Raw genomic sequence first — 144179 nt, forward strand, 5'->3', positions numbered from 1 at the left:
GTTTGAATGTAGGCATGGTTAGCATTTAGCCTCTGGGTCTGAATGATGAAAGCAAACATGTGGAAGGTCTATCAAGAGGAGAGAGAACGATGCCTGGGTCAGACCTGTCTCCCTTGCCTCACTCTTCTAACCTTCACAACTCACCACTGAAAACGGAGTGTATCACTTAACATGCTGATGAGAAACAGAAACCCGGAGCAGAATTTCCTTATCTCTCTAAATTTCAAGTTTAGACCTTTCCTGGGACAGAAAGGCAATGAACTGTTCTGGTTTAGATAGTTTCTTTTCCAGTTACTGCTGGAAGAGAAAGATTTAATTATTCATGGCAGATGATAATGCCAGTAAGATTCTGCACATACGCTACTTGGAAAGGCAATTGAAGAATCCCTTATGCCATTGTTAGTTTCTACTTGTTAAATATCTCTGTAACTATGTTTCACAATGCAGAAGCTTGTTTTCTTTCTTTCTTGCAGTAATTGTAATAAGGTAACCACTGTTGTAGAAATTTCGCCAACTCTACAGAGGATGGTGTTAGTGTGTCAAAGCGATTCACAAACACATACATATAGGATTACGTTGCTAATGATAATTTTTGGTTTTATTTTGTCTATAACAATCAAAATTGTACTAATAATGATTATATATATAAATAAAACAAAAATTATGCTTTTTATCATTTGGGAGGATGTGAATTTCAGAAGTGACAACAGATCTTTGCAAGTCTTTTGAAAAGTAGATTGTTATTGTGGTAACATAGATATACCCACATGCAACTTTCTTAAAGGATTATTTCATGCCTAGAAAACAAGACCTTCTGCATCAAAAGTAACTTTTCAGTGACTACTCATCTCTAACTTTGTGGAGAAAGGAAAATTATTGTTTGTCTATTTTTGTCCTAAATTCCTAATATTGATATGGAAATTGCAAATATTGTAGCTTGCCCCCAAACCTTCCCCTTGAGGAAGTCAATAATCAATATCTTCTAATAACCTAGAATGATTGCTACTTAATATATGAATTTCACTTAAAAGCCAAAGACAAAATGTTAAGATCTGTGTTTAAGTAATCCATAAATTTGTAAGTCAGATTTCCATTTACTCTTTTACAAAATTGTCGATTTCAATAAATTTTCAGTTGGACTTTGCCTAAGATGATGTGATTTGAACACATTTCTTTTATCATTAGAACAAGTTCCAGAGAAAATGTGCAACACTGTCAGTTGTGTCCCTTAATATTAATTTCAATTTTGTTTCTAATGTCCCTGGGTCTCTTTATTTTAATTATATCATTTAATACTGACATTACCATTTTTTTAACTATTAAAGAAAATCAGGAGAGTTAAATGGCAACTCACACAAAAGGAAGATCTAACGGTCACTTATTTTCTGCTATTAGAGCAGAAGCGGAACGTGAGTATAATGAGTTAAGGTAGCATATTTTAAAAATTGATTTTAAAAAAAGCTACATTGAATGACGGTAATACAGTATTTACACAGTTAAGCGTTTTAAATTAAGTACATCAGACAAGCATGACCAAGGAACTAACGGATTCTTCATTATCAATATCTACTAACAGTTACTCTATGTTCATAATGAATTTGAAGGTGGTGAACATGAAGAGATATATTTTGTCTTTACAAAGAGCACAAGTATAAATGAATAATCATACATAAGAGAACCTACTTTTGATGAAGGATGCAATGAAACCAGCAAACAGTTAGTCATTGATGATTAAGCAGCTAGTAACTATGGGGGATCAGAATTGGCCACCTCAAAATATGTCTCTGTCTGAATGACACTTTGGCCCCCACCCCCACTAACTAACCAAAGGAATTTGGGATGGGAGGCCTACCCCCAGAACAGGCCTTCACCATAGACATCTCCGGGTATCTGGGTGGGTCCTTGCTAAGACCATTCTTAGTTCTGGTTGTCCTTTAGAAGAGATATTTACATTTGTAAAGAAAATCTCCATTTGTAAATGTATCTTCTTCCCTGTACCAGGAAGGATGGCGGGATGGCCTTACCTGGAAACTTATCAGAACAGAAGGCAAGGACTTAAATCTGCATCATAAACTTACCCATTATTAGCTGTGCTGTTTAGGCAATATACTCTCTGACTCCCACTAGGTTCCTATAGGTAACATCCCCCTGGAGCCAGAGTCACCACGGTAATGGGCGTTTGAGCTATTTTTTTCAGGAACTGAACCTCTTGTCCACTTCAGGCCAGATTGAGACCACCAACCCATCAGCTGGACCCACGTGGACACATGTCCGATAAGACCTTTTGACGGCAAGAGGTTGGAACTTCACCCTCAGGGCATGCTAATGCCGCCATTCTGTGAACATGTGTCCTACGAAGAGGCATGAAGGCTGACTACGCTTGCGCAGATCATCAATTACCTCACCTCTCCTCACCTTCAATCATTTCAGACCACCTTGCCCCCTGCACCATAAATATCCCTGAGTCCCTATTTTCATGGAGGCAGATTTGAGACTTGTTCTCCTGTTTTCCTCACTTGGCTGCCTTGCAATTAAACCCTCTCTCTCTCCAATCTTGTCATCTCAGTGATTGGCTTTCTGGGCAGCGGGAAAAAACAGACCTGGTGCGTAACAACAATGTATATTAATCTATTGCATTTGTCTTTAAAATGTCTTACACTGAGATCCAGGCTGGTATGGGGAGAGGGTTGACTTCTCATGTTTCCTAAAGTCTGTTAGGGCAAAAGAAAGACTCTGCTATAATATAATGCATGCAAAATAGTACTGGTTTCAATTTTGAATTTGAAAACTCATTCTATATGAACAGAGAGGATGAGTAACAGAATAGTTAATGACGTCTGAAAAAAACAGCATAAAGTTGATCATCATCTGATGTATTTTGGAGCATTTTAGTTTTGACCTTCATAAGATTAAGTTCTAAGACTATTTGTGAAAATTTGGTCTTGACTGCTAGACTGCAAACAAATCTGATTCAGAAAGAAAATTAATCATGAGAATATTATATTCTTTCTAAGTAATATTGTTTAAAACATTTAAAATTTAGTTGTGGACTTTTTTTGTTGTTGTAAAATATAATAGGAAAATTATATATAACAAAGTTTTCCACAATCCTCTGTAAATGTAGTAAAGATAAGGTGTTTAAATTATAAAAGCAGAGCTAAAATAAATGTCTTCATTGTTAATGTCACATTATAATAGTTAAAACTGTGTCTCCTCTGACTATCTTATTTATCTTTATATTTCAAGCCTGAATCATTTTTGGCCTTTAATATACATGTGTTAATTGAATAAAAATATCACCCCATATGGTTGAAAACAAATTGAATAGGAACTCAAGGAGTTCAGGAAACAACTCTCAACTGGGGTCGTGCAGGTTTCTTTGTGGAAATGATGTACCTGAGTTGGGCATTGAAGAGCAAATGGGTAATGACAATGAGAAACAAAAATAACATTTAATTTTCAAAACTTTTGCTTTTTACTTCTAGAAAACTATTTAAATATATTTCCACAGGGATATAAACTCAAAACACGATTTTACACTAGGTCAATATATTTTCAGCAAACAAATAGGCATTTGAATTCTAAAAAGAAAAAAGAGTACTAGAATTTTGATCAATGGAGATGGGTTGAGTGGAGGAGAACACATTTCTGACATGTTCTTGAAGAAGGAGTAGAGAAATATAGTAACTTCCAACTAAATATAAACAAACTCCTGTTCAGAATATTGTAAGGCCAGTTCTTGCCTATTAGTCAATCTCCTCAATTCTGAAGGGAAGAAAAAGAGGAATTGATACTTATATATCATCTAACCTATTATCTCATTTAATCCCAACAATGATAATTACAGGGTATTTCATACCCATTTACACTCTCAGAAATGTTAAGTAACTTGCCCAGGATGACATAATAAGTGGTGGATCAAAAATTCAAACCCAGAAATAGGAATCCAAAGTCGAGGTCTTTCTGCTACAATATTCAGTGTTAGAAGAAAGAATAGAGCTCAATAATTATTGAGAAAGATTTATTTATGTTTTCTAAAAAACTAATTAAAATTATGCTTGCTTTTAATAAATAGTTTCAAAGTAAGATAAATTAACTACACGGAATAAATTAGCTGAAATTCAGGAAAAAATAGGAAATTGAGAGAACTTTTAGATATTTAATTTTAAGTGTAATTATAATTTCAATTATATTTAAAATATAATTCTTTTTATAAATAAATTCTTTTTATAAATATAAATCTATATTGAATTTCCCCTGTGTGCCACACACTGTGTGAATGACTGAATATGCAATTATGAACCACACCCTTTTTGCCTTTGCAAAGTTTATAACCTAAGTTTTCCATATTTTCAAATTTTGCTAAATGGGAAATTTGTTGCTACAGGGATCAGCAGGAGACAAATGTGAACAGATTTAAGAGCGTAGTGTGATTCTGAAGTAAGAAGATATTTCCATAAGCCACACAGGAAGATTTATCTCCTTATAATCACACTGGGTGCCTAATGACTTATTTTAATTTTTTTCTGCTAATAGGATCTCACAAACCCTTCCCTATTTTCACCTTGCTTTTCTTCTTCATTTTCTCATCACTCAAGCTCTACTCTTCACTCATTTTTTTGGGCTTCTATTTGGCTTCGTGAAACATTTTTCGATGCCCTCCCAAGGTCAGCCCCGATGTCCCTTTCGAACATTAATGCATTCTTGTGCAAAGCCTCTCCTGCATTAAGAATTCCTCATGAGTATACATAAAGTTTTACTAAGAGTAGTAAATATAAGATCAAGCAGGATTGGGGGCATATACATGGACAGAAAAGGACATCTATCATAAACATAGTTTAATTAAGAAGTATTTCAACTTGATTGAAAAAGTACTGTTCTTTTTTTAAAAATCTGCCAGCAGGTGATGTATTGTGTGATTTTATAATAATATACCTTATTGTTATTAAAACGAACTGTTATCTGTCATTGTTAATCTTGTTTATTCTAATTGTAAAACACAAAAATTGAAGGAAGAGAAGAGAACGAGGGGACCCATTATCCTATACCGGACAAGAGCAACGCCTTTCTAGAAGAGATTTCTTTGCTGGAGAATTGTCTCATTGTGTTTGCAGATATTCCTCTATGGCTGCATCCGACAGAGTGCCCACATGTTTCATTTACTTCAACTCACCAAGGTAATTCTGTCGGTCTTTCAGTCACTTGCTTCTAGAGCCTTCCTCGATTTTGACCGTCTACCCTAAAATAGGTACAATGTATCATCTAGGCACTAAGAGGTGAGAAACCAGTTGTTTAACACAAATCCATCCATATGACTGGAAAAGCACTTAGCGTATATTTTCCATTGAATTTGGGCTTTTGCCGTCTGAAATAGATAGCTCTTTGTTATTATCACACAATGTGTAATGCCATACATAAAGTATACATTAAAAGTTTGAGAATACATCCCACCTTTTAATATTTTTCCAAGTACCAAGGAAGTTTTAATAATGAGATAAAGTCATAAAATATGATATATAAAAAGCAAATATTTTCTTTTATTTCCCTGGGTATTTAAGCCTTTCTTATGCATTTATAAAATGGTTCCTTTCTCTGGCCCCAAGTTATACAAAACCCCCAAAGACAGACATAATAGACAGAATCATAGAAGCGCGTTAGAGCCACAGTCTTAATTTTCTTCTGGGTTTACATTTACTTGGACAGGCATTAGCACCTCTAATGCAAAGGACCTTCAATTTTTTTCCATTAGTGTTATATTTTATTGGAATAGACAAATCTGCAGACCGCTTATCCCCACCTATCCCTAATTCTACTGGAAAAAAAAAAATCTATATTAGGTGAAGAATGAAAATATCTCTGATAAGGAATAAAATTACCTTGATGAGATATATTAAGGAAGTCTTTTTTTCCTAAATATCACAAATTAAATATTCTTACTAGAAATATAAGGGTAAACTATTATAACATTAATAAAATAAGTGATTGGGTCCTAGAATCTATATCCCTATAAATCCATGGATCATTGATTTAGGGAAGCTATGGCTAGTACTGTTGTTTCCTATTAATTGGTCATTGTTGATTCCTTTGTCTAGGGCCAGAGTTTTCAGTCTACTCTTCCAACAAAACTTTTCAAACATGTTTTTAACAAAAATGCACATGTAACCATGGGCCCTCTAGCACCAGTTCAACTGATCTCATTTTGTCAACAGAATAATTGAGTGGTTTTGCAGGAACTGAAAAACGATTCCTTGTCCAGTTCAGGATGGTTGAGATCACCAACCCATCAATTGGTCCTGCGCAAATGCCCGAGAAGTGACCATTTTGACAACAAAGGGCTGAAAATTGTACCCTCAGATTATGCTAACACCACCATTTTGTGAACACGTGTCCTGCAAAGAGCCTTGAAGCTTGACTAAACTTGTGCAGATCACCAGTTACCTCACTTCTCACTTCCAATCATCTATTTCCACACTTCAGACTGCCCTGCCCTTCATTCCATAAATTTTGCCACGAGCCCTGGATCGGGGAGACAGATCTGAGAGTATATGCCTCCTGTCTCCTTGCAGATGGATCTCGGAAATAAAGCTATTTTTCTTTTCCCAAAGGCTGATGCCATAATAACCGGCTCTTTATGTGCATTGAATGGAGAGTGTTTGCTTGGTAACACACAAACTAACATTTCATATTCCAATTATACACTCAAATTTTAGGTATTGAGAAACTAAGAAATTAAAAAAGACTTCAAGGAAGTTGGAAAGATAGAGTCAATTTGTAAATGAAGATATTTTATTTTATTAGTAACTAAAGGCAATACTACTTCTAATCTAGATAGTGGTAGCTATAAAAATGGTTGCTTTCATTTTCTATTTAACAGAGGCTCTTATATTCTCATTTTCTAATATTAAGTTCTTCCATCATGTAAACGTACTTTCATTGGACCTTAGGTTCCTTATCCTTTTAAGATAAATGGTAACTTTAGTAAGCTATCTGATTCCTTCTTAAGTGTTCTATATTTTAAATTGAAACATTGTTAAATGAGGAGTATGAGATGAAAGTCCATACATATATAATGAGATAGTGGGAAAAGAAATGACCAGTGTTAACTAAAAAATGCCTAGTTATATGAGAGAAATACCAAAAACAAAGAGAACAGTTAAAATTTAAAAGTAGACATGTAGGATCTAGTTGAAAGAACTAAAAGTACATTATCTGGCGAGCAAATGGCTGAACTTGAACTTGAGTAGACAAAGCTATGGTTTCAAATTTTATATATATATTTTTTTTAATAATGGAAAAAAGGAAATAGGAATTCCCTGTTGAGAAATGTTCTCAGATAGAAAGTAAATAGAAGCTGTCATTCTATGAGAGCGTATTATTTAGGAATTTCTTGCATGTAATGATAAATTAAACTCAAACTGTCTTAAACTCTGAAGGGCAATCACTAGCTCAAAAGAAAAGGTCAAGCGGCACATGATGTCACCAAAGACAATTTCTTCCGTCTCGTCTCTCTCTGTCTGTTCTACAGTACGATTTCAATCCAAAACTGGCTTTAGCTTTCATCTAAACCTCTCCTGGTCAAAAGATGGAGTCCAGCTGCTAGCAGGAGAGACGTGCTTACTTAATTATGCTCCGTAGGAAGAAAGATTGTTTCTTCCATACACTTTTTGGAAAAACAATCCAACTTCTTTCCAAGAAGTCCGCAGAAAATGTCTCCACAATTGGCATTTGTCCAAATTGAGTTATGATTCCAGTGAGGGGGGTGAGCAAGGCCGTCAGGTTCCACAAAGCACTTGTGCTTCATGGGCAAGGGAGTACGTACAATTGGGATATAGTTAACAAGATAAAAGGTGAAGGGATCCTGAGCAATACAATTTGGCAAATATCTACTAATGGGAGATTATTCGCTTTTGCAATAAGTCGTGAGATTCATCCTGACTTTTGCTACTATCCCTGGGAGCTCACTTAGAACATGAAAAATTATGTTACTGAAGTCTTTCAGATCAAGCTATTTACCTTAAGTCGAGAGAGAATGGTGAACTCATCTACTTATGGTCAAGGAGTACAATATCTTCTTTTTTTGGTGAAGAAGATTGGCCCTCTGAGCTAACACCTGTTGCCAATCCGCTTCTTTTCACTTGAGGAAGATTGGCCCTGAGCTAACATCTGTGCCAATCTTCCTCTATTTTGTATGTTGGTTGCCACCACAGTGTGGCTTGACCGGTGAGGTAGGTCCACCCCGGGATCTGAACCTGCAAATCCCAGGCCGCAAAAGCAGAGAACATGAACTTAACCACTATGCCACCAGGCAGGCCCCAGGAGTCCAATATCTCTAAAGGTAAGTTCATTTTCCTTTCATTATTGTTTCTTTCTCTTTCTTCCTACTCAAATCTCACTCTCTGCACATACACACCTACAAATAATAGAAGCACAAATCAAAATTATAGGAATAACCTGATGTGGTTTCTCTGAATCCACTCAATTGCTTTGATATTCTTTTTCTTCTTATAAAATGGATTCTAGAAAAAAATTTTATTAATTGGCTAAACAATATGATTATTCATTCTACAAGGGACATTCTCATTTACAAAACATGAGAACTCTGCTCTAATGTTAAAATACACACACACACACACAAATATAGTTTTTAAAAGGAATTTGAGAAACATATAAAAGATAGGCTGGTAGATGGTAGCAAAATTCCTTTGAGCTTTTTTTATTGTATATTTAATTGTATGCTATATATGTTTCATTATTTTCTTGTGGTTAGATGGCAAAGAATGCTGAATAGAAACCTTTCTAGGGATCTTAATTGATTCTGCCTTTCCACGGTTCAATGTTGAAACCCCTTTCTCAATGTACTAGAGGACATTTTTCAATTTACTGGGACCCAACATCTCAAGCCCTTCCTTTCTCAAGAGACTCCCTGATTATGAAGTTAAAAGAACTAGATACCCCCTCTTCTTAGCATCAAGAGAATCAGCAGAGCACATGAACTCCGGTTCTGCCAAATGCCTGGTTCAGTTCCAGATTTCTGAATCTTAAGGGAGTGATTCAAAAGTAATAAGATAGCTAATATTCATATACTTATGTTTCAGGCCATGTTTTTAATGTTTTACTCATTTAATCTCTAAAACAACTTCAAAGGTAGAGACTTTTATTTTCCACGTTTTAAAGATCCAGAAACTGAAGCTCAAAGGTGAAGGCCCATTTGGTGCAGTATTAACGTCAATCAGCCTTGAAAATCCACTGACAAGATGGGCATTAAGATTCAAGCACTAGCTGCTTCTGCTTCCAGCCATGTTGAGTAACTGTCTCTATCCACAACTCTAAAACTGGACAAAATACACTAGGAAATGGTTTTCAGGCATAGAACAATAGGCAGCAAAGGAATGTGAACCCCAAGAGAAGGGGGATCTGAGATACAAACCCCATAACCCCCAGCTCTCAGGCTGGAACAATTTCCTGACTGAAACACAAGGAGCTGGAGCCCTTGCAGAGAATGAGGGTCCCACTGAGACGAGAAGTGGAGATGACCAGCGTTTGAGACTGCTAACGGGACTGGTATCTGCAGGGCAAAGTACTGGACAGACTTGATATTAACAAGATATCCCTTCTCCCCAGATCTATAAATTCAATGCGGTTCCAATCAAAATCCCAGCAGGTTTTTTTTTTTTTTGGAAATTGACAAACTGATTCTAAATTTCATATGAAATCAAAGGATTGAGAAAAAAGAAAATTAAAAAAAAATGAAAGAAAAAGAAAGAAGAAAAAAAACAACAAAAATGTTGGAAGACTTATTCTACCTGGTTTCAAGACTTCCTACAGGGCTACAGTAAGCAAGAGAGTTTAGTATTGGCAGAAGGGTGAGTGAAATATATTACAGAGTCCAAAGTGGGCCCAGACATGTGGGCAGTTGATTTTTTATAAGGCATCAAAGTAATTTAATAAAAGAATAATAGACTATTTTCAACAAATAGTCGAAAAACTAGACATCTAAATGAGGGAAAAAAAACAAAAAAAACAAACTCGACCTCTACCTCACACCAACACAAAAATTAATCCAAAATCGATCTTAGACATAAAAGTAAATCTAGAACTACAAAGTTTTAAAAAGGAAACATAGAAGGAAATTGTCATGACCTTGATATAAGCAAAGATTTCTTGGAAAGTGCACTAGAAAAAAAAACACTAAACATTTTTTTACAGTGGTAAAACGGACTTCAGATTAATTCTGCTCTCTAAAAATCACCATAAAGAAAATGAGAAATTTAGCCAGACTGGGAGAAATATATGCAAACATATATCTGACAAAGTGCTAGTGTCCAGAATATAAAGAGAATTCTTACAACTCAATAATAAAACAAACAACCCCAATGACATATAGTCAAGAGACTTTAGCAGAACCACCAAAAAAGAAGACGGGCACAGGCCGATAAACATGAAATTAACACATGAAAATATGCTCAGTATCAGTAGTTGCCAGCGAAATACAAATTAAAATCACAATAATATACTAAGATCCACTAGAATGGATAAAAGTAAAAAGAGTGACAATATGAACTATTGGTGACAACTGCAACTGGAACATTGCCAGCAGAACTGTGAAATGATATGATGCATTTTGAAGGCTGCTGGTCAGTTTCATATAAAGTATATACTTACAACGTGATGCAACAATTCCACTTTTATATATTTACCGAAGAGAAACGAAAACAGATGTCTATACAAAGACCTGTACAAGAATGTCAATAGCAGCATTATTTGTAATATTTCAAAGGTAGTACCAATCCAAATGTTCCTCAACTGATGAACGCATAAGGAAATTGTAATCTATTTATGCAACGGAATAGTACTCAAGCACTTAAAAGAAACAACTGATATACACACAATACGGATGAATCTCAAAACATTATGCTAAGTGAAAATGGCTAGAAATAAAAGACTATATAGTGTATCCTTCCGTTTATATGACCTTCTGGAACAGGCAAACTTAATCAAAAGTGATAGAAATAGATCAGTTGTTGCCTGGGGTGTGGGAATGGGAATTGACTGTGAAGGGAACGTTCTGGGCCATGAAAATGTTCTGTGTCTTGATCGGGATGATGGTTGCAGAGGTGTAGACAGTTATCAAAATTTATTCAACTGTACATTAAAATTGTGCATATTATTCTATATAAATTAGACTTTAATAAAATTGATTATTTTTAAATCTCAGCACTAGCCCTGGAATCTTGAGTCCACTGGCAAGAACCTCAAGGGTCTATAGAGCCATCTTAACCACAATGTTCCTGTGGTTTGACCTTGGCTGAGTTTGCAACTCCTTTGGTTCCTATCTGGTTGTAGAGCCTGAATTTCAGACTCCCCCATATCCTTGGTTTGTGAGCTCCCCCATATCCTTCCACTTTCTTATTTTCTGCTTTATTGAATCTAAGTCCATTTCTGTTGCCTGACTAACAGAGCTACCTCTAGATATAGGTTCTAATATATGGTTCTAAATAACCCACTGGAAATTTAGGTTTTGTTCTTTATGATCCTAGCTCTTTTTAGTAACATGTTGTTTGATTTTTAGCAAGTTTTTTCCCCTACTATGGTACTCAGTTTCTTAATTTGTTAAGTGTAACTAACTTACTATGCAAGTCTTCACCAGTATTGCGTTCTCTGCATGTTGGTTAAGAGCTTTTTTCCTTATAAAGACCTAACTACATTTATAGTAAGTGACATGAAAAAATAAGTTATTTACAGAATTTTACATTCCACTTTATCTTAGTATAATTCTTTCAGAGTATGAAAATAAGCTCTCTCTCTATATATATATCTTTCCCAAACAACCTTGTTTTGGGAAGGTTACAGGAAGTCACAACTTACACTTTGAAAATGTAATGAAAATACTGATTTAAAAAGTAAAATTACACACACGCACACACTAAAAAAGTAAAACTATGTCAGGAATATTACTGGGTATCTCCTTAATTTCAAATTAAACTGAGATCTAATTAAACAATAGAGTTCTTTATTAACAGCTTTTATTTCTTTGACCTACGAAATGTTTCTAAAATGTTCATTGTTTTTAAATACTCAATGAAAAAGATGTGGTCTTTGTAATGTTATCATATAACTTTAGTGGAATTTGAAGATCATGTCACATCATGAGCATATTATTTCTATATTTTATTTGATTGCATACATTACAAAATAAAGATATTCATTCAATTTAAACAGAGTCTCATAAATGTAGGAAATTGTATTGATTTGATTTTTTCATCTAATTGTCTAGATAAATTCGACATTAAAACCAAACAAATTACATGTTTAAAATAAAAGCATTTGTACAAGTCTTGATTGCTATATACTTATATCATCATGTGGCCCCCTAATAATCTGCCAAAAAACCCCGAAAATAGTTATTAGAACTTTCCCTTCCCATTAAAACTTAGATTATAACAATTTTAATGCCATGAAAGTAAGTCATTCAATCCCAGAAAACAATATGCATGTATAATTTCAAATAATAGGCCACAGTGTGTGATTCAGTCTAATTAGTGTGGTAAGCAGTATATGACAATAAATGGATGCACAAGAATGGTTTTAAGTAATTATAGGGATTTCAAAGCATCATAAAAATGATAAAATACAAGGCATTTTGGAATTGGGACAGCTGCTAGGGATGTAGAAAAAGATGGTGAATAGCTATCACAAGTGTATCAGGTTTTACATATTAAGTGAGAAGCATAAAGGCGTTTTTGTTGAGCTCTATATCTGTCCATGCTTTTTCAAACCCAAAGTCAGTTGATTACACATGGTGTCTAATACAATCAGTATTTAAGACTTCAACTAAAAATCATATCTTTTTAAATATGGAGTAAGAAAGATCAGTGAACACAATGAATGGTCTATTCAACTCATCCTTTTGAATTTCATTTTAGATAGTGTTCATATTGCTTTAAATATATTGTTTCTTTTCAACATTGATTTTAATAAATGTGTTTTTTAGCAGTGTGACTTTGATAATATGTGTTCATAAAAATTAATCATCTCTAACATAGATTCTTGCTGTCTGCTGTGTAAGAGCGATTTCAGCTACCCTAATCAGGCCAGTCATTAGACCTTCATGGCCATTATTTTTTATCTAATACTTCTTCCTTGTTATTAATTAATTAATTAATTTATTCATATATTTAATTGGTAACATTATTAACCATTTTGTTCTTTCAATATGGTATTTGGTGAACAACATTAAGATACTGACTAAATAGGTTTTGGAAAGAATTAGCAAATTCTGCTGAAGTAGGCTTGATTGCAGACTGAGAAGAATAAGGGATATAAAATTGTTATTGAATGCCTTATTAGGGTTAAAATCATCACAGATGTTAAAAACTTGCATGCTGGTAGAAACTGTTAGATTAATTTCAAAAGGATTAAGTGCGCTCCATAAAGGCATATAATTCTTTGGAACTCTTATTGACCTTTCGCCTGTAGGTGCTAACATTTCTAAACTGGCATGGCTTTCTGATGATCACCAAATGCTTAAATGCACATTGGCTTGAATGAGCATGTGCAATCCTTGCCAAGCTGAAACTTAGGGAACTGTTTCAAAATATTTTATAAATGGAAAGAAGAAATAAAAGATGGTCAACAGGGGCTCCTAATGATCTCAGTCCAACCTCCCCCCAAATAAGGATGCCAGGGCAGTGTGGGCAGGGGACTTCATGGGTTCTGGAGTGTGTGTGGTGTATCTGGAGTGGCCTTTCTTTTGTGTTGAGAGGTGTCATTTTGTATTAAGGGTTGAGTATTGTGAGCCTCTCAGTAGGTTTGGATCAACCTATCAGTGTCCATATGTTGTCAGTATATAAAGATGACCTGTGGATCCCAGCTATTTCATTGTATCTGGACATATCAGTCTGTTCAGAGTAGTAAATCTATCTAGAAGGTCAGTCTGTCTAGGTTGTCATTATGCCTCAGGCAGTTAGGATGTTCATCACTTCTCTGTGTTTTCCCCACATCTTCTTCTCACTGGAATGCATCCAGGTGGGGACCACTGTCTAGGTGAAGTCAGAGTGAGGAATTTCTTTGCTCCCACTATCTCAGAAATGTCCTCTGATTTAAGGATGCTTTAAAGGAGGCTTCACTTTGTGGGAAGGGTTGTCTCTCCTTGTCCCAGATAGCCTTTGCTCCAGCTCTGCAAATCCTGTCTATAATGCTCCATTGAGCAGGAAGACGGTAGAGGCATCATAGGAGACACCACCACAGTCCAGGTTCCAAGGACACCAGACATTTGTGGAACACCAGGATTATGAAAGAGAAACACTATCACAAACAATGAGGACAACTGATCCTGGGGAAAACAAGAGTAATAATTGAACTAGGGATTTGAGAACATATACAACCAAAAAATAAGAAGAGGTTGCTATGAGAAAGGAACCATTAGAGAATAAGAAACAGTTCTTAGAAATTAAAACTAAGGTTGTCAGGTAATTATCCACTGAGCTAAAGATCACATTAGTCAGCTGGAAAAAAAAAAAAAAGGAAACACAGGAAATTTCCTAGAATACAGAATAAAAAGGCAAAGACATAATATGGGAGAAAAAGCAAGAGAAATGAAGGTTAGATCCAGATCGTCTAATAAACATCTAATAGCAGTTTTTGAAGGAGGAGTCTGCGATAATTGAACAGTGTCTCTTTTCTAACAGTTAAAAGCAAGTCCTGGAATTGAGTCTTTCTGGATTAGCTTGAATTGTACGTCTAGCCTTGAGGCAATTACTGTATCAGGGATATGGAGAAAAGTAAAAGCCATGTATGTATTTTCAAATGCTAAAACTGGCTTAAAATAATTTAATACATTTACAGATCCAAATGCAAATGTTATCGTCTTGCCTATATAAAGGCACAGCTGACAGAAGATGTGAGAAAGAATTGGGGAAGAGACATGTAGGGAAAATAGGGGCCTTAACAATAGGGGCATCAAGAGATGTTTAAAGTTTCTGGGGGAAAAAAGCTAAACATTTATGTACATTATTTAAAAGTACAGTGATATAAATAGAAGAAATAAAATAGTCACTTTCCTTAATTTAAGAAGAGAGAGGAGGAGAAGAGCTAGTTTTAAGTAAGCTGAATCCCTCTTCTCATACAGAAGTGAGTTAGAAGATGTAGTATCCAAAACGGATAAATTGTGAAGAGGCGTATTATTTAGAATGATGATGGTAACCACCAGCAGAATTTAAAAGAGAAATGGTTCAAAGTTAACTCCAGAGAGTGGGATTGGAGGTAGTCTCTAGCTTTCATTTGATACCCTTTCTCTATTTTTTTAAAAAGAATTGTCACGTATTATTTTATGACACAAATGTGTACATAAATACATAAAAATAAAATGCCTAGTTAAAAAGCTACAGATTTAGAAAACTTAATTAATTTGGATTGTCTTACAATTGTATCTGTAAGTATTTGAATTATATTACTAGGGATACATGTAGAACATTTATTACATGAGCAAAACATATTTTTGCACTTGTGAGAACTCATGAGTTGAAAAACATGTCCCTATTTCAGTGGTTGACAAACTTTTTCTTTAAAGGACCAGATTGTAAATATTTTAGGCTTTGTGCAGCAAGAGTAAAAATCAAGGATATCATACATGTACATATATAATGAGGGCAAAAGCAAATTTCCATCATTGAAATTCAGAGTGCAATAAAAATCAAGCATACTTTTTTTCATAACATAAATCTACTAATGAGAAGAATGGATTTTTTTTTCTTTTTTTTTGGAGGATGATAACATTTTGCTTAGTTGGGGTTCAAAGTTTCGAAGTTAGTATTCCCGTTGTAGGGAAGGAAGAACTATTCCTCTACCTTCTAGGTTCTTCTGGGTGGTCTAAGAATTAAGTTAACATGAGACAGAATAACAGGAGTAAATCAAACAAAGTTTAATAACTCATATACATGGGAGAAACCCAGGAAAACCAAGCAACTGACCAAAGTGGCCAAAGCCACCACTTTAAATACCATCTTCAGCTAAAGACAAAGGAGGATGTTGAGGGTAGTGGTTTGGGACTTCAAAGGGAAGGAAGGCAATTCACATGGAGATAGAAAGGCAAATGTTTGGCAAACAAGTGTTTGCCATGCCTCACAAAAACAATGGGACTTGGAGAGGACTTTGATCAAATGGGCTTTTCGAGGTTCCTCCTGGTCTACCACACCTAGATCACTTATCTATGGTGATAGCTCCTTCCTGAAACAGGCTTTCTATCTTAAATTCTTTTAGGCACTTAGAGGGAAGGTCAAAGTTTCTTTCTGAGTCTTTTGTTCTTAAAAATAATCATGCCAGGAGCCAGCCTGGTGGGTGTAGTGGTTAAGTTCACGCACTCCACTTTGGCAGCCCCGGGTTCGCAGGTTCAGATCCTGGGTGTGGACTGATGCACCACTTATCAAGCCATGCTGTGGCGGTGTCCCATATAAAGTAGAGGAAGATGGGCATGGATGTTAGCCCAGGGCCAGCCTTCCTCAGCAAAAAGAGGAGGATTGGCAACAGATGTTAGCTCAGAGCTAATCTTCCTCACACACACAAAAAAATAAAACCATACCAGAGAGACACATTTTAGGGTGGCAAATTCTGATCCCACACACTATCATCAAATCCATTGCAAACATTCATCTGTAAAGACAAATTTGTTTGTGGGCCAATAAAAAAGGCAGGCAGTGGGCCAGATCAGGCCCACAGGTTGTAGCTTGCTGATCTCTGTTCCATCCAGTCAGCTTACATTTAGCTGGAATCCAAACTTAAGTTTCTCAACAATCTGTGGTAAAGAATCAGTTTTTTTTATCCAGGTTGTTGCAGAATCGACTCTTTGTTAAATCAAATAAAAGCTGAACGACTAGAAAAATGAAATTAAACAAACAAAGACATACAAAATACAACCCCTAATTGTTTTATTGTTAGAATCAATAGACATAAAGTTATCCTGTTAAATTGCTATAAAAGTTTCTAAATACTTACTTTGAATTTCTCTATTCATTTACTGGCAATCTGGTACTAAAGAGTTTGTGGATTGGCAATAGATAGTTCATTCACTATTCTGGATTAAAAAAAAATGTTGAAAATGGATTAGTAATATAATTGCTAACAGATTTGGCATTGGCAAAATTTGAAATATGCTTTTCTGTGTCGTCAGTGCTTTCTGACTCCTCCAATTGGACCACACATGTGTTCGTTTTCTTTGCAGGCCTAATTGGCAAGACTTTTACAGATATTCTAGACCGAGTGGGGAAGAAGTGGGTAAATCAACTGACTGCTCTCTCCAGGCTTCTTTGGTGTGTTCCTTTGTGAATTTTTTCATTTGATGGACACACTTAGAATGAACACTAATGACCCTTTGAATCCATCAACAATTTTCATAGACAAACCACCATTTCCTGAACTCATTACCCGATATTTTACAGTAATTGTCTTGTAGTATTTTGTTGTTGTGAAATACGTTTATTACTGATGAAATATATCTGTTAATTGTACTCTATTCCATTTTTATCACAATTCTCCATTTCACATTCATCCAACTCAGAGTCCAATAGAATAGAAACATTATGCTTCACATTCTATCTACATGACTCAATTACTGTATTCAGAAGTTTCCACAAACGGTGCAGCTACGAAGAGAATATTTATTTAAATTCACATTCTACAGCCATGTTTATCTGGCTATGTGAGTTTAAAATGCAATTGTTAAAATTTCCATTTTGCAGTGATCCTATTCCCAAATGTATGATGTTAATTTCTTCGAAGAAGCATCTATTACATTTTTAAACATACTTTCCATCGTATTCTTTCTTTGGAAGAATAAAAACACTTTAAAGATACAGCAGACTCTTAATTAACTTAAGAAAAGAAAAAAGAAAACAAAACCTTGCTTCCTTTCTCTGTTTCTGTCAGGCTGCAGAAGGACTACATTCTTGGGATGAAATCAAAGATTTACAATGTATCCAAGACTACAATTTTTAATGAGATGCACATTCCTTTTCTGATGTAAGCCTCGCCTCAGGGGGTCTGGGAGCAAAAGAGAAGTTCTGTCTGCATCTCTTGCAGGCCCTCACCTGATAAGTTCTTGTGCAGTGTTTTTCAGTTTAAGAATTTTCTTCTTCTATTGTTTTCATCATTAAACACATCTCTTATGGAATATTTGATTTGTCCCATACGTGGAGATGAAATAACTAAGGCCTGTTCGTAACAACTGTTTACCTAAGTATCTAGAATGTTTTCTCCAAATTACCTGTAAACTTCTACTTTTTAAATAAATTATAAGTTAATTATAAAACAGTATTCTGGGTCATAACTTCTAAGATCCTAATTTCTTTCATACATACCACTACTAATGACCTAGTAAAATGAAATATACTTCACATGCTACTCTTTACTCCAGCCGCATTATATCTAGCCTGTGCGAAACTCATCTTCTTTGAATACAGAGTTGAGGCTCAATTGTAGTCGTGTATTTTCATGTTGCTATTAGAAAAACAGAAAGATTCTTTTAAGATCAAAGAAAACTGCAAACCTAGGGTAAACAGTCGTGATTTGAAAACATAGTTTTAGAAATGTAAATTTTGATCTTAAAAGATCAATGTAGTAAAGAGTTTGTGTACTGGATTGTGCCACAAGTGAGTTATATATTTTTTATATGTATAAATGAGTATATATATATATTTTTTTGTGTGAGGAGATCAGCCCTGTGCTAACATCTGCCAATCCTCCTCTTTTTTTGCCGAGGAAGACGGCCCTGGGCTAACATCCGTGCCCATCCTCCTCCACTTTACATGGGACGCCGCCACAGCATGGCTTGCCAAAGCAGTGCGTGGGTGCGCGCCCGGGATCCGAACCAGCGAACCCCGGGCCGCCGCAGCGGAGCGCGCGCACCCAACCGCTTGCGCCACCGGGCAGGCCCCAGATGAGTATATTTTTTATGTGAGATGCTGAATATAATCACATTAGCCCTAGTGAGTGAACATCAGGTTGTGTCAAAAATACAGCATCTCGCTCTTCTTATGATGCTGTGTTCAATCTTTCTCTCAGGGAGAAATGTATCTGATGTCAGCGAAGTTGATGTTTCTACAACTAATGTAATTTCAAGCTATGTAGCCTAACATAGAGCAGCCTTGAGGCTTTAAGACACTTTTCTTATAGAATATCAGGACTCACAAACCCATTTCTAAACCTACTTTATAATACCTGGAGTCCTTATCGACACTGACTCTAAGTTATCCCAGGTACCAATATTATAAATAAACAAGTAAGAATAATCTCATATTCTTTGCAATAAAATGATGCTATGCAGCTTATGTCTCACAGGAGTTTCAAAAATAGACATTTTTGGCTCCACAGGCTTCATTTTAAGCATCTTCCAAATATGTGCCATTTCTGCAGTCAGAGAGATGGCCAACAATCTGAGGCTGCTGATGGAGGTGTTCAGCGATGAATCCAATCAGAGCAGTTAAGGGCAGGGACCTCGTTGGTTCCAGTGAGTTCCACACTGAATAGGGAATATTGAGTAATCAGAATTTCAAGCAATCACCATTGGCACTGAAAACTTGTAAGCATTCTACAATAGTACTGTTGTAGTCATATCACCTAAGGTTTTTTTTAAGTCTTTAATAATAATAAAAATAATAGTGACTATAGATTAAGAGCTTACTATGTGCCAGTCACGGTTCTAAACATGTTAACATATATTGATTGATTTGATTCTCACAGTGATTTCATAATATAGGTATACTATTCCCTCATCTTAAGATGGGTAACTCGAGCACAGAGATGTTAGTAGCTTGCTCAAGATCACACAGCATGTAAGTTGTATAACCAGGGTTCCAATCCTGGAAGCCTAGTCTAGAGCCAAGCCTCCTAGCCACTAGGTATTATGATAAACAAACATGTCATGAAAGAATTAGTCCTTGTGTCAAACTGTGGAAATTAATCTTCACGTCAACATCATTATCATCATTTAAATATTGGGTAGATGGGTTCAAATCACAGTTATGCAACCTACAAGCTCTGTCACCATCATCAAATTTCTTGACTTCTTTGAATCTTACAGTCTCCCAATCTGTAAAATGCTACAATACCTATCTTGCAGGGTTGTTTTGAGATTGTTAATAATATACATTAACAATATATGTAAACCACCACCATAGCTTCCTGGCACGAAGCGGGTCCTCAACAAAGGGTATCTTTGTTACACCAATAAATGCATGCTAATATACATTAAATTAAATGTTTACCAAGCTATTAAGCAGATACAAGTCTGACCACAAATCAGTGATATAAATTCCAAGGTAGCAAATATGTCAAGAAAATATTTCAAGCAATGTGTTAGGTCACTAAAAGGAGCTTCTTAGACAAAGTGTTGTTTTGCTGTTTAGGTCACATGTGGCTCAGTGAGCTGCAACTGAGGTCGTGAGGAGAGGCTTGGGTCCAGACTTCACGATCTCAGTCTTGAAAATAGGGAATTCAAGAAAGAAGTTCTATATGTGCTTGTGCTGACATTTTTGCTGCATTTCAGTGATCATTCTCCTACATGGATGAGTTTGGCTTTGGCTGAAAATACCAATAGGCAAGCAGCAGATGTGTGCAGCAACTCAAAATGATGTTTATATGGAATGCTAATAACGTGTGCAAGATGGAGACTTTGATGTTAGAATCTCAAAAACTCCGAATCAGGCCATTTTACCATGAAGCGATGGTTCCCAATCTGCCAGTCCCCAGCAGCCCCCGCGGGTCCTCCATTCTACAGTTGCACCAAGCGCCATTTTCAAACTAATCACAAACTGTTATTCTGATTAATTGACTGCAAATTAACTCAAATGGATTGTTAAGGTCATAGTAGCTTGTGTGTACGTATGTGTGTGTGTGTTGTATACACAAGTTTTTATTTCTCTGAGATAAATGCCGAAGAATGTGATTGCTGGATCATATAGTAAGTGTATTTTTTAATGATTTACTTTTTAGTAGATTTGTCTCCATGTCCTCTTCCTTTTATATCCCTTTATAAATAGCTATTTCAAGAAAAAGAGTCATCTTAGACCTTAGGAGTCCTTATCACAGAAAAAAATTTTTTTGTAACTATGTATGGTGATGGATGTTAAAGACTTATTGTGGTGATCATTTCACGATATGTACTAATGTCTAATCATTATGTTATACACCTGAAACTAATATAACGTCATATATCAATTATACCTCAATGAAATAAATAAGAAAAATAGACATTTTGATTAAGCAAAGTTCTCTAAAAATTGACTTTCTTGATATTAACTAAATTTGTCTGCTTATAACAGATGATGATCAGCACAGAGTCAGCTGGTTTTTGCACAATCTGTAATTTAACAGTGTGTTATTAGATAAAACTGGTAAATAAGCAACCAAACCATTTGGTCCACAGGGATGGGTCCACAGGATATCTGCCATGGAATAGACATAGGTGGTCTCTCAACACACTGATTCCTAAGGCCACCCTGGATCCAGCAAACCTGAGTACCGGGGACAGCGCAAAGGAATCTGCATGTTAATGCCTTTCCCTCACCTGTGCTTCCTGCTCATAATGTGATCTGAAACCCACTGGGCTGGACCTTCATAGATGGCAAACCTGGGCAGATAGTTACTCAGAGTGCAATGAGAATACAAGAGAATGAAGAAAACTTAGTTGGAATTATGGAATTTTAAAACTGAAAGAGTCGTTAAAGGTCATCTAGTTCAACCCTATAACTTTATAGAGGAGAAAAATATGTTATTTAACTAAAGTCACTGAGTTTGCTCAGTTGAACATTCTTTCCCTTCTAAAATGTCATTTAGACCAGGAATTGAAGAAATGAAGAAAATCTGAGAGAAGAAAGGAAAAGGAAAGAAGCAAATCTCTGAAGAAAGTCAACTAACAAATTTCAGAGGAAAGTTCTAATCTTTCAAGATGTACTCAAATCAAAATTCCTATCTTTTTAAAGACTTTTTTTTTAACCCTAATTAGCAAGCAAGTTTTGTTTTAAATATTGGTATTGCTTTAGAAAACATAACCTAAATACCTGTGGTAATCTGAATCATGAATATGTACTCTCTTTGACCAGCAAATTACAGAATAAGTAATCATTTTCTAATTTCAAGGCTCCTATTCTTTTAGTCATTTAGAATTCAGACTTCAAGCCAATCTATGAATGCCAGGTTTCTGTTCATTACAAACAATTCATCTTAATTAGCCTGAAAAACGGTTTTAACAAGAAATAAATTAGCGAGCACAGAAAGCAAGTTTTGTGAAATGTTTAACGTTCCTTTAAAATCCATTTCAAAACAAATGGCAGTTGAGAACGCGGAAGGTTAGAAAGAGAACTTTTGTTGCTGGATTGATTTCAAATCTTCCTCTGGTTGCATGCAGGTGTAGCCGCGTTTACTTAAAAATTTATTGTAACAGATCACATCATTATAATCATGATGGTAATCAATGTTCATTAAGGATACAACAAAAATTCCCTAATTAAAGGCCATTTGTTTCATCACAATAGGATCATTTATTTATTACTGGATAAATTGTTACAAATTGCTCCTCTTTTGGGCAGTAGGAGCACAGAATATACGAATTTGGAAATTGAGGCCAAAAACTCCTTTACTGGGTGAAATTCTAGTAATTCAAGCAGAGGGTTGAGTATGACACATGCATGAAGGGAAGGCTGTGTTTTTGCTCACCACACAGTTCTACGCTGTGATCTGATGGTGCCAGTTCTCGATATTATTCTACCCAAATCTTCTCAGTTCTTCACTTTTCTAAATTAGACAGCTGTGAACATGTCAAGGTACCTTTGGGCTCTATTATAAACTGTTTCAAACAGCATGGAAACTGCGCTGTTCTCTTTCTGTAATTCCAGAAGGCACTCTTAGCTACAGTGCTATGTAACAGGAAGATAGTGGGAGACATTATAGTCTCTGTCTGTAATAGACTCTACAGACTCTTTGTTTTTTGTTTTTGTTTTTAAACCAAAACAAAAGCGTAAAATCTATTCTAAAGAAGAGAGTGGGGGAGTCACACACAGATTGAAAGTGCAGACATTTCAAATAAAAAGAAGTTCTTTCCCTGAATTGATCCTCCCTGTTTAACCACCTAATTCAAATAAACACTGTCACACTTCACAGCCACCAGCTGGATCCTCCTACTCTCCGTTCGAATTCCAAACAGTCAGTACAAACAAATATTTTTTGGAGACAAATTCAACTGGTCTAGTGTAAAAGTGTTTTGGGCTCATCTCCAGGCCAAACACATTGGCTCAGGGAAATCTCTTTGCTGTCAGACAGAGGCTGTTACTGTGATTCTCATTCAGAGTTGTTCTTAGAGGATTGCCTCAGCTGATCAGACAGAGTGAGTCAGACAATCTTAAGGAGAGAGAAAGGAAATACCACTCACCCACTCCTTGAAACTCCCATGTGGAAAGTCACATACCATCTGGCTCTTATTGGTCCTTGAATCAGGGTGGGAGCTACAGTAGTAATCTGCCTTTACAATACACTGAGCAGGAGATATTATTCCTGTTTCCTGGTGTACAGACTGCATGTTTCCCAAAACCCTCCTATTTGGAAGACAGAAAGTGGTCCAGGAATACCAAATATGGCCAGCAGCTAGCCCTGTCCCCAAGAAACCTGAGTGACCCCTGAGACCAGGCAAGAATCTGATTGCGGTTTCGAGTTGAGTGGGGTAGAAAAGTAAAACTAGTCAGGAAGAAACATGCCAAAAGCTTTTGCTTGCTCTGACTTCCAATCCCACGCGTCTGACTTCACGTTGCCAAAGGTCCCGACAGCAAGTGAAAAATGCAGTCAGACATAAGAAAATTCTGTTTACGCAAAACCAAAATCTAGAAGGAACACACGTTTCTTTTTCTTTCAGACACTTAATCTGTAAGGTCTCAAGTTTACTGCCTACCTTCCAGTTCCAGTTTTGAGGTAGACAGTACATTAAGAAGTTATGCTCTGGTGGAAATTGAACAGGATTGGGATTTCACTCAACGCTGTTCTTACCTCCTTACTTAACCTTACTTAACACAATTAACTCTCTAAGCCACAATTTCCCACTCAACCAAATGAAGGTAAGAATGGTATCTGTACTATGAAATACTAATAGAATTAAATAATATGATGTATGGAAGCCTCCTATACAGCACACAATTAACAATCAATAAATGTTCCTTACATCTAAAGAAAAGACAAAGATTTATTTTTTTAAAGTTTAATGATTAATTTCATTGTTATTTTTTGTTTTACTTGATCTAACATAACCACATGCAGAAAACTGGAAAACAGAAAAGAGAAAGAGTCCTTAGTCACAGGATCATGATTCTGGTAGTGTTTTGGTATACGTTTTCCAGGATTTTTGCCTCCATGAATTTTTTAAAATAAATAAATATATACAGTCATGCGTTGCTTAATGACAGGGGTACATTCTGAGAAATGCCTCGTTAGGCGATTTCACTGTTGTGTGAACATCATAGAGTGCGCTTACATAAACCTAGGTGGTGTATCTTACTACACACGTAGGCTTTATGGTACTAATCTTGTGGGACCATCGTCATGTATGCAGTCTGTTGTTGACTGAAATGCCATTATGCAGTGCATGACTGTATATCAAAATGCATGTGATATTTTGTATCAGTTTTATGTACTACTTTATCATGAGCATTTTCCTATGCACCACATAATTGTAATCACCAACATTATGAATGGCTATCTTATATACCAGAGTGGGTCATTTGCTGTATACCTCATCACCCCTATTGGTGTCTAAATAAGTTGCTTCCAGTGCCTAAAAATGGAAAGAAGAGCCTATGATTGATATTTTACTGAAGACAGCTTTTCTCCTAGTATTTCCATATTTCCTACATTTCTCTTTATATACTTAGCGTAAATTTCAAGAAGAGGGATTACCTCGTCAACAGGCACAAGCATTTTTAAGGCTTTTGATGTTTGTCGCCAAGTTGTTTCTGAGTAAGAGCTGAAGCAGAGTACAAAAATATCGGTCATGCACCGTCTTGCCACGACTGGATTCATTATGCTTTAATCAAGAGGTATGTCAACATCATAATCAATCAACACCTTTGCCTTAATTATTTATCTGCCTTCGTTTGTCTGTCTTCATTCAAAGTCAATTGGAGAAAGAAGTAGAGAAAATTATTAGGTATTTATTAAGTTAAAGCTCCTTAAGATAAAAAATAAATATTGGAGGATCAAAGTCTAATCTTAACTGGCATGAAAAATGATGACTTTATTTAGATGTTATTTTGTTTCATTTAATATAATACACACACGTGGGGTGTGTATTCCTGTATGAGGTTGTGTTCCTCTCAACCTAAGCTTGCTGTACCCTAAGTTTTATATCACTGAAATATCTTTAACTTAGGTTTTTCTATAAGACCAAGTATGTGTGACTGCATGCAATAAAAGTACCCCCAGAGATGTAGTTTGGTCTTGAGAGGAAATCCATAATGGCTAATTTAAAGCACAGGGATGATGCTACCATGCTGGAATGGTTTAGAATTTTAGCAATCATAACCTAGCAATCCCGTGGTTTGTTGCTTCTATTTGGTATGTCGTCACCATGATCTAACACTAATATCTCTGAGAATACCTCTGGAAAGTGTATATTTATTTGTTGCCACAATTGATCAACCAAATAGACAAGATGCCCCTGTTACAATCTAGTCATCAGGAATATAACAATAAACAGGACTAGTCTCTGCCCTGGAAGAAGTCATCTCTTTATTCTACAGGGCTGTCATGAGCTAAGCTTGAGGTACAATCAGGTTGGGACAGTACCAATCGTGGGATACTTCTCAGATAACAGTCTGATTCTTCTTCTAAAAGGTACTACGTTTCTTGCATAAAAGGGCCACCCAAGAAAGAAATGTGCCTCTTCATTCATCTCATTTAATTCAGCCATACATGATTTTAGAATTGCTCATAAATTACTCAGGCTCCTAATGTCAACAAAGATTGATACTTCTCTGTTCTCTCTTAGACTGCATGGGGTCTTTTCCCTTGATGTATTAGGTATGCTTGTTAAATACAAGGCTGCTAATGTTGGAACAATTGCAATGATCAAGATAGTGAACGCACCCAGATATATATGGAAATAATAATATTGGTGCCTACCACATGGAATTTTTGTGAGAATTGCATGGAAAGAATGAATATATATATGTGAGTTGACATGATCCCAGCCCACAGATAAAATAGACATCAGGTAGAAGTAATCATAGCAGATACTGTCTTCATCATGAACATCAAGATAACAGGACTGCTGCAGCCACTTTGAAAAGCAATTTAACATTTTCTTAAAATAGTAAACATAAAACTACCATATTACAGAGCAATTCCACTCCAAGGATCTATCCAAAAGAAATGAAGCAAATGTCCACTCAAAGACTTGGTCATAAATGTTCATAGTAGCATTACTCATAATAGCCCAAACCTAGAAACAACCCAAATATCCATCCATTGGTAAATGGATGAATGCAATGTGGTACATCTATATGATGGAAGACTATTGGGTAATAAAAAGGAATGAACTAGGGACACAGGCTTCATCACACATGAACCTCAACAACATTATGCTAAGTGAAAGAAGCCAAACAAGAGACCATAGACTTATCATTCCATTTATATGAAATGTCTAGAAAGGACACATTTGTAAAGATAGATAGTACACTAGTGGTTGCCCACACATGTATATGGTAATGACCATGTAACCTGTAGCACAGGCAATCCAGTCCTTCTTCATGCACACAGACGTGTACACAAATAAAACAGCCATCAGTGCCAGCCAATTTGGGTGTAACCCTTTACTGCTCACAAAGCATCTCCTCCATGTGATCCTCCTGCCCCACAAAGGAGCCAGTCCAAGCCAAGCACCTCAAATCTGGCATCCCATGAACCCCGCTCAGTGTTTGTGGTCCTTTCTCTGGCATCCGTCTTGACTTGTTCCCAAACTGTTCTCATTCTAATCCTCTCGGTTCTCATTCCGATCTTCCCACCTCTGAACTCCTGACTCTGTGACTCCAATCTTGATTCCTGACCCTGCACTTATGGCTTAGAACCCATCTCTCTCGCTTTGGATCACTTATCATCCTATATGTCTACTTCTGATAGAATCCACAGCTTGGGTCACATCACATCCAATTCTGACCCAGGGTGTCTGGCTCTGCCCCTACCCTTCCCTCACCATCTCTCAGCCCCTTCAAAGAGATCGCCTCTTCTCCACACATAAAGCATTTCTTCTGTCCATCTACTATTAAATTGTTACTTCCTATCATGTGTTAAATATAGTTATTTATGTAGTTGTTATAACCCCAACTGTTTCATCTTTACTATTTCATCTTTACTAAATGCCTCTACAGTATCCAACACAGAGCTTCTCTCATAAAAAAAGTTTCTTTTCTGATGTGTACTGATTGATTGAAATATCTGTTAAGATTCTATGAATGGTTTGGCTCTGCAATAGTTCATTTCAGTTATCAGTATAGTATCACAGATGCTAGGCTTACTGCTGAAAAATGTTACTTTCTTGTCTCAAGGCATTTAAAAAGGTGCGACAAAAGACTCTGCATTTGTCCTGAGTTTTAAACAAACCAGAGAAACATTAAAGCGTTTAAATGCCTTATTAATGTTAACCTATTTATATCTACGTATTTTTTAGATTGTGAGAAAATGGAACTTTGGGGTCTTCGCAAAAGGACTACCTGGTTATAAAAAGGATTGGAAAGTCAGGCTCATGCGGCAGTTTGTGGAGATACAGAACTCTATGTCTAGCGCAAAAAAAAAAAAAAAAAAATCCCAGTATCCTCCTCCATCTCCATTGTGTGATTTCTTAATGCTGCACTTGGCACGACAAAGGAAGTCTGATGTTTCAGAGGTGAGTCTCAAAGTAGCCAAACCACTCTTCAATGTGCTCTAGCTTGACAGAATATTTGTTGCCAGCTTTTTGTTTAAAAATGCCATCAGTTTAACATTAACTGAAAAAGTAATTATTCTCCAGTTTCACTGAGCTATTAAGAAAAAAAAGTTCATTGAAACTCCAGGAGATGAAATACTGTGCTTTCAGGACCTGTTGGAAGCCTTTCAACATTTAGAGCAGAAAAACATAAATTTATTTTTTAAGAAGGAGATTTAGGAACTCTACTGAGCAGAAAGTGAGAAAATTAATCTGAGTTTCAGGAAAGATAGTTTGGATCAACAAAATTCTGCACACTCTGCTTAGATCAGACTCTTTCCATACATTCTGGAAACTCAGTGCCATTTATTACTATAGAATCTTTGGTTTAGGAACATGCACACATGCACTTAAGTCCTGTGTCCTAAATCAAAGAAACTTTAAATTAGTTTGAACTATGAAATTCTGTAAATTACACTAATGACGAAATATTTCTTTATATTCAGCTATTGAGCACATGACAAGCCTGAAGAGGTTAAGCGCTTGTGGGTACAGGAGAGAAACATTAAAGAAACAGCCAGCACAAGAGATCTCTACCTGCAGAAACATTCCCAATTTAGTTGTAAAGACAGAACATATCATCCAAATAACAATTGAAGGAAACCTTGCTGATATGTGCCGTATAAACTGAATTTATTTAAATTTGAGAAAAAAATGAGTGAATAAAGAGGATAAGGATAGGAGTGGAGATGTTTTGCAAGGTTAGGGAGATTGCAGACGACAGAGATATGAAGTTTAAAAATCAGAAAATTTGGGTGTGAGATCTGCATCTTATTTGCCAGGTAATTTTAAACAAGTTTCCTCTGAACCACAGCTAAATAAAGCTGGAAGTGCTTTGCAAACTGTAAAAGATTGCTCAAATATTAGTTATTATTTAGAGATGACTTTCTGCTGCTTTAAGCAGAAAAGACTACTTTTTGAGTGAATTTTAAATATATAACTATACCTTTAATGCTAACATTTTCTTGACATTTTTATGAAACATTTTAATTCACTATGGTGTATTACTCAATAATTTTAAGATGTATGATAAAAAAAGAAAAAATCTAACTGGAAGAATGTTGCTAAATGGATGGATCATGTTACTGCCTCATTTCTATAACTAAAAAAGAAAACCCTTAACACTCATTTCTGGCTGCTTGAAAACTAATTAAATTTCAAACTGTTTAGCTATCATAGGAGATAATATTTTAATCTATTGAAAATTATTACAGTAGGGAATTTTTAATTTAAAAATCTAGAAAGCTGTAGTTGGCACCAAAATAGTTATTTTATTCGCTGTTATTTTGCACAGTTTTAGATTGCATTTGCTGAAGAAAATAAAGTATACAGTAAAAAAAGAGAATCTATTTCAAAAGATGATATATCTTACACATTTTATTGGCACAATTAGAGCAGAGAGTTTGTGAATAAGAGAACTGGAGGATACTGACAGCTTGGCAGTTAGACTTTTTTTAACAGTTGCTATTTATTCTGGGAGCATATAAACTAACAGATCTGAACATCACCTAAGCAAACAAGCACTTTTAAATTGTATGTTACCAGACAAATATGAGAAAGGAAATAAAATATAAATGAAAGTGCATTCTTTCGGAAACTTCCTTTCTTTTGTCCTCCCATTCCACCAACTCTATTAAGGAAAAACATTTCATTGTTGAATTCTAATCCCAAAATCTTGATTTTTTTTCTTTGATATTATTTCCTAGAAGAATTGGAAGGAAAAGGAAAGGATGGCCATAAAAGAAACTTTTATTCTTTAAAAGGATTATTTCCAGACTCTCTGTTTACAACAAAATCGTACAGAGAAAGAATGAAGTATTATGGTAACTGAAACACACTGAAACACAAGATGCACGGATCAGTGCTATGGTGGCAAGTCCAATGTGTAAACAGCATTCCCAATGCCATGGACTCTGCAATCTTATCCAATTTTGTGACCAAAGCCTTTCATAGGGCATGGCACTATTTTCAAAGGTGGCGTGAAAATAATACACAAAAGCAAAGACATGCCCAATGAAGCACTTGAATGTTGGGATCTAGTTACAGAGGCTTGAGAAGTAGATCCTCTTAATATCAATGGACTATTCATGGTTGACACCCTCTCAAATGTGTCTTACAGGTCTTTTCATCTGTAGCATAGACTAGATAGGTTTCATTAATTACTTCAATTTTTCACCCTTCCCTGTATCCACCCTCTTTGCCCTGTGACTTTGCAATTCCTTTCACAATAGAGAACTCTGAGTTCAGCAATGTGATCCGCTCTAGCCTCTAGAATGAGATGGCATTGACAGTGGGCCTGGCTTCAAGAGGCCTTGCCTGTTTCTGCTTGCTGTTTTATGCTTCTACCCCAGCGAGTCCTTGGGTCTCAGGAGGAGGAAAAAAATACATAGAACAGAGTTCCACCCAGGGACTCCAAGCCAGCCCAGATGGTGAACCGTCGGCTGGCTGCATATATTTGAGTTGGACTAGAACTTCCGTTCCTTGTCTTGTCTGGATCCATCAACTCTGCAAACTTGTGAGAAATAATAAACGATTGTTGTCTGAAGCTGTTGAGTTTGGGTGCTTGTTACACAGCATTTTTTTTGTGACAACAAGTAACTGATAAAAGTAGCTAATCTCAAAATTGTGGTCTTTCCTCTTTTTAGGGTCTGTTTGGAAAAATTCATCCTTTTAGCACTTATAAGATTACATGCTCGACTTTTGTTTTCAAAAAATATGTACATGAGTCATGCTCAATCTCAAGATGTACTACCAATGTAACTGAATGAACTGATTAATTAAACGCACAATAGGAAAATTTTTAATTCTTTGTTTCACGTTAATAAAAATATAAGCTCTCCAGTTTCCGTATTCTCTGAAAGAATATAATTTTTGTTATTAGGACTTTGCAAAGATATATTTACTTACATTTATTCTACTCATTGAATTATTTCCTTTAAGAAAAGATACTTGGAATCAAACACTATTCTCCATTCAATACCTTCAGCACATTTTCATGCATGTAAATAAGCACACAATTTTTATTTTATATTTGAAATATCAACCACAGCCATCTAAAAATTATCAAGAGCTTTAAGACTATCAAGTGATTATTTTTTCTCTTAAGAAAACACTGTAAATTTGTCTCTCATTTGATGGGTGGGGTAAAAGAAGAGCAAGTGATGTTTTTCTCTTTTATCCCTGCCTCTTTCCGCATCCTTTCCTTTCTTCTCATCTCAGTCTCACTTTAACCAAATTTGCCAACTAAGGTTGGCAAGCATACTCAGCACTTTTTAAGATGTCAATGAACATTTAGCCCTCAAAGGAGATATCAAAAAAGTAAATTTGTTACGACTTGATCTATATTTCTTTGTTTAATGATTTAAACCCCAAATCAGAAAGTTTAAAGAAAGTAAAATTATTTTTCAATCCCTTTAGTAATCACTTTGCACTTGATGTCTCTCTCTATTTCTTTCTGTCTTCTCTCAGCCCCCACCATACTTCATCTGTTTTTTATTCTTTCTCAAATATACTTCAGTACGAATTCCAATACACATATGTAGATATGAACCTTCAGTCCATGAAGGTGCCCCTCACAGCACATAGCATGAATGAGATTTTTAATAAGTGCTTGTTCTACTATGAATGAATGTTTTCTTGGTGTGATTCATTTTCACAAATCTTTGTGTTAGCAAGGTTAATGCGTTTCTATTCACAAACTTCTTGAAAACATGATAAATAGTGTCAAATACTGTCAAAATTGTTGGGTGTTACATCTAAAATTATAGTTTGTATTTTTTAAGTCTTAGTGAAATTTCAGAATGAAACATGTTAAGATTAGTAGAGATATTATCATCTTTCATAAAGGAATCGTAATATATGGATATGCATTCCTCAACTTTATAAGAGCAACAGAAGAATTACATAAGAATTCTAACAAAAATTTCTGTTTTTCTTTTTAAATATCAGCTAAACAATTTGTAACTTTGATATTTTTACTTGTTTCTCTGACGAGGCTTTGAGAATACCCATTAAAATTTCCGGTTTTAGGTTCTTCTCAAAAACATAGAAACTATCCAACCCTGTGGCAATGTGCCAAATAGAAGACATAATTGTATTGTACACTGAACACTGAAACTTGAAATTAATCAGACTTCTACTTCAATAAGATGAAATCTATCCAACCAAAGAACACCTAAATATTGTACCTACCCAGCCATGGAAACATCAAAGATCTTCAAAAAGCTAATAGATCTAGTGTTGACAGCTTAGTATCACACAAGAACTATGGGAATCCCAAAGTTATAATGTAATTGAAGAAGAATCTCCATGAACAGAGTTGAATGGTCAAATACCAGGATTCTTTAAGAAGGTGGGAGTAAATTACCTGAAGGGTACTGAAGTTGCTCCAATTTTTGCCTATATGTTTCTTCTAGTTTTTCTTCTCAAATCAGAGTTATAAACATGTGTATACTCTTTACCATTTTACATTTGAATTATCGAACAATCAAGAATTAATCAAATTTTTAAATAAAACCTAAGTAGGTATATTTTAGTAACTAGAATAAATTTGTTGCTGAGATATTGCTTGTAGAATCATAAAGGTTTTTAAATTTTTGTTGTTGTTTATTAGCTATAACTTTTTGGGTTTTTTTTGTGGTTGATCTAAGATTTACAATATGCATCTTTAGCTTCTCACAGTCTAACTTCAAATAATATTATAGCACTTTGCATACAATACAAGAAACTTACAACGTTATACTTCCAACCACCCCTGCCCTCTCACTCCATCATTTGGGCTATGTTTTCATATCTTTCACTTTAGTTTCTATGCATTTTATAAAGCCCACAATATGTGGTTATTACTTTGCTTTAAAATTTAATTACTATAAAGAAATTTTAAAAACAAAAGAGAGTATTTTATATCTACTCACACATGTATCATTTCTGTTGTTCTTCATTCCTCGGTATAGATTCAAGTTTTCATCTAGTATAATTTTCCTTCAGCCTGAAGAGCTTCCTTTAACATTTCTTGTAGGGCTGGTCAGAGGTGGCTGATTCTCTCAGTTCTTTTTTGAAAATGTCTTTATTTCACCTGCACTTTTGGAGGATATAGAATTCTAGGTTGAGAGGGACTTTTGCTCTTGTTTTTCAGCACTTCAAAGCTGTCTTGTTGTCTTGCTTTCATTGTTTCTCATAAAAAGTCAGCAGTATTTCTCATCTTTGTTTTTCTTTGATCTCTGACTGCTTTCAAAAATTTCTTTTTATAGTTGGTTTTTAACAGTTTGATTATAATGCACATTGATGTGTTTTTCTTAGTGTTTACCTTGCTTGGGGTTTGTAGAGTTCCTTGGATCTATAGGTTATATTTTCCACCAAAAAAGGGGATCATGAGGAAGAGAGCCTAAGGAATTGTTGATCCCTGCAACCAACAGAGTATGAGAACGCTGGAAATGCAACTGAGAACAAATCAACAGTTGACCTTCACAGCAAGGTTTTGTTCTATCTTCTTCACTATAGAATTCAGATCACTTAGAAGAACACCCGGGCATATATTTTATGAATGCATGAATGATCAATTGAATGAATAAGTGAATGAATAAAAGATAATTTCTAAACTCATGTTTTATCATTGAGGAAATTGAAGCTCCTGTAGGCTTCACAGTTTACTCAAGTAGTTAGTGGACAAACTGGAACTTAAATTTAAGTTGTCTGATTCATCTTTCAACACAGCAGCTGCCTCATTTCTGTAAATTGAATCATATTTTAAATTCACATGAGAACTCTCTTTCTAAAGACACTCTATATTGAATCTTTTTGTAAAACTAAAAATCCTTTAATTAGGTTGATTTTTCCTGAATCTTTGGTAGGTTTTTCAAGTTCCAGTTTCTCTCCAAGCTTTCTGGACTATTTCAGTTGCTCGGAGGTTTTATATAACAACTCTATTTTAAAAGTACAGAGGATTCCAAAAGGGTGGCTGTTTTTCATTTTGGTAAAAGAGTAAAAGAGCACAATCTGAAGGAAAGAACATGGCTTTTGATATCAGATAGGACTACATTCTGATCCAGGATTTGCAACTTAATAGCGGTTTGACTTTAGACAAAACCTTTCACTTTTCTGGTCCTTGGTTCCTTCTGTAAATTGGGGATAAAATAATATCTCCTCTTACCACTTCAGAGAATGGTAAGAGGGAAATTCGATGATGCACATGCTATGCAAATGCATGTGTTACTATTGCTTAGCTGTGAGTTACCCTTTCTCCAGATCGGCGTTTATTGGTAGGATAAAATCCAATTCCACGGTTGTGATAGGTGGAAGTGGCTGCAGACAGAAGGATAGAGTGGAATATAAGAGGCCACAGCAATAGAGACTTCATTGTCAAGTGAGAGCTAGTGAAAACGATCACACTACTAGCAGGTAAAAGCACTGCAAGAGGTTGATGGGGGTCTGTAAGAAAGCGCCTGAGACAAATTTATCTCTATCTTGTATTTCCCACACTAATGATCATTTTCATTAGTGAGGACAATCAAGTAATTTTTAACTGGAGACTGCTGTCACAGTATAAGAGAACCATTGTCATACTTCCAATGTCTGTCCTTGGCACCACTAAAGCTACGTGATGTTTTAAAACAGTTTTATTGAGATATAAACATGCCACACAATTCACCCATTGAAGTGCACAATTCAATGGCTGGCTTTTAGTAGATACAGAGTCATGCATCTATCACCACAAGCCATTTTGTAATGTTTTCATTACCCCGAAAAGAAACCCTACATCCTTTAGCCATTATTCCCTGGTCCTCCCAGCAATACTCCCCTAGCCCTGGGTAACCGCTAGTCTTCTTTCTGTCTCTACACATTTATCTATTCTGGACATTTCACATAATTGGCATTGTACAATAATGTAGTGTTTTATGTCTGGATTCATTCCCTTAGTATAATGTATTTGGGGCTCCCCATGTCGTAACATATATCAGTACTTCATTTCTTTTTATGGTTAAATTTGCTATATATTTTTGTAGCATCCCACCTCATAGTATTTGAACTTCCACTGAACTTACCTGTTCTAACATCAGAATATTTAAGATGAAAAGAGTCCTTGGAGATCATTAACTCAACCACCTTTTAACTTTGAAGAATGGAACTCTAAATAGTTTGAGTGTCTAGTGCTATTTTACCTGTGTACCAGAGGACGCCAGTCCAGCCTCCGTCCTCTGACTGTACAAAGTGGGCTTCCTTTCATATCTGCTCTAAAACGACAGTCACGCACTTTCAGATAGCACCTAGTGTAGAAAATGCTTTCATATATGTGAACTCATAACCTGCATACAAAATCTATGCAGACAGAGCTAGATACTTGAAACATGAAATATAATAACTGATCAAAATTATCAGATAAAAAGTAGACATATCGGGGCCGGCCCGGTGGTGCAAGCGGTTAAGTGCGCGCGCTCCGCTGCGGCGGCCCGGGGTTCGCTGGTTCGGATCCCGGGCGCGCACCGACGCACTGCTTGGTAAGCCATGCTGTGGCGGCGTCCCATATAAAGTGGAGGAAGATGGGCACAGATGTTAGCCCAGGGCCGTCTTCCTCAGCAAAAAAAAAGAGGAGGATTGGCGGATGTTAGCTCAGGGCTGATCTCCTCACAAAAAAAAAAAAAAAAAAGTAGACATATCCTAAAAGGACTCCCCAAATGACAAATGTAAAATACTCATTCTCACTGACTACTTCATAAATTTCAAATATTGTGACTTTCTGTTCTTACAACCCATAAAAACAACAGCTATAAAAATGTACCAGTCTTGACGGCAATGAAGAAGCATTTCCGGGCTGACAGAGGGGTTCTGCTTTAGAGCTGTTAGAACGCAGATGCTCGAGGCCAAAACATGTCTTCTCCTTTGCTCCCTGTAACATCATAAGTTTTCTGAGACCTCTTATACTAAACTGATCCAGAGCATATATTTGCATGCAATTTCTGAAGTTTATTTTATTTATTTATTTTTTTTGTGAGGAAGATCAGCCCTTAGTTAACATCCATGCAAATCCTCCTCTTTTTGCTGAGTAAGACCGCCTCTGAGCTAATATCTATTGCCAATACTCCTCCTTTTCTTCCCCCAAAGCCCCAGTAGATAGTTGTATGTCATAGTTGCACATCTTTTGAGTTGCTGTGTGTGGGACATGGCCTCAGCATGGCCGGAGAAGCGGTGTGTCCGTGAGCGCTGGGATCCGAACCCAGGCCCCCAGTGGCTGAGTGTGCACACTTAACCGCTGAGCCAGGCGGCCAGCCCCTGGGTGCGCGCACTTAACCGCTGAGCCATGGGGCCAGCCCCAATTTCTGAAGTTTAAAATGCAGGGGCTGGCCCCGTGGCTCAGCGGTTAAGTGAGCGCACTCAGCCACTGGTGGCCACACACCGACACACCGCTCCTCTGACCGTGCTGAGGCCGCGTCCCACATACAGCAACTAGAAGCATGTGCAACTGTGACATACAACTATCTACTGGGGCTTTGGGGAGAAAAAGGGAAAAAAGGAGGAGGATTGGCATGAATGTTAGCTCAGGGCCGGTCTTCCTCAGCAAAAAGAGGAGGATTGGTACAGATGTTAGCTCAGGGCTGATCTTCCTCTCACACACACACACACACACACACACACAAATGCAGTAATTTAATATCAGTACTGATGGGTTATAAGCTGCAGAATCAAATGCTATTGGTCCTGCTATTTAGTCCAAAATAAATAACTCTAGTGTGAGTAATGGTGAAATCTTTTCAAACCCAAAGGTTAAAATCTTATTTCCTTTCTTAAACTCCTTTTCATCTTTTCTTCCGTGCAATATCTGCATGACTTATTATGCCATTATTGAACTGCTCTCTGACCTCATTAACATTCTTATCTCCCTGAAAAAAATGTTATAAGAGACTTGTCTGGTTATTATCTCTGCCACCTAGGACTTAAAGTTTGTCTATCTTTTCCAAACACATCTACCTTGAAATATCTAAAGCTTACGTGCCTTAGCTATTTCCCCAAACATGCTGAGTTCTAATGTTAGAGATCCACTCAATCTATTTCCTTTTTCACACTTCATGATTTCTCATGCAGGAAATGGCCCAAAGCAATAACTGTGTTTGAAAAAAAACCCCACTAATCCATAAAATTCTAGAACTGTAACGCTCAGTAGGATACACAACAGGATACAGCTATAGAGAAGAGGTCCTGGTTTATTCCTGTGTTTTGATACCTATGAAACTGATTTTTGCCAAAAGAAAATTGACAGATTATTATTTTATTTGTGGAGTGTTTAGTATACTAATTATGGATTTGAAAATTAAGTCACTGCATTTTCAACGATAATAAGAGCAGCGTAGAAACTGTGAAATGATAAAAAGGCACATATCAAAAAATTGTAAGATATATCAGGAAACATAATATCTTCAACAATAATTTAATAATTGAAATAACATTACTTATAAGTTTTATGAGCACTCCATGTTTATAATAATATCCCAGCACATCTGTTCTCCCTCCCAAATCCCTCCAATTCTACTCAAACTTAAAGGAAATAATGTGATATCTTATATCAAAGAGAATTTAAAACATCATTTGGCTTGAGAATTTATCTTTCTCATGGGGTACTTACAACTCAGCCTAAATGTTTTTTTCCTTTTTTAGCTTCCTATAAAAGTGTGATTTAAGTCAATATGTAGGTAGGGTGTAGAGTGGTTTGCTTAGAAATTATTGCCCCAAACACACACACTCACACTTCTACAGATATATGCCTGTGCATATGTGTAAATGTGTGTATATCTCTCTCTACATCTCTATCATTTATATCTCTATCTCTAAATCTAACCTGTCTACTATTAGGCCAACAAAACTAAGAAAAAGTCCAATTTTCGTTTTATTCTTTTTTTTTTTTGTTTGGTGAGGAAGATTAGCCCTGAGCTAACATCTGCTGCCAATCTTACCCTATTTTTTTTTTTTTGCTGAGGAAGACTGGCCCTGGGCTAACATCCGTGCCTATCTTCCTCTACTTTATATGTGGGATGCCTGCCACAGCATGGCTTGACAAGTGGTGCATAGGTCCGAGCCTGGGATCCAAACCTGAGAACCCCGGGCTGCTGAAGTGGAGCTCACGAACTTAACCACTATGCCACCAGGCCGGCCCCTCATTTTATTCTTCTACTCTCCTGGGTGGCTGGTGGTGGGGAGATGCCTCTTTCTTTTTACAGCAGGGAGTTGTTTTCAATATCTGTTCTCTACTTCTTCCTCATTAATAAAACCCTGAATTTCAGATGGGCACGTGGCCACGCAGAATAAAGGTTGTATCTACCTTCTCCCCTTGAAGTCGATAGCAGTAACATGCACAACTGCCAGAACCTGTTTTTGTTTTTTAAAAAAAGGAGGATGCTCTCTTTTTCTCTTTTCCTTTCCTGTTGGAGGAATGCACACCCGATGACGGAGGTGCAGCAGCTCCCTCCCCATACTGCAAGATGGAAGCTGTGTGTCTTGAGCAGTGAAGCCACAAGAGTTGAGGTTCCTGGTGACTGCCAAGCTCCCATACCCACACCGCACTGACTAGGGCTGTGTGGTAAACAAATATTCTCCCTTCACATCTAATTGTTCACCAAGTTTGGGTAGTCTTCTCCATACATACTTACTGGGTTGGTTTCCTTTTTACCCTCTGTGTCTTAACTCAAGCATGCTTAATCCCTCATCTACGGTTTTGTAATGATCTCAAAATTGCCCTTTCTACCTGCGGTTCCTTCCTTGTGCTATTGTCTTCTACATGCTGACTGCAAAGTAAACTATGTAAATTAAAAGCCTGGTCAGAGAAAATAAGTAACGGGATCAGGATTGTAACTCACCCCTGTCTTGATGTAGAGCACGAAATCTTAGAGACATGGTGGATAGCCAGGAAAAGAAGGAGATCTACTTAAAAGAGGCACATACTAAGACCAAATGACAGATTAGAGGTAAGCAAGGAAACCCTGAATAAGACATAGCAGATACGGTCCCTGTGTCTAGGTTATGTTTCAGATACTGCTGGCCTGTATGTCATTTGTACCTCTATACAGAGCATCATATCTGAAAGAGTGTTTTAGGAGCTCACCACAACGTGGGATTACCATGAATGACCAGCCACTAAGAGTGAACATAGGACATGAGAAGAAAATATTTTCTAGCACTCAAAAACACTCCCTGCATAAAGTTACCCCTGACTAACATTCACCTATGAAAATCATTCTCCTGCTGTAAATGCTCTATGATGAGTCGTCATGTTTGCTCAATTATGCCCTTGGTCAGTTCACATGTGCTGATCTTGTCTATTTCATCTACTTGAAAAATTCTATACTTCTCTATAACAACCCACAGTGTAGCAGTACATTAAAGAAAATACTAAATTATTATGCTTAATTGAGTTGACTATCTTATAATTGAGGGAGAATTAAAATATTTTTTTCCAAAGAGAAATCCCTTGATTAGAGATATTATAACTCCTGAGTCCAGTTCAGTAATGGGGGCAGATAACATCGGATTCTGATTCTTACATCAGTGTCTTGTCTACCAGATCCAAAAGGCAACTCTAAAGTGAAATAAATGATTTTTGTTAACTTGACTTACGGAGTAGATCACATAGGAATATTTTATAATCACAAATGAGAAATAATCATAGTTCTTCCCTAATGTTTTACAATTAAAACTCAAGTCAAGCCAAATGGTTGCTTTCACAGTGAAGAGAGAGAAAAAGTACTGCTTTTATATAAATAAAATACCATTTGCATTAAAACATAGTCTACAATGAGATAGTGTTTGAATTAGCATTATGTACTTCATAATGCTTAGTCTAGTTATTGTAACTATGTTTTAAAACAGAATTTGACCATCAAGACATTTTCTTACTAAGCACCATCTTGACAATCAATTGTCTGCAGATAATTTCTTTATTGAGCTAGTCGGTGGCCTTTTATTCTGTTGAAGTGTTTAACATTTAAATCTTATCCACTTGCTTTTAATTTGCCACAAAGGTATGACTGCCTAATACCTCTGAACTATGACAACGGCATCCTCTTTGAAAAGACCAAACTACTATTAGAAATGGGTCATGAAGCAAAAGCCATTAACTCATTTAAAAAAGGGCAGAGCCCAACAAAGCATTACTGACAAACCTCCTTCCCTGTGTACATTTGTCTTTATTAAATATCACATTTAATATCTACCTCCATGCATGAGATAGCCTTCTGAAGCATCTCCCCATGAAAAAATTAAAACCATTAGAAATTAAATTTACTTTCAGGTTTTTACTTTAAAAGAGCAACCTAATTCTCTTATGTAATATTAAATAGTAAACTAACTATTAATAATTCCTAGTAATAAAAATAATGATTCCAGAGTTGCTAGCTTGAAAACATCCATAAACTCTTAAAAGAGGAAAATTCAATTAATAGAGGCAATGATGAAAATCAGGCAGATCAAGGTAGGGTCCTTTATTTTTTACTTGATGGTGGTTGCAAAAAGACAGCATGAGATAGCTATTTGCATCTTCTCCACAGGCCAAATGAAAGGTGTATTAAAAATTAACGTTAAAATAACAAAAATGATAGAGAATGATATCTCTGTCTCTATGTGGGAAGACTTCTTATACTAACTTCCAAGTCTCATTTTAGAATGAGCTTCTGCCTTCAGCATTCAAATAATTTCTTATAATGCGGAAAGATAATCTATGTTCTATAAGTCCTCTTCTTGGAAGGAAACTTTTGTGGAGTCAGTCTTTACATCTGTTTTCTTCTGTTCTATCTCAGAAAATAAAAATTTTATGAATTTTTCCCTCTCTGGGTTGTCAGTTACAGATGCCATTGCAAGGTGAGGCCAGAGTCAATTCTGGTGAGAGCAACATCCAGTCACACAAAACACCCACTTTGGAAATTTCAGAACAGAGATGAGAAAGGTTACCTGAGTAAAGGTCTATGTGTCTGTCCCACAGCTGACCCCAGGGCAGGAAGACAAGTGTTGGTAGCTTTGGTTATCTAATCAAAAATTTGTTTTGTTTTTGCTTTGTTTACTTATAATGGAGTCTCCTATTATCTCAGATATGCCTATAAACAAAATAATAAAAATCCAATTCTTCAAATATTTAGGACTACAGGCAAGACGATCTGATTGCCATCTAAAGCAGAGATAGTGCTATTTTACAGACAAAGTAAAACACATAATTGTGTCAGTTAGAAAAACCCTGGGTTTTTGCTTTTTATTTATTTTTGCCATATTTTATTCTTGATTATAACCTATTCTTTTCTTCCTTTCCTTCCTCCCTCCTCCCTTCCTACCTTTCTTCCTTTCTTCTTTTGCCTTCTACCACTCTATCTTCATTTTCTCCTCTTTCTCTTTCTTTTTATTTATGACTAGTCATATATTTTTAAATCCTTATTCTCCAGTTACAATAGGTATGAGACATTCTGTAGCAGATCATCTCAGAGCAATCCAGAGCCCCCATATATCCCGTGATAATCTCTCCACAAATGGATCTCAACGTTTACTTCTCAGAGCTGGTCCATCAAATCGTCGTGGTTCCTACCAGTGGCCGCCTTCTGAAGTTCAGTGGCTCTTACATAAACTGCAGTCCTGCCCCTTGGATGCTCCTGGGCCCTTGATCTGGACTCATGCGTATGCCCTTAGGTTGTTGCTAAATTCTTTCCTATCTCTACTGTGTCTGAATCTTGATCTAGTTGCATTGTAGTGTTGACTCCTGTCTGTCAGCACTGTGTGAATTGTATAAGAAAACGTCAAGCTTTCTTTGTTTCATATTTGCTTGGTACATATTTTCCATCCTTTTATTTTCAGTTTTTCGGAGTATTTTTGTTTTCAGTTTGTCTCTTCCAGGCTACATATTTCTTCACCCAATGAGGGAGTCTTAGCAAGTTTATGAGTTCTAAATGGTGTAATTACTATGAAAATCATCTTATTTCTGCCATTTTAATTCACGTTTTCAATTTAAATGTAAATTGTAATCATTGTTAAAATAAGATTTATTTCTGCCATCTTGTATTTTTCATTTATTCTTCTTTCTTTGTACCTTCCCCCTCCTTTCAATAGAATTTTCTCTTTCTGGTTTAAAAGTTACATATTCTATTTATTCTTTTGATTGTTGTCTTTTTTGTGTGTGTGTGAGGAAGATTATCCCTGAGCTAACATCTGATACCAGTCCTCCTCTTTTTGCTGAGGAAGACTGGCCCTGAGCTAACATCTGTGCCCATCTTCCTCTACTTTATATGGGGCACTGCCACAGCCTGTCTCTACAAGCAGTGCCTCAGTGTGCATCCAGGATCCGAACCAGTGAACCCCGGGCCGCCACAGCGGAGCGTGCGCACTTAACCGCTTGCGCCACTGGGCCAGCACCCTGATTGTTGTCTTTATCTGAAGACTCATACTTCTTTATTCTGTCCTCATTGATTTCTTAAATTTGTAAATATTTATATCCTCCTCCTAACACAATAAAAACTGGGTCATTTCTAATATTTCTTTTATGTTGCCTCTTACTATTCTGTTATGATTATCTAGAACTTTAGTTTTGGATGGCTGTCAATATACATTTACCTTTTTCCCGTCCTTGTTTTTATTTACCTAACATAAATACAAGTTTTACTAAGATATTTGTTCATCCTTACTCTCCATTTCTCTTTCAGCATCTCCTGTTCTTCAATAGGTGTTTTAAATAAGGGCCATTTTATGGCAAAAGTTCTGAAGTCTTTTATGTATGAGAATACTTTTATTAGTTCTTCATCGTTATACTTCAACTTCTCTAGTTATAATATTTTAGGTTCACAGTTCTTTTTTTAAAAATACTTTAAAAATAAAATATTGCCTTTTTATATTCAATTTGCTGTTGAGACATCTACTGCTAATCTGATTTTCATTTCTTTTTCTTTTTTTTTTTTTTGGTGAGGAAGATTAGCTGTGAGCTAACATCTGTTGCCAGCCCTCCTCTTTTTGCTGAGTAAGATTGCCCCTGGACTAACATTCGTGCCCATCTTCCTCTACTTTACATGGGACGCCGCCACAGCATGGCTTGACAAGTGGTGCATTGGTCCGAGCCCGGGATCTGAACCTTTGAACCTTGGGCTGCTGAAGCGGAGCATGCAAACTTAACCGCTACGCCACGAGGCTGGCCTGGGCAGATGATCTTTTTTGCTAAAATTCTTGCAGTTTTCTTTTGCCTTTGAATTATTTATTCTCCTTATAATATCTGGGTGTGAATTTTTCCTTATCTCTCCATTTGGCCCTCTGTAAGCTGTATTAATTTGAAGTTTTGCAACTTTCTTTAATTTTGAAAAATGTCTATTAATTCTTCACATATTTTCTCTTTTCATTTTTCTCTCATTTTGGGACTCATTCACAATTTATTTATTCTATTATCTATATCTTTTAGCTTTTCTTTTATGTTTTCTATCTCTTTATTCTTACATGCTCTCCTTCATAGAGATTCTTTTTTTTTTTTTTTGTGAGGAAGATCAGCCCTGAGCTAACATCCATGCTAATCCTCCTCTTTTTGCTGAGGGAGACCGGCTCTGAGCTAACATCTATTGCCAATCTTCCTCTTTTTTTTTGCCCCAAAGCCCCAGTAGATAGTTGTGTGTCATAGTTGCACACCCTTCTAGTTGCTGTATGTGGGATGCAGCCTCAGCATGGCTGGGGAAGCGCTGCGTCGGTGCGCGCCCGGGATCTGAACCCGGGCCGCCAGTAGTGGAGCGCGTGCACTTAACCACTAAGCCACAGGGCCGGCCCCAGAGAGATTCTTAATCTGATCTTTAGGCTCACTTATTTGCTCTTCAGCTGTACTCATTAAACTATATATCCCATCTATTGTGTTCTTTATATCAGCTATTGTATTTTCTTATCTAATATTTTCCCTACATTCTATTTTATGGTTTCTTGTTTTGTTTCACATTGTTAATATCTTCACTTATCATCTTAACTATATTTATTATTCATTTTTTAAAATTCTTGGTCAACCTGCTCTAATAATTCTCATTTACAAGAAATATATTGTCTATGTCTTTGTGTTTCTTTTTTTGGCTTATAGACTCATATACAGTCAGCCCTCCGTATCCTCAGGTTGTATATCCAGATTCAACCAATTGTGGATCAAGAGGCCCAGGATTTAGGGGTAAGTGTAATCAGAATATGTTCAAATTATTATATTCTTAGACTCCTCTTGATTTTAATATTCAGTGAAATAATTTTGGTCTAGAAATTGGACCACTAGAGCAAGTTCCATAGGTACGTAAGGAATCCAAATCATGGAACTCTTCTTGGCTTCCAGCATCTATTTTCGGTAAGTGTTAACAAGTATCTTATTAGATGGCTCTTATTGAAAGCAGCTGCAGAAATTAAGGCATACAGAAGCATGAGATAAGTTCTGGATCACACCATCTTTCAAATAAGAACTAAGAATTTATTGTCTTTGTCCAGAAATCTTAATTTAAGATCAAATAATAATCAGTATCTTTCTTCTTTATTCCTAAGCAACAAGATAGATAATCCATAAAATAACTTTTGGTTTTGAAACTTCCCTGGTCACTATTTATGTCTCCTGTCTTCTCTTTCACTACTTATGCCCTCTAACTATATCCTCCTGCCAGAATTCCCTAAGCAGCCAACACTTTTCTTCACTTCCAAGTCTTTGCATACTTTCCCCCAGTATGGAACACTCCTCTCTTCTCAATATTATTTCCTTTCTCTGCTAATCTTCTGCTTATGCTGGAGAAACCTTTTGGTTCTTTTTTATGTGACCTCCTCCGGCAAGCCTGCCCTCACTCATCTTTCCTGGCTGAGTTTCACAGTCAAGTCTCCCTGCGTGTTACCATCATACTCTGTGCTTTAGATTTCTTAAGTAATTGTTATTTGATTTTTCTTCCACTATATTGTAAGGTCTTTGTAGTCAAGGATTGTGTGTCTTGTATACTTTTACACACAGCATTAGCCCCAAATAGTTATTAGGCATTTATGGAAAGATAGTAACCATTCTTTGGGTTTGACTGGGTGTCTGCTCTAAAATGTAGTTGAGTTTAATGACCAAGAGATTGGGCTCCAGTGTCAAATCTGGGTTCAAATTGTTTCTCCATTACTTACTGGGTGAATAACTCTACAGTTATATTATTTAACCTTAGTCAACTTTCTGAGTTTACATGTTCTCAAAAGTAAAATGAGGCTACATGTAGTTAATATAACCAAATTGTAAGGATTAAAAAAATAATTCATGTAAAGTGCTTAGCATTTTTGTCTATTACATAGTAAGTTATCAACAAAGGTTAGCTATTATCATTTGATCAGCTCAGGTTCTTTTCATGGTAAAAAAATGAATCTTTGGTAGTCTCAAAACCCTCTTCCTATGTTTTCAGTAACTTCTCTGTGTCTTCATGTGACTCTAGACAGCTTTTGTAAGAGAATAAAATTATCTGATGAAGAGATTTGCATAAAGGCATAAGTAAGAATGACTTAATGAATTGTCTTTAATAGCATAGTCAGTGCTAATCTCTCTAATACTGGAATTTCAGGCATCAGTATCAAGTAAGCTACTGGAAGTAATTTTGAGCAAGATAGTCTATTGGGACCCTTGCTAGAAATCTTACTACATAAGAGATCTACTTATTCATTTATTCATTCAGTTGAAAGCACGTACTGAATTCTTGCTGTGTCAAATATCCTACTGGGTGTGTAGGAATATAAAGATTTATATTACTTACTCTTACCCCCAAACATGCTCATAATCTAGTAGAACAGGTAATAATATCTTGTATTTTTATTGTTTTAATGTATATTATCTCATTTACTTATAACAGCTGTTTTGTGATGAGGTTGCAATTTTCATTCCCAATGTGCAGATTTGTAGAAGTTATTGGGCTTACCTAAGGTCACACGGTTAGCAAGAGGTGGAATCTGGACTCAGATGCAGTTCTCCTGAATATAAATTCTTGTTTTTCTCTCTATATATACCATGATGCCTCTACAACCAGAATCTAAATAAACTATAATAAGTATCATAAGTACCAAAGTAGTAACGATATTTACATGAGGGCAAAATTAATTTTTGCAACTAATTAGTAATGGTTCCATAAATGAGGGGCATTTTTCAGTATATGGGCAGTTGAGGGATGGATTGGGTACTGGTTGGTGAAGATGATGGAGAGGACATTCCAGACTGAAGTAAAGGCAGGGACTAGTCAGCAGAGGTGGGAAAGAGCGGATCATATTTGGAAAGGCCAAAAGTCCTGGCTGACTGAAATATGGGATATATGAAAGAAGTGATTTTGATAATATTTAAAAGATAGATTGGAGCCAGATTATGGAAAATTGAAAGTTTGCACTTTTCTCCATAAACCGATAGTTCTCAGCCCTGGCTGAGTCTCAGGATCAATTACATAGCTTTTTTTGAAACGCTCATGCTCTGGCAACACTCCCAGAGATTCTATTCATTAGCTGTTAGGGGCATGGACATCTGCATATTTTAAAACTCCTCTGTTGATTCAGCTCTGTAGGCACAGTGGAGAGTCAATGTCATGGTGGTTGAACTGTGGTCCACTCAGTGTGCAATCTGTGGACTGTGCTAGTCTTCAAACTATTAGCAGTCACGATGAGAAATTGAGAGGGAGAGTGTAAACACTATAGAGTAATTTGATGGAGTAATTTCATGTCTGTTAAAGCAATAACTTAAAAAGTGGTGCTCTATTTTGTATGCCTTTTTTATTTTGTATAATTCATTTTATCGTATTTACAAAAGTATTGCTCCTTGTGAATTGGAAATTGAAAACCAAACTGGGCCTTCAATGCAGATAATTTAAGAAGTACTGCTCTAAGCCACAGTGGCTCTTGTGAATATGAAACAATGTTATGAATGTGGTACTGTTTTCACATTAATAAGGCTCTGGCACATTGGATAAATGAGAGTGAGGCCCAGTTAGAAGTCCATATATTATGATGTGCTAAGATTCAGCTATGATGATGTAATGGAAAGAAAGGGGAAAGGAATCAGAAAAATATACAAAAAAGAAAAATTAAAATTTGTCAATTGATAGAATTTAGAATAAAAGAAAGGATTAAACCTAAAATGTTTCTGATACTTTATGCCTGAGAGACTGAGCAAAAGCAAGTGCTATTATTAAGAGATATGTAGATATCAGTAGAAAATTTGGGGAAAGAAGTGGGGTGGGAGTGGGGATGGAGACACTGCTTTTAGCTCTAGGCATGTTGAGTTTAAAATGTTTGAAATAAATCAAAAGGAAATGTCCCCAAGGCAATTGAAAATACGAGACTGGAACTTGTTAGAGAGATGGAAGACGGGGATAATAATCAGGGGTGGTATTCAAAATATTTAACAACCACTGGAGAGCTGCGCTGACAAGCCTGAATGCACAAGGGCCATAAACACATGGTACAGCCAGGCCAGTGCCCACAGCTGACTATCTGGCCTGGATGCAGGTCTGATGGCCATAGGTGGGGGTGCGGGGGGGGGGGGTTGGGATCTCTGAGGGAGAGATGACAGAGAGAAAAAGAGCTTGAGGAAAAACTCTTCAGAACCATCCATACCTTGCAGATTTGAAGCAAAGATGAGAAAGGCAGATACGGAAAATATAAGAATGTGATATGGAATTGATTTTCTCTTAAAGTCAGGAAAAAGAAATTTTAAGAGGAAAGAAAAAAAGATGATAAATATTGCTGAATTCTGCAGAGAAACTGAGAAGAATGAGAAGAAAGGTAAAACATTTGGATTTGGTGAACAGGAATAAATAGGAAAACTTGAAGAAATCAGTTTTAGTATGATAGGAAAAATTTGAGACATAGAGTGATAAATAGCAATATTTGGTAAGAAAGTAGAGCCAGAAAATAGAGATTTTTTAAAATAAATGTTACCAGAAGAATGAAGGAAAAAGACAGGATTATAGTTTAAGAGAAAAGGAGAGAGGAAGGAGAAAAAGGCAATATTTGAACAGTGAATGAATGAGAATTTTCCAGAATAATGAAAGATATCAATTCATAGGTACTAGAATCCCAAGAAATCCCAAACAAGATAAGGAATCTCTACCTCAATGCATTTTATTGAAACTGTAGAACATCAAATATGTGGAAATCTTAAAAGCAGCCGAGATAAAAGACAGACCCATGTAAAGTGATGGATAAACTAAAAATAGATTTCTCAATAGAAACAATGGAAGCTGGAATATAGTGAATCATATTCTCAAAGTGCTAAGAGAAAACTCAGAAATCCATATCCAGCAAAAATGTTTCAATGGGAATGAAGGTAAAACGAAGACATTTTCAGCTAAACAGAACTGAGACAGCTTGCCATTAAAGAAAATTTTCCTGGTAGAAGAAGAATGATCCCAGTTAGAAAATTGTAGATACAGAAAGGAGTAAAAAACAACAGGAGTGGCAAATATGCATAAAATTTAAATAAACATTAATTATATAAAACTATAATTATGTCTTAAGGAGTTTAAAATATATAGAGAGAAATTATGGTAAGTGACAGCAGCATGTAAGTTGTGAAGGGGTAAAGGTGGTTGGAGTATTTTATGGTCCTTGAAAAAAGAGAGTGTGGAGAGGCCAGACTTCTTCATGTTCTAGAACAGTCTATGTTAATATAGACCATGACTGAGTCAAGGGACAGGGAAAGCATGTAGGAAACTAATGCCTAAAAGAAGTGTCAATGTCACCTTGAAAGTGAACAGATGAACTGTTGTTATTAAAAGAAGAAACAAGTTATGAGGAAGAAGAATGTATTAGTCCTTCAGCATGGTCAAAGGGGGTTACATACATTGTCTTAACTTGCGTTATTTAATTCTCACTACTATTAAGCATTTATTATTGTCTCCATTTTAACAGTGGGGAAACTGTGTGGGTCAGCTAACCTGTCTTGAATCACACTAAGCTGCAAAGTAGGAGTTGGTGTCCCATCACACCATCACCCTCCTCTAGAAGGAGGCACTGTTGGGGATGGGGGAAGAAGATCCTCATTTGCCATCCTATGGATGTCAGGAGGCTCAAGTTTCCAGGTGTGGCTGCCCCTGTTTCTGCTGGGTCCCAGGGGAGGTAAAGGCAAATGTGTGAGGACAGAACACTTCTGAGACTTTGATAAGTTATGAGAAAGCCCCATTGATCATATTGATGAATTGTCTTTCCTCCCAGACAAAATTCACTTCTGTCAACTGCTCTTTTATAGACTGCATGGCCAAGCTGTGTCTCCCTCATTTGATTTGACAAGTGTCTGTAATCTTACTTGCTCACTTCCTTTGTCATTTTCTCTTGGAAACTAAGTATCTTTGGTTTTTAATCTTATAGTTACTGCTTCGTATTCATCCTCTTTTTTTTCCTCTTCTCTTTTTTCTTTCCTCAAGCAGATAAGCTTTTGCTGCTGTTTGTAAGAACTGATATTTAACCCTAAGTCTAGGGTATTACTTTACAGCATCTGCAAGTTCACAAGAATTTACTAGAAATATGCCAGCAATTAAATGACACTTTACTTCTTGGCTCAAGTAGGGGCTCCTGTTGCCCAAGCTCAACCTAGCAGACAGAGGCAGGAATTTTAAATTACCACTGCCAGTCTCTCTCTCTGATGGATGCAACTCAGTCAATATACCAAAAATGTGATCGTCCAAATTAAAATCCGTTTCTTATTATAATAGCCACCCGTCAATGACTGTGCCACATTGTTCTTTCACAAGGAAGAGGGAAGGTAAAAATTATATGTTCATTAAAGAGGTAAGACATGGAATATAGCTACAAAAATATTTCCAGAGTGTAAGTTTTAGAAAATGTGGTTAATTGTCAGTGTTTTAATTACCCTGAGGTTGGACCTTTAAACCAAAACTCATAATCTAATTAAGGAAGTCCATCATATAGACAGAGCATAAAGTAACATGCAATTAACATTTCCTAAAAATGAAACCGATACAAGAACATTTTGATTTACACTAATTATACTGCTAATCCTGTACCTAATGCAGCAATGGCTTTTGCATTAAAAAAAAAAAAAAAGTTCTTTAAAGGTCTCCCTCCAAATTGTAATAGGCTTATATTTCTCCCTCTGTAGTTGCTTATAATGTACATAAAAGTGAGAATTACACAGAATTCTCAATCCATGGATATTATAAAATATAGATGACAGAAACCTGGCCCTGAGCTCTCCCATAAGAACAGTTTGCAGCAATCATACTACAAAGAGTTTTAAGGATAGCCCTTTTGATCAATCTGATTCGTTCAACTCCATGTACTTGAAAGGGCCAAGGGCCAATGTTCCTGAATTCCCAAATATAGGCTGGCTCTTGTCACCAGATATTTCACCTATTACAACACCATGAGCATACTAAACTCTCAGGAAGCATTTGTTTCTAAGCAAGGTGGTGCATCCTACAAGAGTACATGTGTGGTATATAACTGATCATTCTGAAATTTAATGAATTGCATGTGACTCCTGGTGTTTAAAGGTTCTGAAAGCAAAGCATGATTTTCCAAAATCTGAGATTCAAAATGACTAAGGTGGAAAGGAACTTGAGGGATCCCCTAATCTGATCATTTTGATTTTACAGATGAGATTCTAATGCCCAGAGAGGTAAAGAGTTTTGCCCATTCCTACATCAAATCCTATGCAAAGTGGGAACCAAACCAGCGCTATTGACTCCTAGACCTTTGGAGTCAGAAAGATCTGGTTTTAAATCTGATTTTTACATTTAACATGTGAACGTGAGCAAGTTACTTCCCTAACCCTTGATTTCCTCAACTTTAAAACGGAAACGGAAAGGCAGATCCATCAGGATATGAAAACCAAATGAAATAAAGCCTAGGAAACCTTTGATGTTCCTAGTGTTCTAAGCTGCAGCACCCAAGGTGATCTTTTTTATTCTAATGTCATACTCTAAGATCATCACTAAAGAGCAAAATGTGAAAAAAAAGTGTGTCAGATAATTGATCGAAATGCAAAACTACAGGAGAACTTTCAGATATTCAAAATCGTAAAATTGACGTCTTATCTAAACTATTCAAGTTGATGTTTTGTATAAGCTGTATGACTGGTGCTTCAAACCGCACTTCACTTTTTTAGTGAAATAAGAGGAAAAGTTATATTCCCAAATACAAATTTACTATCAATTCATAAGGTGAGAATAGGATAAATAGATTCTTTGGACATTAGCCAAGGACTGTGCTAAATAAGTAGGGAAAAGAAGGTTGGGTGCTAAGTTAGACAGAAAACAAAATTACCATGATTTTTTAGCTAATAATTATCCTACATCTATCCAACACCTTAAGAAATATATGCATAAAACATTTTAACGTCATAAATCAAATAGATATGCTGTGTATCACATAGCCAGAAAAAAGACTGTAGAGAAGATAATAGAAACAGAAATTTAACAATAGGACTCAGTATCTAATTGATTCATTAATTTATTAATTTTTAAATTGTATTTATTGAGTCCCTTAATTGTGCATATTTGGGGAATATAAAAACGAATAAAAGACGATCCCAGTCATTGAAGAATGAACGATTCTAGAATGATAAAGAATAACCTTATAGCACTGAGATATTTTCCTGGTGAGTCTTATCTGCTATAGAGTCCTGCTTTCAATATTGCAACACCACTGTCAAAAGTCATACAAAATTAGAAAATATTTGAAAAAGATAAAAAAATCCATATTCCCAGCACCCAAACTCCAACAAATACCATTTCTATAGTAAGCATAGGAGTTTTCAGATGCCTTGAGTTTCACAATAAATTAGATATACATAATTTTTTTTTGCTGAGGAAGACTCGCCCTGAGCTAACATCTGTGCCAATCTTCCTCTATTTTGTATGTGGGTTACCACCACAGCATAGCCACTGATGAGCAGTGTAGGTCCATTCCTGGGACCCGAACCTAGGCTATTGAAGCAGTGCATGTTGAACTTAACCACTAGGCCACTGGACCAGTCCCACAATAAATTATATTTAAAAAAAAATTTAAACTTGTAAAAATTTCTTCTGTAAGAAGAAAAAATATTGGGGCCAGCCCGGTGGTGCAAGCGGTCAAGTGCACGCACTCTGCTGCGGCAGCCCGTGGTTCACCGGTTCGGATCCCGGGTGCGCACCAATGCACCGCTTGTCAAGCCACACTGTGGTGGAGTCCCATATAAAATGGAGGAAGACGGGCATGGATGTTAGCCCAGGGCCAGTCTTCCTCAGCAAAAAAAAAAAAAAAAAAAAAGAGGAGAATTGGCAGATTGGCAGATGTTAGCTCAGGGCAGATCTTCCTCACAAAAATAAAAGAAAAAAGAAAAAAAATATTATTTAAAGGAGTCTCAATATTTTAAGACACATATTTTACATAATTGACCTCATAGAGTATATGCAATTTTGTGACATTTGTTATATACCAAATGATCTATCCTAAACTTGTCCCTAAGTGGTAACATTGTTTTTTTTTTTAATGTCCACACTGTATTCAACTTAAGTAGTAATTTACTTAACCACTATCCTATTGTTGAGTATTTAGAATGCTCTGCTTTGTGATCATAATAAACTATGTGATTTGTACAGAGTTCTAAAATGGGACTGTTTTAGACTCAATTTCACTGACATCCCAAACTAATAAATATCATATCCCCAAATGAAGTTCATGAAAAAGTCAAGGACTTGTAAGCAAAAGGTCCAAAGGGTTTGGGGGATTAGGGGGAGAGAGATGGAGTTGTAGAAAGAGCAGTCATGAGCTATGACATCTCCACACACCCCATGGAGGATGTGGACAAGGGTAAGGGTGTTTCTCCTTACCTGGAGCCATGAAAAGGGATCAAAGAGCTTGCTATGAGGTTCCAGCAGTCTGGTCTGGCTCAGACATGAAAAATCTAAAATACAAGAGACTATGGGCTGGCAAGGAGAGGTTACTACCTTGTTGGGCAAAGGATATGCGAGGATTATCTCAAGTACTCTCTAGAGAATGCCAAAAAGAGAAATACTGCCAGATGCCTTGGAGGTTTGCAAAATTAACAGCAGCCTGTCATTCAAGATGCTTCACCATTATCAAGAGAACTGTAAGTAAGAGACCCCCAGAAATAAGAGGCTCTTGGGTTAGTTTAAATATCTGACAAGCCCAAGGAGGGCCTACGCCTTCTCATAACAATATCAGCCAACTAAGACCTTTTGTGCCCCTTATTAGGTGAAAGGTAGTGGGTGAAGGGTGGAAGAGGAAAGCTAAATGTACAAAGGAGGAAAATAGAAGAAATTTACCATACCTCTTCCCTCCTGTCACAGGACTAAGACAGAGAAGACAAAAAATAATTTTGAATAAGTATGGAGTTGTAATTACTAATTTCTAAAATGAAATGTTAGAAAATTATAAAATGTAATTTAGAAATTATTTTTGTTTGTTTCTGTAAAGTTGGTAGGACCTTTCATTATCTGAGAATGACTAGGAGGATCGTGAGACCTGAGCTGACGGTCATCCAAGAAGATGGGAAGAACTAGTCCCGCAGAATGGTTTCAACAAGTGAGTAGACGTTAGGTTGATATCTGATTATGTCCCATGAGTCTCACCTCTCCAATGCAGAAGTAAGACTATACTAAAGATTATTTTGCAATTAAGATTTTGCATTCTTTTAGTATGTCTCCTTTTGATAAATTTTCACAATGAGATTGCTAAGGATTTCAAGTAGGTTTCATAATTTACTTTACCAAGCCTTGTTTATGAAGACTCTGGGCTTTTTCTTCATTTTTTTAATCATGATCAACGATATTGAAAAGAATATAATTTTGTGTAATAGATTTTTTATCCTTTTGAATTATTCAATTAAATACCCTTAAGTGGGGTTTATAGGCCAATGGGCGTGCATTATTTTTGTTCTTGATATGAATTACCAAATTGCTCTCTAAAGAGATTGCACCACCATCCTTACTATCAGTCGTGTATGAGCATTTCTGCTTTACTAGAATTAGATATTACTAGTTTAAATGCGAAATTAACAAAGTAATACTTATCTTTTAAATTTGAATCTCTTTAATTACTACAAAATATTTTCCCATGTATTTACCATTTATAATTTCTCTTCTGTAGATTGGTTTACATTTTTGCCAAGTCATCCCAATGGCATCTTCTGATTATAAGATGCTCATACGTCACACCAGGCACTCCAGTTACATTTATACCGGCAGGAAGAAAAGAAGTATTATAGGGAGTAAGAGAGTCATCAATATTTGTAGGAATGCCACGTCCCAGGTTCCCTATTCCTTGGGGCCTTAGCACTTAATGCTTAGTGAAAGATAATGGAATTCTTAGGAAGATTGTCTTTTTGGGAAAAGAAATAATTTCGTTTCTTTTGTAAAATATGTAGTATTTATGGATATAATTTAGATCAAAGATGGAAAAAAAAAGCAGGAGCATTTTCCATCTTTCCTGTAAAGTGCTTCTGAAAATTTTAGCAATCTTAGCATTACTGGCTTCTTTTCACAGAGAGTCTAAGTAGGACATTGAATAGCTTCTTACCTAAGGTAAAGTAAAATTTTACTGAGAAAGAGCACTAATTAGAGCAAGAAAATTCTTCTGTAGTTATTAGAAATTCTGCTTTCTTAAGGATAATTTTAGTTTTCATTATTAAACATAACTTTTCATTTTTCTAAAAGTAAAGATACGTTTTGCATCTAAATGAGAGGCTACATTAAAATATTGGGGATACAATCAAATACTGAAACTGCAAATATTAAAAGCATGCTAGTCAGACTCTCACAGAAAAATGCAAAAATTGGAGAAAGGATAGATAACGATAGCCACAAAAATTGTTAGAAAGATACCTCAGAACAATACCAAAACATCATAGATATTTAGTTGTAGAAATCATAAAACGGAAAACATACTATCAAAATCAGCGATATTTACCAAACATTTGAATTTCAGATAATAATATATTTCTACCCAAATGAACCCTACAATTACATCTATATGACAGCTGCCAAATTGGCCTGGAAGGAAATTTGGCTGATGTGATTTACAACAGTTCATCCACTTAGTTTAAGCAAATAGCAAGGACCAGAAATACCAGACTCAGGACATATCTCATATGCAAAGAGAAATTCAGAATAATTAATATTTTCCTCTGCTCAGACCTGCTCATGGTTCTGTAATGTGGGCTAGGATACAATCATGGAGGCTTTGACTTTAACTGGCATGGAGTTTTGGTTGTAAGATGCCAGTTCCCTTGGAGATGGCTTCTGCCACATTTCTCAGGGGCATCAGAGAAAGGTTAGAAAGAAGGGAAAATATAGTTCCTCCTCTTGGTTTTCTTTAGTTCCAAAGAGCTTCCCCCTTTTCTCTAATGTTTCTGGTGCTGGTTTTGCACCTCTACCTAATCTTTTTGAACCTCACTTCACATTCTAACCTGGCATAGTCATTAGGAGTTTTAGAGATAAGAATGACTCTAGAGAATTATTTGATAAAATCCACCTTCTTGAACCCTTGTGCACTGTTGGTAGGAATGTAAATTAGTGCAGCCACTATGGAAAACAGTATGGAGATTCCTCAAAAAATTAAAAATAAAACTATCATGTGATCCAGCAATACCACTTCTGGATATATATTCGAAGGAAATGAAATCACTATCTCAAAAAAGTATCTGCACCCCTATGTTCATTGCAGCATTATTCACAGTAGCCAAGACATGGGGACAACCCAAGTGTCCATCAACTGATGTATAGATAAAGAAAATGTGGTCTATATATATGCACATATATATGTGTATATAATATTCCATGATACATATATATGTACATGGAATATTATTCAGCTATAAAAAATAAATAAATCCTACCATTTGTGGCAACATGGATGGACCCTGAGGCTATTATGCTAAGAGAAATAACTCAGACAAAGACAAATACTGTATGATCTCACTTATATGTGGAATCTAAAAAAAAACAAAAACTCTTAGATACAGAGAACAGATTGTTGGGTGCCAGAGGCAGGCGGTGGGAGGTGGGGGAAATGGGTAAATGTTGTCAAAAGGTATAAACTTCCAGTTATAAGATTAATAAGTCCTGGGGATGTAACACACAGCATAGTGACTGTAGTTAACAATACTGGATTGTGTATTTGAAAGTTGCTAAGAGAGTAGATCTTAAAAGTTCTCATCACAAGAAAATAAGATTTGTAACTATGTGTTGACGGATTTTAACTAAACTTATTGTGGTGATCATTTTGCAATGTATACATATATCCAATTATTATGTTGTACACCTAAAACTAATACAGTACGTCAATTATAGCTCACTAAATCCAGGGGAAAAATCCATGTTCTTTCCTAAACAAACAAATAAATCAATAAATAGATAAAACAACTACTTAGCAAACAAAAGGTAGGAGACAACTTCTTGACAAAGGGTAGGTACCAGTAATATTTAATTTGCATCAAACTTGGCAGGATACAGTGGAAGCACTCTTACTGAATATTCCAGCAACAAGAACTAAATACCCTCTATCACCAGTACCACTATTCAACACTGTATTGGAAGTCCTGCCAAATAAAATACGAGATAAACACACAAGTGATAGAATTATTAGAAACAGAGAAAAGAAATTCTACTTAGAAAAAACAGGAAAATCAATTGACAAACTGATGTGACATCAGCCAGCCTACCATATAAAATAAAAGCAGAAAAAAATCAATAATATCAGCAATAGCCAAATTGAAAAAATACCCAATTACACTAGCAACACACATATTAAAATAGTTAGGAATAAACTTAATGCAAAAAGTGTGAGTCCTATATAAAGAAAACCATAAAATTGTACTTAAGAACATAAAGGAAGGTGTAAACAAATTTACCTACACCTTATGCCAGGTTAAGGAAGTTCAATGTAATAGAGATGTCTATTTTTCAGAAATTAATCAATTTATTCATTTAAAATAAAAATTTAGCAGGTTTTCCAAGAAACACGACAAGCAGATTCTAAACTTCATCTGGAAGAATGAAAATATAGACACAGGAATATAGACAAATGTATACATTGTACATTAGACAAATTCAAAGGAATTCTTGAGAAAGGACAAGGCTGGGAAGTAAGGGTAAGGAACTAGATCCTAAAGACATAAAAAGCATACATAAAGTTGTGGTAGTGATTCAATTAATATTTACTGCTTTAAGTGTGGTTTTATTACAAGAAAGGAAAAAATAGTGCAACAGAAAAGAAAATACAAACAGACTCAGAGGATGATAAGGGTAATCTTTCAAAGTAGTAGGAAAATGATGAATGGGAAAACTCAATAAATAGTTATCATCTTGTGGGGTAAAAATAAATTTACAGCTTAACCATCATATACAGTCTTCTCTCAGTCTGCAGGGGATTGGTTCCAAGACCCCCACGAATACCAAAATCCACGGATGCCCAAGTCCCTTAGCCGACAACATAGTACATGATCGGGGGTTGGTTGAATCCGCGGATGTGGAACCCGCGGATATGGAGGGCCGACTGTATTCCAAGCTGAATAAAACAATAATATTATTAGAAAAAAAAAATAGAATTAAATTTTAGAATACAGAATGCTTTATAAGCAAGAAAGGGGGAAAACAATAAAGGAAAAGACTAACATACTTGGTCATATAAAATATAAACTTCTGTATAGTAAAAAAAAGTACCATGAACAGAAACAGGAGACAGGCTGGGAGAAAACTTTTCCACTATATGAAACATATATAATATTAGATGTCTCATCTAATACATTGGTTAAGAAACTAGACTCTGGGTTTGTCTGATCATCTGAGTTTGTACTCAGCTCTACCACGGACTGTGACCTTGGGCAAGTTCTCTCAGCTCTCTTTGTCTCCGTCCCCTCATCTGTAAAATGGGGACAATCCTGCCAATTTCATTGTGCTGAAAGGATTAAATGAGTTAATCCATACGAGTGCTTAGAACAGTGCCTGGACTCAATAACCATTAGTTATTATTATACATAAGTAAAAAATAACATCCAGAATATTTGAATATGTAAAGGACTTCTAAAATTCATTTTTAAAAGTACAAAGAACACAATTTATAAGTGAGTAAAATATAGATACAGACAATTCATAGAAGAAGAAATATGCATGACCAATGAATACACGCCAAAAAATTCTCAAACGCGGTAATAATCAAAGAAATTCAAATTAAAACAGCCATAAGATAATTTGTATCCATCAAATTGGAAAGAATTTTTAACAATAATTAGAGTGCTGGTGAGGTTGTAGAGAAACAGTTACTTACTGAACATACAGTTACATTGAGGGGCCAGCCCAGTGGCGCAGCGGTTAAGTGCGTGCACTCTGCTTCTGCAGCCCGTGGTTTGCAGGTCTGGATCCCTGGTGCACACCAAAGCACCGCTTGTCAAGCCATGCTGTGGCAGCATCCCATATAAAGTGGAGGAAGATGGGCACGGATGTTAGCTCAGGGCCAATCTTCCTCAGCAAAAAAAAAGAGGAGGATTGGCATTGGATGTTAGCTCAGGGCTGATCTTTTTCACAAAACAAAACAAAAAACCACAGTTACATTGAATACAATGTTGGTGAGTATACATTGATACATTCTTTGGGGGGGGGTGCAATTTGGTAGAATATTGTAAAATGTAAAACATACATACCCTGATCCAACAATTCCATTTCTTAGAGTCTGCCCTAGATAAGTACTATAATCTTGCAAAAAAGATATTGTTTATAGTTGGGGATGTGAGGGAACCTGTAGATGCCCACCAAGATAGCTAGATAAACAGTGGTTCATGGTTCAATGCAACTGTTTAAAAGAAGGAATATCTATACATATTGCCAAAGAACTTTCAAAGTCATACGGTTTTAATTAAAATTAAAAATAATTTGAAGAATACATAAAAATTGATACCAAATATGTTTTTTAAAGCCACAATACAAAATAGCAAAATATATAATATATATACCCATATATAATATGTAAAGCATGTTCATGGAGCATATATAAGAGAAAATATACATATATATATGTGATGCATAAAGACAATGATCAGTTCTAGGGACAGGTATATAGGTGGGGGGTTGTAGGAAAAGAATTTTATCAAGGTTGAATTTTATTTTATGTGTATGAACTGAATCATTTGCAATGAGAATGCATTCACTTATTGATTGCAAAATTTTAAAATTTAATAAAAATGAGACCTGCGATATAGGAAGTACTCAATAAATAATTACTGTTATTGTAGATATGAACTTAAGGATTAATCTTGAAACTATGTGCTAGTCTCTTGCTCTCAAGGCAACAGGAATCTAATTTTCTGTCGACCAGAACACCACTCTCCCGCTCTAAACACTTTATCATGTTTCAAACCAGTTGCACATAACCAAAGCAAAGCTTGCATAGTTTCCAAATGACTGAGAACAGCTGGCTGGATTGATTAAAAATGAGAGAACAGCCTCAATCCTTGTCTTGACTTCAGTAGACCTGGCCTAACTAACACAGAGCTTGGTATTTGCAAAGGGCAGCTCATTTTCAGATATAAAGAACAAGAAGATAATTAGCATTTTAAGGGATGTGTCTTATTTTGGTTTTACTTATTTATGCTTTATTTTCATTTTTTGAAATGAATCATGTTAATACGCTATGCTTGCATAGCTGACAGGAATATAATTTATGTGAGAAAGGCAAAAATAAATTGCTACAATTTTTTAATTGTGATTGTTAGAAATATGATACAGTCAATGCTGATTTGAAACCTCTAAAAACAGGCTCTGCAAAATTCAGATTATTTCTAGATAAAATGTTAAATTTTCTGTGATAATTTTCTATCACAAAAACATCAGTAACTTTGGGTCTGCCCTTCAGCTCATATCACAGAAATCTCAGTCTTTTCTCGGTCTGTCCTTCAATAATAGAGGTAAGGTCAACAGTTTGGTATATTATGCTTAATGTAATGGTTGTATCCAATTTATCCCTTTCTCATCTAATGATAATTCTTTTAATGTAAGTTATGTGGAATAGATGGAGTCAGGCCAATCATAAACTCCCTCGACTGTAGTTAAAAAATATGCTCTACTTCATAATGATGGAAAGTCATATCTGGAAATTCCAAAGGTATCTTCAACTTGGAAGTTAACTTCTTCAAGTAAATTAGGATTGTCCTTGGCAAATGGTAAAGGACCCCACTAAATGAAATACATGATTAAATTTACACTGACATTAATGTATTTCTTTTTTTTTTTTGTGAGGAAGATCAGCTCTGAGCTAACATCCATGCCAATCCTCCTTTTATTTGCTGAGGAAGACCAGCTCTGAGTTAACATCTATTGCCAATCCTCCTCACTTTTTTTCCCCATAGCCCCAGTGGATAGTTGTATGTCATAGTTGCACATCCTTCAAGTTGCTGTATGTGGGACGCGGCCTCAGCATGGCCGGAGAAGCCGTGCGTTGGTGCACGCCTGGGATCCAAACCCAGGCCGCCAGTAGCGGAGCACGCCCACATAACTGATAAGCCATGGGGCCAGCCCCTAATGTATTTCTCTATGCCTCAATTTGTTCATTTTTAAAATGAGATTGGATTAGATGATCTAATCCCATCTTCCAATTACAAAAGAAGAAATCTAAATCTAAATATGTGCTTTCTTATAGAAATCATTCTATATAAAATTAGACCAATTATAAATGAATGGTAAAGAAGAAAATAAAATATAGATATATCCCTGATGAAATTCCAGGGTCCATTAATACTTGACAAATAAAAATAAAATAATGATAATGATAATAGTGATTTAGCAAGGGTTGTATACTAAATTTCATCAAGTAATACTTTCTTTTTTAAGCAGAGTAATTGGACTAATCAATGAAGAAAATGCTGGAACTACTACATGCCTTCAGGTTGTTATCAAGTTACTCAAAGATTTTTAATATGAACACTGAAAAATGTGGACAGGGAGGTTTTGTGGCTCGTGAGACAAAGACAATTGATTGTTGGTTCATTATGAAATAGAAGTTCATTATCAAGTTGAAGGATTGATCATTGGTTCTTTGTCTGTTTTCTGAAGTTTTTGCCCGTGGTCCTGCCTCATTTCTCATTTGTGTGTGTGTGTGTGTGAGGAAGATCAGCACTCCACTAACATTTGTCAATCCTCCTCTTTTTTTTGCTGAGGCAAACTGGCCCTGGGCTAACATCGGTGCCCATCTTCCTCCACTTTATATGGGACGCCGCCACAGCATGGCCTGCCAAGTGGTGCGTCAGTGCGCACCCGGGAGCCTAACCGGCGAACCCTGGGCCGCCGCAGGGGAGTGCACGCACTTAACCGCTTGCGCCACCAGGCCGGCCCCTCATTTCACATTTTTTTAAATCAGTAACTTGAAGGTATAGACAGAATCAAATTTATTTATTTTTTTAACAGTTTTATTTATTTATACATTTTTTTGTGAGGAAGATCAGCCCTGAGCTAACATCCATGCTAATCCTCCTCTTTTTGCTAAGGGAGACTGGCTCTGAGCTAACATCTATTACCAATCCTCCTCCCTTTTTTTTCCCCCCAAAGCCCAAGTAGATAGTTGTATGTCATAGTTGCACATCCTTCTAGTTGCTGTATGTGAGATGCGGCCACAGCACGGCCAGTGAAGTGGTGCGTGGGTTCCCGCCTGGGATCCTAACCCGGTTGGCCAGTAGTGGAGCGCGCGCACTTAACCGCTAAGCCACGGGGCCAGCCCAACAGTATCAAATTTATAAATTATTTGAATCAAGGAAGTATGGCTAACTGTACATCCAGTGACAAAACTATGATTCCAAAGTTTAACAGGCTAAAATGATGAGATTAAAACAATGAGATGGAAGTAGAAAAGACAAAGAAAAATCTTGCCAGCAGTAAAAATAAAAGAATAAAAATCCTAGCTTATCAACAGTCTCTATGAATAAGACATAGTACTTTATTTCTCCAGCACCAGCTCAGTATGAGTCATAACTAGGATTGGCTACCCTTTCTCCTCTTCCAAAACTTCTGCAATTTAAGCTAAGCTACGAGTGTTCAAAACACAGGAGGATACAGAGGCACTGGCTTGGTAGTCTAGATCTGGAAATCTATGTTTAGTTCTGGTTACCATACTTAAAAGGTAATGGTTATCCTTTTAGTCCTAGCTAACATATTTAAAAACATATTAGAGACATTTGTAGACAAAAAGCAATTTAAACATGATAACTCTCCTGGGAACTGTGTCACATGAAGAAATTGAAAATACTTTTAGTCTAGAAATGTAAGGTGTGTGCATTTGTGTTTATGTGCATGCTTTTTGGAGAGGAAGTAAAGGGCGGCCATGGCTATGAATATTTGCAGGACTATCTCTTGAAAAACAACTTTTTTAACTTTTGCTTCTTTTTGCTCCCTTATTATTTTTAAATAGATGTTTAACAAAGAAATATTTAGGATTATTCTTCACAACCACAGTTTTTATAATCAGGAAAAGACATAAATGACAAGGAGAGATATATAAGCTTAATCAACACCCAACAAAACATTCTAATAGCGTCCGTGTTTCTCCAGGTTTATTCATCTCTGTGTGTTCTGTGTCAAGTATATTGGCAGGCAAACAGTAGATATTCAATAAATACTAGTTAAGTGAATGAATAGTGAAAGAATGAATGAGTAATTATGGAGTGAATGACTTGTGAGGTCCCAGCCACTAGAAATGCCCAAGTCAAGGCTGGATGACTACCTGGATAACTATCATAGAAAGGTCCATAGAGAAGTTGATGGACCTAGATGACCTCTAAGATGCCTTTTATTTTTTTTTTTTATTTATTTATTTTTTTGTGAGGAAGATCAGCCCTGAGCTAACATCCGTGCTAATCCTCCTCTTTTTGCTGAGGAAGACCGGCTCTGAGCTAACATCTATTGCCAATCCTCCTCCTTTTTTTTTTCCCCAAAGCCCCAGTAGATAGTTGCATGTCATAGTTACACATCCTTCTAGTCGCTGTGTGTGGGACGTGGCCTCAGCATGGCCGGAGAAGCTGTGCTTCGGTGTGCGCACGGGATGCAAACCCGGGCCGCCAGTAGCGGAGTGCCTGCTCAACCGCCAAGCCACGGGGCTGGCCCTAAGACGCCCTTTAAATGTAAATTATTTAAGAGTCATTTTTTCCTATGGTTATGATTGTTATTATAGTTCAGGCATTAGAACTTGTTCAAAGAAGCTTGGAAAATGTATTTTCTTGTTTATCAAGGGGAGAGAGAGGGATATAAAAATATAAAGAAGGTTAACATTTCTGTAAATAAAAGCTTGGTAAAGCATTTCTGCCTATATAAGTAGATCATGTGGATTTGATTTTATCTGTAAAATTGGAATGCCCCTTCAGAAAAGAAATATTTAATTTGAATGCAATGGACTATTTCACTTTGTCATGAACTACTGAATTCTTTCTACAGTTTTGGCAATATACATAGCAATTAAATTACAACATTTTAAAACAATGTTTGTATATTTCATTTGGGATCCTAATTCACCTATGTAGCTTTAATACATTTTACATTGGAATTAAGTGTTTTTTTCCTAGTGAAGTGACTGTTGTGAATAAGTAGCTACCTATATTTCATACTTGTTTAAGTTTTTTCATTATAAATATTTTAGTTATAACTCAAATATTATGTCCTATTAGTTTTATTTTTTCATGATAGAGACAAGTTTTTGTTAAAGTATTTAAAACAAACAAAACATATTAAAGACGTTGTTAGATAAACAAGGGTGATTTACTTAGACAAACAAAGGCCTTAACCATATCCTGTGGGATATTAAAAAGATTTATTTTTTTTAAGTACATTATTGAGATGGTGCAGGGATTTGGATACACAAAGGGTAATAACTGTAATTTATATTAATAATAATAAATTAAGTAACCTGAGGAGTTTTAGAAGAACATAATTATGTAAAAAAAAAGACTGAAATGACACACGTACATTTTAACGGTGTTTGCCTTTTGCTGGTGGGATTTTGGGTGATTTTTTTCTATTCTTTCTACATTTTTACGGTAAACATAAACTATTTTAGCAAAAGGTAAAAATAATTTATTTTACTTTTTTGAACAAGAGTTTTATAAAGTAAAAGCAAAATGACACAGCAATACACTATTTAAAAAGCAAAATATTGGAGGCTGGCCCCGTGGCCTAGTGGTTAAGTTCACTGTGCTCTGCTTCAGCAGCCTGGGTTTGTTCCCAGCCACGGATTTACACCACTTGTCGGTGGCCATGCTGTGGTGGTGAACCACATACAAAATAGAGGAAAATTGGCAGAGATGTTAGCTCGGGGTAAACATTCCTCAGCAAAGGAAAAAAAAAAAAAGGCAAAATATTAATTTTATGCTAACTACAAAATTTTTGTTTGGCTTGAATCTCTTTATGTCATTCTAATAAAAAGTTCTCCAATTACACATCTTCAGGGTACCTGGGCAGAGCAACACTCAGCATCACTAAGAAATGAATTATTTCACTAAACTGAATTCTCCAACAAAGCAAATTTACTTTCATAAGTAGTAAAATAGTTGGAAAACTAAACTAATTTGTCAAATTTGTTTTTCTCCTAAATCATTTTAAACTCCTTTCTTGCTTTCTTGATGTGGTCAATGTCTTTCACCCGCCTCTTAATGATTCAGAGATGTTCTTGTGACTGTCAATGATCCCACAATGAAGCACTCAGGGCCTGTGATGGTGTAGATGGACATTAATCACTATCAAGCCTTTGGTTTTTGAGTTATAGTGTTTATTCTTTATAGAATTTCTGTAGTAAATATTACTACTTATTAGCTATTGCTACTTCTTATTAAATATTACTGCTGTTACCATATTTTTCTCTAGACTTCACTTCTTCTTCCCTCACCTCCTCTGGTTTATGGTTTCTAGTAAGCTGTGGTATGAAACATAAGTGAACATTGTTTATGGTTATATAATTATTAATAATAATTTCATTAATTTATTCATCAACCAGTATCTTCTATGTCTGGACACACCTTAAGGCCGTTAAACAGCTCTGAACTAGGAGCAGGGTGTGCCTGAGAAAGTCTGAGTGGCCAGAGCTAAGTGAAGACAGGGCAGTAGTGTAGAGAACAGAGATGAAACAGAGAAGAAACAAGATCAAGGTCATGTAATGCATCGTGGGCCGTGCAAAGATCTTGATTTTAACTCTGTGTGGGGAGCTACTGTGTGGTTTTAGGCCAGGAAGTGGTACGTCTGACTTAAGATTTTAAATATCACTGTGATTGCTCTACAGTAAATAGATTTTAAAAAAGCAAGAGAGGAGAACTGAAACTGAGATAGAAATAACAGAAGCTTAGAGTAGGGTAGCAATGGTGGATATGATGAGAAGCGGTAAGCTACAATTTATGTTTTGAAAATCGAATCCACAAGATTTGCTGCTGGATTAGGCATGGGATATGACAGAAAGAGAGAAACAAAAGATGCCTCCCAGGTCTCTGGCCTGATTAATGGTGGTGCCACTTACTGAGGGGGATGCAGTGAGGAAGATGAATTTGGATGGGGAGAAGCTGGCAAGGAAATTAAGGGTTCAGATTTTGATGTGTTAAATGTCAGCTGCCTGCCAGACGTATAAGTGGAGTTGAAGACACAATTCTGTACTTTAAACGGAAGTTAAAGCTGGAGATACCAGTGTGGGAGTTATCATGTTAGTGATAGAAATAAAACCTATGAGACTGGATGTCATCAACTAGAGAGCAAGTAAAGACAGGAAACAACAAAGTATAAGGAAAAAAAACTTGGGCAGTCTAATATTTAGATGTCATGAAAGGGAAGAAGATCCATCAAAGGAGATGGACGAGACACTAATGGATAGGAAAAAGCCCAAGAGTGTGTGGTGACCTATAAACCAAGGGAAGAAATTGTTTAAAGAAGGAAAAATGGATGAACTGTGTCGTATACTGTGAAGAGATTGAACAAGGTGAGTCTATGAAAATGACCACTGCTTTGAGTTACAGAATCTGAGTCTGAAGTGTTCACACATAAGTTTTAAGATTTAAGTGTGTAATATTTGGATACATGTCTTTTCCACCCCCTGAACTCTTTCTCCCAAACCCACTCTCCCAACACAATTTTGAAAATATGAACAAAGCTAGAGAACTTACACTTCCTGAATTCAATATTTCTATAAAACTATAATAATCAAGATGACGTAGTACTGGTAGAAGTATAGAAATAAAGATCAATGAAATAGAATTGATAGTCCAGAAATAAACTCTTACATATAAGATCAATTAATTTTTGACAAATGTGTCAATATAATTCAATGGGGAAAGGGTGATCTTTTCAACAAAATGTGTTGAAACAACTGGATAACTTCATGCAAAAGAGGAATTTAGACACTTTGCTCACACAATACACAAAAACTAGTTGAAAATGGAGCATAGATCTAAATGTAAATACTAAGCTTATAAAATTTCTAGGAGAAAATGTAGAAGAAATTGTTTGTGAACTTGAGTTAGGCAAAGAATTCATAGATGTGATACTATAAGCACAATCCATAAAAGAAAAAAATAATAAATTTATCTTCATCAAAATTAAAAAATTTTATGCTTTCAAAATTCACCATTAGGAAATGAAAGACAAGCTACAGATAGGAAGAAAATATTTGTATATCATATACCTGATAAAGGACTTGTTTCCTGTATATAAATAAAAGACTCTTACAAATCTATAAGACGAAGATAACTCAGTTAAAATTGAGCAAAAGATTTGAATAGACATTCATTAAAGAAGGTATATGAATGACTAATAAACATATGAAAAGATGCTCCATGTCATTAGTCAATCAGGGAAATTCAAATTAAAGCCACTATGAGAAACTACTTCATGCCCATTAGAAAGACAATAATCAAAAAATAGAAAATAACAATATAGCCCATTCCATATGAAACTGTAAATTATTCTCCTAATAGTTTACACTGAGAAGTGAAACACATAGCCACACAAAAACATATATGCAAATGTTCATATCAGCAAGAAATGGCAAACCTTATAGAGACAGAAAGCAAATTATATTAGTGATTTTCTAGGGCTGGGGTCAGAGTGAGGATTAACTGAAAATGGGCACAGGAGATCTTTTCGAAGTGATAGAAAAGTTCTAAAATTGCATTACAGTATGATTGTTGCATGTCTATATATTTATAAAATTTATTGAATTGTACACAATTTCAGAAAAGTTTATGGGACAAAATTATAGCTCAATAATATCGTTAGGAAATATAACAATCTTTCCAGGCAAACATAGTCAATTGATTATTGACAAATGAGCAAAGACAATTCAATGGAGAAAGAATGGTCTTTTCAACAAATGGTACTGGAATAATCGGATATCCATATGCAAAAAATTGAATCCAGACACTGATCTTACACCTTTCACAAGAGTTGACTCAAAATAGATTTTCAACATAAATCTAAAACAAAGTGCTATAAAACTTCTAGAAGAAGACATAGAAGAAAAATCTATGTGATTCAAGAGAATAAAAAGATAAGCCACAGACTGGGAGAAAATATTTGCAAAAGACATCGCTGATAAGAGACTGTTATCCAAAATATACAAAGAGCTCTTGAAATTCAACCATAAGAAAACAAACAGCCCACTTAAAAAATAGGCCAAAGATCCTAACAGGCAGGTCACCAAAGAAGATATACAGATGGTGAATCAGCATGTGAAAAGATGCTCCACATTTTATGTCATCAGAAAAACACAAACTAAGACAACAATGCGATATCACTACACAACTATTAGAATAATCAAAATCCATTATGCTGACAACACCAAATGTTGACAGGTATGTGGAGCAACAGACTCTCATTAATTTCTGGTGAGAATGCAAATGGTACAGCAATTTGGAAGACACTTTGGTGGTTTCTTACAAAGCTACGCATACTCTTACCATAAGATCCAGCAATCACACTTCTTGGCATTCACCCAAAGTAGTTGAAAACTTATATTCACACAAAAATCTACACATGGATATTTACAGCAGCTTTATTCATAGTTACCAAGACTTGGAAGCAACCAAGATGTCCTTCAGTGAGTGAATAGTTAAATAAATTGCAGTACATTCAAACTATGGAATGATATTCAGTGCTAAAAAGAAATGAGCTATCAAGGCATGAGAGGACATAGAGGAATCTTAAATGCATGCTACTAAGTGAAAGAGGCCAATCTGAAAAGGCTACAGACTGTATGATTCCAACTATATGATATTCTAGAAAAGGCAAAACTATGGAGAAAGTAAAAAGATCAGTGGTTGCCAGGGTTCTGGGGGATGGAGGGATGAATAGATAAGACATAGAGGATTCTGAGGGCAGTGAAAATACTCTGTATGGTACTATAATGGCAGATACATGTTATAAATTTGTCCAAACCCGTAGAATGTACAACACCAAGAGTGAAGCCTAATGCAAACTATGGACTTTGGATGATAATGACGTGTCAACATAGGTTCATCAGTTGTAACAAATGTACTACTCTGGTGGGGGATGTTGATAACGGGGGAGGCTATGCATGTGTGGGAGCAGGGGGTACATAGGGAATCTCTGTACCTTCTGCTCAAAATTTCTGTGAACCTAAAACTGCTCTAGAAAATAAAGTTCATTTTTTAAAAAAATTTGTTACCTTAAGTTTAGCAATGAGTTTTTAGATACAACACCATAAACATAATCAATGAAAGAAAAAAAATTGATAAGTTGGATTTTATTAAAATGTAAAACTTCTGCTCTATGAAAGACACGGTAATGATAATGAAAGACAAGCCAGAGACTAGGAGAAAAATACGTGCAGAACAGATATCAGAGAAAGGCCATGTATCCGAAATCTGCAAAGAACTCTTAAAGCTTGACAATGAGAAAAAAACCAACCTACTTAAAAAATAGACAAAATATCTGGATGCCTCCCCCAGAAAAGATGGCAAATAAACATATGAAAAGATGCTTAACATCATGTCATTAGGGAATTGTAATTTAAAACAACAGTGTGACACCATTACACACCTCTTAGAATGAATGAAATCTAAAAAAACTCATATTACCAAATGCTCAGGAGGATGCAGAGTAATAGGAAATCATTCATTTCTGGTGAGAATGAAAAAAGGTGTAGACACTTTGGCAGACAGTTGGCAAATCATTCAAAGCTGAGAGTATTCTTACCATACAATCCAGTCATTGTGCTCCCAGGTATTATCCGTTTTATTTGAAAACTTATATCCACACAAAAACCTAAGTGTGATTTTTACGGCTGCTTGATTCATAATCACCAAAAACTGGAAGCAAACAAGTCCTTCTATATATGAAAGGATAAATAAAGTGTGTTGGATCCATACAATGGAATACTACTCAGTGATAAAAAGGAATGAGTTATCAAGACACAAAAAGACATAGAGGAAACTCAAACGTGTATTGCTAAGTGAAAGAAGCCAGTCTGAAGGCTACATACTGTATGATTTCACTTATGTGACATCTATAAAAGGCAAAACTACAGAGACAGTAAAAAGATCAGTGGTTGCCAAGAGGGAGGAAGAGAGGTGAATCAGCAAAGTACAGAGGATTTTTAGGATGGTGAAACTATTCTGTATGATACCATAATGGTGGATGGATGACATTATGCATTTGTTAAAACTCATAAAGTTTTACAGCACAAAAAGAGTGAACCTTAACGTAGCATGTATTAAAAAAATAGGAGGCTGGGGATGCCAGAAATAAGTGCAGAATATGACAAGGGACTCTAACTATATTATAAATGTATGAAATTATCTCACTGAAGTGGGTGGGGGGTTGCTGACCCAAGCAACTTCGGAATTAAGTGGAAACTATAAAACTAAAGGAAAAGGAACTGCACATAAGCAGACCACTCTGGTTGATAAAGTTGTTTCCCATGAGGGTAGAGTTGAACAGTTCCTTTTCTGTTATATACATGTACTGGAATTGAACACCTATGTAAATAGATGGTGGGTAAGGGAAGTCAGGTTTCTTACAGTTGGAGTGAGAATTTACAGATAAACAAGGAGGAGGTCAGATTGATGCACGTCTAATGGACTAGAGTTGGAGACATCACTATAAACTTATGTTTAGCTGAATATAGATACAGATGGTTACCTATAGAAATATTCATAGATGTTCATATACATGAGTTAGGATACACACACATATTTCTTTACTCTGCTGGCTGAGAAGACATAAAAGAAATGGCACTCCAGTCGCAATGAACACATCTAGCGCCTAGATTTTCCTTTCTGGTACATTCTCCAATAAAAGGATCCAGGACTCCTTGGAGAAATGGCTCATTCTAGCATTGGAGCAGGAAGTATATAGGATGAGCCCAGAGCATCTTGTAGTGACAGAAAGTAAGAAAGCGCCTCTTCTCCACAAAATAAAACCCCACATTGTGTGAGCATGTCAAAGGGGACAGAAGTCAACTGAAAGAGCTCATAATGGCCAGAGCGGGAACAATTCGAGCAATAAAATAAAGTAGTATTGGATTATAACCCAAAGTATAAAATAAATGTCCATAAATCCTTACTGAAATAAATAAATGATGGAATAAATTAATAAATGGGGGAGTAGAGACAAATCTCCTATGCAGAACAATTCCAAATAATTTATGCAGTTACTCTGCTCTTACGGAGATGGAGCATAACCCCCACTGCTTCAGTGTGAGCTGCACACGAGACTTCCTTCCAAATGGTAGATGATGGAAGGTGGGGGTGGGAGAAAAATCACTTTACAGTGGAAAAACTGACAACACTCCCTCAGTCAGGCGGTCAAGGTCAAAACCAATGACAATAAATCATGTTGAGAGTATATGCTCATGACATGATGCGATGAAAGTAGCACTTCTGTGCTCTTCCTCCCAAAAGGCCATAACCTCAGTCTAACCGCGAGAAAAACGTCAGAAAAATTCCAGTAGAAGGCATCCTACAAAACACCTGAATAGTACTCCTCAAAGTCGCTACGGTCATCAAAAACAAGGAAAGTCTGAGAAACTGTTACAGCCAAGAGGAGCCTGAGGAAACAAGTAAATGTAATGTGATGTCTTAGCTAGAATTCTGGAATACAAAATGGGCATTAGGTAAAAACTAAGGTTAATAATAGTGGGACTGGTTTGGAGGATATGGAAACTATCTGTATCTCAATTTTTTAATAAATCTATAATTATTGTAAATATATATATATCAGCTCTACCTACTCTACAGTCTTATCTTTGTCTTCCTCTTCATCTCAGGACTTTTGAACAATTGTTCCTCTCTAGAATATTCTTTCCCTTTCTATTCATCTGACTCACCCCTAATCATTCTTTAGATCTAAATTTAGATTACTTATTTTGTATTATCTATATGTTATTAATTGGCTAAAATTTATCACCTCTACCATAGACTACAAGTTCCATGAAAGCAAGGACTGTATTTGTTCCCAGTACCTAGACTGAGAATAATATTCAGTATTCAACAATTTTAATGAATGAATGACAGAATAAATGAATTGTGACCTCTCAAAGGTTACTTACTTATTTTTTCTTCCTTCTTGGCTATGTACAGGATTTTTTATATGTTAAATTATTGATGACTGACTTCTGTATAACCAATGTGGTGTTATAAAAGACATTTTAACTAATGATCTATGGCTTAACATTCATATCAGGGATATATGGGCATAAATGTCTAGTGGTTTAATCTCCATGAATTCATGATATTTTGGTTCATATTTTATATATCATACCTTAAGTACTTTATTGAAGCAGAGTATAATCTCTCAATTTTGAAAAAAGCAGCCAAAGGCTTTGAAACTAAAAAAAAAAAAAAGAACCAAATTGGGCTATGCAAGTGGTATACTGGTTAGTGATGTGCTACTTGAAAAACAAACAACAACAAAATATCCAAATCAAGAGGCAGCCCTGATGGTCTAGTGGTTGAAGCTCGGGATTCTCACCACTACAGCGGCCCAGGTTCATTTCTTGGTCATGGAAACCAACCGTCTGTCAGTTGCTGTGTTGTGGCAGCAGCTCACATAGAAGAACTAGAAGGACTTACAACTAGGATATACAACCATGCACTGGGGCTTTGGGGAGAAGAAATAAAAAAGGGATGATGGGCAACAGATGTTAGCTTAAGGCGAATCCTTCCCTGCCAAAAAGAAAAAAATACAAATCAAACTGGACAATATGTACTTCTTTGTCTACAGTGACACGTGCAGCAACAAATGAATAAGTAACTTAATCAACATTACGGCTAGATAATAACAAGAAAACCTTATTCTGCATGCATAGCAGTTAGTAGTAAGCAGTTCTTAAAGGCAACAATAATAAAACTGTGCTAAGAGAAAAGTATCTTTTTTTTTTTTTATAATTTTATTTATTTATTTTCCCCCCAAAGCCCCAGTAGATAGTTGTATGTCATAGCTGCACATCCTTCTGGTTGCTGTATGTGGGACGCGGTCTCAGCACAGCCGGAGAAGTGGTGCGTTGATGCGCGCCCGGGAACTGAACCCGGGCTGCCAGCATCGGAGTGCGAGCACTCAACCGCTAAGCCACAGGGCCGGCCCGAGAAAAGTATCTTTTATTGTGACAGTATCATGAAATTTCTGATGTCTGTGTAAAGAAACAAGAGGTCTCTTCTTTTGAAAGGATAGGATAGTTTAAACTTTAACATTTCTCTTGTTTAAAATTAAGCTAATTTAAATAAATAGACCAAGACATAAAACTCTCATTTTAAGTACTCCAGAGTTAATTCTTTAATGTTCCAACTAGGATTCCTTAAACTGTCTGACACTGTGAACTTCGTGTCCTATTATTATGATAACAAGATATAGAGTGGAAAGAGGAGAAAATTGTTGAACTTAATAGAAAATGTAATATGGAAAATAATGTAATAATCCCCTAAACAAGGTTGTAAACCTTATTAAACACAAGAAAGATTTTTATATCTCAGCTACTGAAAGAAATTATAAATTATTTGTGTACATACTACTGTCATTTGACAGAACTTATACCTGGATGCAAATGATGGTTTGATTTGGCTAATATTAGGGCACGAATCAAGGTTTAATATAGTTCATTATTAATTAAAAAACTTTAATCATGCCTACTTTTTTCTTCATAGGCTTGACGAGTCTTCATTTAAAATCACTCAGTACCAGAAAGAGGAAAAAAAAAATCAACCCTCTTCACTGGTGTGTTTGGCAAATGACACTTTGGTGGAGGTTTTCTTGTGAGATCAAAGAAGAGGAAATAATGTCACTTGGAAAGAATTTATAATGATTAATGTTAGTATAATGAACTCCCAAGGAAGTGATGATAATTTGCTACTTGTACAGTGTTGCCCAGTTTTCCAGTGTTAGCACATCACTATTTGCTTCTGCAGGGGAGGGATTTCTGACAAAAGAGGAAAAGGATGCAGAAATATTGTTTTTCTTTTCCTGAGAATGCTCTGTGCACCTCTGTAGAACACATCATAAGATTGAAGCCAACGTATGTGCGTCTCTTTCCTCTTTACCTGTCTCTCTTGACTTGTTGACTCCCTGCCAACTGGGAGACTGCATTCCTGGGGTGTCCTGCTTCTACCTGCTACCCTCTGGGTGAAATAACTTCCTTGCTCTTCTGCCATAGAGCAGTTCCTTCCACAAAATTACCGTCTTGCTGTCATCAGTATGTTTGCCAGCAAACTATGCCTAAGGCTCCCAGCGTGCTTGTAGCTAACCTTTGTGAAATATTCGAGGATGAAAAGGGAGACATTGACACTCTTGATGCTACACTCAGCACTGAACAATTTCAGCAAAACCATTATTTAAAATTTGCCTGCTCTTCAATTTAGGAGCAACTCTGATGACATATGATTTTAATGAGCTTTGAGTTCAAAGATGGAAAAGAACTTGTTTTTTCTCAACAATTCGGGTGAAAAGGAGCATTAGGTGTTCCTTGATTCTTCTTGCCAATTAAGTCATATTTGAATTGTTCTTGCTTCGTGGGATGTGAATGTCTAAAAATGCCAACAGAGTCAGTTATTTATTTCCAGAATTTGCAAAACCCACAAACTTCGCTGCTGAAAGGTGGGATCTCACAGAAATTCACATAATTCTGTGGTGTATCATTGGTTTTAAATGGCCCCAAGTACTTTCTTAAAACGCCCTGATGTGATCTATATTTGTGGTAACCTTCTACATAAAGTGCTGGTGTAGTGAGAAATATAAATATACACTTAATAAATTACTAGCTTGAAAATGAGTGCTTTGCATATGTGACATTGGATATATCAAAGAGCTCTCTTGCTTGGGCAGAAAATAAATTTTAAAAGTTAATGCATTATTTCAGGTAGCTAGATAATGTCAGCTTTTAGCATCATAAATTTCAGCTTAGAGATCTCAAATACATCACATGGCATTCAGAGTTTTGCAACTTATTATTTGGGCTACAGAAAAAGGTTTAGATTGTAGGAGCGAAGTGTGACTAAGGACCATGGTATAAGCGAGTTCCCCCAGGAAAGGATTTCAATAGCCATCAGTAATGATATTGTATATGAGATTCATAAAGTATGAAAAAAGTCTAAGGCAAAAACAACAGCTTCTTGTGTATTATAAGCTTTCCCTAGTTTGGAATCCAGGAGCCTGTTTTTTTTTTTTTTTTTTTTTTGTGAGGAAGATCAACCCTGAGCTAACATCCATGCTAATCCTCCTCTTTTTGCTGAGGAAGACCGGCTCTGAGCTAACATCTATTGCCAAACCTTCTCCTTTTTTTTCCCCCAAAGCCCCAGTAGATAGTTGTATGTCATAGTTGCACATCCTTCTAGTTGCTGTATGTGGGACGTGGCCTCAGCACGGCGGGAGAAGCGATGCGTTGGTGTGCGCCTGGATCCTAACCCTGGCTTCCAGTAGTGGAGCGCGCACACTTAACTGCTAAGCCACGGGGCTGGCCCCAGGAGCCTGTTATTTTTAAATTATTTCTCATAATATGACATTTGAAAACTTGCCCACAGGGTTAAATTTCAGTATATATGATGCATGACCCCATTCTTATAGAAACGTATAGTGTATGATTTAGTTTTTGGTTAAAGACATTAGTGTGGCTGACATGTTGCTTTCAAGAGAAAAAAGCACCCATAACCATCAAATAAAGTTTTATTTTTTTCCCTTGTTTCAGAAGACAGAGGAATAATCATTTTGATAACATAAAAACATAATGATTCTTTACTTAAGAAAATAAATCCCACTTTTCAGAGATTACCATAGTTTTGCCTAAGATATTATTCCTATACTCTCAAATGTTTACCTGCTGTTTTGGAAATCATGTTTTCCTTCTTCAAAGAGCAATGGCTGGCAAAGTGCCCCAAATGCCTGTGCTTTCCTGTTTGTTTTGCATTTCATACGGTAACATTTCCCGTCACCCTGCCCCTCGTGGCCAACGATCGCTGGCTCTTCTCCACTTGTCTATTATATATATTTACAAAAAGGCTGCCATCTAATACTCAAATCAACCAGTCTGAGTTTTTTAAAGAATAATTTGCTGGCTTTTCATTTGTGGGAAGAAATAAAGTCCGTTTTTCATAACCTCCAAAATATTTCTTAGATTCTGGCTCTTTAATGGATAGCAACAACAACAAAAACCGCAGCTATCTATTTTGTAATCTTTCCTTTACAATTAGAGGAGTTTCTAAATTTGACTTATTATTTCCTTTTTCAATCGACATCGCCTATAAGTATTTTCAGTATTCTTAGTTCTGGTCCCTGTTCACTTTTCATTTGTGGAATACAAATTATTTTAGTTATTCTAGAAAACAATTAAGCTACCCTTCGTTTGTTTTTATGTTATTTTGTGCATATTTGAATACCACTTTGTCAACTGACCCAAGTAATTTTCTTCCTTTTATGTTACAATTTTATAGTATGTACCATCATTATACTTTATTGTAAAGTATATAATAATAATTTAGGACATTATAACCAATTCAAGGTCATTATTCAAAAGTATTACTCTCTGCTTCAAAAAATATGTTTCCAAACAAAGAGAAAATAATTTTCCTTAAAATATATGGCTTTGTACCATAACATCACACATATGACATATAAAACACTCATATGTTACAGTCTATATTAATATGATTTTACTATTCAACTGTCTTTCTACATAATTTTACTTTTTCAAGAAACCTTGCCCAAAAAGGTAAACAGTGCAAATATTTGTATTGTTTACTTGGGGAATTACCCCAAAATCCATTTAAAGAATATAAGACTACTCAATTTCCAACAAATACCCTTGTAAGACTGTTCATTTTCTAGGACTGGTGAAACCCCCAAACCCTCACCTCACGGCGTCCACCATCCTAAAGTATTATATCATGAACTCTACTCATTCCTAAAAAAGCCTCTGCACTGAAAGGCTCATCTTAAACTAGTCATTTCCAAGTCCGTACAAATATCTTATCTTTGCCCTCCCTCTTCCAAGAAGTTACTAAGATTCTGTCAAATTAGTGATATTCTTTATCGCTGTAAGCAGCAAACTCAGCTTTGCTTGAGCCTCAGGGTATTCTGGTGGCATTTTCAAACAGCATGATAGACGACAGAGAGAGAGAGAGAGAGAGAAAGAGATGATAGATAGATATGCAGATACATACACATATTCATACAGCTAGCATTGTGATGGAACGTCAGATATTGTTAGACAATAGAGTATATGTATGCTCTAGATCAGGAGTTGGCAAACTAGGCCCATGGGCTCAATCCAGCTACATCCACTTAGGTACACACCACAGCAGTGGAATTGGGTTAGATGTTAGAGACAATATGGCCCAAAAAGCCTAGACTGTTGACAATCTGGCCCTTTACAGAAAAAGTTTGCAAGTCTGCTCTATAGAAAGTAATTTAACCTGTTTCTATTTCATTGGAAAATGATAGTAACTAAAACTTTTATCCTTGGTCCAGTTTCATAGTTTCTAGAAATGTTCCTATTTCAACATACCCATACTGAAATCATCAACGGTTTCCCAATCTTGTATCAGAATGGAGAGTGGGCCAAAGACCAGGATATTTAATGAGTTAATTTATAAATCACATACAGAAGTGCCATTCTTGTTTCTTAGTGATACATGGTGCACAGAATAGATTGAAAATAATCCTTTAAGCCCTTTTGTTTTATGAGTAAATTTCCTACTGGAATCATCAATAATAATAACACAACTTTATTTTAAAGCAAACATGGATATTAAAGAATTTTATTACAGTGCTGTAACCTGTTAATTTGATCTGCAAAGATCTATAAGTGGGGGTATATATATTCCCCACTCTATTTAAGTAATTTGCAAATCAATTACAAAAGAATGTGCTTTTTTTAAAATATAAAGTAAGATGGAGCTAATTAGAGCAGTAGATTCAGTATGATGACAGGACGTAACACTTTGACAAATCAAATTGAAGTTCCATGCTTCCTTGGTGATCTATGGTAGAATCTGGAAGTGAACTTTCTGGAATTGTATTATTAAACCAATGAACATTCACTCCTCCCACCCCAAAGCTGTTTTTATTGCCCCTTGGGTGGGAAATGATCTGAAAAAAGCTTTACAGATTTTGAATAAAAAATATTAATATTTGAATTAGTGTTGCTACTTAAATGATCAACCACTGTACTGTTTTGTAAGCCAAGGCCAAAGACATAGAGCTGGTCATCTCCCCTTTACTAAGAGTTTCTGCTGATTGTAGTATTTTTTCCTATGAAGTTCTGTCTATTAAACAATTCTGCTACTTACGTTGCTTTTTCTATGAACTTACTAACCAAGACATCTATGCCTGACTTGGGAATCCAATGCAAAACCCCGAGCTCACTCCAGCCCTGGTGGATGGATCCTAGATAGATCCTCCCTTGCAATGTCTTCTTTGAGTACGGAATTCAAATACGTAACTAAACCTTTAAAATGAAAAACTGTTTCTTTTGGGGGTTACTCTAGATGTGAGTGTATCCAAAGTGTCCCCTGAATATGGCTTGTTTTTTATAAATTACTAAAGAATAGGATCAAAATATTTTTAAAGTCCTATACAGCATAGAGTTTAATGTCCTGAATAAAAAACTTTTTTTAAAATTAAGTGAATAGACAGATATTCTAATTCTGGCCAAGAGGTGCACATTTACTTTAATAAATGTGTACTGTGTACCTTACCAATGTAAAACCCTCTCTTCCCTGTGTGCATCAGCAGTAAAATTAGGGGATTGAAGCAATGACTGCCAAATCTCCAAAGTTCTTACTCACCTTGGAATAATCGGGTTTTGTAATTCCGGGTCTAATCTCCATATAACCACAGGGTCTATGCTAAACAGAACTGCAGTTTGAGATAAATACCAGTAGGTGGCAGTGCTGTTCACACGGCCGAGTTGGGCAGAAAGACACTTTCCTATGGAGGTAGGCCTTTGATTATAGAGGACTCAGGAACATGTCTGAACAAACATCCTGTTTGTCAACACACAGGAAACAGATCAATCAAATAAATAGAAGTAAAGAAAACTAACTTGGAAACCAAAAGACAGTATTAGAAGGGAAAGATCCTTCTTTAAAGTTCTGTTTTCTTTTCTCCTCCTATCGTCTGTAAGTTTAAATTGCTACTTCATTCTATGGACTCTGCGTCTGCATTGCAGCGTCAGGTTTAGGCTCAGTGAAGTCCTGCTGTAGACACCTAAGGTTTCACTGGTCTTCAGAAACTTGGAAATAACTTCTTAAAAGTTGTCATAAAACCACTGAATTTATGGCTCTTATTGAAAAGAGGTTTCGCTGAAGGCAAAGTAAATTTAGATTTAGAGTCTCATCACAGAGGCTCAATAGTCACTACCCGCTTCCTCACTAGTCTCCCCAGCCCTACCTCACAACCTCGGGGACAGGCTCCTTTTCCCTCCCTCCCCCCCTGGATCTGAACAATAAACGGGAAAGAAATTGGTTCTCAGTTTCCCCAGATGGCCCCAGGAGCCCCTTCCCCTTCAGGGTAAGCACATTGCCACTGATATGGTCAAAGTTTTAAAAGATAAGCAATGATTCAGGAATATTTGCTATTCCATTAATTGGCTTTATGAATTTACTCCAACATGAAACAATATGAGTGGGTTATATAATCCTTAACATTCTTTTTATAAATATAGCTCCAAGATGCTTGTCTGTCTGTAATTTCTGTGCTTAGTATGAGCCTGCAGCAGCATCAACTTCTTAATCAAGGGCTCCTCGATTAAGAATACATTGAGATCCTTGCTCCTGAAGGATTGGCTTTATGTCAAACTCTATTTCCACACTAATGAGCTTGCCTTACTAAAGGAGCTCACCCCCTCTCTTTCCCATTTGAACAAATTTTAATATTTTAAATGGATATAAAATGAACATAACATTTTAAATGATTAAATAGCCACTGCCCTATAGAGTGGGAGGAAATTTATTCAAGTTAGAAACTCTATGGAAATTTCATAAAACGTACGGAAGTTCTAAAATGAAACGGCAGAAATCACCAGGATAGGTTATGTGTTCCAAGAGATATGAATTAAGTTGGATCTTAAAGAAAAGTTTCTGTTATAATAACAAGTACTCAAGTCTCATTTGTATTTTTTTTTTGGTGGGGATCCTAATAGCCTTATGTTTTAAGTTTATATTTTATAGCATGTCCATTTTTTAGTTGAGGAATCTTAGGGAGAATATTTAAATATCTTGCCCAAGGACACCCAGTTAGTTCTTTGGCAAAGCCAGAAAGATTGTCAACAGAGCTGGGGTTTCTGCAGTGTATTAACCTGAATCATAGTTTCTTGGAAGTCCAGTTCAGTATCGTAATATTTCTACTCTAACAGCTCACAGTGGGAATAAAAGTGAAAATCTGATGTTATACACACATCTTGGAATCTTAAAGTAAATGAAATATTTATACTGATTCAGACTGAGTTCAAATGAAGGAAAGTGTTCTGTGAGCAGTTGGCATATTAGTTACAGTAAATGAGCTGACGACCAAGATAATCAGTTGCCACACAGGATGATAGAGGATAAGTTAGAGTTGGACGGATTTTCACTTGGACTGCCAGCAGGAAGCACCGGGTGCAGAAGAAAGCAGGGATGACAGATGGAAGAGTGGGAGAGTGGCTCTTGCGTTGGGTTTTAACACGCCTGTTGGCTGCAGCACTGAGTTCTGCTAGAAAGGCAGCTGTTCACCTTCCCTCTTGGCTGGAAAGAGGCTTATAGCACATGATGGCAGGGGTAATGAGGGGGAAGCACCAAGAGTTAGAGACTAGGCAATAGATTTCACCTGGCAAACAAGAAGGGAGGAAAGTTCCATGTGAATATGTCTATTTTTTAAATGTGTATATATTTTTATTTTATCTTAAATAATTTTCTGTCTTTACAAAGCTGCTCCATAAAGACTTTCTTTTTTTTTTTTGAGGAAGATTGGCCCTGCACTAACATCTGTTGCCAACCTTCCTCTTTTTCTTTTTTTCTCCCCAAAGCCCCAGTGCACAATTGTGTGTCATAGTTGTAGAGTTGTAGCTCTTCTATGTGGGACGCCGCCTCAGCATGGCTTGATGAGTGAGTAGGTCTGCGCCCAAGATCCGAACTGGCAAACCCCGGGCTGCCAAAGTGGAACACACGAACTCAACCGCTATGCCGCCAGGCCGGCCCCAAGACTGTTTTCTACACTTAAGACTTCTGAACTGTCCTTGAAAGAGGTTATCTCCTCTGAGAATTTTATTTTTCTGAGATTTTCATATTTTACTCAAACATTTGCTTATAAAATAATAGTTTTCCCCAATTACAAATTTCTTTTTTAACAAGTCAAAGTTACTAAATCATGTATACAATGATGATCATATTAAATTTTAAAATTGATAAAATCAGGCTAGCCCCAGTGGCCTAGTGGATAAGTTCAGCACACTCCACTTGGCGGCCAGGTTCGGTTCCCAGGTGCAGACCTACACCACTCGTCTATCAGTGGCCATGTTGTGGCAGTGGCTCACATACAAAAAAAAGAGGAAGATTGGCAGTGAATGTTAGCTCAGGGCAAATCATCCTCAGGGGGGAAAAAAATTGATAAAACATAAAAAACTGAACACTATATATATTATTTTTGTTGCAAACTCATAATAGATCAAAACACTATAAAATTTAGATTTGTAACTTCTTGGCTTTTTTTAAATTTTATTTTTTTTGTGAGGAAGATCAGCCCTGAGCTAACATCCATGCTAATCCTCCTCTATTTTTGCTGAGGAAGACCAGCTCTGAGCTAACATCTATTGCCAATCCTCCTCCTTTTTTTTTTTTATCCCCAAAGCCCCAGTAGATAGTTGTACGTCATGGTTGCACATCCTTCTAGTTGCTGTATGTGGGACACGGCCTCAGCATGGCCGGAGAAGCAGTGCGTTGGTGCGCGCCCAGTATCCGAACCTGGGGCTGCGAGTAGCGGAGCGTGGGCACTTAACGGCTAAGCCACGAGGCCGGTCCTTTCTTGGCATTTTAAGTTTACAAATCCCATAAAAATATATCCCCCAATTTTGTTTCGAGTTTTGCTTCATAACAGCTTTTTACTGATTTTATATTAGTAGATTAGCAAAAACAAACACGATATTTATCTCAGCAGGAAGCAGGGACTATTTTGGGGAGCTGCAACAGTGGAAACTTACTGATAGCTATATTAAGAAGTCATTTTTGGAAATAAAAATACTTCTTTCACATCCCATCAAAATATTATTACTTTCTTTTATTTTATATAATAGTTTTTCTTGAATACTTTATATTTTTTGTTTGAGATTGGAGGATCTGTTTTTTATCTTAAAATTTCTAGTTTTACTTGCTACCAAAAAAAAAAAGATAGCTGTATGGATAACAGTTGAATTGTTTGTTCATTTTTCTGTTGAATATAACCCTAGGGAAGAATTCTAAAGGGTTGGAGGAAGCAGGAAGGAGTTGTTCTAACAAAGTGCTTGTATTCGTAATTGGGAAATCTGTTAAAACTGCTGTCAAATTTCTTAATTGATATGAAAATTTGATTGGATCCCGAGGGGAGTCATTTTCCCTGTGAGCTCTTCTTAAAGAAACTCTTAAGTAAAGAATAGTACAAAATCAGAAGTTGAAGAGAAGCACATAGAAGTAATCAGATTGTGTCTTTGATGCAGAGCATATCAAATAGCTAAGAATTTGATTGATACAAGAGAATTGGCACAGGTGGATTGAAAGAAAAAAATCTACTGAAAGTAAATTCTGCTTTTTAAAGTAGTTGAACTTAAAGAACAACATGTAGCTGAGCATAAATTGGTAAGAGAAATTAATGAAGCAAAATTGTAGCTGAGGAATTCTTGTTTTCCAAATTTCTTAATTACATTGCTGTGCGAACTTGAGTTTGGATGACTGCTGGTAATTCTCTGCCAGAAAACTGGTGTCTTTGTTTCTCGGTCATTCATTTTGGGTGTCCATTCTCCAGAGCCCTTACCTGCCTCAGGAACCCTGTGTCCAGACCCTCTGTATTCACATCCTCTCAACCAAACCTGAGCCAATGAATTAAGACGCAGATATGACACCTTCACAGAGCACTTCAACCCTGTAGGTTGGCTCAGTTTATTTTCTTATAGGAGAACATCAACATTCTAGATTCTAAGGGAAGGGGTCATTTGGGGGTGTGTTAAGGAATATTAGAATGAGGAGAGCCAAGGAAAAAGATTATTTTGTGAAAACAGAAGGGTACATTTTAAGCAGATAATTTAATTTTTTTCAAAAGAAAAACATGACCAAGTTACTGTAGCAGAATCACAAAGCAAAGTGATTTAAAGCTTTAGTTTTACATTTAGTTTACAAATTGCATCATGGAAAAATAGTGATATAATTCCAGTGTTCCAGCTCACACTTTGCATGCTTTCGAAACTCATAGATCTTTTGTTTATGGGCTTCTTAGCTCCTTTGTAACATATCGGAGGAGAGTGGCAGTTGTGTTATCTTTGAGGAAACTTGGTTATGGCGACAGGATAGATAAATGAACTATATCGGGGGTTTATTCATCTTTGTAACCATGGTGCTAAAGGAGGATTCACTATCAGTGGTTGACTCATTTATTCCTCACCGGAAAAGGTGCTTTGGCTGCAGATTTCACGTTTAGAAGAAACATGATCCTTTGGAAAATTCGCCACTAGTTACCTAGTCTCCAGTTTCAATCTATCAATGGAATGATCTGTCCATACTTGTAATAAGGTTCTGCTACTCTAGTCAGCCACTTGGCGGTTTTGCAGTCTTATGACCTTTTTAAATCCTGAAAATAAATAAAGTTGCAACATTCTTGCTTTGTTAGCTCTCAAAGTCCCAAATTTCTATGTACTAAATTGTTCTGGCTAACAAATATTTAGCAAAGGAGGTATTGTCGTGATAAATTAGTATTTGACTTTTTTTTTTCTTTTTAGTGTTGTATTTAGTTTTCTTTAAAAGAATTATAAAAGGAGGTGGGATTTTTGCCCATAGCTAAGTAAGATGAGGAAATCCTCTCCAAAAGAAGCAACTGGAAAGCTGAACAAAATTGACAAAAACATTCATTTCTGTACTCTAGAAGCTCACCAAAGGCTTACAAAACTCTGAGAGGCATTAATGCTTCAAAGAACTGCTGAACTTCTGGTAAGAACAGTGGGACCTTGTGTCATTCTGGCCTGGGACTGCCCCCATTTCTCCCAGGGTGGGACAAGCTGCGAGCAGATTGTCTGCTGTGGTTGAACGGACTTTCCTAGATTTAGAGCACTGGCTGACACCCACATCCAGCAGTGCTGTTGACAGATTTGGGACGGCCAACAGCTCTACTTTGGGGATAGGCAAGCATTGTCTGAAAGGGCCAAATAGCAAATATTTTGTGTTTTGTGGGCCACAATATCTGCTTCTCCTCCTCCTCCTCCTTCTTCTTCTCCTCATCACTATAAAAATGTAAAAAGAGTTTTTCGTGTACAGATCATACAAAAACAACCCAAGGGCCGGATTTGGACCATAGACTATAGTTTGCCCACTGCTATTCTATTAGCTTGAGGTTGGCACAAGCAGTGTGCTAAGCTGCCTGCAGGAACGGTGGACACTAGAGAGGATTCAAACTAGCCAAACGCTCTTTGCTGATCCTAAGGTTGAAAAAGCACGACGTAAGAGGTGTGAAAAAGTGTTAAAAACAGTGCAAGCCAGAGTAGACTTGGAAATGACTTGAACTCTGAATGTGCTCCTTTACCCACACACAGATACAATGGCAGGGGAGGAGAGCCTTTCTAAAACTGAAGGACATAACAACAGAATATTGTGGACCACTTTACAATAAGAAATTAGACAACTTGGATGAAATGAACAAATTCCTTAAACAACACAAATTACCAAAATCAGGTCAAGAAGAAACGGAAAATCTGGATACAACTATGAGAAACACGGGAATTGAATTAGGAGTTAGAAATCTTCCCACAAAGAAAAGTCTAGGCCCAAACGGCCTCGGTGGTGAATTCTATAAAGTATTTACAGAGAAAATAACATCCATCCATCACTTCGTATGATGTTTCAGAATATAGCAAGAGAAGGAAGCAATCCCTAAGTCATTTTATAAGGCTAGCATTACACTGATAGCAAAGCCAAAGACATAACAGGAGAGGAAAACCACAGACCAATATCCTTTATTAACTTGGATGCAAAAATCCTTAATAAAATATTAATAAAGCGAACCCAGCAAAACATAAAGCATTATACACCATGATCAAATGGGGTTTACCCCAGAAACACAAGGTTGGCCTGACATCCAAAAACTAATTTAATGTAATATACCATATTAAAGTCATAAAGGACAAAAAAAACACATGATCATCTCAATAGATGCTAGAAAAGAATTTCATAAAACTTGACTTATTCATGATTTAAAAAAAACTCCTCTCAAAAAACTAGGAATAGAAGGGAACTTACTCAAACTGACAAAGGGAATCTATGAAAACACTACAAACAGGATCATATTGAATGGTGTAAGACTGAAAATGTTCCCCTAATGTCATAGCAAGGCAAAGACGGCATGTTCACTATTTCTATTCACAATTATATTGGCTTTTCTAGCAAGTTCAAGAGGCAAAAAATCAATGAAACAACCAACTAATCAATCAATTAATTAATTAAATGCATCTATATTGGAAATAAAGAAGTAAAACTGTCCTTATTAAAAGAGTAAATGATCCTATATGTAGAGAATCCCAAGGAATCCCTAAAAAAAACTCTACCAGAACTAACTAATCAATGAGTTTAGGAAGGTCTTGGGAAACAAGATCAATGCATAAAAATCAATTGTGTTTCTATATACTAGCAATGAAAAATACAAAAATTAAATTAAGAAAACAATTCTATTCACACTGGCATAAAAATATAAAATGTTTAGAAAAAAATTTTAACAAAAGAAGTTTAAGATTTATATAGAGAAAACGTCAAAACGTTGCTGGAAGAAATTGAAGAACATCTAAATAGATAGAGATATTCCATGTTCATGAATTGGAAGATTAAATATGGTCAAGATAGCAATTCTTTCCAAATTAATTTAGAAATTCAACACAATTCCTCTCAAAACCCAGCAGGCTTTTTTTGCAAAATTGAGAAGCTGATCTTAAAATTTATTCGGATATTCCTAGAACCTAGACTGCTCAAAATTGTTTTGAAAACAAAGAACCTGATTTTTAAAAATTACTTTAAAGCCACAGTAATCAAGGCAGTATGAACTGGCATAAGCATAGTCATATAAATCAATGAAAAAGAATAGAGAGTCCAGAAATAAATTCATATATTTATGGACAACCGACTTTCAAAACATTCCAAAACAATTCAAATGGTGAAAGTATAGTCTTCTCAACAAATATTATTGGAACTATTGGATGTTCACATACAAAAAAAACAAAAATTATTTCCATACCTCACACTAGTCATCAAAACTAACTCCAAATGGATCTTACCTAAATGTAAGACCTAAAACTATAAATTCTTTGGTAGAAAACAAAGGAGAAAATCCTTGCGACTTTGAGTTGGCTGAAGAGTTCTTAGCTATGACAAAAAAAGCACAGTCCCTAACAGAAACATTGATACATTGTACTCCATAAAAACTAAGCTTTTGTGCTTCAGCACACACACACAAAAGAAAGAAAAAAAAAAAAAAGAAATAATACGTTAGCAAAAAATATTTGCATCTCATATCTCTGATAAAGGGCATGTATCCAAAATATATAAAGAACTCTTGCAATTCATTAAGAAGACAAACATCCCAATTAAAAACTGGGCAAATATTTGAATAGATATTTCATGAAGAAAGATATACATATCACTGAAAAGCACAAGAAAAGATGCTTAACATTGTAAGTCATTAGGGAAATGTAAACTAAAGCTACACCACTTCACACCCACTAGATGGGCAATAATCAAAAGATGGATGATAACAAATGAAACAACTGGAACCCTTATACATTGCTACAGGGAATTTAAAATAATTTAATCACTTTGGGAAAAATTTGGCAGTTTCTTGAAAAATTAAATATAAAATGACCTTATGACCCACTTCTAGGAACTTACTCAAGAGAAATGAAAGTATACGCATACAAAGATGTATGTGGAAATATTTATTGCAGGCTTATTCATAATAGTCAATAGCCGGATACAATCCAAATGTCTATTAACTGGTGAATGGATAAACAAAACACAGTATATGCAATCACAGAAAAAGAACAAACTATAGATAAATACTAAATATGGATGAACCTCAAAAACGTTATGTTAAATGAAAACAGCTAGATACAAAAGACTAAATATTTTATGATTTTATTTATATGAAATGTCCTAAAAAGGCAAATTTATAAAGATCAAAAGCAAATCAGTGGCTACCTAGTGCTGGGATCAGGAGCACACCCACAAACTGGCGCAAGGAAAACTTTTGAGAGGGATGAAATATATTCTATAACTGGTTTGCGTGATGGTTGCACACAACTTTATGAATTTACTAAGAATCATTGAATTCTACACTTACAATGTGTTTCAAGCAGAATAAAGACCTCCCAAAGATGTCTACTTCCCAATCTCCCAAACCTGCGAATATGTTACCTTACATGGCAAAAGAATTTTGCAGATGTGACTAACGGTACAAACCTTCAGATGGGGAGACTGTCCAGAATTATCTGGGTGGGTCTATCTAATTATACAAGTCCTCAAAAGTAGAAGAGGGGGGCAGAAGAGTGGGTCAGAATGATGCAACATGTCTGATCCTGCGTTTCTAGCTTTGAAGATGAAGAGAGGGATCCACAAGCCAAGGACTGGGAGAGACTCTAGAAGCTGGGAATGGCCCTCAGCTGACAGTAGGAAAATGGGGACCTTATTCTTACATCCATAATGAATTCAGTTCTGCCAAAAAACTGAATGAGATTGTCCCCAAAGCCTCCAGAAGGGAATAGAGCTTGGGGACATTTTAATTTTAGTTTGCTGAGACCCGTACCAGACTTTTCATCTGCAAGAACTGTAAGATAATAAATTCATGTTATTTTAAGCCCCTGAGTTTGTGGTAAATTAGTTAAGGCAGCAATAGAAAAATAATACACACACACACATACACAAGAAAAATAATACGCAATGGTAGAAAAATACAAAATAATTATAAAAGGACTTATGTGAACCATATTAAGGAAAATTACTTAAACCCAGGAAAAATGGCAAAAAGAGGGACAGCGTGTCCTTTCAATGTCATACTGAAACATTGTTTAACAGGTTCAAACAAGGATTATTTAATTTTCTAGAAGAGTGCACCTGTTTAGATTTTGCTAATTTTATTTAATTAGGAGTCCAGGTTCTAAGTAACATGTTAACTTGGTAGGTTTCTTTTTAATAGAAAAGATGTCACCCAAGGTTATGGTTTCATTGCTCTGTAACCAGTTTTGTACTAACCTAGCAACTTTGTGCCAAGAGACGTTTTTTAATGTCTATAAATACTCTGTCCTTCAAATGCTCTTGGAAACACTTTCTGTTCCACTAGTTTGCTCATTCTTGAGTTAGTAAATCTTTGACATATATTAAATTTATATTTCAATGAGTCATATTTTTAACTTTTTAATGCATTGTAATGGACAATTATATGTCTTACTTTTAGAAATGCTGGAAAACTGAGGGGCATGTTAAATTAGACTTACTAGTGAAAAACAAGTAAGAATTAATAAATATTAAAAAATTAATCCCATATCTGAATAAATGAATAAACAAGAAGGACATAAAGGTTGACAGGAAAAGTCCTTGATAATTTTGGAATGTTTACTCTCATTCTCAATATCTTCATTGCTATCAGTTTATAAGGGATTTTATTAGCATAAATATAATAAATTTATCATATTTTATTCGAAGAAAAAATGGCATTGTTTTAAGTGAAGTTAGGAAATTTAACAAGAGGATAAGGAAAAGCATATTATACATTTTCCATCTGAGAAGGGTATTTCTAACACTTAAATAAGGAGACATATGGGGGCTACTCATGCTAACAGTGTCAGTTTTGACAGAGTTTATGTAGAAATTTGTCAGTAAATTTGTTCTAACATCCTAGAGACTTTAGTTGATAATTTGAACAGCTATGGAATTGTTTATTGATATTTCCATGGTTACTTCTCTTTTTAAAGCTCTCCTAAGCAGAATTTTGAAGTTGAATACATTTCTATTGCCCAGACTTCATTCTTTTTCCTCAGACTAGATCCTTGTCCCTGTAACACTAGTTCTGATAGAACACTTATGTTTCATCTTAATTATATATGGTTACATTGCCCTTTAAGTGATGGACAATGAATTTTCCTCTTAAATTTAAAAATGATCAGTTCTGTAGTTGAGACCCAAGGTACTTTATACATATAACAATTATATTTGAGAGAAATATGATATAATAGAGCACAATTTTGAAATCATGAGTATTGCCTCATTCTTCTACTAACTTAAAATTAGTAGTTTTTGCTCATTCTTAGTCCACAAATTTGCCTCCCATTGTCTATTGTCCTTAAGTCAGCTTCTTGTCTCGCTCTTTATAGTCTCTGACAAAAATTATTCAGACTAAATCAACATCATGGAAACAAAGATTAGAAAGAGAACTGTAATTTTAATTATTCAGTATGCCTATCTGTCAAATGAGGCTGGAAAATGGCCAGCCCTAATTAATGGTTTTAAAATAAGTAGCTAAGGGGCCAGTCTGGTGGCTTAGCAGTTAAATTCGCGCACTCTCTTTCGGCGGCCCGGGGTTCGCAGGTTCGGATCCTGGGTGTGGATCAACGCACAGCTTGTGAAGCCATGCTATGGTGGTATCCCATATAAAGTAGAAGAAGATGGGCATGGATGTTAGGGCCAATCTTCCTCAGCCAGAAGAGGATTGGCAACAGATGTTAGCTCAGGGCTAATCTTCCTCACAAAAATTAAATAAATAAATAAACTAAATAAGTAGCTAAGAAAAAAGTGAGACTGATATGTACGAATTTCTTTTCCTCTGATCAAGTTTACATTGAACCTGTGTGCTGTCACAGTGACCACTGCGGAGCATGTGACGTTCAGTGGGCTCTGGGTTAGGCATTTCCTATACATTTCTAATCCTCGCATCAAACGTAAAATATAGGAACTCTTATCTCCATTTTTTTATCACTGACAAGGAAAGATTGGCCAAAAAGAGTTGGGCAAAAACTGTGTCTAAGGTCATACAACTAACGTTCAAATCCAGCTTTGTCCGAATCCTCAGGCTCTGTTCTTTCCATTAAAAGGTTGGGAGACCTGAAAAGAATTGGGAGACCTGAGTTCTAGAACAGCTTTGTGATCTGCAATTAATCAGTTTACTTCTCCAGACCTTTGTTTCTTCAACAATAAGAGAATGTGGTCAGGATAAGTCATGTCAAACATCCTAGGATTATACCTCTGACTCCCATAGATGTGCATTTGAACAGAATCACATTTTGTCATATGAATAAATCATGTTAGATAAAACATTGTGATTAAAATAAATGGTGTTAATAATTGCATTAAAATCCATATCCATGAAACATCAATAAGTTGTTTGAAAGAAATATAATCCCCTTTCAAAATATTTTGTCATTTACTTTGAGAGTTGGTATGTTTAATACACTCTAAATGAAGAGTAATTCTTATTTGCTTAAGAAGGGTTCATAAAAGCATGTTGGGTAATGGCAACTCCAAAATGAAATTAAAGCACTAAGAAATAGATTGAGATGGAAATAAAGAATTCATTCTAAAGGGAAAGAAAATAGTTAAGATTGGACTTAAAATAAGTTACATATACCTGCCTGGAGCTGAGTAGAACAAAATATGATTTATGTGCAAAGCATTTTTTGCTACATAATTTATGAAGCAAAAAAGTGGAATATAGTCAGCATATGGTGACTTGGTTTGGAAGAGAGGATTTAAGCATAATAATTCAGCCTCTGGTTTATGCCATATTTGAATAAAATATCTGTCTTCCGTCTGCCCCCTCCCATCCTTGGCACTCAACTCCCTACACTGACACATTTACCATCGCATCTTATCCATTTTCTGTGTTGCTTTCATTATTCATTATTTTTAACCTTAGAAAAGTAATGGCTTCTTACTATGCACTTTTCTTTCACACAACTCAAGTTATGTGCAGAATGCTTCACCTAAAATAAATAACTAGCAGGGCTGATTTGTTTTTATTTGTTTATTTTCAAATCCCAGCTTTCTCGGGGTCCTTTGGCAGGAAAGAGATGGAATAGAGAAAACAGGCTCTGGCAACTCTGTTTCATTATTTCAGACACGCATGGCCTCCTACACAATTTGCTTATTGATCTCGATAATGAAGACCAGAAATTACATCCTCTTGTCTGTGGAGCTATGAATCACAGATTGCTCCACCATGGTCACATTAAACAACTTGCCTGTGACTGATAAAGGATTCATGTCGAAACTAAAATGATCATCAGCCTTCTGTTTAACCCAGTATGCTAAATATAGTTAACATCACTCTAGACAACTGTGCCACCTCCTTCAAGTCAATTCAAGAAGTTTCCTCTTTCTCAATTGCTAGTATTTCTATAAGGTTTGAATCCTGTCTTTCTCGAAGAAGATTACGCTAGATATCTTTCTTTCCTGGAAAATAAATGCTCAAAAACAACTAAAATTAAAGTCAAGCCAAACAAAGAGCATTGAAAAGACTGTGGTTTCTGTCTGTATAAAAGCTCCCAGCTGACACCGGAAGTACTGTTTTCTAACACTAATATTTGAATATGCAAGATCTTCTATAGATTTATTCCATCAAATCTCTAAGATTAAGTTCAGACTCAGGTTGATCTTCAGAAGTGGGCTCTCATTCTAAATCACACAATTGTATCACGAAGCTGAACGTTTAAAGGGACAAAACTAACAGTGGGATCTGGGTTCCCAGCATAACAGCACCTAAGCACCTAAAGTGTGTTGCTCATTCAGAACCCAATAAAGGAGAGCATGTTTGTGAAACAGACTTAAGAGCTGAATGCTAAAATTTATCTGGGCCCACTCTTCTCATGATTTGTGGAATAATGATAGAAATCGTGATGCACAATTTTAATGCGAATTTTGCTTGAAACCAAATAAATCATTTCTGGACAAGTTTCTCAGACTTTCTGAACTTCAATTTCCTTATCTGAACCTGAAGGTTTTATGATGTTTTAGATGCCTTTAGTAGTTCTAACTTTCTGTATTTTAGTACCTAGATAATCTCTGAAGCCCATCTTAATTCTAAAATTTAAAAATAATTCTTAAAAGATTTCAATGAGCTTGGATAAGCTTCAAATTTACATTTACATCTATTTATGTAATTATTCATGCACATTTAAATGTGTTACTTCCGCCCATGAGATCTCAAATTGAGATATTCATCTAAGCTAGGTAAATGCTTAACCTGTTAACATACATTTCATGAGACTCAAATGGAATTCAATATCAAACTTTCTTGGTCAGGAAGTTCTCCCTTTTTCTTTATCTAAATTTTCTAAGTTTCTGTTTAAACATTCTTTATTAAAGATGAAAGATGTTAATCACTATACTTTTTAAAATAAGCTTTTTTTTTTTTTTTTTTTTTTTTTTTTTTTTTGTGAGGAGATCAGCCCTGAGCTAACATCCGCCAATCCTCCTCTTTTTTTGCTGAGGAAGACGGCCCTGGGCTAACATCTGTGCCTATCTTCCTCCACTTTATATGGGACGCCGCCACAGCATGGCTTACCAAGCAGTGCGTCGGTGCGCGCCCGGGATCCGAACCAGCGAACCCCGGGCCGCCGCAGCGGAGCGCGCGCACTTAACCGCTTGCGCCACCGGGCCGGCCCCTAAAATAAGCTTTTTTAAAGTTTAAATTTCATCAATAACTAATTTCTATAACCTTGTTTTATCAAAATAATATAACACCATTTATTTAACTATAAAATCATTTGAATTATTTCTTGTGTCTTTTAAAAAGGCAAAAGCTATGGTAGATAATATAGATACCATGTTATGTAAAGAACAATGTATATGAATTGAATGGACTCATCATGTATGAATTATCAGCTGATTATACACAGATGGAAGCTGGAACATTAAGAAGAAAAATAATTACAAAGACTAGATTCATAGGTCTGTTAGTAAATTCACAATTTTAAAGGCAACGATGATTTTTTAAAAACTATTCAAAATGTTAACATCTACAAGTGAAATTATTCAAAGCACATACAACAACTTTTGTTACCTTGATCAGACAGCATCTTCTGTCTCCAGGTTAAAATGCAATTAAATTTATTTTTGAAGAATATTTATTCTTTGAAGCTTAATTTTTTAGTTGCCTAGTGACATGATTGCTGTTCATATGTAAAAGAAAAACAAACCTCAAGTGATGAGATAGGTCATTAAATTATTATTAGAGATGGTTTATATGCAATTTAAAGCCAGTTTTCACTGGCTTTTTAATGACACTTGCAGTGAATATGAAACCAGCATGGACTCCTTGTAGTAATGAATGTTCCTTAAATCTTAGATGGCTACAAAACCAATGGGATAATAAAAACTACTGGAAGATTCTGAAAAAACTTATGTTTTTCATGTCAGAAGAAGGTTGATTATAAGTATGGTATAAAGCAATAGCTCCCAAATTTCCCACCAAGGATTTATTTTATTATTTCATGTCTTTTTCATCTGTAACTATGATTTAAAGTATTTTTTTCTAACACCACAAGACAACCAGTACTACTATATTGGCTTTATAAAATGACATTTTAAGTTTGTGAGGTGTTTCTGAGGATAAATATATGTTATATTCGGCTTTTTGAAATAACGAAAATATCTTCTAAATCTCTAGTTGTCTGAGAAGTTGAATTTGGGAATTATTGGTGTAAAGGAAAGATCAACTGACCCATAATCAAAGACCCTTCATCCAAGTCTTTTCTATATTAACTAGTTGTGTAACCTTGGTTAACTTTCCTTACCTTTGAAATTAGGTGATTGTTAAGTTTCCCTTTTAATGCTAACATCCCACAATTCTTGACAAGTATTCGGCAAGCTCATGAGGTGAAATTTTATGTTATAATAAATTAATCCCCTGAGATTGCTGGTAAAATCATGGATGATACTATAGCCTTAATATCACCCCCTTCCCCTGACTCCACACATACACATCTCCCCTTTGGTACTTTCCCTTATATTATTATTGAAACTATTTTCTTTGTGACTGTGTGTTCTCTCTCCTATCTTGACTTTATTCACCTAAGATGACTCAAAAGACAAAAGTTTGGACTGTAAGGTTGTGCATACAACACATATGAAAAAATAATATATATATATATTTGTTGACACATAGGGAAAAAACCAAATATACATATTTCTTTAATGTGTCCGTAAAACATTTACCAAATTGTTCCTTCAGGCTACATATTAGACTATAACTGCAGCTAAAATAAAAGTCAAAATAAAAAGATAGCAGATGTTTTTAATACCATTTATTGAGATAAAGCTGTTCCTAAATGATTTGAGTTTAAAGGGAAAGTCAGAAGAAATGTTAAAAATAATTAAAATATAATGATAAAAATATTAAAAAATATTTTCTAAAGTATAAAAAATATTTGGGACACTATTAAAGATGTATTTTTAAAGTTTATAGTCCAAAATACATTTTTTTTTAAAAGAAAGAAATGACCTACATCCAAAGAGCTAAGATTTTTTTTAAAAGACATGTCTAGAGAAGGAAGAAAAAAATAAATATAAAGAGAGAATTTGATAAAATAGGAAACAAAAACAGAGTCAGTAAATTCAATGTTATTTACCCCTTCCCCCCAAAATGGATAAGATGCACAAAGCTTCAGCCCAATTTACAAAGGCAAGAAAAAAGCACACGTAGTTGTATGAGGAATGAAAAGGGTACGTAACTACCATAGAATATATTCAGACAATATTGCAAAAATTTTATGTCAATAAATTTGAAAAATGAGATGAAATTAATAATTTTCTAAAAATATGATTTTAAAACTATATTTTAGAAGTATAAAATTTAAATAAAGGAATTACAGGAATTGAATTAGTCTAAATGCTATATCTCAAATGACCACAGGTATAGATAATTTTTCGGGTATATTTTAAACCTTCAAGAAATAAATTTTTATTTTTTCTTTTTAATTGAAAGACTAGAAAAGTGTTGTTCTCCCATTCGTGGCTAAGCATTTTCCTTTTGGACCATCTATCCCACACATTAGAGCTAAAAACTCTGGACATAATATTGAAAGAAACCCCAACTGCCTGAAGTCACTGGAGAGTGAAAAAAATGAGATAAATACTAGAGGGAAGTTTGCCCTTAGAACAAGAGAACAGCATGGGGGCAGTTTCCAGGTTTTTTTAACTGCTTTTAGAATGAGAGCAGTCTGCAGCTGTTGCCACATGGGGAAACTAAAACTCAGATGGAAACTCATGGACTTATCAACTTAAAAATCTAGAGCTGCTGGTAAATGAAGGAACATATCACAGAGAAGAAAGAGCAAGAGAGGGGAAACTTAATATTGCATAAAAATATAACCTAAATCTCTAGACTCCAAATAGGCCAACTAAGGTTTTACCCATCATAGGGGAGATAGAATTTGCAGTTTGAGTTCAGTTACTTCTTAATATATTTTTCTAAATGATAAGAATCAGTATTCTTCAGAGTAAGATAACAGAGTCCAGAATTTCTACAATCTTCAGGATACAATCTTATATTACTTGACATACAACAGAACAGAAAAAAATCAACAACAACAAGAAAAACATTCTTAAGAGAAAACACTGTCAAGAGAGATTAACTCTGAGATGATCCAGATACAGATTTTGGAGTGGCTATTATAATTATGCTCAAGGATATAAAAGAACATATTCTTAAAATAAATGAAAGAAAATCTCAGCAGAGAAATCTAAACTATTGCAAATGGACATTCTAGAACTAAAACATGTCTAAAATAAAAATTTTGCTGGATGAGATTTTCAGCAAAATGAAAAAGACCTAAGAGTTAGTGAACTTGATGACTGTTTGATATAACGTATCTAACCTGAAGACCAGAGAGAAAATGATTCAGAAAAATAATAAATAATAGATCCTCAGGAAATTGTGGAACATTATCAAAATGCCATATATATATGTATGAGTCTCAGAAGGAGAAGAAAGAGAAAATAAAGCAGAAATTGTTTTTTGAAGTAATACTGGCTAAAATTTCATAATTTTGATGAAAGACCATAAATTTACAGATTCAAGAAGTTCAGTGAACTCTAACAGGATAAAACACACACACACACGCATTCATTCAGCACACACAGAGGCCTTAATACACCACAGTCATACTGCTAAATATCAAAGAGAAAGAGAAAACCTAGACAGCGGCCAGAGAAAAATGACACACATCACATAAGTGAATAATGATTTGGGTGATCCTAGGCTTCTTATCAGAAAAAATAGAGGCCATGAGACAATAAAACACAACTTTAAAATACTAAAAGAAAAAAATAACTGTCAGCAAAAATTCCATATTCAGTGAAAATGTCCTTCAAGAGTGCAGATGAGATAAAGACATTTTCAGAGAAATAAAAACTAAACAAATCGATCCTATAATAAACGCTAAAGGAAGTTTTTCAAGCTGAGGTAAAACAAAGCTAGAAAGAAACACGGGTCTATAGGGTGCAATAAGATGCATCTGAAATGATAAATATGTGGGTGAATATGAAAGACTATTTTAAAATCTTATTGTCTTTAAAATACATACCACTATTTTAAAAATACGTATATACGTATATATGTCTCTATATAATCAGCATTATAGGAATTATAGCATATATAAATGTAATCATATGACAACCAGAATGTCAAAGCAGAAGGGGTGGGCGAGTGATTACGCACTTGCAAAATTTGTACATTGTATGTAAAGTGGTATAATGTTAACTCTATGTAAACTTTGAGAAGTTAAGGGTTTATTATAATTCCTAGAGCAATCACTAAGACATATAGCTATAAAAAAAACCCAACAGGTAAAATAAAATTAAATTCTAAGAAATATTCATATATTCCAGAAGAAGGCAATACAGGAGGAATACAAGGACAAGAAAACTGGGGGGACAAACACAACCTCTAATAGGAAACATGGTGGACGTAAATCCAACCATATCAATTACATTAGATCGTCATTCACTTCAGTTAAAAGGCGGACATTATTGGAATGTTGAAAAAGCAAAAGCTGACTATATGCTATCCACAAGATGCACCTATTCAAAGTAAAGAAATAGATGGGTTTTGGATGACAAAAATATACCATGCAAACCATCCACATAAGAAGGCTGAGTGTCTGTAGCAGTATCAGACCAAGTAGACTTCAAGGGAGCGAACATTAACCAAGCTAAACAGGAACATTTCATAATGATAAAAGTTCAGTACACCAGGAAGACAAGACAATCATAAATGTGTATTTACCAAAAAATAGAAGTGGGTAGAAAACTACCCACATCCTTAAAGAGAATATAAACTATATTGAAACTAGTCAATTTTAAGACAGGAAATTAGATGCTTGTCTCACATACACAACCTAGGTCCAAAAACCTTAAATATGCTATCAGCAAATTAAAATTATCATCATCATAATAATCATAGCAAGAAGTGTTCATTTCAGAAATTCAAACATTATATAAGATCACGAAATGTAATAATATAATGCAACACACTTGCATATTAAAATAAATAAAATAGAATCTTATAAAGGCAAAATTATTTTTAAAATTCAACACTGAGGGTCGGCCCTGTGGCTTAGTGGTTAAGTGCGCGCGCTCCGCTGCTGGCAGCCCGGGTTCGGATCCCGGGCGCGCACCGATGCACCACTTCTCCGGTCATGCTGAGGCCGCTTCCCACATACAGCAACTAGAAGGGTGTGCAACTATGACATACAACTATCTACTGGGCCTTTAGGGAGAAAAAGGAGGAGGATTGGCAGTGGATGTTAGCTCAGAGCCGGTCTTCCTCAGCAAAAAGAGGAGGATTAGCACGGATGTTAGCTCAGGGCTGACCTTCCTCACAAAAAAAATAAATAAATAAAAAATAAAATAAAATAAAATTCAACATTGATTCACCATGGAAAATAAACAAAGTAAATAAAAAATTATTTTCAAAGAAGGGATAGAAAGGATTTTTTTCCCTGATTAAGAGTTTCCGTTAAAAACTTTAGCTTACATCATACTTAATGCTGACAGGTTAGAAGAGCATTGCCATTAAATATCTGAACAAGAACCAGCATACTTGCTATTTTTCCTTCCATTTAACATTATACTAGAGGCATATATAAGCATAAGGATTTCACAAGAAGAAATTACAAGACACGGTTTTTGATTCTTTGGATGTGACACTGTTGGATATGATTCTAGAAGCTTTGACTGAGCAATGTCAAATCTGTAAGCTTCACAGGGATGAACGTCATATTTTTGTGCCACTGTAGATGTGAAATTCTTGACCTTAATATCATCTTTGAAAATGTTAAATTGAGAATCCTGTTAACCTACATTTGATGAACTGACACATTGTATTACTGCAAGATATGTTTGATTTTTAGCACAAAGCAAAAAACCTTTAACATGCATACAACTTTTTTTCTAATTTCATTTTGTTTTAAAGCACATTTTAAATGTAGTTTTCTCATTTAGTAAAAGTTGTCTAATTTATATGAAAAATAAATAAAATAAAAAGAAACAGGTGAAAGAATTGGAAAGGAAGAGACAAAACTGACATTTATATCCAATATAATTTTTGAAATAGGTAACCCAAGAGAACATACAGATAAATTATTAAAGCTTATAAGAAGGTTTCACACAGTTGCTGGATTACTATGTAATTATATAAAATGGTATTATATACAAATAAATAGTTCTCCTAAGTGCTTGTAATAGTTAAAGAAGGAATTCCACTTCTGGCGACAGTGGAAAAACCAGGACTAGATTAACCTTCCCACCTAAAGCCACTAGAAAACCATAAAAATATAAGTTTTTAAAAACAGTTTCAGACATTGGACACCAGGTAGCACAGGACAGTGAAACCTTTAAAAGAGAAAAACAAATAAGATTACTTTATAAAAGCTTCAATTCAATGCCTGGAGAGAGTATCAAAGCCACAATGGAACGAGTGGGGAGAAAAGAGAGTCTAGTGGTTTTGCTGAGTTGAGGAGCAGGCTTCAGTCTTCAGGTCAGAGTACTGGAAGAAGAGGGAGCTGCAAAGAGAAAGTCTGCAGATCTGAGGATCTGCAGAAGGGTGTCCTCGAGACTCCTGCTGAGTATAGGTCTGTACATGCATGCATAGAAATTATACAAAATGAAGAAATAACCACCAAAAATGAGTAACATAACAATTCTGAGAACTCACAAAGCCAGAGTGGAAAAACTTACTAATTGAAAGGGCATCAGGCAGAATCCTTAGAGGGAATTTTCTCAGTAATGGGGACAAATTAGTTATAAACTAAAGGCTTTTCTGTTTGATACCGCTGTAATAAAGCTTAAAAGCAACTCTCAAAAAGCTCAAACTGATTATAAGAATCTTAATTGTATCCAGTTTAGAGCTCATAATAGTTAAAGGAATACAAAATATTGTATTCTTTAATATCTGATGTAATACAATATCATCTCAAGTTAGAGTATGAAGTCAAAGAAGTATATTATAAACTCTAGAGTAACCACTAATGCAGTTTTAAAAAAGCTATAACCGATAAGCAAATGGAGATAAAATAGGATTATAAAATATAATCAATCCAAAATAATGCAAAGAAAAGAAAAAAAGGAGCAAAGAACAAATGAGGCAAGTTGAAACAAATTATAAGATGGTAGGTTTAAATCTAATATTGTAATCACATTATGTGTAGATAGTCTAAAGATAGTCTAAATCACATTATGTGTAGATAGTGTAGATAGTAAATGTTCCAATTACAAAGCAGAGGTTGTCAGGTTGGATTAAAAAACAAGACCCAACTATATGCTGTCAACAAGAAACCATATATAAGGACATTTTAAATATAAGGCCATAGATAGAGTAAAGCACATGATGAAAAAAAGATATACTAAAAGTTAAAACTAAATATCAGAAAAATATATAACATGCTGAAATTAGTCAAAAGCAAACTGGAATAGCTACATTAATATCAGAAAAATTAGATTTCAAAGAAAAGAATATTACTAGGGCTGAAGAGGTTGAATTCATAATACCAAAGGAATTAAATCATTGAAAGAACACAACAGTTGTCAACGTGTGTGCGCTTGGTGACCAAGCTTCATTGTACACAAAACAAAAACTAGTAGAACTGAATTGAAAAAATATACATAGCCACAGTTATATTTGGAAAGTTCAACATTGTTTCTCAACTATTGAGACATCAAGTAGAGAGTAAGAATGTGTAAGAAGTGAAAACACTATCAACCAACTTGACCTAATTGACATTTGCAGAACACTCCACCCAACAACAAGCAGAATATACATTCTTTTCAAGTGCACATGCAACATTCATCAAGATAAACCATAAAACAGATCTCAATAAATGTAAAAGAATTAAAACTGTGCAAAGAATGATCCAGGTCCAGAAATGAATTAAATTAGAAATAAATATTTAAATATGTAAAATATTCATACATATTTGCAAGCCAAAAAATACACTTCTAAATAACCCATGGGTCAAAAGAGAAATGGATAGGAAAATAAGAAAATATTTTGAACTGATGGTAATAAAAATAACATATCAAAATTTGAGGAATAAAACTAAAGCATTGCTTAGAGGAAAAAAATTAAACATACTAAAAAGAAGAAAATTGTCTAATCTAAGCTTCCATCTTAAGAAATGAATAAACAAAAGAGAGTAAATTAACTCCAAAGTTAGTAAAATGAAGGAAATAGTGAAAATGAGGGGAAAAAAATCAATAAAATACAAAACCAGTAAAACAATAAAGAAAGGCAATAGAACCAAAAGTCGATTCTTTGAAAAGATGAATGAAATTGGAAAATTTCTACCCAGGTTTGTCAGAAAAGAATAAATGAAGACATAAATTAGCAATACTAAGAATGAGATAAGGGACATCACTACAGATCCTACAGTCAATAATGGAATAGCCAAGACATATCATGAGCAAGTTTATACTAAAAGTTCAACAATTTATCTGTACTATCCTGTATAATAGCTACTAGATACAGGCAGCCATTGGACATGTAAAATATTGCGAATCCAAACTGAAATATGCATTAAGTATAAACATACACAACTAATTTTAAAGACTTAGAATGAATAAAAATGTAAAATATCTCAATAATAATTTTGTATACACTATATGATGAAATTAATATATTTTGATATATTAGGCTAAATAAAATATATTATTAAGCCCCATGGCTGGCCCCGTGTCTTAGCAGTTAAGTGCTCGCACTCAGCTTCCAGTGGCCTGGGTTCGGATCCCAGGCGCACACCGATGCACCGCTTGTCTGGCCATGCTGAGGCGGGGTCCCACATACAGCAACTAGAAAGATGTGCAACTACGACATACAACTATCTACTGCGGCTTTGGGGAGAAAAGGGGGGAAAAAAAGGAGGGGGATTAGCAATAGATGTGAGCTCAGGGCCGGTCTTCCTCAGCAAAAAGAGGAGGATTGGCATGGATGTTAGCTCAGGGCTGATCTTCCTCACAAAAAAAAAAAATATCTCCACATGATTAAAATATATTATTAAAATCAGTTTCATCTATTTCTTCTTATTTTTAAATGTATATTTACTAGAAAATTTTAAATTATAACTTCAATCACATTATATTTTTATTGGACTGCACTGATTTAGATATAATGGACAAATTCCTTGAAAGCCTCAAACTACCAAAACTCCTCAAGAAGAAATAGATAACCCTGAATTGCAATACTTATATTAAATAAGTTGAATTTGTAGTTAAAAATCTTTCCAAAAGTAAAATTCGAGGTCAAGATGGCTTCACTGGAGAATACATTTTTAAGAGAAGTAAAATAAAGTGAATATACTTAAAGAAGACATAAAATCAATTCTACACAAATTCTTCCAGAAAATAGAAGAGGGAAAAATATTTACCAATTCACTCTCTGATTCAAAAAACATGCACAAACATTATAAGAAAATTACAGACCAATATCCCTCAGGAACACAGACACAAAAATCCTCAACAAACTATTAGAGAATTGAACCAAGCAAATATAAAAATGATAGTACATCACAACCAAGTGAGATTTATTCCAAGAATGCAAGATCATTTCAATATTTGAAAATCAATCAGTGTAATTCACTGTATTAACAGACTATAGAAAAAAACCCGTATGATTATCTCAATAGTTGTAAGAAAAGCATTTAACAACATTCAACATTCATTCCTGATTTAAAACAACAAAAACTCTCAGCAAACTAAGGGATATCTACAAAAAAAGTCTTCAGCTAGTATCATACTTAATGTTGAAAGATTGAATGCTTTCTCCCTTAAATTGGGAACCAAGGACAAATGCTCTCACCACTCCTAGTCAACATCTTGCTGACGTTGTGCAATAGGCAAGAAAGAGAAATAGGCCCACAGATTAGAAAAGAAGGTATAAAACAGTCTATATTCTCAGACAATCTGACTGTCTATACATGAAACCACAATGTAGCTATGAAAAAAGCTATTAGAATTAATATGCCAATTTAGCAAAATCACAGGATACAAGAATCCAAATATCAATTACATTTCCACGTGTTAGCAATGATCAGTTTAAAATTGAATTTTAAATGATACTGTTTACAATAGAGTCAAAAAACATCAAATAGGAATAAATCTAATAAAATATTTATAAGATTTGCATACCCAAAACAACAAAACATTGATGAAAGATATCAAAAAGCTAAATAAATAAAGAGACATACTATGTTCATGGGCCAGAGACTCAATATGGTTTACATGTCAATTCAACACCAAATAGAGCTATAGATTCAGTTCAATGCCCATCAAAAATCCCAGGAGGCTTTTTTTTTTTAAAGAAATCTACAAACTGATTCAAAAATTTATGAAGAAGGAAAGAACCTAGAATATTCAAAACAACTTTGAAAAAGCACAAAGTTGTATGAGGCAAAACAAAGTCTTGTAGGGGGAGCAGCAAATCCAAGTTCTTAACAGAAAATACTGAGTCTGGCTTAGGTCGAGTAAAGCCATATTTAAACACAGTTTCATGCGTTGAAGCACAGATCTCCCAATATGTTCATGAACAGACACTATCATGTACATAACTAAGATATTGGATTATTTGTTCAATTTTATGTTCTGGTATAAGAGATTCTGTGTCATAAAAAGAATATTTATTTCGCTAACTTGGAAAAGTTGCCAAGGCAAACACACATCTGGTGATACATTTGTTAATTTAGTCATTGTTCTCAGGTTTACTTAAAATTTATGATGGGAAAAATCAACAACTTCTCAGAAGAAAGGGAAAAAATAGACACAAATAGAATAGATAGGATTAGAAAAGGTTTGGCATGGGTCTTATGCTGCTGAAGAAAACTAACATTTAGATTCTTTGGATGGATTTTCAGAATAGACTTAGTGTTGAAACACACTGCTGACTCGAGCAGTCAGTGAAAAGTTTCCCTAAGGAGAAGAAAACAAGAAATGACTAGAAAGTTGATCAAAATTAATGTTGGATGCCAATAATCTTCAGTCAATGTGTGGAGAAGAGAAAACCTTTCTCCAGCTCTGTTTTAGGGGCAATGATGGACAGCACAACAAAAGGTAATAATTAGCGACACCCCTCTTTATCATTCTTTTGAAGGACAGTTCATATCTTATTTTCATTGCATTATTCACAGGGAATAATAACTTCAACCTAGTATAACTTTCGATTGTCAGTCCTCACTGTCCGGTTCTGCATTGCTCAGGAGATTCATTAACCATTAATAAATAAGTTAAGCAATCCTTCCTGTGTCTCCACCTGGAGCTCTACTGGCAGAGTTGGGCGTGGCTGGCAAGATACAGCTCAGGCAGGCTTCCATGATGGCATGTACCCTGGGAGCTGACTGCCAGCCTCTGCTCAGAGGCCCCTTCCCACACAAACTTGCTCTCTGCCATGTAGTTTGTATTTTAAATCAAATGATTTAAAACATATCCTTTAACTTTTAAATAAAATCTGTCTAGTACTTTTTTGTGACACACACAAAAAAACAAGCAGAAACATTGCCATATTTATGAAAACAGAGAATCTATACTCTGAGGCTTTTTTTAAATTCAGTCATCTGTATGTCAAATTGATTTGCTGTTCATGACTCAGTTTCTTTACCGTTTATGACTCAGATCATTTTTGCCCTCATGGAGCTTGCTCACTGAATATTTGAGCAACTGATTTGAATCCAATTAGCTACTTCTTACTAGGTTATATATTCCTCTTTTGGCCATGTATGTCCAAGATCATAAATGTTTCGTAAATTGCTCTTAATATTATTAGATGGAGAATATTCGTTAAATGTAAAAGAGCTAGTTATAGTTAAGGAACAAGGGATCTTTGTATCTTAAAGTTTTATCTGTTCAATCGATCATTTAATTTAAAAAAGGAATTTATAGGAATTTCTGATCTTATCTACAAGCCTTATCAAATGGGCATAATAATATTCCTCTCTTGATTGATCTGACCTGCACTCTTCCTTTTTTGTTTTTTCTTTTTTTGTTCCTATTTTTTTTGTTGCTCCATTTTAGATTTCTTTGCAGTAATCTTCCGCCCTTTATATATTGGTATCTTTGGGGGTTATAACCTAAATTCTACTCTTTTTTCATTCTTTACATTCTGTCTGGCTAATTATCCACTCAGTTGGCTTTGATTATGATGTATATTATTGATTCCAGCGTCCCAATATTTATCTCCAACTATTTCTTTTTTCTAGGCCTCAGACTCATCTGCTTGCTCAATCACTCTGTGGATCATCTCACGCCTCTCAAGCTCAATGTGTCCGAATTCAATGTATCACTTGCTGCTCCCCGCTCTACACTTGCTTCTCCGAAAGTGTTCTCTAGTTCAGTGACTTTCACCCTGGCCTCTCAGTTTCTCAAACCAGATTCCTGGGGCTCATTCTTTGCTCTTTCTCTTCCCACCCTCTCCATTCCAGCAATCACAATTTCATCACTAGATAAACCAGCCCCTACCGCTCTTCCCCATTGGCATCACCATATGTCATGCTGTCATCGTTTCTTGCAGTCTCATTGTGATTTACCTTCTTGCTTCTAACTTGGCCACACTTTGATCCATTTTTCACAATGCAGTCCAAGTGATCTTTGCAAAATTCAAATCTGATCACACCATTTCCTTGCTTAATACCAATCAATGATTTCCTATGACTCTAAAGTAAAATCTAGTTAAGGTGGTGTGTAACTCCTTCATGTCTCTATTCCCTTCTTTCCTTTCTAACCTCATTTATCTCCTACCAAAATACCCTTGAATTCAACAGTCCTACTACTCTGAATTCTTTTCAATTCCTATAATAGGCTGTTTCTCACTTTCAGCACTTTACTATTTACTTACTATTATTTATTTACTTACTATTGGTTCTACCTGGAATATTCTGGGCATCCTTCCTCTCACTCTCATGCCCCCTTTCAACTAATTAATCCTACTTATCTTTATTTTTCATAGATCATCTTAGATATCATCTCTTCTGAGATGCATTCTTTTGGTGTTCAAAGCAGATCTAGGTGGCTCCCAGGTACTTTCTTCATTTCTCGATCATATCAATTTTTGTACTATATTTCAGTGATGCTCAACATTTTTTTCTTCCTTGCTGTACCTGACTAACTTATTGTTATTGAGATTCTTAGCCCGAGTTCCATACTTTGTTTAAAGTTGTATGATAGATTTGGAATGACCTTGTGAGTGATTCTGGTATGACTTGGTGACAACATCTCTGCCTATACAATGTGAAACACTCCTTATTACAATTCCTGTTTATTTGTTTATAGTCTACATTAGAATGTAAGCTCTATGAGGTCAGGGACTTTGTTTATAAATCTTATTCACTATTGTATTCCCCGTATCTCTCAAGACCTTTACATGTAATAAGAATTCAACAAACAGATGAGTAATTGAATAAACTCTTGTCAGTGCATGAAATTTTCAAGAGTGCTTTCAAGGGAAGCAAAATAACCCCAGAGATGTCAGATTTGTGTCCACATAATCAATTTCTGCTGTTATTCCAGGAACGTGACCGAAATTTATTAAAACTGTGCTTAAGAACAGTAAAGATCTTAAAAATTATCAAAAGCCTTAAAATATGCATACAGTAATTCTAATTCTGGGAATTTATGCTGATGAAATAGTTAAGAATTAGCATCAATAATTACATAGCATTTTTATAATGGTGAAATTGTGATCAATAATAGAGGATTGATTTATTAACTTATGGTACATTTATGCAATAAACTATGATTCAGACAATAAAAACCATATTTTAGAAATGTATTTGTTGATATGGGATGTGTTATAATGACAATAATAGTCAAAAAATATTGCCAAACAATATGCATATAATTTTACTTATTAAATTTATATTTATATATTTAATATGTCATTAAATAGAGTATTCACTAATATGTTCAATATTATTCATAGTTTTCATCACCCTGGGATAAAATAATTTTTTTATATTCTCTGTGGATTTTGTTTGCAGTTATTTTTTTTACCCCAAAAGTGTGTTTCAAGTATCATAAAATGTTCCTAAATATTAAAGAACATGAAAGCCATAGAGGAGTATTGGCTCAAATTTTTACTGAGATCTTCTTCATGCATCACTTTTCCACTAACTCAGGTTTTTTTTTTCCAGGAAGACCACACAATTGTCTATTCTGAACAAAAGATACTTCCAAGAAAACTGAAAGGAACAGTTATGTACTGTGTCACAGAAGTTTCATCTTCTCCCAGTTCACTGTAAATTGTGGACATTTCCTGAAGGACAGACAGTGTCTTGTTAATGGAAATCCATTCTTAGTTGATCAGATGATAACCTGGGTTACATTGTTAACTAGATTAAAAAGACCACCTGTAGGGGCCGGCCCGGTGGCTCAAGCGGTTAAGTGCGGACGCTCCACTTCTGTGGCCTGGAGTTCACAGGTTAGGATCCCAGGCACGCACCAACACACTGCTTGGTAAGCCATGCTGTGGCGGCGTCCCATATAAAGTAAAGGAAGATGGGCATGGATGTTAGCTCAGGGCCACTCTTCTTCAAGAACAAAGGGGAAGATTGGCATTGAGTGTTAGCTCAGGGCTAGTCCTCCTCACAAAAAAAAAAAAAAGACTACCTGTGGCTTTGCTCTTCCAGTAGAAAATACTAAATTGTTTTCAAAAAAAAATTTGTTTTCATAAAAATTGTTTTCAGTATTTCAAAAAGCTTGAATTGCTTTCATAACTAGAATTTGCATGACAGGGATTTTTAGTAATGTATAAGGAAAATAGTACTTTTTAATACTTTTCCAATACTTTGCTTATTTTTTAAGAATGGTACTGTCAGTGTTACTAAAATTAAAATAACCGTCATAAGAATTCTTATAGGAAAAAACCACCTCCTATTCTTAATTGTGTTACTTTAGAATTAATGCCTTTATACTTCTATTATAAATATAGTAGTAAGGGTTTATACTTCTATTATAAATATAGTAGTAAGGGTTTATACTTCTATTATAAATATAGTAGTAAGGGTTTGGTATGTATTTTACCAAACCTTTTGCATTAGGGTAAAATAGATATAGAATAGTTTACACTCAAGGAGCTTTGAGGAATCATTCATGTTTTTCATATAAAGAACCTACTGAACTAGAGACTTCTGAAAGGACGTTGGTATCTTTTGAGCTCACTGTGGTATCAAAAAAAACTTAATGACTACTGAAATAATATTCAGCTTCAGTAACTTTGTCTGCCAAGCTATTTTGCTAAAACATGTTACGGTAATAATCCTGTTCTTTAAAATGAGCAGGAAAACTCAGGAAATTAATATAAATGCATGTAAAATAATGTCAGTATCTCAAACTCTAGAGCACTTGGTGTGTAAAACAACAGTTATGATTTCTATTTCGATTGGGACTCTGAGAAAAGCCAGCCAGATTCATTCACTGCAGAAATTACTCACAGGGAGTTAATAGAAGTGTTTCTGCGGTGGTGATAACTCATCCAGGCCGTTACAGAACTATTTAGTTCACTGTGGGAAGAACTTACTAAATGGCAACTCAGAATCCATGGATCTCCATGAGACTTTCACATCACCCTGGAGTCTGAACACAGATGATCCAAAGACCAACGACTGTGTCCACATTTGCATAATGATACAGTTACGTTAGCATAATGCATCCAGTTACAATGGTCCACCTAGTCTGTAGCTCCCAAATAAGCCACAATGTCCCTTTCTGCTACTTGTGTGCTAAACCTGCCATTTTATCCCATATCTACTTTTAACCAGAACTCTTTATGCTTGTCTCCATAATTTGGTACTAGGCAGCCACCCCATCTGACATATTCAAAGAGAAGCAAAGATGGATTTAAACGCAATCAAAGATAAATGATGAGGAAATGAGTAGTAACGCAAATAATTTACAGGACACTAAATATTCTTCCATCTCCAGATTTTCCACTATAGCAGATTTCCATGTTCATCCTCAATTTGAGCTTTTAAGATAATAATGCAACATTGACTCACATCCTTAGATTATCCAAGGATAAAATAAACTGTAGTGGATGCTATGCTCTGCCCAGGTCCCTCCTCAGTACTGAAGGACATATTCCCTCAGCTGCTTAGAATGCTACTGATGTCAGTCCTCAACTGTCAACTGTCTCTTGGAATTAGCTGTCGGTGAGGAAAGCTGCCTCTGTCAATGTCACAATCCCTTCCTAGGGACAGTTTTTCTCCAATGATGGGTTGATGAAGCTTGGCTTCTTCTCTCATCACATGTGGCTTTGAGAGGAATCTTCTCAATGGGCAGAGCTTCAGGCAGTACACTTGGTCATCTAGTTTGCATAGAAAGAGGTGTAGCTTCAAGTTGGAATATATACAGATTCGTGGGTGGTGATGAATCACCTGGAGAGATAGTTGGGGCCTAGGGAGAGAGAGATGAGAAGATCAAAGACAAGGATATCTGGGGTAGTGGCATGTAGATGGAACTATGGGAGTAGACACAATATGTGAAGATCTGTGAACTGCATTTTAACACCTACCAGAGAGCACCTACCTTGAAAGGGGCAAACAAATAGAATGACTCAGCCAGTTGAGGTCAGCCAGCTTCTGTCATTGGCTATGCCAGTGATAGTATAATGGACACATAAAAGGAGAAGCTTTGGTGTTAGGAATGGAGGCTTTACATGGGATCAACAGCATGGGCTCCCACTCATCAAAGCTGGCCAAAGATCAGCAGGGGAGTCTGCAAGAAACAAAGACTAAATTTTAGTCCTCAATATTGCATCACTCCTTGAGGAGACCAGCTAGCCATGTTGTGGCTAGTTGATCACAGTGTACTCCCTTCATCCTTGAAGGGGCAGTGATTCATCTTGACAGTAACAGACATATATTCTGAATGCGGATTTGCTTTTCCTGCCCACAGGGTCTCAGCTAACATCACTTTCTGAGAGCTTACAGAGTGTTATAATCAACAATAGTGATTTCATATATCCTTATGTCAGTCCAAGAGATCCACTTTAATGCAAAGCAGGTCCATCAGGTCAATGACGATGAGATTCACTGGTCCTATCACAAGCCACACTGCTCAGAAGATGCCAACTTGATAGACTGATGAAGCAGCCTGTTGAAACACAATGGAGGTGCGAACTCAGGTAAGCTTCCCTGTGAGATGGCATAACATTCTCCAGGACACAACACATGCCCTAAATCAATGAGCATTATGTAGCTCTGGGTCCCAAGAAGTAGAAGACCTTGGTGAGGAACCAAGGAGTGGAAGAAGTGGTCCCCGTTTCTAAAATTCCTAATGACCCACTTGAGGAATTTTTGCTTCTTGTTCCCACAACACTGGGGTTCTGGGGGTTTAAAGATCTTGGTCCCTAAAGGAAGAACATTTCTGCCATGGGCATGTCATCAGTCCCATTGAACTTGATGCTATGGTAGCTTCTGGGCACTTTGAATTTCTTATGGCAAGAGACCAACAGACAAGAAAAGGAATCACCATCCTGATAGAGATAATGAACCGTGATTGTCCCTGATCCTCCATCTCAGGAGGTAGAGCTGCCACTACAGGGAGGTTGTGATGGACTAAATGTCTGTGTCCCCCCAAAATTTATATGTTGAAATCCTACGCCCCAGTGTGATGGTATTTGGAGGTGGGGCCTTTGAGAGGTAATTACACCATGAGAGTGGAGCCCTCATGAATGGAATTAGTGCCCTTATAAAAGAGACCCTAGAGAGCTCCCTCGCTCCTTCCACCACCTGAGAACACAGCAAGAAGATGGCCATCCATGCACCAGCAGGCAGGCCCTCACCAGACATTGAATTTGCTGGCACCTTGATCTTGGACTTCCCAGCCCCCAGAACTGTGAGAAAAAAAATGTTTGTTGTTTAAGCCACCCAGTCTATGGTATTTTTGCTGTAGTAGTTTGAACAGACTAAGACATATGTTAGGCACTCAGGTAATCTGCTTTTGGAATATCCTTAACCAACTGAGAATGCAATTGGACATGTCTAAAAATATAAATGGACATATACAGCAGCTGCAGCCTGAGGAGAGTATAGTGCCCAAGATTTCACACCATCAGATGATCTGTGTGGAAGAGTGGAGTGATATTTGAGGGTTGGGGAATCTGGAATGGATAGTAGAAGACAGAGACTGAGTATCAAGTGTGGCCTTGAGACCAGCTGCAGAGGTGGGGTCAGTAATTTTCCCACAAGATGCCCACTGGAATCTCTGGAGGTGCTGCTCTAAACTTACATAAAGAAATAGAACGAGCACAGCAAGGAGTGAACTATAGTTCACCTATTCCCACCCTCTCCACCCACAGCACTCAGCTCTTAGGCCTCTTCAAGATTTGCCCTTGGCTAGAGAGAGCCTCTCACCCAAGATCACACCCCCTTCCGGGGGACAACCTGTACCCAATGACTGTAGTTGTGTGAAGTTCCAATGCCTTTACTTGAACTTGGAACAACTCTGAAGGGCCATCCCAACTTCAGAGATCCTCATGGGGTGAGCTGAGGAAGCTAATTTCTCCCTCTTCTTAATCCTGTTTCTTTCCTTACCCTACAGTACTAATTATAAGAGCACTCACCAATAAACTTTCTGCATGCTAATCTCTGCCTCAGAGTCTGTTCCCAAGAACTGACCTGCAACAATGACTTTGACTATCAGACTACTGTGCAGTCGGAAATGCACAGTCTCAATCCTGGAACATTCTCCAGTTAACCCGAATTTCCTTTTTGATGGGGTCAAAGCTTCTACTGAGGTAATGAACCCACTCTGAAGGGCTCTTCCTTCTCACCCTAAGTTTTGATTCTATTTCTCTGGTTAGGCATGGACCCCCCCCAGACCACTAACTTGAAAATTTCAGTTCTCTGTCTTCCAGGAAAACTTTAGAATCTTGCTATCAGTTTTCTTAGAACAGCGCTGCCCAGTAGACATAGTGCAAGTCTTGTATATAATTTATAATTTTCTAGTATTCACATTAATGAAGTTAAAATAAACATGTAAAATTAACTTTAATAATATATTTTATTTAAACAAATATATTCAAAATGTTATCGTTTTAACATGTACTCATTATAAAAAATTTTAATGAGATATTTTATATTCTGTTTTTTTTTGGTACTAAGTTTTCTATATCTGATGTGTATGTTACTCTTACAGCATCAAAATTCTGGGTAGCCATATTTCAGTGCTCAATAGGCAGGTGGCTGCCATATTAGACAATGCATTTTTCAGGGCCTTAGCAGAATCAATCACTTGTCTTTGAGGAAAAAAGGAGTCACTATTCATATACAGAGGATTGTAGGGTCAGAGCCCTAAATCAGATTCAGAGCATCAATGCTTGCTTTAAAATTGTAATACTGTCTTTCACCATGGGACTTACTCTAAATGTGAGTCTAGAATTTGATTCAGAGTGCACTTTGAGGGTCTAAATTTTAGGGTGTAGGTTTGACCTGCAGTGTCATGGGGATTAATACACTTACGGAGTGGTTGAAATATCCTGTGATTGAGTCATGACAGATACCTTTAAATATAACATAGCAGTGTGTTGACTCTTCTTGGCCTTTAGATGATGTATTTGTTAGAGTCATGAAGTTACTTGTCTTTAGAATCACTGAGAGTTAAGTCTAAGATAATTTAATTGACTCAAGTACTACAATAACCACGTTACATGACCTATGGGAATAGATATCAAAAGCTGTGTTGGAAAACAAATTATGTCATTTCATGAAGTCATCTTATTAAGGATGACTACAAAACCCATGAGATAACCTTGTTTTCAGAACTTTTATTTCCTAGATTTATTATTATTCACAAGCTAATTTTTAAGAGAGTAATTTTAATTTGGGGTATAAAAATAATAATTATACATTAAAATATACTAGATTTTGTGTTATGACTCTAAAGTTATATCTAAAGTAGTAATAGTATTATACTTAAAGCTAATCCCTGGGTTCATATCCTAGGCTCCGTACTTAGTAGCTATGTGACCTTAGAGAAGTCACAGAACTTTTCTGTACTTGAGTTTCAGTGCCTAGTTTGTGAAAAAACAATACTATACCTTCCTCTTAGGGTTAATGTGAAGACTATATGGGATAGTTGCTTGGCACAGAGTAAGTACTCAATTTATTATTGTTTTTAAATGTCTATTACAGAGAGGAGTCAAGATGGCGGCGTAGGCAGACTCGGAACTCACCTCCTCCGGTGGACACAGCCAATTTACAACTACTCATGGAAAAATTACCCCTGAGACAGAACTGAAAACTGGATGAGAGGAACTCCTGCAACAACGGACAATCCTAACTGAGGTGGAAGAGGCAGAGACTCCCTTCTGGAGAGGAAAAACGCCGCCTTCACAAGCCGCCAGCTTCACGGCCGCCGGGAGCAGCTCACAGGTACGCAGCCTCCCTGGAGGCGCCGGGCCCTGAGCCGGGAGCGCCCCCGCTGTGGGCATTTTGTGGACCCAGCACAATCGAGACCAGCGGCATAATATCTGACTGTGCCTGCTACTCAAGCATTGGGGAGCACCCCCAGAAAACCCGGTTCACAAAGAAACTAAAACTGGCTCTTAAAGGGCCCACGCGCAAACTCACCCGTTTCAGGAAGCAACCTAAAATCACCAGAAAGAAAGGTGTACAGTGCTTTGGTGACAAGAGACTCACGTAATAGACCCTGAGTGCAACTCGGTGAGGGGTGAGACCTCTCCAGGGACTGGGACATTGGCGGCGGCCATTGTTGTGGCCTGGTGTGGGCGTGCTGACACAGACGCCATTGGAGTTCTCCCTGAGGCCTGCTAGCCCAGGGTCTGCCCCACCCGCTAGAGCACCGATTTAATCCAGCTCAGCCAGGGCAGGCAGCCCCCCCTAGAGACAGGCCCCACCCAACAACAAGCCCTCAGGCAACTTGTGGGCCTGCATAGATTGGTGACTGGATTCTCTGCAGCCTGGCAACTGAGCCAACTTCAGTGGGGCAGGGCACGCACAAGGAGCGGGTGGAGAGTGTGGGGTGGTGGTGGAGTGTGTAGGGCTCCCGCCGTGGAGAGACTGGGTCCGCTTGGGGAGGTCGGGGCACTCACACGGGGCAGGACTGTGTTGACTGTGTGTGTGGACCTGTGGGCGGCAGAACTTCTCAGCCGCAGAAGACTTGTACTTCTCAAAGACCCACATAGGAGGTTTGCTCCACCTTCCAAAACCTGAAACAATTGGGTGCTCCTGTGCCTGAGGCCAGCCCCACCCAGCTGCAATCCTCAGAGAGCTGACAAGAGACCTAATAGGTTAGAGGCTTACAGCAATTGTAAGGCCCTGAGCCTAACAACCTGCCACGGTGGGGGCCTACTCATTTAAAAGAAATACTGCAACACAAATGTGGTATTAGAACTTGCAGCCAACTGTGCTGGGGATCGCCACACCTGATAAAGAGACTGAAGGGCCCACAACAACTACAAGCAGCTGAGCATTACAATAGCTGGCCAGGAGCATAACTCAGCCTCCCTGGGCGCCAACAGGGAGAGCAAACAGGCCACAACAGAAGGACACACGTAGCCCACATAGGGGTCACGCCTGGAACATTGAGAACTGAGGGAAGCACACTGGAAGCCTCCTAAGCCATCACTTACATAAGGTCACCTATCCAAGAGCAGAAGACGTAGCTGACCTACCTAATACGTAGACACAAGCATAGGGAAAGAGGCAAAATGAAGAGGCAAAAGAATACATTCCAAGTAAGGGAACAGGACAAAACCCCAGAAAAAGAACTAAGTGAAACAGAAATGAGCAACCTACCCGACAGAGAGTTCAAACTAAGAGTGTTAAGGATGCTCACTGATCTGGGGAGAAGAATAGATGAACTCAGTGAGAATGTCAACAAAGAAATGGAAGATATAAAAAAGAACCAATCAGAAATGAAGAATACAATACTGGAAATGAAAAATTCACTAGAGGGACTCAAAAGCAGAGTAGAGGATACAGAAGAACGGATCTGTGAGCTGGACGAAAGACTAGAAGAAATTACCTGAGGTGAACAGGTAAAAGAGAAAAGAATTAAAAAGACTGAGGACAGTCTAAGGGACCTCTGGGACAACATCAAGCGCACTAACATTCGTGTTATAGGTGTCCCGGAAGGAGAAGAGCGAGACAAGGGGTCAGAGAATCTATTTCAAGAAATAATAGATGAAAACTTCCCTAACCTAAGGAATGAAACAGACATCCAGGTACAGGAAGCACAGAGAGCCCCAAACAAGATAAACCCAAAGAGGCCCACACCAAGACACATCATAATCAAAATGTCCAGAATTAAAGATAAAGAGAGAATCCTAAAAGCCGCAAGAGAATGTCAAGTTACGTACAAAGGAAACCCCATAAGGCTATCAGCTGACTTCTCTGCAGAAACCTTACAGGCTAGAAGAGAATGGCACGATATATTTAAAGTGCTAAAAGGAAAAAACTTACAGCCAAGAATACTCTACCCAGCAAGGTTATCATTCAAAATGGAAGGAGAGATCAACCCAGATAAGCAAAAATTAAAGGAGTTTGTCACCAAGAAACCAGTGCTACAAGAAATGTTAAAGGGACTGATTTAAGGGGAAAAGAAAAGACCACAAATAGGAAAAATTATCTATTTCCATAATTAGAACGTAATGGATACAAATGCACAACAAAGAGGTTAGATATGATATCAAAAACATGAGGGAGCAGGGGAGTTAAAGAGTACAGCTTAGAGAGAGGTCAAACTAAAGTGACCATCAATTCTGTATAGAAGAAGAAAGGAACAGAGGACTACTAAAACACTGAGGAAAAAAAAAAGTTAAAAAATGGCAGTAAGTACATACTTATCAATAGCTACTTTAAATGTCAATGGACTAAATGCTCCAATTAAAAGGCATAGGGTGGCTGACTGGATAAAAAAACAAGACCCATATATATGCTGCATACAAGAGACACACTTCAGACCTAAAGACACTCACAAACTGAAAGTGAAGGGATGGAAAAAGATACTCCACGCAAATGGCAATGAAAAGAAAGCTGGGGTAACAGTACTCATATCAGACATAATAGACTTTAAAACAAAAACTGTAAAAAGAGACAAAGAAGGGCATTACATAATGATCAAGGGAACAATCCAACAAGAGGATATAACACTTGTAAATATCTACGCATCCAATGTAGGTGCACCTAAATATATAAAGCAATTATTAACAGACATAAAAACAGAAATAGACAGTAACACAATAATAGTAGGGGACTTTAACACTCCACTTACACCAACGGATAGATCATCCAAACAGAAGATCAATAAGGAAACATTGGCCTTAAACGACACACTACAACAGATGGACCTAGTAGATATATACAGAGCATTCCATCCAAAAACCGAAGAATACACGTTCTTTTCAAAGGCACATGGAACATTCTCCAGGAATGATCACATATTAGGCCACAAAACAAGTCTCCATAAATTTAAGAAGATTGAAATAATACCAAGCATCTTTTCTGACCACAACGGTATGAAACTAGAAATCAACTATAGGAAGAAAATCAGCAAAGCCACAAATACGTGGAGATTAAACAAAATGCTACTGAACAACGACTGAGTTAACGATGAAATCAAAGAAGAAATCAAAAAATACCTGGAGACAAATGAAAATGAAAATACGACATGCCAGAATTTATGGGATACAGGAAAAGCAGTTCTAAGAGGGAAGTTTATAGCGATACAGGCCTATCTCAACAAACAAGAAAAATCTCAAATAAACAATCTAACAATGCACCTGAAGGAACTGGAAAAAGAAGAACAAACAAAGCCCAAAATCAGTAGAAGAAGGGAAATAATAAAAATCAGAGCAGAAATAAATGAAATAGAGACCAAAAAAACAATAGAAAAAATTAATAAAACCAAGAGCTGGTTCTTTGAAAAGATCAACAAAATTGACAAACCTTTAGCTAGACTCACCAAGAAAAAAAGAGAGAAGGCACAAATAAGTAAAATCAGAAATGAAAGAGGAGAGGTTACAACAGACACCTCAGAAATACAAAAGATTATAAGAGAATACTATGAAAAGCTATATGCCAACCAATTCGACAATCTGGAAGAAATGGATAAATTCTTAGAATCATACAACCTTCCAAAACTGGATCAAGAAGAAGTAGAGAATTTGAATAGACCAATCACCAGTAAGGAGATCGAAACAGTAATCACAAACCTCCCCAAAAATAAAAGTCCAGGACCAGACGGCTTCCCTGGTGAATTCTACCAAACATTCAAAGAAGACTTAATACCTATCCTTCTCAAACTCTTCCAAAAAATTGAGGAGGGGGGGAAGCTCCCTAACTCATTCTACGAAGCCGACATTACCCTGATACCAAAACCAGACAAGGACAACACAAAAAAAAAGAAAATTACAGGCCAATATCACTGATGAGCATCGATGCAAAAATCCTCAATAAAATACTAGCAAATCGCATACAACAATATGTTAAAAAAGATTATACACCATGATCAAGTGGGATTTATTCCAGGGATTCAGGGATGGTTTAACATTTGCAAATCAATCAACGTAATACACCACATTAATAAAATGAAGAATAAAATCACATGATCATCTCAATAGATGCAGAGAAAGCATTTGACAAGATACAGCATCCATTTATGATAAAAACTCTGAATAAAATGGGTATAGAAGGAAAGTACCTCAACATAATAAAGACCATATATGAGAAACCCACAGCTAATATCATCCTCAATGGTGAAAAACTGAAAGCTATCCCCCTAAGAACAGGAACCAGACAAGGATGCCCACTGTCACCACTCCTATTTAACATAGTATTGGAAGTCCTAGCCAGAGCAATCAGGCAAGAGAAAGAAATAAAAGGGATCCAAATTGGAAAGGAAGAAGTGAAACTGTCACTATTTGCAGATGACATGATTTTATATATAGAAAACCCTAAAGAATCCACCAGAAAACTTTTAGAAGTAATAAACGAATATGGTAAAGTTGCAGGATACAAAATCAACATACAAAAATCAGTTGCATTTCTGTACACTAACAACGAAGTAGCAGAAAGAGAAATTAAGAATACCATCCCATTTACAATTGCAAAAAAAAAGAATAAAATACCTAGGAATAAACTTAACCAAAGAGGTGAAAGATCTGTACACCGAAAACTATAAAACATTTCTGAAAGAAATTGAAGAAGACACAAAGAAATGGAAAGATATTCCGTGCTCTTGGATTGGAAGAATTAACATAGTTAAGATGTCCATACTTCCTAAAGCAATCTATAGATTCAATGCAATCCCTATCAAAGTTCCAACAGCATTTTTCACAGAAATAGAACAAAGAATCCTAAAATTTATATGGAACAACAAAAGACCCCGAATAGCTAAAGGAATCCTGAGAAAAAAGAACAAAGCTGGAGGTATCACACTCCCTGATTTCAAAATATACTACAAAGCTGTAGTAACCAAAACAGCATGGTACTGGCACAAAAACAGACACACAGATCAATGGAATAGAATCGAAAGCCCAGAAATAAACCCACACATCTATGGACAGCTAATCTTTGACAAAGGAACCAAGAACATACAATGGAGAAAAGAAAGTCTCTTCAACAAATGGTGTTGGGAAAACTGGATAGCCACATGCAAAAAAATGAAAGTAGACCCTTACCTTACACCATACACAAAAATTAACTCCAAATGGATTAAAGACTTGAATGTAAGACCTGAAACTGTGAAACTTCTAGAAGAAAACATAGGCAGTACGCTCTTTGACATCGGTCTTAGCAACATCTTCTCAAACACCACGTCTGACCGGGCAAGAGAAACAATAGAAAAAATAAACAAATGGGACTACATCAAACTAAAAAGCTTCTGCACAGCAAAGGAAACCATCAACAAAACGAAAAGACAACCTAACAATTGGGAGAAGATATTTGCAAACCATACTTCTGATAAGGGCTTAATCTCTAAAATATATAAAGAACTCATGCATCTTACCAACAAAAAAACTACCAACCCAATTAAAAAATGGACAAAGGACCTGAACAGACATTTCTCCAAAGAAGATATACAGATGGCCAACAGACACATGAAAAGATGTTCAAAATCATTAACTATCAGGGAAATGCAAATCAAAACTACAATGAGATATCACCTCACGCCCATCAGAATGGCTATAATTAACAAGACAGGAAACAACATGTGTTGGAGAGGATGTGGAGAGAAGGGAACTCTCATACACTGCTGGTGGGAGTGCAAACTGGTGCAGCCACTATGGAAAACAGTATGGAGATTCCTCAAAAAATCAAGGACAGAACTACCATATGATCCAGCCATCCCACTGCTGGGTATTTATCCAAAGAACTTGAAAACACCAATTTGTAAAGGTACATGCACCCATGTGTTCATTGCAGCGTTATTCACAATAGCCAAGACTTGGAAGCAACCTAAGTGCCCATCAAGGGATGAATGGATAAAGAAGCTGTGGTATATATACACAATGGAATACTACTCAGCCATAAGAAACGATGAAATCCAGCCATTTGTGACATCATGGATGGACATTGAGGGTATAATGCAAAGTGAAATAAGTCAGAGGGAGAAGGTCAAATACCGCATGATTTCCTTCATTAAGTAGTAGATAATAACAACAATAAACAAACACATAGGGACAGAGATTGGATTGGTGTTTACCAGAGGGGAAGGGGGGAGGGAGGAGGGTGAAAGGGATAATTCGGTACATGTGTGTGGTGATGGGTTGTAATTAGTATTTTGGTGGTGAACATGATGTAATCTATGCAGAAATAGAAGTACAATGATGTACACCTGAAATTTTTACAATGTTATAAACCAATGTTACTGCAATAAACAAAAAATTAAAAAAAAATGTCTATTACATGCTAGAGACAATGAGAAGTTCGCAATTGGGTAATCGCTTGTATGTACATTATCTCATTTAATCCACATAGTAACCCTGGGGTGTAGCTCCATCCATCTTGTTTGGAACAATTTGCTTAAGGGCACACCACCAGATAGCGGTCAAATTAAGGCAGCAAAGGTCAAAGTTAACGAAAACAATCCTGTAGCTATCCTAGCATTTCTTCATAGCCTTTCTTTTCTCAGATTTATGATGAATCTTTCAGTTTGGTCATGCCGTTTGCTTAGTCCATTCTCCAGAAGTCATGAAATTAGATCTGAATCTCAGTCAATCTTGGTCTTGATGCAAAGGGGAACTGAAATCCTTTCTTAGAAAACAAGTCAATATAAGGCTTGATTCTTCCAGAAGTTCTGTGAGCCATTTCTGAGTTTGCTGATAAAGTACCTGTTCCAGCTTACTTCACAGACACTGCTCTCTGAATTTTTTTTTTTGATTTAAAGGAGTTTGCACATTTTTATCCCTTTGAGAACAAGATTTTCTGCAAATCCATCTGAGACCTACAATATATGCATGTGGATTTTGTACTGAAAATAAATTCACCATTCTGCCCTTCAGCCTTTCCTCAGAGTATCAAGCGTATCAAAGTTTGTTACCTCAGGAGTTGAATGCCATTTTTATGTCATAAAATAAAGCTACACATTTATTCACATATAGTTTTCAAAATATTGTCATAGAGTTCTTTTCTCTGCAGCAAGATTTACCTTTCAATGTTCAATCAGATGCTTTGCCACATTGTATTTATTTAACATTACATCACCATTGATTCATATTGAATGTCCTTCTTTGAGCTAAGTGAAATATTATCAGTAAAAATCCATCTTTTCAATAAAAATTCTAAAAACACGAAAAATAAAAAATCTAGGATAAATCAAAGTTCTTGATCTGCTAAAATCTGCTTTTCAAACGTCTATTTCATGGATTTTTCTGTCAAAGAATACAGCGTTCTGAATTGAGGGATTTTTTTTTTTAATTTTTATTTATTTATTTTTCCCCCAAAGCCCCAGTAGATAGTTGTATGTCATAGTTGCACATCCTTCTAGTTGCTGTATGTGGGACGCAGCCCCAGCATGGCCGGAGAAGCGGTGCGTCGGTGCACGCCCGGGATCCAAACCCGGGCTGCCAGCATGGGAGCACACGCACTTAACCGCTAAGCCACGGGGCCGGCCCTGAATTGAGGGATATTTAGTGCCTCTTCACTAATAGAAAATTATCAGAGCTTAGTCATAATGCTTGACAAAACTATAATGATAAATTCTTGGAAACCAGAGACAGCGATTAATGTCTACATTTATAAGAAAGTAGAATAATGCTTAGTTATATCATACTGTATCAGAAACGTATAATATTCTAATAGTAAAAATTTAAGACAACCAAAATATCCAACAATAAATGTTAGGTTAGGTAATTTTATATCATTCAATGATACAATATTCACACATTTTAAGAATGTTATAGAAATAATTATTGAGATTAAAGAGCTCGTAATATAGAGTTTAGTTATTAAAACAGATTTTAAATGAGCATGTACAGTATATCTTTTTTTCTTACAGATATGCACAGAAAATGGTCTGTTAATAATAGTGAGTATCTCTGGGCAGTATGACCATACGATTATCGGATTATCTTTCCTTTTGTTTATCTATATTTAAAAGTCTTTCCTATAATGAGTATCTGTCAATTTGGCAATCTGCAAAATATTTTTAATTGTTTTTTAAATAACTAAATAGCATTTTAGTGTTTACAGCAACCAGAGCAAGGCACTATGTCCCTCCCTTGGTATATTGCCCCAGGGATTAACTCAGGCTACCCTGAAGGAAGACAATAAGAAATGGTGAGCCTGACGAAATATATAGAAAGGCAGAGGAGCTGTCCAACCTACCTGTTTTTCCAAGAGGCTAGTGGAATATTCATCATGGACTGATGGTACTTAACATTGCTTAGGCTGTTTTCATCCATCATTGTCCAGTCACTGCCAACTCCCTACCATCCTCATCCTGTGGAAAAAGTGACAGATGGTATATATCAAACAAGGTTCCCAGCTGTCAGCAATAAAAAATGAGTTTGGCTATTCTAAGCCAAAGGAATGGACTGGAAGTATGTAAAGGGCTCAGAGAATGAAGATGAAGTAACAGGATCTGCTTACAAAACTATCCAGAACCAAAGAGGTTCTAGAAGTCAAGTAGCAACAAATTCCTGGATGGGATACCACCACCCGTTAACATCCTTTTATGTCCAGGCAAGAAGAGCCTTTTCCCTAAGCTCTGCATTTTAAAGGGCACATCTTAACCCTCTTCCGAATATGACCTTCTCCATGAAGCAAAATCTATGACACCTAGGGGACATGCTTACCTAGAATACAAGCCTGCCTTCTTGACCATGCTCTGGATGCATAAGACCCCAAATTCCCTGCACAAATGGTCCTGAACCAGCTTCCAGAACCTATGCAGACCTCTTCACAGGCTGTACCCACTCAAGAAGAGATGACATACAGGGGTGGCCAAGGTATAGCTTTCTGTTGGATGGAGCTTGGATCTGCAGGCCAGGGTGTCCACACATATAGGCACAAAACTCCTTACAGAGCAGGACAGAGCCAGGAGCAGGAAGAGAAAGAGAGAGGGCCAGCAGACTAGGGCCAAGCACCAGAGGTCCACTCTCCCCAAGCTTCCAGAATCCAGCGTGCAATTCCAACCAGCGTGCAAAAACCCACCTGGGTTTTTATGAAAATTACATTTGTCAAGGTATAAGAATAGAAATATATTATGTATCTTATTAAACAATTCATTAGTTTGATTTATAACTTTTAAACATTTAGTTTTATGGTATGTGGACCTCCATGTATATTCTTAGGTCTTGAGCACCCTTCCATCTCCAGGCACACCTAACAAAAGTATATTCTCATCATTCTTTTATCTTTGCATGTTTCTCTCAAGAGTCAAAGTCACAGAAATTAAATTGACTGAGCCCAGATAATGAGCTGCATCCTTGCTGTCAGGCATTGAGAAGAAGGGAATCTCGCCCTTCACGGCTTCTGCAGTGGGAGGCAAGGCCCTGCTGACCCATAAGACCACACACGACGGTTATAGCCTACTCATCCCACCATCAGTCTATCAATTAGGAAAGAGAAGTGCATGCAAGACAGCTAAACAAAACCAGACACCAAGAAATACGCATTTTATTGAGAGGAAGACCATCCTTACTCAACTAGCTATCTTTGGTCAATTTAATTAAGCCTCCTTTTCCTTGTACAGGAACTAACCATAATCATGCCTGTTTCTTGGAATTGTTGAGAGCATTAAAAAGAGGATACATGTGAAGAATGCTCAGCAAACTGCAAAGTGCTATCTGAATTATCACATTAGTGTTGTCATACTCTGGGAGGAACTCTGACAGCTGCTAAACAAAAATTAAGAGAAATATACTAAATAAGGGAGAACTTGACAATGATGAAGAGTGATAACAGCCATGATTGTATCTGCTTAAACACCGTTCTATTCAAATCTTTACATTTTGTGTGCTACTGCTCAGCCCTAAATTAGAATGAATATCTCTCATATAATCTGCACAATTTCCTTACAATAAATTTTCAGGCTTCATTTGGTCACTGCATGAACTCAGTATACTCTAAGCAGGTTGTTAAGTACATTCAAGGATTTCACAATGAACAGCAGAGATCCAGTTATCACTAAAATGAAGTGCTGACGTTGGAATAAGGCCACAAGGAAGTATTTACTGCTACTGCTCTGGAATTATAATGATTTCTTTGCTTGGCCTTTAGAGAACTGAATCATCGATGTATATTTATCTTGTTTACTAATAAGATATTTGAAATCAAAATGTTGAAATGCCCATGTATATATGTTTATTAGAACTAGAAACTATCTTCATGTTGAGTTTACAGAAAGATAGCTTCTTTGTTAATTGCCTACATTTATTATTTATGCTAGATGCATAAAATTTTTGAGATGATAGTCCTTTTCCAATTTAACAGAGTAAAAACTAAAAAGTATTGGAGAGTTTGAGATGGAGTAGAAGGTTAAGGATAGAAAATGAAGGGTTTTGTTTTATGAGAAGATGTACATCCAAAGAGACTGCTGTCTTAGAAGACAGAGGAATTTGGTTGAGAAGTTTACCTCGATGCCCCCAGAGACTAAAGACAAATATCCCAGGCAATTACAGAATAAGTATTTGAAAAAGAATGAATCAGGATGGATTTAAGACACTTAGAAGAAGCCAGAAAAATGAACATTGGACTAGCATAGCCTGAACTTGGAACTAGGAAGATTTGTCAAAATCTTATTTATTCCTTATGAGTACAGAGGACAAATAGTTCAAAACGCAGTATCCACAGAGTCCTTTGTAAAACAAAATACATTTGTTGTTCAGCTATTTTTCCTCAAGAGACAGGTTGGGATTGATATCATTAAATTTCTTCACACAAACTATCAATTGATGGAAATGGCTTGATCCAGCAAGGATAGAGATCTTTGGAAGAACCATCATGATGTCTTGCCCAGAGAACACTAAATTTGTTTTAATCTTGTGTTGTTTAGTGTTAAGATCTAGAAAAGCTAGATTTATAAAATATTACTTGACAGGTGAATTTAAATGTTACTCACCACCTTGGATGTTATGTCCTGCTCTTTTGTTCCACATCAATAAAGCTCTTTCTAAATCCAATGCATGGAATAAAGCTGCTCTGGGAAATATGGTGGTTGGAGAGATGGCTTTCGGATCCAAGGTGAGTATGTTATTATCTTATTGGATGTAACATCAAATGTTGTTTATGAAAACATGTATAACTGCCACAGGATGCTGGTCTACATCGGTGAAAACATCCCCCCAGCACAGCATCACACAAAGTGGACACTGCAACTCGAAGTTATAGTAAAGCCATCGCCTAGAACTCTCTTCCCTCAGGCACCTGAATGGTGCTGTCTCACCTTTTACTCAGGTCCCTCCTCAAATGTCACCTCATCAGTGAACCCTTCCGTGACAGCCCTGTATAAAATGGCAACTCCAAGCCCCAAGCAAGTACTTTTCCTATATCTTAACCCAGATTATTTTTCTCCATACTACTATAACTATCTGATGAAGTATATATATATATATATTGGCTTCTCTATTGGTTGTCCCCCTCTCCCTGTACTCTTGCATGTGAGCACCACTGGCCCCCCAGTACAGTCTGAGCAGGACTTCCGCAGCACTCAGTGTTGGTTCTCAGACGAAAGTGACAATTTATAGGAAGTGCTGGTGGATGAGTCCAGCATGTCCCCGGATGTGCAGTATGTTTGATAAAGGTACCCTTTATTCCCGGGTAGTCCAGTAGGATTAAGCTTTAGGGGAGGCGTGGTTCCCACGCGGCAGTTAAAAAATCACCATATTCAGTCATAAATCTTGTTACTTTCGTTTCCTTTTTTCTCTTATAATTCAAAATAAAGTTCTTTTTTGAAACAATAAAATAAGTTTATGGTCTACTGACAAAATCTTACAAAATACACTTGAAAATAAGAGCAAACAAAAGCATGTCAATTTATTGTCAGAGTGTTGGATTAAGTTCCCACTTTTTGCCTGTATTCTCACATCTATAGTTTGGAGGAGTAACTTCATGGGTTGTTACAAACAGTACTTAGGGTCTGTTAGTGTGTTTTAAGCACCAGTTTTAAGCACCACTTTGTAGGGAGAAAAAAGGTTTTCTGAAACTGTCATAATTCTCAAAAGGGTGAAGGGCTAAGTAAAACTGAATCCTGTGATTGCCTACTTAACAAACGGTTATGGGGCAACTTAAGTAACTTGGTCAAATCCGTGTGTTTTACTTGCTATGGAGTAGTTTATGATTTTGACCAAACCACTTCAAATCCATTCTCTCTCACAACTTAAGTTGTTTTCTAGGGAGCTCAAACTCAACATATCCACAGAAGAACTTTTAGACTTTCCAATAATATGAGCAATGTAATGTATATTATCTATTCCAGAAAGCAAAATCGTGTTAGTGAGCTTTAACAGTAAACTACGAATTAGATATCCTCAGTTGAGAATAAATCCTTAGACGGGTATTCAGGATCGTCTTAGCGAGGCCTATGTCTTTCACCTACATCTCAGTATCTCCCAGATGGGACTCTATTGGACCATCTGTGAAAATAGTCTTTCATTTCTTATGTCTTCTTAATTTTATTCTTGCCTTTTCTTCACCTTAGATATCCACTACTTCCCACAGCACACACACTGCACACCACTCCTCTGTTTGTATTTTAACATTCTCTGAGGTGGTCTTTCTCAAACTGGAATTGATGGATCATCTGCTTCAGAATCATCTGCGGTCGTTGCTAACAATTCAGGTATCTGAAGCCAATTCCAGTCTCTTGAATGGGATCAACTGTGGGTGGGGTTCAGAAATCTGCGTTTAAAGCAAGATGCCTCGTTGAGTCTGATGCACAGTTAAATTTAAAATCAGTTGTTTTATATTTTCCATGAAGTCCTTTTTATTCACCCAGTTCACCCAGTGATTTCTTAATCCTCCTAACTTAGAGCCCTTATTTCCTAAACGACTCATAGGAAATTGATGGAGTTCTGTCTGGTGACATTATCTTACTTTGCTTGGTGGTTTTGTGAATTTTTGTATTAATTTTAACCGTTTGTGTGTACATGTGTGTGTGTGTGTGAGACTTTCTTCCCAATGTCCCCTTTATACTCCTTAGGAGAAAGTTATACTACTTTCTTGCATCAGCTACAGGGCCCAACACAGTACCTTGTGTACATGAAATGCATAATTGATATTGACGGATTGGCTTCATGCTGGACTCATCCTGGACATTCTTCCACCCTCATTCATGGGCTTACCTTCTGCTTGGTACTATTTCCCAGTGTTTTGTCTTGACTACTGTTCTTTCCTGTGGGTGAGTAGCCATTTATGTGGCTTTCTGTGAGTGGCCTGGGAATGGGTCTCCAGCCCAGACTCTCTTAAATTCCAGATGAGTGTATGACTGCTCAGCTGATCTCTCCTTAGATGGCCAATAGGCAGCTTAAATTCAGCATATCCACAAAATATTTTATTATCTTCCCCCCCACGCTCTGTGTCTGCACTTGAGTTCTTTTTGGTGAATGGTAGAACTGTCTATTAAGTTACTCTTACCATGGACTTTGAAAGTGTTGTTTGATGCCTCCTGGTTCAAGCATTCTGAAGTCAAACAGACCTGGATTTAAATTCTGGTTTACCAATACCTATGCAATCTCAATCAAGGCATCTAAATTCTCTGAATCTCAGTTCCTTTGGCTTTGAAATGGATACCTAGTACCTACTCCATAGATTTGTTGTAAGGACTATATTAGATAATGTTTATAAAATACTTAGCATACTACTGGCTTATGATACGTATTCAGTTAATGTTAATAATTTTTATTCAGGCTTTGATCATTTCTTGCACTGATTCTATGTTTCCTGAAGTGTTCTGCCTGCTCTGGCCTTGGTTTCCCTGCATGTACCTTCCACTCAGCTGCCAGAGCTATATTTAAATCACATATGTGGTCAAGTCAATCTCCTACTTCAAGTCCTTCAGTGACTCCCCAAGGCTTTCTTGATAAAGTGCAAACTCCTTGAGTAGCACACAAGTTCCTTCACTGATTGGGTGCCTTCTGTTCATCTAACCTCATCTCTGATACTCTCAACATCTGCAATTTCTGGTATAGAGAGACCTAACAGCTTTGAGTCTCCCCAATGAGTCATGAAGATCAAACCTCCATACATTCTACCTGGATGTATAAGGCATGATCTGTTGCTCCCATTTATCAAGCTAATGCCTGCACAGATCTTGGGGAAACTTCCTTCATAATTTAGATTCTCCTGTATTATCTCTTAGCATTCTGGCTGAATGTTCATTGTAGGGCTTATTACATTTTGGTATGAATGTGATTTGCTTGTTTATTTCTCCCAAGTAACTAAACCATGCCCAATTCATCTTTTGACCCCACAGTGTTAGACACTGTGCCTGGCACACAGAAGATGCACAATATAAATTTGTGAAGTAAGTGGGTAAATACGTTAAAATGGAATCTAAGTTATGGAGATAATGAACTTCTCTTTTCCAGCTCACTGCAATACACTTCTCCTTACTTATTAGGGCTGACTCTGATAGGATCCAACTTAAAATTTTAAGATTGGTTGGGGCATTAGAGGTAAAGTAATCCAACTCTCCCCGGAAGCAAGAACCCCCACTACAACCTGGCCTACAACGTTACTCACTTCATTTCAGAAATGAATGAGAAGGAAAACATCTTGGGAAAGATTATCTGTACTCCTGTCTCATCAACAAGACAAAATCCACTGCACTTCATTTAGCGCTATGTGGTAAGTGTCTGCTTCTAAGGGAAAGATTCAACTGCTATTTTTTACATGTGGTCTGATAAAACTCAAAGTGGGTCACAAGGCAGAATATCGTGACAATGACATCAGATTTGAGGAGCCCAAGTACTTCTCTCTCTGCAGGATTATTTTCTAGACACAAACTGGGCCTAGATAGAGTATATTCAGCTTTTTTCTCTCTCTTTTTTCTTAACAATGTAGGTCAGAGGGATTTTGGAGGTGGATCAACAGATTGCCCCCCTTCTCCTACTGCATCAATGTACCTTCCAATGGAAAATGGACCATTTACGTTAAGCTCTGCATTTCCTGAACTTCTTTTGGATCAATAATTCGTTACCTGCCAAATTTGCCAATATGTAAAACCTTCAGGATAGTTGTTATAATTAAATGAAACACCTATATTTGCAGACTGTTATATGATTTGACATTCCAAAGGATTTCTTCCTCTTTTATTTTTATAGTATTAGCTTTGACCCCTATTCTGCTTGTCAGTTTTGCTTTAAGGAATATGCAATTCTAAGTGCCTCTCATTCAGACAGTAGCCTTGACATATAATACAAGTAGACTATTCACCTTTTACAAAACAGTTAAGCTGCTTATCAGATTTCCCGGCTTCTCAAACCACTGTTTTCTGTCAGGTGGGAAGGACTATCCTCTTGGGAGATAAAGGCCATTAGACATAATTAACTTTCTCCATTTCTTTCCTCTTAGGAGATGGATTTTAAACAACTACTACACATCCCACCACAGTTTGTGATTACATTCCATTAGATGTGATGAAGCATCTTTAGAGAAGAAAGCCGTCATTATAAAGAAGTGAGTTTGAAAAAAAATTCCCATGAGATCTGATAATTATCTGGTGGAGTTGAGATTATCTGCCTACAGTAAGAGGATTTATTTTGTGCATTACATACTCATAATAAAAGCTTGAAGCATGATAAAAAAGGAGAGAGAAAAGGATACTGTCTCAGGAGAACAGAGACCCCGCTTCAGTTCTGTAAAAGAAATCATCCGCGAGAAGACAAAAAACAAAGTGTAAATAACAATCATAATCTGGAAAAGAACTTGATCGACTTTTGGTTATCTTTCACGCTGATATAATTAAACAGAAGAGCTAATTGTTAATATTGTTCAGTGTCTCTGGCTTCCATTCTCACATGTGGTCTACAGCTCAGCAGGATTTGTTTAAACCAAAGTACTTCATTATCTTCCCCCAATGAGGAAAGTAGTGATGAGAAAACCCACTGGGGAGGAGAGAGCAAGAGAGTGAGAGAGAAAGAATGTAGAGAAGAGAAGGCTAGCTTAAGCTGATCCTTGTCGTCATGAAGAGATGTAACATGATTTAGCCATTCCACACGGGGTGGGAAGCCAGGGACAGCTCTGAGCAGAAGGCAGGAAGAAAAGCCTGAGAGTGAAACGTCATCATTTTGTTTAAAGTGTATTTCCAAAAACTCATATTTAGACATATGATAAAGTACGAAATGTCATTCCCAAGCCAAACATGAATGCATCTTTTACTGTGTACCACTTCAAATAAATAGTAAGGAGAATGGATAATTGAGACCTGTGAGCTACATACAAACATTCTCATAAAGGAATCAGGATCTGACGATCACAGAAATGTACATTTGGTAAGGCCCTACCAGAACATTTAGTTCCACCCTCTCACCTTGCTGATGAAGGATATAAGCCAGAGAGGCTTTATCATAACATGTTAGACCCAGAATCATAACATTATTAGACCCAGATTAGGTAATTTTTCCCAATTAAGTTATGTCAAGGTTATATTTAAGTTACGTATAAGTAAGTAGCTTGTGTTTGCCTGTGTATATATGTATGTTTTCTTGACCTTTTTAAGAGTATAGTGTTTCTATGGGCCTGTTGTAAGAATCACGTGGCTCAAAACACCAAAAAAGTTTAGAATCCTAGTGGATGGAAATAATATAATAATGTTTATTGCACATCTGCTAGGTATGCAAGTAGGTATGTTACCAATATTATTGCTTAATCCTCAAACAACCTGGAGATATATCCCGTTCTCCAGGTGAGGCATTGAGACTCACAGCTGTTAGGTATGTTGCCACAATGATGAGGAAATGGCAGAATCTGAGTTTAAACCTGCTTCATTTGGATCCCAAGACCCACAGTCTTTCTTGCCTCATCATGCTGCCTTCAGTGTATCCATTAGCTTGGCCGCAGGAAATTCTATTCGTAAGCTCCTGCTTGTGTCTCATCAAGTGAACAGCACTGTGTTGGAAATAATAGCACTGCGACTGCAACTCGTGACTTTTCGTGAAATGACCTGTGGGCAGCATTAAACAAGATGGAAGATCCTGCTGGCTGGCTGAAGGGTGCTTGAGAGGGCTTGGTTGCAACTTCAAACATCAGTCTTCTTTAGTGTCTCTCTCTACATCATTCACATTAGAGCGTAGCCTGACTGTTCTCAAGAGAAGCCATCACGTTCCTTGAGGCTTTTGAGGCTGTGATCCTAAAAGTTCAGGAAAGTTGGAAGCTGCCTTTGAAGCTTGTTCGCACACGCCTGATGCTGAATTTAAGTTCCAAGTGTGTTAGGACTCTCAACATAAGGGTCTGATAAAGTAGTTGATTGGGTTTCACTTGTGAATAGTGAAAGAAGAAATCAGTCTTTGTTTGTTGTTTTTTTGAGGAAGAAAATAGTCTGACCATTTTATGCCAGTCTGACTCTGGAAAGAATAATGTTCAGAACACAAAGATAAGAATGAAGAACTTTGAAACTTGGTCAGCATTAATTTTCTACTAGCAAACAACTACATGTGTCTTTGAAAACGCTAGCCAAGGCATTTAATGGGATCCCACCACAGAAAACAGGTACCAGACATGAGCTCATTCCTTGTCTTTGCCTCATACCTGTGGATACTGGAAAAATTGCCTTTCCAAATTAGTTATATTTGTGTTAAGATTATTCACATAAAAAGAATGATACAATCTAAAATCACCTAATATATCTAGAGTAGGGGTTGGCAAACTTTTTCTCTACAGACCAGATGGTATTTTAAGCCAAATTTCATAAATCTATATCCATTTTTTCATAGTTATTGGCAACAAAATCTGTAACATGAAAAGGTCTTACTCATTTATATTTAAGGACAAAGTGGAAAAGGGAATTTGAAGGAGATTATTTGGCTAGGCAAGACTGTGGAAGTGGCAGTAGAATGTTCCAGTACTGTTGTCTCTTTGATGTGGGGGATTTACCTTCATGCTCTTGCTTGGGAGAGATATTAATGAGTCTTAAGATCAGACATACAGCACGGGTGATTTGGTAGAGAAGAAAGAATGAATAAAGGGGGAGCCCCATGGAAAGGGGTTCAGAGGGATTCCATCCTGGTACCTCGATCTGTTCAAGGCTCCCCAGCCACATCTTCCTGTGGTGCTTTTGTGGAAACACCAAAACTGTTTTCAACATTTGACTTAATCTCAAAGTGCATTTTTGGTTTTTAATTTTTTAATTTAATTATTATAGGAAGCGGCTATTTTCTATTCAATTGGCTTAGTTTGCTTTGGATATGGTCACACTTGCCTTAGGCTTTCATCAAATAGGAATACTCTACAATAGAAGGAGGCATCAGGAGACAGAGGAAAGATGGTGGTCTTTAGAGTCTAGGCACTTTGGCATGCAAAGTCTCTGACCGTAGTTTCTCTCTGAACTGCAGTTGCCTTCTGTATGAAATGGGTCAATGATTTCTAACTTCTAAGGTTATTGTGAAAATTAGAGCTAACGGAAGTCAAGTGCTTGGCAGAATGTCCATCGTGGACACTCAGTGGTAGCTGTTACTACCGTACTATAGCAAGGTGCTGCTCTTAAAACTATGTCGGGTTTATTTCTATCACTTTATATAGTTGATGATAATGACTAATATGTATGCAGTCTCTTTTTTCTCTCAAGTAATACAACTCTAAAAAAATTCATATTATGAATCTTTGAGATGGAGCATTCCTCTGCCCATAACTCATATTTCTCTTCAACCTCACATTTCTCTCTTTTGATTCATTATACTTGATAAACTAAGTTTGTAGTCATACTTCAGGTGGGAGGGATCTTTTTTCACGCCCAGACAATGGTTCTGTGCTGCCGAGACATCAAAAGCTTAATTTTATGTGACCGTTCTTTGTTTTCTCTGGACTCTGCTTCTGCCATGTTGATGGCTATAGCACTGAGGTTCCTCTGGGTTTATATATAGTAATATATTTATTTGTGAAATTCAGAGCTTAGGATAAGCTTTGCTTCCTTTTATTTTTTTATTTATTTATTTTTTAATTTTTTGTTTATTGCAGTAACATTGGTTTTTAACATTGTAAAAATTTCAGGTGTACATCATTGTACTTCTATTTCTGCATGGACTACATCATGTTCACCACCAAAATACTAATTACAACCCATCACCACACACATGTACCGAATTATCCCTTTCACCCTCCTCCCTCCCCCCTTCCCCTCTGCTAACCACCAATCCAATCTCTGTCCCTATGTGTTTGTTTATTGTTGTTATTATCTACTACTTAATGAAGGAAATCATACGGTATTTGACCTTCTCCCTCTGACTTATTTCACTTTGCATTATACCCTCAATGTCCATCCATGTTGTCACAAATGGCTGGATTTCGTCGTTTCTTATGGCTGAGTAGTATTCCATTGTGTATATATACCACAGCTTCTTTATCCATTCGTCCCTTGATGGGCACTTAGGTTGCTTCCAAGTCTTGGCTATCGTAAATAAGGCTGCAATGAACACAGGGGTGCATGTACCTTTGCAAATTGGTGTTTTCAAGTTCTTTGGATAAATACCCAACAGTGGAATAGCTGGATCATATGGTAGTTCTATCGTTGATTTTTTGAGGAATCTCCATACTGTTTAAATACAAACAGGAATTCTTTCCCCTTAAAGCACTGTCCTCCCATACAATTAAAATTAGCGGATCTTCCCAGATTAAAAACTCTCTCATTTTACAATGGTTGAACTGGTAGGACCATTCACCTCATTGTCACTCATATGCCTCTTGTCAAATTTGTTTTGAAAAAAAAAATCCACTTTATAAGATTCATGTATTCAAAATGCTAGAAAGAATTATACCTGGGAAAAAGACCAAACATGACAACTATGTGCTAACCTCTATTTGGCTGTATAAAATTGACTCAGAAAAGAGACTTTTTATCTTTTGAAAGTGAGCATCACTTTCCCTTGCACTGTGACCTATGAGCTGTAGCCAGGAGCATCCTTGACAGTGCAGGCCCTGAGGCAAACCTCAGTGTGCTCCCTGCTTTCTCCCAGAAATGTTTTCTACAGGCAAAAGCAGGATAAATACAGTGAGCATTAAAGGCAGTCTTAAAGGGAAAGAGAAGTTACCAGAGAGTAATCTGAGATGCATGTAAAAGTAGAAAGATAGTCCTATTGTTATTTCAAGGAAAGGGATGGAAGAATTATGAGCAAATAGTGTGCGTCAGAGCCTTAGACGTCTCTTTTATGTTTTAGTGCATAGTGATTAACCTACCTGACAGAAGATACTGCTCAATTTGTAGCTCTGTGTGCTGCCCTAAAACTGAAGGCCTGGGGAAATAGCCTGGATTTCAATACCCTGGTAAAGGCCCCACCTATTACTTTTTTTTTTGCTGAGGAAGATGGGCCCTGGGCTAACATCCATACCAATCTTCCTTCCCTTTATATGGGATGTCGCCACAGCATGGCTTGACAAGTGGTGCGTCAGTGCGTGCCGGGGATCTGAACTTGGGAACAGCTGGCCGCTGAAGTGGAGCTCGCGCCCCTAACCACTGCGCCGCCGGGCTGGCCCCAAGGCCCCACCTACTACTAGTAACAGGTGTTTTTAGCTGGAGAAGACTGACTCAGAGGCATCCAGACACCACCCCAAAACTGGCCTCCCATAAGATGTGTGAGTGCTTCTTCATGGCCTGCCGTGCTACCTGGGCTCAGGATGACGTTCCCTCTCAATGCCTGAGGTACCTTGCTACCCATTCACCCATCCAGCATTTTCTTTCTCTTTTCAATATCTTCAATTTCTCTTTCTCCTTTCTTTCTGTGAAATAACACTCCAAAATTCTTCTCAAATTTAAAAACACCACCCAAGAATCCTACTGCACCTTTCAGTCTTCTTAACTTTCTGTTATTGCTAAAAATCTTAAATAAGTTGCTTATGAATATTAATTCTATTTTCTCCCATCTACTCTCTCCTCAACTTCCTACAATCAAGGTAATTTTCTCACCATTTTCCAAAGGATGCTCTCTCAAAATCACTAAAGCATTGTCTTCTTTACAATTCTAGAACATCTCATTTGTTCTGATTTTCCTTCATGGGTTTTTAATAGTACAGGTAGATTCTGTCAGCTCTTTGGAGCCCTTTTAAAACTCTTCTGTCAAGAGGAACAGCAGATAATAGTTCAAGATTTTTATCTTGGGTTCATATCTGCATTGTACATATCTATGTTCCCAGCTAGCTACGGAAATCAACCAGGTAAAAGATATGGTAATCACTCTCTTCTGAGAATTAATGACGTTAATCAAGAAACATGCCCAAGTAGATAGCCTTTCAAACCTCTGGACAGATAGGGAAGCCATGTTTCACAACTCAGTGTGAATGGTGTCCAGTAAAGTTGGGCCGTTGCAGCCTGCGGGGCCACGGATGTGCCCTGTGCCAAGAGGTAAACTCAGATAATACCTATGAAAGGCAAGGACAAAATCTGCCTCAAAAACAACTCTGGGTCTGCCATAATATACGGCTAAGCTAGTGACCAAGGCCTCTGTGGACTACACAAGACGCCCACACAGTCATTGATGAGCAAACATGGGCCGCAGAGAGAGGAAGACAATGAGGATACCTGAATGAACCAGCTGCTTGACAGCAAAGTATTGCTACAATCCCATTCTTTACAGAGTTAGACTCAAACAATAAATTTTAACCATAAGTCATTTTTCGCTTGATTTCTTCTTTGAAAGGATCATTTTGGGAAATGATTAATGCCACTAATATTTTCTATGGATTAAGTTTACCTTCAAAGTATTCGTATACGTAAGGATTAAGACGGTTTCACGTATTGGTTATACTGCACAGAAGAGTATCTGTCACATGCTCATTCGTTTTCTAATTAGAATTATGTACTGTTCTTTTCTCTGGGGATATAGAATTCTAGAACTTAAGAGTTAGTCTTCAAGAGCACCCATTCTAATCCTTTGTTAAGGGATAACAGATTAAATTTCAGATGTTTTCCTCACCCTAAAAGTTTCTTTAAGATTTTTTCTGACATGGAACTCTACTGCAAGAACTTTGGATTTTTAAAACAAAAATATATTAAATGGAAGATATAGTCAGTTCTACTAGAATACTACAAGGAGATCCCCTCCTGCGAACTAGTGCTAATGTATCTGTCTTTTTCACCTTCATTTGCCTTAGGTACAGTCTATGTTTGTAATAGAATCCTTCACCTGAGTTCTAGCAACTCTTTAATTGTCAGAAACACTTCTATTTTTGAACATCTGTCAATGATCTGATCATTTCAGAAAAAGAAAGAAATCTTCAAATTTTAAAATAAAGGCTTAATTGAATGTGCTTCACACTCTTTTCCACTATCCTTTCCCTCCAACACACACACACACACACACACACACACACACACACACACACAACAGATAGCACGTTATCTCTCTTATCTTGTCTCTGTGGGTTTTTTTTTTTTATGTCAGCCATCCTGTAAATTCACTCAGAATCCAGTTTCTTTCTCAGTGGCCCTTGGAGTGTGTGGCAGAAGCTGTAATCAGTATGTATTATACCCACCTTCTATGCAGGTCACCTTCATTTCCATGGATTCCGTTTATAATTCTTGGCTCATTATTATAGTTCCCATGCAACTTTCAATTCCTTAGAGCTTCTTACATGCCTAGCATATTTCTATACATATCTCTCTTTAATTCCCAAATGAAAAGAAACAAATGCTGACAGTGTTTTCTTTCTTTGATCACGTATCCCTCTGTTCTTGCGTCAGGAAGATCTTAAGATTCAAAAGATAAATGAGACATAATGAAAAAATATTTAAAACTTGAAAAAAAAAAGGACTGAGGTTTGTCAGTGAAAAAGCCTCTCTTAAAAGTTGGGGGAAAAAAGAATAAGGAATTTGACGGATACATGATTTACATGTATTTAGTAATTGGTTATATGGGACACATAGTTTTTCCTAGGAGATAAATTCTGATTTTCACCGAACTCAAGAATTGCTATCTACACAACAGGAGATGGAGAGGGGAGATAAATATTCTCATACACTGTTGGTAATAATAAAATTAGTAAAGCATTTCTTGAGGACAGTTGGGAAATCTGCGTTGAAAGCCTTAAATTATAAATGTAAAGTTATTCAACAAATCCAAAGAAAACCATCATGAGAGTAGGCAAAGATTTAGCCATAAGGATGGTCATCAAGTGTTGCTTACAGTAGCAAAAAATTGGAAACTATTTCCATGTTCAACAATAGAGGATTAGGTTAAATTTACAGTGCATCTGTAAATGGAGTATGAACCAGTCATTAAAAATGACATTGTATAAAACTAATGATCTACTGTACGACTATTCGGTAGAAGTAGATTTTAAAAATCTATGTACAATATGATTCCATTTTGTAAAAACACACAAACACATAAATGATAAATAAATTAAGTATATTCTTCAAAGTCTTAGTCATGTTTATTACAGAGTAAATGGCTAACCAATATTTTCTATCTTCTTCCTTTTTACTTGTCTGAGTTTCTAAATTTTCACAAATGAATAAATGTCTATATCTTAACTTTTTAAATTCTTCTTTTAAAAAATAAATTCCTTTCAAAATAAGACTGGCACTGATGAACATGTAGAAAAGGTAAATCATAAATTATAGAACAAGAGAAAGACCTTTCATGGACCCATGATATAAATGAGCCATGAATTGAGAAGTATTAATTTTAAAATTTTTGTAGAAGAAGGAAAAAAGGAGCTGCTTTCACAAGAAACAGTTCAAGTAAAAGATAAACAAGGAGAGAGGAGGCTAAATCTGTGTGAATGAACAAACCAGAAGCTGGTCCCTGGCTTATGTGTAAGGATTGGCCTTACAGCTTCTGCATAAAAAATTCAACTTATTCTGTGGGACTACTGTAGAAAGGAATAGAGGTGGGCTATAGACACCGTCTCTTTAGTAATCAGAAAAATTAAACAAAGTTGTCATCAGGCATAGAGTTAAGATATCAGTAATTTTCTTTTACTTTCTCTCTTCAATTTGTATATAATTATTACTCATATATCTTTGTTAACAGCTTTACTGAAGTATAATTGATACACAAAGGACTGTACATATTTTATATGTACAATTTGATGAGTCTGGATATATGCAAACACTAGTGATACCGTCGCCATGATCAAGGTAATATACATATTCAACACGTCCCAGAATTCCCTGTGTCCTTTTTGTTGCTTTAAGTGTGTGTGTGTGTGCGTGTGGTAAGAACATGTAACCTAAGATCTACCCTCTTAACAAATTTTGATGTGCACAGTATTGCATTGTTAACTACAGGCTCTGTGTTGTACAGCAGATCTCTAGAACATATTCCTCTAGCAAATATGTCTTACAGCCTAATTCTCTTCATTCATGTTTTGAAACTCCTCATGTTCCTTTTCTGCTGCAGTATCTTCATTCAGTTCGCCTAGCATTCACAGGAAATCTGCAGAATGAGCCAGTGACTCTTTGAACATTAGAATTTCAGCAAGTGGAACTGAGAGGGTGGGGCACTGAGCAGGCGCACCCTTCAGCCTTGCTGGGTGCCGGTGTGAGCGGTGCAGGTGGGTGAACAGTCATGTTGGCGCGTGCCTGTTTGAAATAATAAAAGTAGAATAATTTAAGTAGGACCAAATCAACACTAATTTTCATTTAAGATAACACCACTTCCCTGGAACGCCAGAGGCAGAACCAATCCCAGGCAAACAGCTCCTTCCATGACTGCACTTTGAAGTTCTCCTCCCCAAAGTGTTCTTTCACTCACTCACTTATTCATCAACTATGTTTTACTCCCAGCAACATGCCTTACACTTTGCCAGGTTTTGGGGATATTAATACATAAGCCGTGCCTGCTTCTTGCACAAACACACAGACACATACATTAACAGAAAATTAGAAATCAATATAAAAGAATACAGCAACATTATATTGTAAAGTTCTTTTACGATATAAAAGAATGATAGAAAAGGGGGAGAGTGGTACAGTGGTCTAGTTTGGACTTGGTGGGTTAGTAAGTTTCAGAACTCCCATTTGATATTGATGTCACTTGGGTAAGTTATGTAACTTACATAGGCTTCAGTTCTTTATCTTTAAAATGGGGATAAAATGCCTCCATTAGAGAGTTTTTGTGAAAATTAAATTGAATGAATCTGTATTGGTAAAACAGCTAACACAGTATTTGTACACTGTAGCAACCAAATTGTTGCTTAGCTGTTACCATACATGTAAAGTACATCTCTTGCTCACTCTGTTTAATGATAAAACTTAAAGCAGTTCAGGTCATGCATGGCGGAGTCGGGGATGGATGGGGAGAGGTTTCCTCTCTTACTAATGCCACCACATAGGCGTAAATGTCCCCTATGCTCTGCTCTGGGCCCTTGGCACAGGTGATTCTTTTCTCTCCAATCTACTTCCTCTTCCCCTTTTTCCACAGGCACACACTTACCAAGCTTGGGGGAGCAGAAAAAATCTTGTTCTGCAAGTTTTCACCCAGATCCTTCTCCCTGTCACTTAGGCCAGTCTCTGCGAGCCTTTGTTTCAGCTCTGCAGTGGCTGCCACGCACAGGAATGTGGCCCTTGGGGTATCGTTGAGTGAGCAGACTTGGGGAATATACGGAGAGGTCACATAGATTAAAGTTTTGTGATAAGATCCCGTCACAGAGGTTGGAGTGAGCTGTGGGAGAACAGAGGAGTCCCTAAGTCTCCTGGAGGTGGGAACTCAGAAAGATTTCTCAGAGAAAGTATCCTCTTAAACTGGGTATTGTAAGAAAATAAGGAATTTTGTGGGTGGGGCAGATATCGGAAAGTATCCCATGCAGAAGAGATAAATCATGGAGAAGTACTGAATCACTAATATTTGCTTCCAGCTGATGAGTGTAAATAAGGACATTTTAATACCCAAACCATTGTGGCCCTTAGTAGCCAAACTGAAGAGCATCAGCCAATCCCATCCTCAAATGTTCTCTATCCCCTGCTCTGTATCTGAGAACCTTTAGTAAAGGATCACAAAGGATTGCTCAGGGAGAAATCCTCTCACATTCTGCTGTTCCAGCTTCCCCAGGGAAATGCACTGCCCGCTTACCTGAAGTGGCAACCCCCACGGAGCCCACTGTCTGTGCCGCTGAGGACCCAGAACTGCTGGGCACAGAGGCTGCAATCTCCCCCATAGCGAGACCCTCCCAGGTGCAGAAAGAGCAATCTGATTTACATTTCAGAAATGTCACCCTGGCTGTGGGTGGGGACTGGATTTACGGAGAACAATTAGGAGCTTGTTCCCCTAATCCAGGCACAAAATTGTAGTGTCCGAATTGGGTAGTGGCCCTTGCGATGGAGAGAAGTGGAGAGATTTGAGAGAGATTTAGGAGGAGAATCAACAGCACTTTGTGATCGATTAGAGACCCAGAGTTACAAGAGGCCAAAGTCCCAGGTAACTTACCGGTTCCTGGATTGAGAACTGGGTACACCGTGGTGCCCCGCAGTAAGATGGGGAGATCTGAATGTGTGCGCGTGTGTGTGAAGGGGTAGGTTGGTATTTGGGACAGGGGAAGCTGAGACAATAACTTAAGGTTTCAACTCAAGGAGTGGGAAGTGCCTGTAGGACATGTAAGTAGATTTTCCTCCAAAATTACAAGCTTGATCCCTTTCTTCTCCGTGCATTTCTGTATGACTGGAGTGAGCCCCTTTCCCTAATGAGTAAAGGCCAGCTCTTTGCTCACTTCTTCCACGCCACCTTTCCTAGCTGCCCCAGACCACACTGGCCTCCTCAGCACCTGAGCTCCTGTAGCCCCACTGTGTGTGCAGCTCATCTGCCACTTAGTATATGCTACTTTGCATTACATATACTTGTATTACATATATTACCTTGTATTACACATACCTGTATTACATATGCTACTTTGTATTATTACATATACTACCTTGTATTACATATACTACCACGTATTATTACATATACTACCTTGTGTTGCATAAACTACCTTGTATTACATATGTTACCTTGTATTACAGTGTTATGAGATATCCCCTCTTCTCATCTATAAGAGGGCTGCAAGCATAAAATTGGGATGTTTTTTCTTTTTTCAGTATTTTAGTTAAGCTGCTGGAAAATGTCAGAAAATGAAGATTCCAAAGAATCAAAAGCTCAACAAGCAGATTCTAGATTCTTCAAGTTCAGGGAGAAGAGTGAGGAATTATATTTGGGTGACACATTAGACGAGACATAAAGACAGAGCTTTATATATTATAGCGAACATTGTTGACAGCAGAGAAGGAAAAGAGTTATTCTGTAAATAAAAAAGATCTACGTTGTAAATATGCAAAATCTGAGCATGATGGTGAGAAAGAGAAGTTAAGGAGAATGAGGTGAGGGCGATCTTTATAAAAAAAGGATGGGAGAAATTATAAAATTACTGAATGTTAATGACATTCATAGCTAACCATTGTGTAATGCTTGCTATGTGCTAAGTATTGTTCTATACACTTTATATGCCTTATTATTGTAATTATCACAGCAACTCGATGAAGCAGGGACTATTATTATCTACATTTTACAGGTGATAAAACTGAAGCTCAGAGAGATTTTGTCACTGTCTTGGTCTGTTTGGGCAGCTATAACAAATTACCATAGACTGGGAGGTTCATGAACAACAGAAATTCATTTCTCACAATCCAGAGGCTGGGAAGTTCAAGAGCAAGGTGCCGGCACATTTAATGTCCAGTGAGGGCCTGCTTCTGGTTCACGGATGGATGCTGTCTTCTTGCTATGTCCTTGTTCGGTGGAAGGGGCGAGGGAGCTTTCTCGGGCCTCTTTTATGAGGACTGTTGAACCCTCATGACCTAATCATTTTGCAAAGGCCCCACCTCCTAATACCATCACCTTGGGGGTTAGGATTTCCACATATGAATTGTAGGGAGTCACATTCAGTCCATTGCAGTCACCTCCCCAAAGTCACACAGACAGGAAGCCTAATCTAAGTCAGAATTCTAATGTAAGCGGTCCAGGCTCTGAACTCAAATAATCTGGGTGTTTAAAGAAATAAGCACAAGTAAAGGAAAACTCACTCTCAATTTAGAGACAGGGGTTGCAATTAGAGGTATAAGGATACTGAGTGTTTTAATGTATCTTCTGTGTGATCTGTTCCCAAAAGAAGTAAATGTTCTACCATCTGAAAAGTAGCATAAAATTCTTGAAAGATAATAATAGCCACCCTTTGTTAATTGCATACTATGTGTCAGGCATAGTGCTAAGTAGCTTCCATGTATTATTTCTAATTTTTGCATGAATTCTGTTAAACAATTATTAGTCTCATATTATACCTGAAATATTGAGTTTCAAAGCGGCTAAGTCATTTACACACAGTAAGTGGAAGGGTAGAGCTGGGACTCAAATCTGTGCCTGGCCAATCTTGAAATCCAACCTACCTCCACCACCTCTTCTATAATAGACTAGATGTTCGTGTCCCTCCAAAATCCATATGTTGAAACTCTACCCTCCCAATGTGATTGTATTAGGAAGTGGGGCCTTTGGGAGGTAATCAGGAGTAGATGAGATCATGAATGGGGTTAGTGCCGTTATAAGAGCCCCAAGAGACCTTGTTTCCTCATTCTACTTGCCCACGTGAAGACACAATAAGAAGATGCTGGTCTGCAACCTGGAAGAGGGCTCTCATCTCTAGAATTAGACCTAGATCCTGCTGGCACCTGATCTCAGACTTGCAGCCTCCAGAACAGTGAAAAATAAATTTCTGTTGTTTATAAGTCACCCAGTCTATGGTACCTTGTTATAGCAGCCTGAACGGACCAAGACAACTTCTTAAAACAATATTCTGTGACTATGGGTTTACAAAACTGTCAAGTCCTTGGCGATGTAACTAGTGGGCATTGTAAACTCCTCAAACCGAGGCATGAATCGCATGCTTGAATCCCATCAGAGTTTCAGATGGGTGAGGAAGCTTCCTTTCTCCATGTGTTGTCAGAAATAGCTCAGTGTTTTGGGCAAAAGTGCCTACAGCACTGAATACAGACAGCAAACTACATTCCTTCTAAAAAGGATCAAGTCCAACACATACATGTGAAAGGTGACGTTAGCTAACATGTAGAAAAATGTAGTGAGCTTATAACTGTTAACATTCTGAATGTGCAAAAAAAGTGCTTTCTTATTAAGGACATTCTGTACCTTCTGTCAGTTCAGAGGAGACAAAAGGGACTAAAACTTTTAAAATTGAATGTCATCTACGTTTTTAGCTTGGATGGATGGTAGAAAATTGCTGCATGAATCATGTGGAAGAGATGAAAAGGTAAAGTGAAAAAAATGGAACAAGTTCCAAATTTGAAAGATTGAGTCTGTTCCCTGAGTTCAGCAAAAGAGCTGAGTGTTATTTGGAGATTCCTAACTTCTTAGTTCTTTATTTGGTTATAAATTATAGGTAATAGCACCTATTTTATAGGGTGAGCAAACAAATAATATATGTGCAAGGCTTATATGTAAAATATAAAGCATTCACTCTACAATTATTAACCTTAACTCATATTTCCACAGTGTTATACCTAAAATGCTTTTATAGGTATTAATTCATATGACCACACAATATTATAAAATGTTTAAGGATGTGGTCCCAGGCTATAAAGTTTCCAATTTTAACATTCGAAAACAAGAACTGTAATTGAAAACCATAAAATTATAAGAACAATGACACTTCTTTAAGACTGTTTGCCAAATTTATATTTAAACACATTTTTACTGTTAGCTTCTAATTTACCGTGCTGTATTGTGAAAGAACAATTTTAATAACCTTTCTGACTGTCAGCAGTTCTTTTATTCATTCATTTGTAGAGGATAGGTGCTGCATGTTCTTAACTGCTCATTTTTTTCTACGCATAATTATCTTATTGTGAAAGATCGTGTTTTGCAAGAAACAGTAAAGTAACTTTATCTCACTGCTTACCACAAATCTAATAATTAGACAGTGAAATGAGACCCACCTAAGATGATTAAAGAGTTAGAAAATATGGCCTAAGTAGAAAGGTTAGCACAATTATACTGGATAATTTTAATCTTTTTTGTAAAAAAAGCATGGGTTGATTTGATAACTGTCTCAGATGTTTGCCAGTAGTGTTCTCTATCCTCGTTTTTTTGCAGTTCAAGAAAAATTGAATCTTCATTGCTGTATGAGACCTCATCTAAAAATAAAAAATACTTTCTGAGTATTTATCTAGAGTCAATATGATTTAGCTGAAAGAACTAGGAATTAAAAGACCTGGGAATTAAATGACTCAAGTCTACTACTTCATCAGCAACTTGATCTTGGCCACGTTTTCAGATGAGCCTTCCCTTGCTTATCTGTAATAGGAATAAACTGCGTGTGCTTCCTGCTTCACCGGTTGTGAAAATCCAAAAGAGAAAATGTATGAAAATCACTTTGTAAACTGTAACAGCTAAACAAAGCTGTTATTGAGGGTGGGAACTGGTGGTAGAAATCCTTTTTTTCGAAAAGCCTTTGAAAGTAGGTCAGTCTCATCACTCTGGGGTGGGTCTATTCAGTCTTCTGCAAAAGCAGCAAGAAAGATTACATCAACGTTCCGTAAATACTTTGTCACGAGGGGACATTATTTTCCTTGCATACCTCACTGGGAACTTCGAGACTCCTTATGCATTTCCTTGACAACACAATATTCTAGTACTAGTGCTTTGATTGTCTGGCATAAAAGCCTTATAGGACAGTTGTCCTTTCTCCTGAACTTTCTTTTCTTTTTCAATCCCTCTCTCTTGCAAGCAAATACTACTTTCATTGGGCCATGTTACACCACCTTACTATGCTGCAATCATCATTGCCTCATCCGACGTGCCTCTGCTCCTTCATTCAATGGAATATTTACTGATGTGCTGACTGTGTGCCAGCTCTGCCTCCCGGCTGCTCTCTGCCCCTGTCCTGTTGTAGTGACATGCCCTATGTGTATTCCCCCTTCTCTCTCTGTTACCTACCTCCACAACAAAACAGGGTGCCCTGAGACTACCCACACTCTACGAATTGATTCTAAGTCTAAGAGAGGATAAGAATTTCCTACCATGGCTACCTGGTCATTCGAACCATAAACTTTATAGGTCATGTTATTTTGATTCTTGCAGAAATTCCTTACGTTTTATTGAAAATTTTCTTTTATTTTTGCTGAGGAAGATTTGCTGTGAGCTAACATCCACTGCCAATCTCCCTCTTTTTGTATGTGAGCTGCCACCACAGCATGGTCACTGACAGACAAGTGGTGTAGGTCCACGCCCAGGAGCCAAACCTGGGCAGCTGAAGTGGAGCACGCTGAATTTAACCACTAGGCCACCAGGGCTGGTCCTGGAAATTTTATTACTATCTGATTAAGTAATGCCAGGAAGATCACCCTGCCCGGGTATCGAACAATTGCTGTGTCTAAGCATGTGCTAATTTCTTTCCCTTAGATGCTTCCCTTCTTTTTATCAACTAGACCTGAAATTATTCTGTTTTCCCTTCCAACACCAAAGACACTGTATTA

General features: G+C 36.5%; 1 long non-coding RNA gene across 1 annotated transcript; it reads right to left on the bottom strand.

Moving 5' to 3' along the window:
- Window positions 1–13541: 13541 nt before the first annotated feature.
- LOC131393954 (uncharacterized) lies at window positions 13542–113054 on the bottom strand. Its single transcript, XR_009216018.1, has 3 exons — window positions 112754–113054; window positions 16990–17068; window positions 13542–14332 (listed from the first exon to the last, which is right to left on the bottom strand). It is a non-coding gene; the product is annotated as an uncharacterized LOC131393954 (long non-coding RNA).
- Between the last annotated feature and the right edge of the window lie 31125 nt (window positions 113055–144179).

Source organism: Diceros bicornis, chromosome 29 (assembly GCF_020826845.1).
Source record: "Diceros bicornis minor isolate mBicDic1 chromosome 29, mDicBic1.mat.cur, whole genome shotgun sequence".
Taxonomy (NCBI): Eukaryota; Metazoa; Chordata; class Mammalia; order Perissodactyla; family Rhinocerotidae; genus Diceros; species Diceros bicornis.